This window comes from Camponotus vicinus, unplaced genomic scaffold, assembly GCF_025532165.1.
Source record: "Camponotus vicinus isolate PSW18456_S1 unplaced genomic scaffold, iyCamVici1.0 SCAF_4, whole genome shotgun sequence".
NCBI classification, from domain to species: Eukaryota; Metazoa; Arthropoda; class Insecta; order Hymenoptera; family Formicidae; genus Camponotus; species Camponotus vicinus.
This window is the reverse complement of record NW_028141976.1, coordinates 11,232,868-11,377,046: the sequence shown is the minus strand read 5'-3', so window position 1 is coordinate 11,377,046 and position 144,179 is coordinate 11,232,868. Positions and strand designations below refer to the sequence as shown.

Below are 144,179 nucleotides of genomic sequence, written 5' to 3'. Positions count from 1 at the left end.
GGCGATTATAAGAGAAAGAAATAATGTTCTCATTTTTAGCTTCCATTTTTTAATAAAAATGTTTAAGAAATATATAAAATCTGTTATTAGTATTATTATTTTTCGATAAGTAACAAGCGAAAATAATTATTTCTTATAATTTAATTTTATCAATTCGAGTGATGTAATTCTTGCTATAAACAATTTGTAAACATAGCTATGAAAATAACGACAACTTAGTTCTTTAAAATAAAAATCAACTCAAATCGAAATTTTGCTCTCATTTTTAGCTTCATTTTATCATGTTTATATATGACTTCTAAAAAATTTTAAAATAAGCTTATTATTAAGTTTGCATTTTATATCAAATAAGTAGTAAACAAATTGATTAATAAGTTTCCCATTTTCTATAAATTTAAAAGAGAGGCTTTCAGAAAAATTATAGATATATAAAAATTCAAGAGGAAGTAATCTGATTATGCTTGAAAAATAAGTAAGTAAAAGTTGGAATGAAAATCTGACCGAAAGTAATGACAACTCTTGCCACGTTTTTTATTTCTTATTAAATTGTGTACAGGGTGTCTGTTCAAATCTCATAAAAAAGTTCTCTGACCTTCCATATACTTTCATTCAGGTAAAGATTCAGGTAAAAAAAAATTTTAGACTTTTTATGTGCAACTTCCTAAAGTAAATTGTTTTATTATATGTGTTTTCTAACATTCTTCATTCATACGAAAAAAAAATAGAGTCTCTTAAGTTTCAAATGATAGATTTCTAGAATTAATAGATTTATAGGTGCACTAAAAAAATTGAGTAACTTTCATAAGACGAGCATTTTTTACTTGCATAAAATTATAATTTTTTATCACTGAAAATTATAATAAAGAACATGTATTTTATGTTTAATATTTTGTTAAGATATTGAATATAAAAAACATAAATTTTATATATATATTTAAAACCTTACAACTTTTATCTGAAACATTTTTTTCAAACATGCTTTGCTTTTTTAGATATTTGACCGATTCGGGACTTTTGAAGGACTCTGTATATTTCAAACATAATTCACTTGACTTGCCGACTATTTATACAAGAACAAAATGATCAAAGAGAGGATTTTTTAAAGAAATAAAATTCCCTCAATAAAATTTCATGAGAAGATTCTTTAATTTCTCTAGGTATAAAAGAAATCCTTGGAAATTTTAAATTTATTACGTTTTTTTTCCAGAAAGAGAGAAAATAGATACCCTGCATAATATATTTGTAGTGTCTTGTCAAAATCTCTATAAAAGAAATACACAAAAATACACCATTACAACAAATTTTTAAACGCCTCGAAAGCTCTCGATGCTCAGCTCCAAGTGAAACTGCAATTATCCTCAACAATACAGCAATAAAAGGCAAATTAAAGAAGATTTATATCAACCAGACGTATAGAAAGGTCCTGGAACAGAGAGAAACAATGACGAAATGCGTGTGGCGTAAATGCTACTCGTTTCGAAAAATACGCTTTCCTCGACTCGCGACCTTTCGGCATAATCGATTCAATTGTAACCAGAAGCGTACAGGATGCAGACAGGAAAGTTGAGTTACGGTTACACACTACGTCGCTCATATGTAAGACGCCGACACCGTTCGGCGTCGTTCACGGCGCACCCCGGCCACTTCGAAAATTGATTATCGCCCGACGTGTAATGATCCATTACGCGGACCCAGAGCGCGGTCGGGCGGCGAGGCGGACTGACAATCACTGTCCGGGTCGGTCGTGAATTATGAACCGATAATCCACGGTTGCCGCGGACGCGCGACGCGAATGGGATTTACGCCTTTTATCGTTTCTCACCGCCAACTTTTCCCAACTCGATCGAATCGTGCTTCGAGAGAGACGGATCTCCCCGCATCCGGATTCTACGAGGTAGAATATCATTCGATAGGAAGATACAAATTTCTATTCACACGTTCACAGATTCAGAAGAACTTTGTACATGACGTAAAATTGTTATTTTCCGTATTTTTCGTATTGTAATAATTTTATGATAGTGTTTATCTTTAATGTTTAATTGAGAGAAAATAAAATGGCGTGAGATCAATTCAAGTATTTTATCGCGAATGCAAAAGAATATTTTATATAAATTAAATCAAAGGATTTATTATTATGAAAGGAAGACATAGCTCGTAATAAATTTTTAAAAGAAAAGTTCATAAAATCTTTTGTTCATCTTTATGTTTGATCTATCGGAATGTAATTAAATGAAATAACGATAATGTTTTATATTTTTACAAGCAGAAATTACGTAAAAGACAAAGATTTGCAAATTGGATCCTCAAATTCTTGAAAGCGAAACGAAACTTTGATTCGTTCCAAATGGAAATATTTTATAGATATTTACATTCCGTATATATCTTCGATGGAATCGATATATTATCAGTGATAAGCAGGTTTCCGTTATAAGTATAATACTGCAAACAAGGAAATCTCACTGACGTGAGAAGAATCAGTGGCTGTTTCTATAAGTGTTGTACAAAAAAATGCGTTTTATATATTATAATATTATAATATTATATATGATAAATTTATAGTAATATTTACAAGAAATTCACAAGAAATAAAAGAAAATTTAAATTAATGATTAATTCACAAGAAAGAAAAATTTACAAGAAATAAACAAGACTCTTGATTAAACTCAAAAAATATATTGCTAATTTATTTAGAGTTTGATCAAGAGTCTTGTTCATTCCTTGTGAATTTATCACATCTTAAGAATAATAAAGGATGATATCTATATAATTTTAAATTTAAACACTAGTTATACGAAATCTTATTATCATAATTAATGAAACACAAAACGGAGGAGCAAAGCGTGAAATATCATTGTTTTTCTTGTCATTGCCTTAATCAATGGCATTTTCACTAATTCAGTTTAAGAGAATAATATTAAAAAAATTAACAAAATTATTTTATAAGTTTCAAATTGAAATTCTCTATATATTCATATACATCACATTTAATATTAAATGTTTCCTACAAAATAAGATCACGTATAATCTTCATATCTAAAATTAAAATAACAGGATATCAAGTAGATATAAAATATGAGTTTACAAATTTAAATTAAAAAATATAATTAATTTCCATAGAAAATTAATTCTACAGATAATTAATTATAATAAATAAATGCTCATTCGATCAAATCATTTTAATACGAAATTTTTATGCACGATTCTTCATCCTTATCATCTGCTATTGATTTTTTATTTAATTTTTAACATCTCGCGCAATTTTAATAAACATCTCCGAAACGCGAGCTCAACATTGTAAAGTTCCAAAGACAACCGGTCGTTACGTAGCTTCCCGTCAGAGGGTAGCAGCTGGTGGATGCGCTCGCCGGCGGCGGCGAATTACAAAGGGTCGAAGACGCACCAATCGGAAGGCAACGAGCGCTCCTCTCTTCCCCCCCGGAAAGTGGGGCGCTCGTTTGCATCCGCGCGCGGGTGACACAGGCGAGCGAAGTCGGGAAACCGAACGTGAGAGGCTGCGTCGGGTCGTCGCTGTCGATAACGGACCGTGCATCGGTACCAAACGACGGCAAGATTTCGCGGGGGACGAGGAATGATCAGAAAAAAGACCTAGATCAAAGGGAGAAAAAAAAAGAGGAAGATCGACGGGAACGGGCGGGAGGGAACGATTGTCGCTATTATCGCGAGGGGGGAAAAATTCCTGAACCCTTTATTTCGGATGGTACCGGGTAAGACCCGCGCTCCCGTCGTTCCCCGTCATTTTTTGCGCTGCTCCGAGAGGGGCGCGTCGCGAATTAGCGACGCTTGAAAAAGGGTGAAGAGCCCGGCGCCCGCTTCGACGTTTCGGCGACGCGCGTTCGGAGAGAGTTTATAAACTATACTACTAACTAATAGCATAGCCGCGCGTCTCGGACAATGTGGGCACACAACGCGCGCAGACAGTTTACCTAATCGTCGGGGGGCCCGAAAAAGGAGCGGCCCCGGCCGTGCCCGCCCTAACCACAGGCCCTGGACCCGCGGGCTCGGGCCGACTCGTCCGCGCCTTCCCGAATACGTCTGTCTGCGTACCGGTTTCGTCCGGTCGGCAGCGGGGTTCTTAATTTTCCGAAAATTTATCGTCCGGCTTTTAATTGCTCGCGCTCCCCCCCCTCCCCCCTTTCCCCTGCCAATCCTTTCGCGTGAGACGGAAAGTTGGAGGACTGCGAAATTACGCGGAAAGCGAAGAAGCCGAGTGATACTTCTCTCCAATTATTTCGTTCTTCTCAAACCCCAAAATCTCCTCCATTCTAAATTTCGGAGACAGATATAAGTCCATCGATAATATGAATATAATTAAGATACAGAAAAGAATTTAAATCGAGAAGAGTTACCGTAACAATTTGCGACTATAATCGCTTCCCCTCTCGTTGCTCCTTCCTCCTCCCGGTTTCTCTCGTATTCGGCATTCGCCCAACTTTCGATTAATCTGGCGAAACCAAATACGTACGTTCTCCCTTATCCCCTCTCCCCCTCCTTCTTCCTCTCTCGTCACAGTAATTACTTCACGGTTCATCCTCATCATCATTATCTAAAGGTGACCGAGATTAGTGTTCAGAAGCCTGAAGGAGGAACATTCACGAGCTCCTCGGCTCGTCTGCGCAGAGCGATCGCGGCAACTCCTGGAATTCTGGACGATCCTCGCGGTCCCTGTGGGACCCACGAGGTCGCCGGGGCCCTGTGACCCTTAGATAAGGCTCACGCCCTAATAAGAGGGTACACATACGCGGAGCACCGTGAGGGGACCGTGGCAGAGAGCTTCTCTTCCTTCTTCTGCCTGTCTTCTTTTTGCCCCGCAATCGTATAGCTCGAGGTCTCGCCCGGCTGAGCGATCTAATCCGCCGGGTAATCTGCGGTTAACGTTTTAGGGCTCCGAGGGTGGGATCCGCAGGGAGGCTCCACGACATTCCGCATGCGCCAACTCTCACAATTTCGCGAGATCGGTTGCGCGTCGTCTGTCTTCAAACTCGAGTGCATTATTTGGGGAAATTTTCCCCTCCTATCTTTCATATTCCAATGTTCGAAATATAATAAACTTCAATAAATCGTCTAATAGTTTTATCAACATTTCTCATATACGAACGCAATAAAATAAGAATAATAATCACATATTCATGAAAAATCATGCTAAAAATATATAATTTGCAATATCACGTTGATACATCTGTATCTAAGAAACAAGTCTAATATTAAAATCAAATTATCAAAATGTAATTGAATCATTACGATAATTGCTACCATAAACACTTTTCATGTAAGAGAAATGCGGGACAGGTAGAATCACACTATCCGATCGCGAGCGGACTCTCGCTAAGCGATACCTACTCTGTATTTTTACGGGGGAGCGAGGTGAAGAAAAAAGAAAGGAAAAGATCACCCACACACAATACGTCGTAAACGAAAAAAAAAAAAAAAAGTAGCACCGGGGCGCTATGCGAAACACTGTCCTCGATTTAGGGAAACGATTAGCCTCTCTTCCGTGGGACACAAGTCGCTGCGCGCCCCAGGCAGAATACCAGGAACCGTAACATTGTGATTATTGTAATTAAATCGTCCCTCCGGGGTGAGGGGGAGGGGAAGAGGAGGAAGGAACGGCAAAGGATACGCGCGCAGCCGGACGGGGTCCTTCTTCCATCCGTCTTCCTCCTTCGTCGAAATTCATTTCCACTCATCGTTCACGTCTAGCTTCTTTGGCTCACTCCCGGCTACCTGAAACGCTAATCCTCAAGACGCGACCATCGTCTCTTTGTATCTCCTCCAGGCCGTAACAATCTTATCGACCATTATAGACCCGGTACGATTATTTCTCGCACCTGACCGCGCGATTAATCCCTCCGATCTTTAAATCACGGACGGACACGGGGACAATTAACGTGATCGCTGAAATTTAGAACGGTTCCTTTGGTAATCTTGTGGAACTGGAACGACACGAGAAATGTGAAAAAGCTATCGATATCGTACGATAGGAGAGAGGAATTTGGTTTTAATTTTATTTAAAAAATAAATAAATATATATAATATATTCCCTTATCAAAAATATAAAAAACAATTATATTCATTGTAGATTTAAAATAAAAATACCCAAAAGAGAGCTACGTATATGATGAATTCGCATAATTAATATAATCGTATATCTTCAACAATGACTGTCATTATCGTATTATATCCGTTGCTAGATTTAGCAATGTCCCCGATTTAATTCATTTACGTGCAAAAAGTGTACATCGCATCATGGTTAGTCAGGGCACGAATAAACAAAGTGACGACAGAGTCCGGAATTAACCCGGTGATGAAGGAGCGAAGGGAGAGAACTTGTTTGTTCGGCGTTTCATCACGCTTTATTGTCCTCCCTTCCCCTCCCTCGTGAAAGGTGCGGGAATTAATTAAAGTTAAACAGTACTAACTGACCGGCAAGCGCGTTAACTGCCGGCTATTGTCGGGAAAGCTGGTCCGGGAATAATGGTCAGCCTCGTTTCTCGTGGATGACTCGCGTCGAAGGGAGGATCGCCGAGATGAGGCGAACTACTTCTCGTTTACTCTCGCTAGATTAAGCTTTATCGAACGTCATACTCGCAAGATTAATTCACAGGATCGTATCTTTAATTGCGCAACAATATATGTGCAAGTATTCGAAAGACATCACTGAACGTAAAACTTCGCGGAAAGAGATAATTTTGGTCCCTTATTTTTCTTCCGTAAAGATCATGCCATTTCGATATCTCGAGGGCTGTGAAAAATTCGCCGGATGGATTAAATAAAAATGACGAGACTGACGAGAATACACAAAGGGAGCGTCAACGAGCATCGCTTCGTTTGGATTAATATTTATTTTCAATCGATAACAACAACATTTAAATATACAATTGCGACCGACTAGGGTGAGGTATCCGCTTGTTCCTCCGATTCTATTTGGTATGATCGTACAGTAACAGACAGCCGCATCGGGGTCCGACGTTTATCCCGAACCTCGAACGCTTTTACATATATAAACGCGCCTTTTATAACGCACCGATAAGAGCGCAAGCGATCGGGTCGGGTCGAAGAACGACGGCGACAATCTACACGACCGAAAAAGACAATTCACACCTACGAGAACGGGTACTATCTACACGCATATATATATTTACAACGATTTTAAATTAGCGGTAACGCAATCAACGATTCGAGACGCGCGCATTAAGTCGGGGAACAAATCGAGCGCGTATACAGGGTGTGTCAGAAGTCGAACGTCTTCTCAGCCATAGTTTTTTAACTCGGAATTCAGCTCTCTCTCTCTTTGAAAATTCAACTAGATCGATTTTCAATTGTCATTCACGTGATATTGAACGAGCAGAACAATATTGGATAAATCAGTTTCACGTGTCAGGACAATCTCTTCCCAAAAAAAAGCTCTTGTAGCTTACCTCGAGAGCTTTTCAAAACACTATAATAAAGTATTTTTTCATCGAGTACTTTTCGAGTTATGAGGCTTGAAATAATTTCTTAATTTTTATATAAACCATAAAATATTCATTTTTCGATTATCTCATCTTAATACTTTTATGTAATTGTCAATTGCAAATTACATATTTTTTCTTCGAAACAATTATGTGTTTTCTTTACACCAAATGATTCCTCTCACTATTTTATACATAAAAGTATTAAGGTAAGATAATCGAAACATGAATATTTTACTAGATATATTTTATATTGGTTTATGTAAAATTAAGAGATTATTTCAAGCCTCGTAACTCGAAAAGTACTCGATGAAAAAATACTTTATTATAGTGTTTTGAAAAGCTCTCGAGGTAAGCTACAAGAACTTTTTTGGGAAGAGATTGCCCTGACACCCTGTATACATTCATGAAAGAGCTTCACTTATGCAAGCTAAAAAAAATATTATCGAAAAGCAATTGTACTTCTTCAAGATTTTAATGAAGGAACATAATAAGGTCATCAAAAAGTGCTCATCGAAAAATCTGTACATGAGAAAAGAATGCGAGAATTCTGTACACACCCTATACGTGAGACGTGGGTGGCCTGCGCGGGTAGCAGTGTATCTTTTCCTAGATTAAAAGGGAAAAAAAATAATCTTTAGGCGACCATTCGCACAGGTCGCCGCGATGGCACCGAGGGAAAAGGTGGCCACGCGGCTGGAACCGTCAGGAAATGTCCACCGCGTCCCCGCGCTTATCTGATCTAAACTCCTAATTTTACGGGAAACGGAGAGATATCTAGCGGGTCCGGAGAGACTCGATTAACACGGTCGATACACACGACGTGGCAACGGTAACGTCGCACCTTCCCGACGTAGATCGTTGTCGTCATCGAGGAACGATCAATTATCTCGACGCCTTGTGAATCGTATAACCGTAGATACACTCTTCAGGAATTTACGTGCGCTTTTAAAATCTGAAAAACTAAGGAGACGAAACGAAAGGAGATATTCATCTCGCGTAGAGCGATTGTGATTTACGTAGAGTAAAAAAATCCATCTCTCTTCCTCTCTTTCTCTCTCTCTTTCTCTTAACTTCATTGTATTAGATTTTGGTGCATATAAAAAATGTCGAATTTTTTAAAAATTATTTTAAACGTCATATTCTATGAAAATAACGAATATTTATTACATATTATATAATTATTAAAATATAATTTAAATAATTAGAAATAAAGAAAACTATTAATATTGATAAAGTATTCCATATTCTAATAATTATATAAAATATAATTTTAATTTTATATAATTATTAAAATATGGAATACTTTATCAATATTAATAATTTTCTTTATTTCTTTTCTATAGTCAAAAAATGCCTTTTTGAAAAAAGTCTAGAATTATCAAATTGTTTTTTCAATTTCGTCATTAATATGATTGAGCAATATCTGTGAGAAATATAGGCTCATAAAATTAATTAATTAATATTTGATGCTGTATTTTTATTCCTTTCAACGTGAATAATTCTCTCTACTATTATAATATCTCTGACCGATAAAAATGAATATCTAATAACTCTTCTGTCATATTCCTACATTGTCAACAATATTTTCCGTGGTAGAAATGACAGTTTCGTCATAAATAATGATACAAACGAAAAATGAGTTTCATTTATATGTCTTTCATCAGTAAAAGTAAGAATCCTTACTTTATAAAGTACTACGTCTGTAAAGATAAATCTCAGAAACAAAATTATTGAAATCAATTGCACTTATTTGTTTGTTAACGATATACTCTCTTCCTCTCTGCTACTGATTTATTGAAATTGCAATATTAATTGGAATTCTCTCTTATAAGAAAATTGAATGAATTTTATGCTTACATCTTGAAACAGCTAAAATAAACTTTTGGAGAAAACTTTATAAAAACAAAGCGATCGAATTGCATGCAACTTTATGCGATGCAAAGTAATAAAAACAGTGATACCAATGTTTTCAATCTGCGAAAATTCGACATTTTACATGCACCAACTTAACATTATTTAAGTCTAAAACACGCGACGCAAATTACTCATGCGATACACAAATTTAAACCTCACATATGTGAGTTCCGCTATTAAATGTCTCGATTTATAAATACACCGTGTAAATTCGAATTTTCATTCGTGAAAGTCACAAATGAATTGATGGTAATAATTAGTTGAAATTTTGCGCAGCGCTCGAGTTGTTGCAAATATAAAGTGATATTCCTCATTTTTCCCGACAAAAATAAATTATATTAATAAATATTAAATCAAGTGTGTCGTTCTCGATTGATAGAAACGTCAGTAGTAGTAACGTCAAGTCTGTACAACGTTGATTTTTATGTACTTATGTATGTTACAATGTATTTAATCAGGAAAGCTGAAATGTACCAGCAGGAATTTTCGACAAGAAACTAGTTGGAATACGTGATAAGTTCGATTCGACGTGCGGGGAATACTGTTTTCGTGAATCGTAAATTATAGGATCTTTGAGAAAAGAATGTACATATACATACATCTAGGAACATATATACAAGCGCATGCGTTTCTCTCTTTTTCTTAGGAATCGGAATATATTCACAGTATATATAGTTTATACGAAACCATTCAAATAAATATCTCAAATAAACATATTTACACGAGGAGACGAGAGCGTATGTTACACGACAATCTGCACGCGATGAGAATTTGCATTTATGTCTCACTAAGAATTTTTCCGACGAAGCAGCGTCTCCTGTTCATTCTGTAATTTCTACTCTAAGAAATCACAAAACGGACATGACATACAGGGCGAACAAAGAGGATAATTTTCAAGAATCTTTAACTCTCTAGACATAACGCAGACTTGTAAGAACAGACAAATTATTCCAATTTAATAACTTTTAATCGTGACTTACGAGATGGCAAAGTCTTTATATTTATAAGTGTGCTTTAACGCACGAAAACTCGAGAACTCGCAATCTACCTCGCTAGCTTTTGCGTCATTAGTAGCGTCAATATAGTTAGCTATTTTCGTTGCAATTTGCATTCCGTGGAAGATCCAAAGCTGCAATTTCATTCTTCTATATCTTCTACCGTAATTACGTTTCGTCACATATCCAATCAATCCCGAGAGAATATAATTCCGAGAAATCCAACTCGTCAACGTACGCTCCATCTGTCCTAGTATGAGTGAACAATAACGTTTCCTCTGCTCTTGCGAGCAAGGAATGATTGACAAATAATAGTTAGCGAGAGAGAGCAGGAATCGAAAGTGACACCAACATCGATTCTTACTTTGAGATCAATTTCGCGTGCACCATAACATCGAAATTACACCGATTTTTCGATAAGTTTCGATTCCTGATTACGACCCTGTAAATTTCAGGTCAGCGATTAATTGATTGTTTGACTGATTCTTCTGATTTATATCTTCCTCTAGGGAATAATCCTTTGCACTCTGTACATCTTTGTATCGATTCATGCGCAAATATTCTTAATACGTGCATTAGATCAATTTTATACTCTCTCTTATTTATATTTATACACCGATTTTTCGATAAGTTTCGATTCCTGATTACGACCCTGTAAATTTCAGGTCAGCGATTAATTGATTGTTTGACTGATTCTTCTGATTTATATCTTCCTCTAGGGAATAATCCTTTGCACTCTGTACATCTTTGTATCGATTCATGCGCAAATATTCTTAATACGTGCATTAGATCAATTTTATACTCTCTCTTATTTATATTTATAATTAAAATTATATCTCTTATACTGATTTATTCAATATTGCATTTACTTTTTCTCGACTTAATATTATAATAAATAGAAATATTATCATAAACTGTTATATACATATATTATAATAAATCATAATTATAATAAATAAATTATCGTAGAATACTAAAATCCTTAAAGCAAATCTGATTGGCACTACGGGAACGCAAAGGATTAAGGTACAATGGATAAAGCTAATTTTAGCCTCAATTTGTAGAAATCATCTCGAACGAGAAACTCCATCGTGCGAAAAGGAAAGACCCTGCGTCGAGGGAGCATGTAAATCACAATTCGGGATAAAATTGATGCCTTAACGTCTCATGATGTCCTCTATACTGAAGCCGAGCTTTGGCGCGATTGTGCCGCTTCTTTGTATCGGCAGAAGGCTACTCATCCTTTCCGTCATCTGTCTGACCTCTGTGGAAATGATTCTCGAGTCCGAGGACACGGACGCCTCGACCCTAAGATCCTGCGGGACCTCCGAGTGCGTCAGAAGATGCGTCTTCAGATTACTCCTTTGATTGAAGCTGCGGCCGCAGATGGAACATTTGTGCGGCGATTCCTCCATGTGCAGTATCTTGTGCACCGCCAGAGTCCTGCTCTGGCAGAATCCTTTGCCGCATTCGTTGCACTTGAACGGCTTTTCCTTGCTGTGTATATATCTAAAATTAAAAACATTTCTGAGCCGTGGTTGCGTACGCTGGTCCGAGCTGAGGTATCCATATTTGTCGTTTTTTTTTCGATAGAGTTTGAAAATCAATTAATTATAATTTAACAATATATGTCTCTCAATTCTCGTTTAATAATAATTGCAAAAAAGTTATATTGATAAATATTAATTTCATAAATAATATTGCTTTTTTTATTTCATTTGAAATTGTTCTCTTTTGTGTTTGATTCCGACCATTATCTTCTTGATAATTGCGATTAGTATCACTTATTTCCAGATGGATTTCGAGTTGCGATGAGTTATTGGTGATAGAAGCAAATTGAAATTTCCTGTTTTCACGAATGCGAATAAGCAAACAAAGCATCGATATTGATATATATAATACATTCGTATCTGTATATTGATATCTTTGCGCAGTTCTTATAAGTGCAGACTAAAAGCTCCTAAAAATAACATTGTCGAACTAACTGCAGACGCACAAAATTTGGCTTCTATTTATATAATAATTACGATTAACAAAAGAAATTGCCGATTCTTTATTTCCAAAACTTTATTTTTTTATATCCAAAACTTTATTTCAAGCAGAATAAATTATTCAGTAAAAAGATTTTATCAAATTTTTATATTGAATTTTATTTATTAATATTATTAAGATAAATAAATTCATTTCGATTATGTGACTTATTTGACTTGTCTTTTGTTTGTTTTGCGTTTTAATCTATGTAAAGTAAAATAATCAAGATATCAGAAATATTAATCTCGAAAAAATGTAATATCATTGTGAAATATTACAGGATCCTGCTCCGATATCTCTTCATTTGTAAAATATATCTTGATACTAATATAGATCATTGATCATTACATTTGGTTTACAAATCATATTACAAATCATAATGAAAAAGAAATAAAGAATAATTTTAATAGTCAAATGTTAGTACTAATTGTGTGTATCTTTAATATAATATTCAAAACAATGATTATAAGAAAAGAGATTCCTGATAAACAAAATTAAATATATTTCCTCATTTCAGAATCATTTTCAGAAAACTTTTTTAAACTTGTAAGAATAAAGATACACGTGCTTCATTTCATAAAAATTTCGAAAATTTGTGTAGACTTCTATTACATCTCAATATATCTTTCACATAAAACGGTATAAATGCGTAAAAATTACTTGTGAAATTTCTCCAGCTAACGCGTTTAATCGCCAACGGGAGCTTTCCGTGTAACATCTACGTCATTCGACACACAATTTTTGGCTATAAGAAAGAGTCTAAAGACCCATTTAATGGAGGTCATGTAGAAAAAAAGAAACTTGTGAAAAGATCCTAACGGGATATAATTCGAAGATGTGTTCAACAGTAAATTCCCAATTTCCACGATAAATTTTAAGAGAAAACATTTTGGAAATTCTTTCAAACAATAATAAAATAAATGCTACCGTGTAGCATTTATTTTATTAGCTTGACACATTGATGACAAACAAAAATTTCATCGTTCCATACTTAACTTTAACTGTATCATTTAATTTAGTTTTACAACCTAAAATTTAATTTCGTTGATTTAATTCACCTTTAATCCTCTCCGATGAACAAAATAAACGAAATAATGCAAGTTATATGACGTTAGTCTCACGGCATTATCAAAGAATTCAAGTGTTGATAAGCCGATTATCGGAGCATTATAGAGATTGTCTACAATTTATATTTTCTCGTCTACTTAAACTAGCTCCAGTCTCGTAAACGTTTTTTTTTCTGCTACGTGACACCGTTACTAAATCGGAGACTGGAGACATAAATTTTGAAAAAATACTTGCCGGTGATCCCTCAGATGATCCTGCCTACGAAAGGCCTTCCCGCATATGTCGCACGAGTACGGTCGCTCGTCGGTGTGCGTCCTCTCGTGGATCAGCAGGTTATAGCTCTTGGTGAACTGTCGATTGCAAAACTTGCAGATGAACTGTTTCTTGGGTCTTTGACCCGGTGATCTTCGCGCGAGGAACGACGGCGGCGGTGGCGGCACCGGAATCAGATTCTGATGTGTCTGATGATAATAAAGGTGCGGACGTGTCTGAGGGCAGCAACCCCGAACGGCCAACAGAGCCGCACCCCTGAGCCAGTTGTCTAGGAAAGCGGCCTGGTAGCCGCCGACATTCTGATGCGTCGCCTGGACATGTTGCTGGTGCTGGAGATATCTACCGGTAGCGAAATGCTGAGACCTGGTCCACCTTGAAAAGGGTATATGCTGTTGTTGCTGTTGCTGCTGCTGCTGCTGCTGTTGTTGCTGTTGCTGTTGCTGTTGCTGATGATGCTGATGCTGCATCGGTCTGTCGACGATCGGAGGCGTTTGCGGTGGCGTCAGCGGTTCCGTCTTCGTCTCCATCTGTCACGAAGCAGATGGATTCCCTCCTACCTTCGAATGCCAAAACGGCCAAGAAGGCTATAATCGATCGGACAATCGGCACTGGAGAAAAATCGTCACTCGGGGAACGATCGATCGACGCCTCGCTCGCGTCGTGACACATAAGGTCGATGAACTCGATGAAGAACAAGCTCGAGAGAGAGCGGCCGGAGATTTGAAAGAAAAGAAAAAAGAAAAAGAGAGCAACGAGATATTGATACGAGAGTCGGTGCGATACTAAGCGCCAAAGAGACTCGATCGAGTTCCCCCGAGAGTTGCCGTTCACCTGGTCGACGACGACGACGCCGCCGCCAGCACGGTGGCTCCTCCTACCTCTCGCATACCCGTCGGTTGGCGGCTCGACTTCCACAGGGGCGGAGCTTCCGGGTCACGGTGACTCGGAGCGTCCCGACGCTATAACTCCCAGTGGACCAAAACTACAGTCTCCCGCTGCCGTCTCGTCGCCGTCGTCGCGCAAGATGGGGATACCGAGTGTAAACTCGGGGCAACCAGACCGAGAGACACGACGTACGCGTGGACGCGTACGTGTGTGTGCGTACATTCGTGCACGTTCGTCCATGTGTCGGTGTTCACGCGTGACTGAACGAGGCGTCGGGCGATTTCCACGAGCCGTAAATGGTCCTAAGCGCTTTCCCCCGAAAGGTCCATTGTATCCCGAATCTCATCCTTTAGGATAACGAAAGGTCATCTGTTCTGTCAAAGCGAATCGGTAAAACCATCACTAATCTTTAGTGAAAACACTCGCACTTTGCTTCTCCGTCTTTAAGTTTCATTGATTATGACAGCGTTTCGTTGAAAAATCAGTCATTGTTACTGAATAATTCTTCTTTCAGTGGCATTTCATTGTTGCAGTGTTATACTTTTAATCGAAACTACATTGTTGCAGTGTTATACTTTTAATTGAAACTACTACCGGTGATAATAGATCGATTCTATTTTAAGAAAATTCGCAAGAAAGATAGCAAAGTTAAATAAAATTCTGTACTAAATGGAAAGAAAGAAAGAAGAGAAGAAAATATTTTTTGAAAATACAAAAAAATAAAATCCCTTTCAAAAACAAGATTATAAATATTTTAACTATTCTACTTTAAAAAAACAACTCATAAGCACGTTTGAACTATAAATCATATTTTTTATCTTTATGCATATTAATCTTATACTGAATTATTTCTAAGTTATTAAAAAATATGCTAAAATTGCTCTCCTCGGACACGTAAAACTATACTACAATAGAAATGCACGTTAATGGACAGATGACAATTTTTATCGCGTCCAATTTTGCGCGTTGCCGTCAACATACACATGAAAATCGAGGCAATTCTGGCTATTACAAACTCCATTGCAGTGAACGAACGAACATGTTTCCAGGATGATGCATCGGATAATCGACTCACGCAAGTTTTCATGCGAGCCAACCACAGGGTCGACGGACGCAAAACCACCCCTACCGTAGGGAAGATAGAGAGATATTACCTATCATGTACTACATATCATCTATTATAAACAATATGGCGTCACTGGCATACTTTGTCATCATTCTCGATATTTCGAAATAATATATATTTTTGAAGGAGATTAAAATAATGCATCTTCTCCTTATTAAGTGAAAATTTATATTTTTATTATTCATTTCTATTATTCTCTTTCCCTCCAAAAAAATCCCATATTAATTTTATAGTTTCTAATATTTTAACATATTATTACTTAAAGGCTATAATGAATGATTTCACTGACAGTCTCATTTATAAATATATAGATTTCACTGCAATCAGTGAAGTCTCACTGAAAGAATTATAATAATAATAACCGTTTCAATTCGTAATATTAAAAAAAAATGTATTATAATATTGTACATATTATATTATAATATTGGACATATTCAATAAATTTATAGCAATACATTTTATTTCTGAAAGAAATGTTTGAATGGAATTAAGCATCTTAAGAATAAAAATGTAATATGATTTTAAATTTAATACTAATTATATGTGTTTCATTTCAAATATAAATATATAAAAGTTTCTCAAAAATAACAATAAATCTAAAATAAATAGAAAAAACTTTCAAAGCTAGTAAATATAAATCTTGCAAATAATGTACGATTATTATCGATTTTTCGGTGAAATTTGACTGTAATCAGTGAGACATGAAATGCAGGAATAAAATATAGATATTTTCATTTTAGAAAAATCAATGAAATATTGATTTTCGATGAATCTTTTTGTTGCTGTTTTAATCAATAACATTTGCGTACTGCTTCTAAGAAAATATATATTTTCAATAAAAAATATACCGCAAATTTTAAAAAATTCTTAAACCTTCCAGTTTTAACTGCTACATATGACAAATTAAGCATCTGACGCGTGCGACTACATTATTTCGTACAGCGCTAATTGGGACAAGCGTTCGTTTTGCTCTTAACGACGCACGATCCATCTTCTTCGTCCTCTCCCGATATTCTTTCCGACGAACGGTTCGGTAATCTCATTATACGTTAACGATGTAGCGCAGCATGATATTTAGGATATCGATGCTACCGATACATTCACCACGAATTTACATCAATGTCGAGGAAGATAAATCTTTATATTAAGCAGTATTAATGAGAACAAACCGATGGAACTCGTTTGGTGAACGGTTAATCTAGACGATATTTGCGATGTTGTTGTCATCGTCACCTTACGTCAAAAATCATCGCAGCGAGGTTGAAGTTGAAGGAATTCTTATTCTAAAAAATAACAATGTGTCGAGGGAGAGCGAGAGACAGCGTTTACTCCTAAATTCACCTTCATTTCTTTAAATCTATCTTTATATTTCCAACGTTTAGCATCAAATGTCTGATTCTCTCTATGCTAGATAACATTACATCATCGTACGAGATAAATAAAAATTTAAAATTAAGTGAGATGTGAAGAATACACATTTCACGAAATTTTAGAAATTTCGAAAAGAGGGTCGTCTCCAATAAAGACTCAATCGAGGTCGATTTGAAAAAAAAATACGATTCCGGCGGAAAATTGTAGAGAAAATCGAGGATTAGCGTGCGACAAGTTGATCGGTATTATATCGGTAACAATATGTGGTAATGATTATCTTATCCACTTATCGATTTATGACAGCGTAGACAGCGCGACACCGTCGGAGAAACGCGAATTGAGAAGGAAGATTTTGATCGATCGACGATTATTTATAGTACGTTTTATATCTACCGACACACTCCGTCCACTTGTGCATTCTTCGACCAATTTAATGTCGGATTTTTTTGACACGAATCGTCCGCGAGTTTATTAATCGTTAATAATCTTTGAGGGAAAATTTTTACATCAGCGGAAGGAAACTGCATATGACATCAGCTTTGTTTTTATGTGCATATTGAAAAATTAATTTTTGATTACGTGATCGAAACAAAAAATTAGAAGAAGTACAAGATATTTCTGAGATATGCGGACGTGAATTCAATTTGCTCTCGTTGTTCGTGAATTTTTTCTATGCTCATAAAAAAAAAGAACGATGATATTTTACTGATCGCTTTTCGCCTGTAACGTCATCTTGCACAAGAGAGTAATATCTCGTAATCGTTATCGTTTCTCGATCACGAGCTATAGAGATGGGATGAAGGGTGGATTGAGGATAAAAAGGAAGAGAGGAGGAGAGAAAGAGAGAGAGAGAACTAGAGGGAGAGACGACTCTTCGAAACCTGTCTCGTATAATTCCACAAAATGTTTAGCATACAAAGACAAATATAATGGTCGCCGAGATGAGGTTGCGACGAGATCACGGGCCCCGGGCGGGGATGGTTAATTCAGTTTCAAGCTCCATCAGGCAGGCAGATCCCCTCGCCACCCGTCCGCCCCCTTCGCACGCTCTCGTCACCCCCGAAGCGTCTTTGTACGTCGCCGTCATCCATCTATCTCACTCGTTTTTCGCTCCCTCCCTCCCTCCCTCTCTCTCTCTGCGTTCTGCCACCCTTTGCAAAACTATACAGGTACTGGAACTACCAAATGGAATATGTACTTGCTGGAATATACGCTAATATGTCGAATTAAAACCCCGTTAAAGCGGCAGTTTATGAGTTCTAAACTTTTCCTTTTCTTCTTTTTTTTAATAGAAAAACGTTAAGAAACTCAAAATTATTTCTTTCGGGAAATATCCTGTTTATAATGTTAACTAATATTGCGTAAGTGTTATAATAATATTTATATAATAATTATATATAATAATTATTATTTCATAAATATCGAAGTATCTAAGTTCGCATGTGCGCAAACATGTATCTATTACTTGCTTTTTTTCATTCAGTATTTTTCTTAATAAAAAAAATAAATGATTTACAATTAAAATAATTTTTCAAAAATTTCCCGCTAATTAATGTTGTGATGCAACTTGTTTTAAGAAAAATAACTGCAAATTATCGAAATATCGCAAAGCACAGCCATTTGACATTACAGAAAAATAGCTTTTCTCTTTTCTTTCACATTTTTCTTTCACATCTTGTGTCTCTTCATATCATTCACAGATTATTCTACAGGTCTTCTCGAAGCTAAAGAACACTCCAGACACTGTTATGTACGAGACCAGACGATGACAGTTTATTTACAAAGAGAACGACTTTCCAAACTAATTGCCTTAGTGGCAAACTGTGAAAATTTTCTCACAATATGATTTCAAATGCGACTTATTGTTAAAGATAAGTAGCGTTATAGTTTCTCAAATCTTCCATTATGGGAGCAAATTACTAAATAATAAATATCATTTAATGAATTATTATTTATAATATTATTTATATTATTTGTAATATTATTTATAATTTTATTTAATGAAAAATACTTTAATCATTCGTAAATAATTATTATCGAATTACGACAAAAATAGTTTATTAATTAATTTATTCAAAAATAATTTATTCGCTACTTGACAGCGGCTTAAAATTAATGAACTAGATGATAAACGCAAAAGTATTTATTAGAATACAGTAATAAAGAGAATTGATAAATAATTCATTGAAATAATTCATTTAATAAATATTTCAAGTATCTATGTTTATAACACTTTAAATTTTATTATTTATTTGCTATATAACAAGGAATTTTTTAATATAATATAATATAATAATAGTTTTTTTATTTTAAAAATATATCATCTTTGCTATAGAAAGAATCAGTCAAAACACCTAAGAATTATTAAAGCTCACTTTGTTGTGCGAATAATGTTATCATTTCACATTTTCTTAGAGGATGTGAAATAGTATTTAATCTGACACTATTCAAGTGGCATTCTGGAAGCCTATCGGGACCACCTCCACTTGAAAAACAGACACAACCGTTTTCTGATTTCTCGCTTTCGTGTTCACGATCACACATGTCAAAAGTTAAAGGATTCGGGTTACGTTCCGAAGCTGAGAAAAGAAAAGAGCTCTTCACATTCTTCTTCAATTCTATTCATACTCGGAACACTCACATTAATGTAGAAATTACAAACAAAAATGTTTAGATTACACATTTTTTTAAGCATTCGCTTTTGCCCTTCTTGCTTATAATGCGAGTCGAAAGTGTAACAAAACGCCAAAATTTAGAAATTATCTAAAGAATAGAAATAGAGAAAAAAAGATAGTTATTTTTGGGAAAACATATGTATGATATGTACGATATAAAATCACAAGCATAATTAATAAAATTCATCCATAATATTATAAATGGGATTAAAGATAATTCTTTTAAATTTGCAAATATATTTTAAATACAGTTATAAAACACTGTTCAGATGGAAGAATACTTTCAACATATGTTCTACAGAACAAATTATGTACTTTCTACGCGTGCCTTGATTCAATGATAATTGGAAATGTTTGCTCAAAGTGATTAATCTACTATTTAGAGCGTACAACCAACAACAAACGTTTCAAGAAAAGGTTGACACGAATAAGGAATACTTGTCCTGTAATAAGCATGGAGTACACCCACACAATGGTTAAAAAGTATCAATGATATAGCTGGTGCAGAAACATCAATCTTATTTTAGCGTGCAAAATCAGATTTGTTTAGAAATTCCAAACATCTCGAGTATTTATCCTGATTTCAAGTTAATATATTTTCATTTCACTTTTCCCTCTTGTTCTATATAGTCCTAATCTATTTTCTACAGCGTATAGTAATGTAACATAATGGGATTTAAATTGGAGAGAAATATATAATGTTTAACTGTATTGTTTAATTTTCCATACAAGAAATTGCATCAGTGCGTGAGCCATTATATGAGAGAAAAATCTATATCTTTCCCTATCTCTATCTTTCCCTCTTTCTCTCTCTCTTTAAAAAAGAAAAAGAATTTTGGAAGCAATTTTTTGTTAAAGAAATTATACGGGTTATTTAAAATGTAACAGATGTTAAATTATCATAAATAACAGATGTCAAATAATTGAAGAATTGACTTTTTCTATTATTGATGTATTGTTTCCGCAAATCAATATGCATAAAATGACAAAAAGTTATACCTAAATTATTCGATTGTTAAAAACAAATTTAAAAAATCAAACTGTTTTGAATACAAGAAACTTATTAACTTTATTAACATACAAAATTTATATTATATTAATATATATGTCATATCTTTAATTAATTGTATTAAATGTAAAGTTTTAATAATCGAATTTCATATTAAAAAAAAATATATGCAAACGGATGAACAAAATTTGATTTTTGCAAAATATCAAGGATGAGCGGGACTCGCCTATCATCCCCCTCGAATACAGCATATATTTTCTCTTTATTAACGTTTCAAATCGTGTACAGGCGATATCATCTGCTTAGTCTCAATGGTCGAGCAGACGCCCATCGCTTCTGCCAGCCACTCTCAACTCGGGGTGTCATATGCCTCGTTCAGAGATAATATCTACGCGGTTACGTCGTAAGATGTCACGTACTTAACTCCCACGTGTGGAACGATACGCGAGATTGGTGGAGGTGTACGAACTTAAATAGAGACCCTCCTTTTCCAAACTACCGAACAGTTTACATTATAAATGCCAATTGCTTTTTCATCTGATAATGATATAATTTGCCGCCTTTTAATTGTATGCGCATCTCTCGCTGATAGTTCAAGAGAAACTTTCAAGAGAAAGAGAAGTTGTCTCTCAATATTTTATAATTATTTCAAAATCTGTATCTCATTTTTATGAATGACATCTCAAGTTAATATTTTTCTTGTAAAGAAAACAAATGTTGCAATTTCTCTCCCTTCAGAAATATAAATATATAATTATAATAAATATAATAAATATAAATATAATAATTTTTTCTACAAATATGCATCGCTCCCTTCTCTTTCTTTCGTAAGATATTTTTTTTAAACATGAGAGAATCATAGAGCGAGAAAAATATCTTAATCGGTGCAACATTTTGTTTACACATTATCCTATGAAAAAAGGCATTAAAAATGCCTTCACTTTCAGTTCAAACATTTTCGAATCCGACGCATCGTATTTACATCTTCGTGCATCATAACTGTTGACTCTGAGATAAATCGACATTTTATAACAAATAATTTGACAGCTATGTCTGATTTATTAAGATAAAAAATATAAAGTTAAAGTAACATAACTTTTTTATTTTTCGTAAAGAAAAATAATTCCTTTTAAAATCAATCAGTCGTGATGCATAAATATCTAGACACGATGTATGCATTCGAATCGGAAATATTTAAACCGGAAGTGAAGGCTGAATTTCTGACAGGCTCTCTGTACGCGTTACATAAACGTCGACGTAATACGCAGACGCGAACAACCACTTGTCATATGTGCGCAGCAATCGGAAGACTATATACAACTTATCATTTCAATTTTTTCGCCAAGAGCACAGATGCATATATTGTTCTCGATCGGCGATAAAGTGTCTCCTCGGCAGCTTGTATTCCGCTCTCCATTCGGCCACACCCACTCCATTAAATCGAGTATCGATATCGTGTAGCTTTCTTATCGGCTGTTATCTCGCCTTTGCTGATTCACTCGTCCGACCGTGCTACCGTGCCGATAATAATTCTATTTTAATGTCAATGGATGCACACACAGATCTCTATCGTGCAATTCTTATGCAGCAAAATAAAACCGAATAAAAAGTCAGATATATACATATTTTTTTATTATGCATTTTATTATATTTTATTATACATATATAAATTTCTATTTATATTTATTATATTATTTTTATATTTTATATTATATTTATTTTTTAATATACATAGGTCTATGAAAAAATTTTTACATTATTCATAAATCTATAGTTTATAAATGACACTCTGCTTAGCGCGATCGAGGAAATTAGCAATCTCGTCGACGACGAGAGATTCGCTCGTCAAAGGCAGATCATCTCTCTCGCCGCGACGTAGCGTCAGCGCGTTTCAGAATTTTACGGCGGAGGAGGTAGTCGGGGGCGAGAGCACACATCAAAGGCGCCGCTATCGGCGCAAAGCTGTTTTATGCTCGCGTGGCGCGTTCGCACGTGTGTGTACCTACGCACACCGCAACGATGATATGCCTACGCGTTCGCCGCATGTACACACGCGCGACTTCCTCGGAGCAGGACCGTGATTATGGACAGGAAAGAGTGGTTCTTCGAGAATCGAATTATATCAACATTCGTGTGAGAAAAAAGTGCATATACATATCTAGAGAGATACCTCGATACTCCGATTTTTTTTCTGATAAAATAATTTCTTTGAAAATAAAAGTGTCAGCAAACGAATTTCCTCGAAATGTCAAAAGATGTTAATAATATTAAATATAATATTTCTTAAGAAAATAACATAATAAAAAGATAACATAAATTTATCTGACTGACATTATTTTTATGCTACTTGATTAATCTTGTCCGTTTATTATTCTATGATCTATGTATAATGTTAATTGTTAAAATTTTACTGGATAACGTCTCGAAAGAATGAATTCGATATTTTGCTCTAAGCTAAAAAATTTCTCAGCACAGCCCTGTTTGAACGTCCAAAGTGCCCGCGATACATCATGCCGCTAGATATAAATTCTTATGTTTCTTTTTCGAATGTACATAGAATAAGTTCGAACACGAACACTGTTGCTCTAAATTATATAAATGAAAATCGCACGATTGGCGAACGCATCGATGATACGGATTAAATTTACGAATTGAACATTTTATAATTTCTGACTATTGTTTTGCCATTTCCTTTATAATGGTTATAACACGATAAAAATTTCTATGATCGATGAATTATTTTTGTAATGAGATCAATTATCCTAAAATAACAAATTTATATTTATTTATTTTCCAACAAATTTAAATATATATTTAAATACGTACATCATATATTTTTTAGATGGACAGATTTTATATATATAACAAAAAAATGTATGTATGATAAAAAATCTGCAATTAAGGAGATTGATCTACGAAAAAAGAAGGAAAGAAAAAAATACACGCATTTTAATATTTTGACGTATCGTTTATCAAGAACATCCGACTTTTCGAACGACAAAGAATTTTTAGAGAGGCGAACGAAGGGAGGGGGAGGGCTTTCGCGTTTACGATCACAATTCTCGTTTGCGCTATCGAGGAAATCTTATCACTGTGCAAAGCCGACAATCGCGTGCTTCCACGGTGCTTTGATATTGGCGTGTTCGCACCGATATCGCGGGAAATCCGTTTCTAAGAAGCCCCCGCTTCTCGACAAACCTCCCGAAAAGACGAACGATCCTTTATTTCCCTAAGGCGTGTTAAAGCAATCGATGTCACGTATGCGTATGTATATACCAAGTTTGTCGCAAATCTCGCAATGACACGCTTGTGTGAAGCGACAGAGAAAGCGCTCTATTCTGGACATTTATTATACGACTCTTCGTCGCAGCTGTATTGAATTAAGAAGCGAGAAATCGCGAGTTTTGATTTTCTTGCGAAAAGAGTCTTAATTGTCATTTTGCAACGGTATCGTTAATTTTTTCTAGAAAAATAGTATTTTTTTATACAAAAATAATATTTAAAGGTACATAAATAAATGTGTTTTTATGCAAACAAAAATTATACAATATAATATTTTAATTAAACTGGCCAATTTTATCTCCTCGTTAATATTATCTTTCTCCCTGATTCAAGAAGCAAAAAGTGAAATTCAGAAGCGCGTTTAATGATACAAGCTGCCTTCAGCGCTTCATTATCTCCGCGAGATAATTATGCGACAATATGATGTATATGAATGCAATATCGCATAAAGAGTCATCGTCGTGCGATTAACAACCCATGCGTATAATCGTATTTCTATTATCGTTAAATTGCATCAAATTTCGATGGATATTGTATGTTTCGCGCAAACAGTCGAATCATGCATTTTGTGCGGCCGGGTATAAATAATGGATGTAAAAACAGCGAAATGGAGTAACAATGATTCTCATTAACCTTTAATCTTCTACGTAATCAATAATTACGTAAAATCAATAACTAAAAATTATAATACCTTGTAATTAAAAATTACGTACTCTCTCTCGTGTGAAGATAATGCGAAAAATATCTATTGATAACGAATCTCTCGTGATGTAAAAAGATATATAATATGTATTGATTACTCTTTGTGTATGAGAGAGAAAGACGCTAATATAAACATGATATAATATAATAAAAAAAATTGCTTTTTATTAAATCAAATCGTAATTCTTTCTTTGCGTCAAAGATTCCGTATCTGCAAGCTTAAAATACGTCGACATCTCGCTTTAATAAAAGCTGATGGGGAAAAAAAGACGTTAACGGTAGCTATAGATCGCGTAGCACTTGGAACTGGCAAAGTCAAAGATAAGGAGCACGGCTATTGCATGACAGTGTTAAAAGGTTTATACGGCAGTTGGCGGCTGCCATACGCGATGACACTCACTTCGCGGGGTGATCTGCTTCCCGTCATTCAACGATCGATAATAAGATCGCGCGCGGTAAGCGGACTTTAATAAACAATTACGTTACGCTTTACTTTCATCGGACGAGAGATTACGTTACAATGGCACCCTTGTTAAGCAAGGCAAAAATTTATGCTACGATATACACATACTAATACATGAACCTGGACGTAAGATCGTACTATTCGAAGAATGTAATCCATTTTAACGGCAAAGGGAGAAAAGATAAAGATGAGATTTGAATCTGATGCAACGAGGACAAATATTATACAATATATTATATACTTAATATTCAAAAAATGGTGATTAAAATAATAACGTAACATAATTAGCATTTTTTAATTATTATATTCGATTATAAAAAATTTCCCGTTATATTATTATTAAAGCAATCAGCTGATTTATCTTTTCATGCTTGTAAGAGGCTATTATGTTAAACCCGCCATTTTGAATTTTATGGGAAAATTCCTGTGAATATAAAAGTGCAGATTTAATCAATCACACAGTCAAGCATTCTCATCGCGTAATAAAAATGTTTGGTCGATTTTCTTACGGCTTTACGGATATAATTATGTGTCGTGGCCTTTTTTTACGATTCGCATTTAAAAGTTTATTAAAATTTGATGTGCTACATTTATCTTATAACTATATCCTGTATCTAATCGTCTTCTTGCAGAAATTTATAAAACTGCGATGTTACAGTTTTATAAATTTGTAAAATTAAAATAATTGCAATAATTGATAATAGGATCGCAGAGAAACAATTGTCGCAATAATTTAACATTTACATTTAATATTTTTAATATTCAATTTTCATAATCTATTATAGCCTATGATATCAAAGCTTTTCCTAATTATTACATATAAACGTGCAAAACGCGATATAATATTGATCGCGTATAAAACACGTGATATCGCATAATCGCTATAAATCTTTCACGCGTGCGATATTTCCGGAAGAATAAATCCGGATATATGCAAACGTGATACCTTATTTCCGGATATTTCGCGCGTCCGAAGTTTAAAGTTTCATCAGCTTGCCAATAAATCAATCTATCCACATGATTCACAGGAGAGGAACTGTCATTCCGCGTTACGTAAGAGAAGATGTAGACGTAAAACGCGTTTCACGCGTCTTTCCTTCTCTCGTTCGAGAATCGAGCCCACTCGAGCGTCACTTTACTCTTTAACGACTGACCGGCTCGGCTGACAAGTCGCTGTACCGTCTCGAAACGTTTCGGCGTGATAAATATTCCATGAAATATATGTTTCTCCCCGAGTCTGCATGGACCTCCCTGGCGGCTCGAATGTCGACGGTAACTCGCAATGGGAGGAGCAGCCCTCTCGAACGCATTAAAAGTTTTATGCGCGTGGGTGGTTGTGCGGTCACGGCTCTATACAGTGTCTGCGTAGTGTCACTTGGCGTTGCACGCACACGCGTGCGATCATTCGGGTTCGGTAAGTCGGGAGGACGAAGTTATTCACCGTGCTAGCCGCAACACCGTGACGGGAGAGACGCAAACTGCAGTTGAACTGCAATTTATGTTGGATTTATAGCACAATTTTCGACAAAATGTATCTGCGCGAACGTGCGAGAATTATTACTTCGACCCACTCGGTCGCTAGATAAATCTGACGAGTAATAAAGTTGAAAAGCTACCCAAGGTCAATAGTAGCGTTTCCGGGCATTCAATTTTTTGAGTTCTTTCAAAAAAATATACCGTAAACATTTTCAAGAACGTTTGTTATAATGTGTGATAATATTTGTAAAGAAGTAAAATATAATTTAAAGATTTTTATATATTTTATCTATATATATTTTATAAAAATTGTATGTATTAATATATGTTGCGTATACGTATAAATAATTTTATTTAAAGAATTTTACTTATTTTATGGGAAGTCATATATTTCTTCAAACTTTTATATGGCGTATAAAATTCCGTTTAGCAATTTTACCGAAATACATTTTCGACCTCCATTTTTTACGGTCATTGATATTTTCCTGCGGTCAGAGAATCAATGCAAGATCTCGGCACGAGGTAGAAACGATAGACCAATGGCGGAAGACGAGAATATTGTAATGGCACGCTTACGCGGAACCTTGGAAGCTTTTTTTGGGCAGAATATATTCGTTAGGCCAACGATCGTTTTAATAAAACAACTTAGCAATCTCGCAAACAAGGAAATTCTATCCTGTCGTAAATAAAGATGGACCGACCTCGAAATATACGAAAGTTTTCGAAAGTTTTACCCTTTTCTCCGTGTTTTTTTCTCGCTGCAATAAAATGCGGTAGGCGGAAGGGAAGAAAGGAAAATACCGAAAGATAACGCGTGCAAAAGCACGAGAAAAAAAGGGATTCGGGTATGGAGTCCATATTAGGAAAGTTCATAAAACATCTTTCAACATGCGTCCGAAGACGCGTGGCTGCAAGGTCGCACTGTCACTTTATTTTCTTCGTCCGTTTATTCTTGTTTGATGCCGTTGCCAAATCTATAGCGGAAGTCACTATAGGTTCCAATACGACGCGCTCAATCCGTTCGTTGTCATGAACCTTTGTTCCTATTTTGTAAGACCATCTTTGTAGGGTTTAACCTCATGGCAATGAAAACATTGTGTATTTGAAAAATCGAAAGACTTTGTGCGACGTTCTTTTGTTCAGGTTTAAAAAAAAATTTAAGATTATTTTATGAGTTTTTTAAATGAGTATTATATAAATTTTTAAAATAGTTTCATTCAAAGCATTTGAAAGTAAACAAATCGGCTTCCATTTTTAAAAAAATATATATTTTATTATTATGTAATTGTATATAATTTATTATTACATTACTATTATAGATTTCTCTCCGAAAATTCCTCTCTGAGTAATTCAACTCTGAGGTACAAGAAAACAAAAAATACAAAAGAAAGAAATAGCTTTTTTGATGAATGGCCGAATCCAACTTTCGAATTTTATAACTTCAAAGTTACGTAATAACTTTGAGAAATGTACAATTAAAGTAAAAAAAGAACTATTTTATATTATATAACTTGCATTAAAACATTGAAATTTCTCTCTAAAATTACTATAAAAATTAAAACAAGATTTTTATAATTACGAACTATCACAACAAATATTTTTAAAATATTTTTCAATTGTGTCGATTACATATATCTATAAGATTTTTTGAAATTCGATATCAAAACTAAGAAATTCAAATTGACGGATTTAATATAAGGAATATTTAAATCTTTTAATCTTAATATCCCATCATACATTAAGAATTCGACTTTTAAAAATTGTTAATTTTGAATTTGTAATCAAGAATTTAGACATCCAATGCAAATATAAATAACCGAAAAATATCAGTGGATTTTAATTACAATAATCTTGTTAATTTTCATCTTTTATCAATTAATTCCTTTGGAGATTGAAAAAATTCTATTAACATATAATAAAATTTCTAGAATTAATTAATTACTTCTAGATATATTAAACAATACATTTAGAATTTCTAGAATTAATTAATTTAGTTATATTAATTTTTATACATTCTTGATTATTGATTATTGACATTATATGTTATTGATACGCATACAGTCGTTTTATTGCAAATTAAATTTTAATATGACGCTTTTCATGTGGCAGATATTTCACAATTTTATACCGCGATTAAAACACAAACATTAAAGTATTATATCTTATTATAAGACATATAAAAAATAAATAAGTCTACTTATATTTTATCAATAAATTGTCGGTCATATAATCGTGCGACCATTTTATAGTACAGTAATAGCTTACTTCATGAGCGATATTTCGCTACAATTTATGACACTGACGAGTCATTCTCACCTCTTTCTAAAGCGAGTAAATCTCCTTACTTGGGCAGCAATCATGCAACTTATTTTTATAGGAAACGTGAAAAGTTTCAAACTTTTTTTTGCCACAAAGGCAAAAGAGCGATAATATAGTAAAATAATAATGGACATTTTTCAAACATAATATAGATATGTATACATATATTCTGTTTAATGTTGCAAAGAGAAAGAGAGGTACAAGAAACATAAGTGTCTTAAAATTGCGCGATGAAAATAATATTTTTTGTAATATAGTTATATATATATATTTTTTTTTTCTAAGTTACATATATGTAGAATTTTATATTTCATTATATTTCAATTTTATATTTTTTTCTGGGTCATTCTAACATGAAGTTATGCTTAGTAATTTCTCTTTCCGCATATTTAGGCTTATACAATCACTCTGTGAAAAGTTTCACGCGTAATCTGGATAAGCAGGAAGGTTAAGGAAAGTCCCAAATTACACGATTACTGCCATAAACAAATCTTAAGTTAAGGATAATCTTCGAAAAGAAAATAGCTCTTTCCTCTCGAGACCCAAGTAAAGTAATCGAAGGAAGGGAAAATACATTTTTTCGTTTTATTGTGTTATTTTGACGAAATACCTAAAAAATTACGGTAGTTCTCTCCTCATTTAGAAAACATCTATTCACGAAAAAAATCGAAGGACAGACGGGCATCCACTAAAGCGATATTTCAATGGCACGTGCCAGAGCGACCCCGAGCTAAGAATTTTTTTATTTCCGGAAGAAACGCATATAGATTACCGTCCTTGCGACATCTTGCATTAATGCCGCTTGTAAAAAAAGAACAAGAGAAACGGACAGCTTCCTGTTAGCAGCTTTATTCTAACATTCTACTAACTGACCGTTTTTCAGCGCATAAAGAAGCAGGTCATGTAACATGTCAGGGATGTAAACTGTCCTAAACTCAATAAGAATGAGTAATACAGGCTGCATTTGAATGGCAAAAAAAGGACATAAATATTATCCGGTACCGAGACAGGAATAAAGCGATGTAAAAAAAAATTTTTAATGTAACTTTTTTATGAAAACATTTTATATTTAATTGTCATTGTAATTAATAACTGTATGTAGTGCTATCGATTCAAATAATAAGAATAATAATATCAGCATCCATTATAAATGGAGTACAATCTAATATATGGTGACTTTCAAATTTTAATCTATAAGATAAACCTATTTATCTTACATAAGAGCTAACCAATCGAGACAAAGAAATCCTTGCTTCTTTCATCCCGACCGAATTGTCGAATTTCGAAAGCACCTCAAAGCGACATCAGTTTTGGAGCGCATTTTATGAGTTAAAATTTGAAAGTGTCGGAGAAGTGTAGAATTCACGAGGATTATCGCGCACGACGAAGAAGATTCGCTCCATTGAGGTTCAACGAGAGTAGTCTCTCTTTCTCTTTTTCTCACACAAAAGCGAGGAAAGAAGACACAAGAGGACACACGAAGGAAAGGTAGAGAGACAAGGATGCCGCCGGCGCCTCTGATCTCGGCGATTCCATCATCAGCGACTCCGGAATAGCAGATAAAAGGCAATTGGATTTAAATCATGAATACGAACGAAGCGGGCGTGGAAGAGGAAAACGCGCGCGCGCGCGCGAGAGAGAGAGAAAGAGAGAGAGAGAGAGAGAGGGAGAGGACGACAGACACGCGAAGAGAAGCAGCCCGAGCCCCGACGGCAATCTGGTGGTAGCTTTGTGACGGTAATGGCTTCAACCCCTGGCCTCCGACCCCCGGGGGTGCCCTGCACCCTTTCTCGTTTACCGGTGAACACAGACATCGACAAGGGCTCCACGTGTGTCGCTCGCGTCGAATCCGAAATGCGCGTAAATACGTACATATATATACGTACGTATATAGGATTGCGACGGCAAATTGGCACGCTCGAGCACGGTCGGCTGGAAAATATTCCATTAATTACAGGTACAAAAGTGCGTTACGAAAATGTCGTTTGCGGATTAAGCGACGCATTTTACGCCGATGACGCGCGCAAACTCCATCGGGAGCAAATCAATTCGTTCGTTTTCTATTTTCAATAACGAGTGTGTAAAAAAAGGAAGCCGTTCTATTAACCGTTAGAGTGACATGAGCCTCGAAGAAAGAGAGACTAGATAAATTAACACGTTTAATTCTTACGAATTATTATATCATAGTACGCTCTTGTCATTTCTTTTAATAAGCGAGATAATTAATAACCGACTTTTATAAGCTAAAATAAGATTAAATAAATCACTGGAATATTCGTGTGCATAATAAGCGATCGTTGGTCAAAAACTGTAATTAAACATAATCGGATACGCGTCGAATAAATAAAACATCAATCGAGTATCGGCTGTCGGATAAATATCGATATACGCGACGATTGAAATCGTTGTCCTGCCGACACACGTAGAGCGGGGGAGGGGGGGGAGGACGCGACGAGGCGCTTCCTGGAGAATCTCCTCTCCTAATCGATCCCTCCGACCCCGTTTGGAAACTCTGGCGGGAAGCCCGGACGTCGACATCGCGACGCCCGTTCACGAGCTCCACCCACCCACGCGTCATCGTCGTACATGCGCAACCCAGACGCGGTTCGCGACGATGACATGTTCGCCAAACATCGTAAAACGGCCCGCCGCACCGTAATCAATCCGGCTGCAATTAGCAGACGCACGCCCGCTGCGAGAGCTGAATTTACGCCCGCGCTCACCGATGAATTTCTCCAGGAGGCAGCTCCGTTTACCGCGCGTATTCAATCTCGCGAACGCAATTGATATATACGCGGCGACACCGTAAATGTAAAGTGCGTAAAAGCGATCTTAAATCATGTTACTTGTCGCATATATTATTTAGGGAGCAATAACTCCTCAAATCTCACAACAAAAATAATCATCCCCCCATAATTCTTTGAATTCTTTCGAATCTCCAATCTCTTTAAAATAATATTATAATTTTAACAAAATTTGGCGTTGAAGATATATTATGAAAAAAGAACACGTAATTTTTCACAAGTAAAGTTTAGTACGTATGTAAAGATTTATTCCTAAAATTGAATATTTTATTAAAACAATTTGGAATTCTTCAAAATTGAAATAATAAGTCTGATATGAAAATTTAGATAATTTTCGTGAATAAATAATAGCGGCGTGACAAAGCATTTTGAAAGGTCAAATTCACATTCAGCATAAAAAAATACTCGCATATAACTTTTCATTAAAATTTTACAATTTAAAATATAGAAAAATTAATAATATAATTTTTTCTATTATATCAATTTATATTTCAATTTATATTGCAATTTATATTTTCAGAAAATAAGCGATCGTGTAAAGTTTGCTTTTCGAATGAAATTAATAAATACAGTTCGAATTGCTCAAAAAGCAAAGATCTATTGCTGTTTTTTTTTATGGACGCGTAAAAACAAAAATTTATTTATCAAAAACTTTAGAATCTAATTTCGAAATCATTTTTAAGAATTTATTATTTTATTGATCGCTTTCCAAATATTCTTGTCGACATTTCTCTCATAAATTTTAAATTACTCAAAAATATAAACTCATAAATTACTCATAAATATAAATTTATTGCAAAGGTTTCTGAAAGGTTTCATTTGAAACATGACTACATAGTTGTAACAATAGCCAATGGCCAATTTTAGAAGCGACACGAAAATATCTTTTTTTTGTCATCTCTGATTAAATAGTGTTTTACTCCAATTTTAACATATTTATCGTCCGCTACAGACCGATACTTTAGTAAAGAAAGGAAACATTATAGGAAGGTTATTTGAAACATTCTGACTCATAACAACCTTTGTAAATACGCATTCATCTGGTCCTTCGCCAATGCAGCACGTAATAAAGGGACAGCAGGCCTACGTTTCCTGTCGTCACTAGTCAGTTCTAATTATTAAAGAACAATGCAAATATTTACTCTCACATGTTACGAGTTAGTCGAATTATCGAACGAATTATAAAAGTTTAATAAGTGTTTAATATATTCTTAAACAAATTTTTACTTAATTAAATAAAAATTAAATTTTAATTTAATATATTTAGACGTCTAATATGTGTAATATTTTATTTTAATATAACAATTTATGTATAGAAGCCTATATAAGAATATTTTATTTTTAAATGTTTATATCATAAGACGATGTATAATGATAGAAAATTGAATATATAATGAGTAAGATCCGAAAGAGATAAATTAATAAATTTAATATATAATAAATTTCTTGCATAATCACAAAAATTACTATTTAAATTATAAGTTTTTCATATCATATGTTTTTATATATCATATATGTTCACATCATATGTTCTTACATCATATATTTTTATGAAATTATATATCGATATTAATGTGTCTCATTTTTCTACACATATTCATTAAAAAATTCTTCCTCGTGAAATATCTCTACTGGATCTCACATCATTTTAATTGAGACAACGCTAAGTGATCAATCAACATAAATGGATGAGTTATAAACAAGTTAGGACGAAATTGATTATAATTAGTTATTATACAATATAATTTTTTATGAAATTATATATTGATATTAATGTGTCTCATTTTTCTACACGTTGTCATATCAATATTATTTTATGATATATAAGAATATATATTTCATATATTTCAAAACAAAGTATTTTAACATATAATTCGCGCAATAATGATAAATTCATAGATAAAGATGATTTACATTTATTAAAAAATTCTTCCTCGTGAAATATCTCTACTGGATCTCACATCATTTTAATACTTAATTGAGACAACGCTAAGTAATCAATCAACATAAATGGATGAGTTATAAACAAGTTAGGACGAAATTGGTTATAATTAGTTATTATACAATATAATATTATACATTATAATAAGTTATTATACAATCAGTTACACAATAATCATAAATACATAAAATTAATTATCCTTCTCAGCGCATTCCTCATAAAACAAATTAAATGAAATCTAATTCAATAAAAAAAAAATGTACTATAAAATGCTTCTCCTGCTTTTAGAATGAAATATTCAGCCTAATCTATTTTAACCCATCCATTTTGAGGCAACAGATTTATCTATAATCTACGATCTACATCTAATATCTACGAATCTCTGTCACCTCGATATAAAATAAAAGTTTCTCACTCACCGACCGATGCGCAAAAGCAGAGTTGATGGCAGTGATACTACTCTATCTGTACACAAATAGAAAATTAAAATTATAGTAGTCCAAAATAATAAATAATAAATATTTTAAAATATTATGTACGCGAAATAATAAGCAGATCTTTAACAAAATAATTTTATAAATTTTGAAAGATACGGCTAATAAAATATAACTTAACCTCCTTCATTTACATAAAATATTTATAATTACATAAAATATATTTTTCTCCGATTCTTTTAAATCACCTAAATAAACAAAACCAAATTACGCGATTAATACACACACAACTAAATATAATAAATATATATTAAATTACCTCAGGATTGCTTTGCCGACGCCCGATGCCTCTCCTCCTCCTCCTCTCTAGTTGTCAGGATCCTCAGAATTCGTTGATTCACACGCGCGATACTTTGAACGGCACTCCCGAATTTCGCGAACGCAAAATAATATGCCATTTCGCGCTATATGAGTCACTTGCGACTCGTGACAATTACCGTGTTTTGAGTACTTAACTTTCCCTCTTTAGGTTAAATCTCCTGGGTACTGAATCCTCCCGCCAACGGCGCCAACTTCAAGTACCCATGTACCCATTGGGAGAGGTTATGTTAGGTTATATTTCATAATTTTGAGGATAATAAAATATACAATTTGTAGTTTATTTTATAATTAAAAGATTATACCTATATCGCACTTTTTCCGAAAAGAACATACGATGTAGATATATATTTAATATTATAAAAGAAACCGAGCATTAAACAAACAAAAAATTCGCTTGTCAAATACTACAAGACACTTTTTTAACTATAAAAAATAAATTACGAAATATATCGCAGATTGTAAATAATGACATAACATAAATGTCTTGAAATGTTTAATGCATGAAAAATTAATTATCAATCGACCGATAATTACCTGTAATGCGATATTCAAAGTACAAGACAAGAAATGTATATAGGAATCGCTAAGTAAATAGTTATCACTTGCAAGTGTATCGGTAATTTACTTTGACTATTTATAATTCTTATTTTTTACCTCGATTTCTACTTCGAATGACTGAAATATTTGTTTCGATAAATAACTGCCACCTTGAGACAAATGCGAATTTTCAATCGTAGTTAATCGTACGGCTGATAATCGTTAATAGTTTGTGAAGAATGATGCCGTTTCAAGAAGCGACATACACGAAACTATTCGTGCTACTACTGCCAGCTCACTATCGCCGCGCGAATGATAAACACGGCAACCTTACATACGCAGCTGTGTATAAATAAACGGTAAGGTCACGGTATGCCAGCAGAGATTTGTTTTTGTCGCTTCAAAATATTATTTTATGCCAAATCCCTTTAACGCTTTATGAAGAATGTTTATAACTTTACGTCGAATATTTTGCTATTTATTCTGGCAACCTTGATTGATTAATAATAAACAAGCTAGAGCATATCGACTTTTCGTTAACTAAATCACTTATGTTTATAATATATATTAGAATAAAAAAAGATTATGCGCAATTAATAAAATATACAATCAATCCTACTTGAAACGTATGTATTCTGGAGTCACAATTATATGATTATAATATGGATTCACAAAAATTTTACCGGTAGTGTCGAAAATTGGTTTTCATCTACATAATTCTACGTAACCTCTAAAATGAGTGTAGATCACGGTCTTACATACAGGTCTGGAAACTCAGGCCTTTTTTAGTGGTGGGGGAGGTCTCACTTAGTGTGTCCGTTTTTCGACTAGAAGTCGCAATACGAGCGAGAGAGACAGAGATAGACGGCAGTAGTCGTTCTCTCTCTAACATACGTCTAATGCCTGTTTCTACCAACGTCGTTTAACTTTAATCTTAGCTTAACTCACTCTTTGTCTCCTTCTAACTGTTCTTTTAGAAAGAGACAAAGAATGAGTTAAGCTAAGATTAAGTTAAACGACGTTGGCAGAAACAGGCATAAATGCGACTTCTAGATCGCAGCGAACCTAGCAGGCAAACTGTGAACTCCCGAAAAACGGACACACTAAGTGAGACCTCCCCCACCACCGGAGTTTCCAGACCTATATGTAAGACCGTGGGACACACAGTGAGACCTCCCCCACCACCGGAGTTTCCAGACCTGTATGTAAGACCGTGGTGTAGATAGTGGTACTAAACAAGACTGAGGCCGGTATTCATAGTCCGTTCTTATATTTAAGATCGTCTTAAGTTCATCTTTAGATATTGTATGTATCATTTTATTGGCTATGGATTATCTGAAGATGAACTAAAGACGATCTTAAATATAAGACCGGACTATGAATACCGGCCTGAAACTCTTGAAGTATGTAACGAAAAAATCAATGTGTTTGAAGATAATTGTAGAATGACGATATTATCGACTGTTTCGGTTGCACCAAAGATAACTGAACGAATGTTGTAATTACCTTATCTAGTCACTGTTTTATCGTCAAAAATATTTTTTATATAAAATCTTGACATTCACAAATATTTAAAAATAAATATCTATCACATTTGAACACAAGCTATTCTAAATTAATCTACTCGTTATATACTTCTACAAAAGTGAAGTGTATAAATAAAAAATTTTTCATTAAAAACATTTATAAGGTTCTACAATAAACTGCAATATTATTTACATATACTTTATAAAAGAAATAATCCCTGTAAAAAAATTCTTATAAACCGAGAAATTAAAAAATTAATTAATCAATAAATTTATTAACTCTTTGTATAGGGTAATAATTATAATTGCGAATATACATTCAACTGCAATTTGCTCTTCAAGCCTCTTCTTTCTTGATGTTTCATTAAAATTAATTATAATTACTTATGCTTATAAAAATAATTTAAAATTAAAGTTATGAAAAATTGACAATCCGCATAGATTCCTTCGAAAATAATAATCGAATCTTACAAGATATTTCCATAAGGCATCAGGAAATGAAACGACAGTGTATATTGCGAGTTTATTAATTATTAATATTATTATACTTAATATTTATAACATATATATGTATGTGTGTGTACATATATGTATATATACACGCGTGTCCGACACGCACACCTTCACATGCACGCATAAAAAGACCACCAGACTCGCACCACGCATGCAATCGCAACGAAATTTGTCGGGACATGCGAGTATATACACAAGACACCCTGTACGTTACGATACAACCGCAATATGTTTAAATAAGATACATGCAAAGAATTGTATATTAGCTCAAACAAGATAAGCCGTACTATCGATAGAGGTTGATTCGTCATATATAGGCATCTTTATATCAGTTTCCTCTTTCTTTTTCTCATTCTTCTTACTAGATTCTCTTTCTTTGTACCGTTCCGGCACACCGCTCGGTTGTACCGTCTTTCACAGAATATCCTGCAGAACGAATATGCATATATGTATACGCGCGACTGTATGTATATATGTGTGTGTGTACGCAGCCGAATCGGCCCTCTTTCGAGAAGGCCGCTTCGACCCTTCATAATTTATATGAAAAGCGTGATAACACATGTATACTGCATTGTGTACGGAACATCTATTTTTGTCTGCAATACGAATTCTATGAGATGTCGATCAAACATTTCTTCGCGAGTAAAGTCGAGTTAAATTCGGCATAGAAGAAACGAACAACGAGGTGAGACACTTTGTCGATCGATTTCTTTCTTTCTCTCTCGCTGTATGGAATCTCATCCAATTCGCAGTATTGTTACATAAGACAACTCCGTCGCACGTTTCTCTTTCAGTGTGTGTATATGTGTGTACTTATGTTTCTGGTAGTGTACTGTTACACACCACCGTATTCTATGCGATTTATTTTTCTAAAGCTTACGATAACTCAGTTTCATTGAAACGTCTTCAACTAGCGCTGATATCGACGGGTTAATCGCAACGTCTAAAAGCAAGGGGTGAAGGGAGGTTGGCGTTGTGTGAATTTCTCATTCTTCGTAAAGAAGGCCAACCAGTCCCGCCAGTTATGCATATACCTGCGCAATAACATAGAGGCTTAGAACAATTTTCGAATTTTATAAAAATTGCAAATCCACGATATATTTTCACGATTTTTCTTACGTCTAGAAACTTTGCAGATTCCGTCATTTAGATCTCATTGAATTTTCAAAGATTCTGGATAAAGATAAAACGTTTAAAATAGAAAGTGATATTTTTCTTATACCACACACAGAAGGCGCAAACGGAAGGGAGAGTTTTCACATACGTATTACGAGTACTTTTTAAATTAAAAACAATTCACGAATTCGATATTCAACAGTCTGTAATCAATACAGAATGTTAGAATACAAATAAGCGCAAATGCTGTACGAACTACAATGCATAGCTTTAAAAAAAATCGAGAATTTGATAGAATTTACAATATATAAATAAAACATATATTGTTAAAATTTGTAAACATATTGAAAAGTGATAGAATTTATATTATATTTAAGAGAATCTCAAAACAATAAATATAAATTTCGTCACATAATATTAGCAAAAATTATTATAAATATTAGTTAAACTTTATATATATTTATATATATTATATATCGCAAAAGGAACTGACTCCTATACGTATTTGGCTTGTCAGCATCTGAAATATATAATACAAAACAGAATAAATTTTGATAGAGACATAACATGCGAATCTAGCAACAAAATTAAAATTTAAAAAGTTTATACATTTTTACACAAACTCACGATTCTTGCTTAATTAAAATAATATATCTAATATCGAGGAATTTTTTTTCTGACAAAGAAAATACCAATTATATATTATTTAAAAATAAAAGATAATGCTTTCACAATTTCTTTCTCTTCTGCTTAGTTTTACCGACATTTTAATAGAGAAGGACAGAAATAATCAGAAATAATATATATATAAATAGATTTTTTGAAAATTCTTTCTCTCTCTCTCTCTCTCTCTTTCTCTTTCTCTTCGGAATCAGCGATAAAAGTATATATTTTCTCGCCTATACTAAAAAATTTCACATTACTCTGATAAAATACGATATTAATGCAGTACAACCAGAACTATAGGTACCAACGATGCTTATTTTTTTTTTCAAACGATTTAAAATAGGCTGCCAATCTCCGTACGCTAAAAAAGATCGGCGAGCAGTGTAATGTCGCATTAAGCTCTGGAGAAAAAAAATGAATTATATATACAGTTTCTATACGGTTCCCCGGCGACTTGTTCATTAGACCAGCCGAGCTAATGTCAAAATCGATTATACCCTGCCTACTCGTTGCTATCATGGGGAACACAAGAGGCGTCAGCCAAGTCACCCTGTCGCGATTTGTGCGATACACGTAAAATATGCGTGAAAGGATAACCGCATCTTAACTTTGCTTCAGTTTTGCAAAATCGATCTCGGCATAGGTGAAGTTCTCTTGTGTGGACGCCGGCGATATAGGTGACGGATTACCAATCTCCGGTAGATCTAGATGAGCGTAATGCAGAATCGTCGCGCCTGGTTGAAGCTTCTCGTACCCCTCACTGTCTAATGGACTCGGCGTAGGCGTGGGCGTAGATGTGGGCGTAGGCGTAGGAGTCTCATCGATGAACTTGGGCGAAGATGGTTTCGGCTGTTGCACAGTCGACGGCTTGAAACCCGTCAGAGTGGGGCTGGTGTTTGGCGAGGCCGTGACGAGACGCGGTTTCGACACCGTCAGATCCGAAAGCTTTTTCGTTATGATGTTACCGAGCATACCATATTCCGACATAGGTTTTGCTGCAACCCGTACAGCATTTTTTCCTATAGAACTAGGCGGTTTCTCATTATTCGCACTTGACTTCAATGTCTCCGTCAATGAGGTAGAGTTCGACGCGGAAAGCGACATCGAAGAATTTATCATTTTTGCGGGTTCCAACACCGCGTAGTCATTGTTCTTATTTTGTTTAGAAACGTCCGCCGTGGAGAATTCGTCGCTTTTTTTTACAAAAGGCTTTACGGGTGATTGAGGACTGTTCAGAGAAAAGGGAAAAATCGTAGCCGATGAACCTGTCGGCGTTGCTCGCGGCGGTGAAGCTGGTGTGCTTGCCAGACTCTCGGACGTTGGGCTTCCATTCAAGGGTAAAAAGCTAGGGGTTTTTGATGGCTTACTACCCGCCTGAATTGCGATTGGTTGTGATCGCGATTTCTCTTTACGATTGCTCGTCCGTGATTTACGATTATTCCGATTGTTTGCACCCATGTTCATATTCATGTAGTCCTGGTCTAGAGTCGGTCGAGTTTTAAACGACATCTCAACGTATCCCTCCGAAGGACGCCTCGGTTGCGGAAGATCTACCGGTGCTGTTCTTGTGCTACCTAAACATTCATCGTAATTTTTACAATTATTTTCTTTTTTTATTCTGATACGATAAATAACAATTCTTTTGTAATGGAGAAATCTAATTTATAGCGCGAACTTACCCGGTGGTCCATTTGTATGATAAGTATCCTCTTGTATAGGCGATGACACTTGCTTCGGACTCGCGTTCGGATGCGTCCAATCTTCCGTCGTACCGTCCATTTTCATATAAGGTCCCTCCGCTTCCTCCACTGGCTTTAAAGTCGTAATTATAGGTTTATGAGCAAAAGCTAACGATGATATATGCATGTGGCTATGATTGTGGTTGGCAGTGATTGTATTATTATTGTTATTGCGATTGATCTGTAAGAAAAAGATATCTTTGTGTCATTTTAATACAGCTATATAATTTTATCGGCAAAACGAAAATATCGACTATATATCGACTGTACCTTATTGCCACTCATATCGACGTATGGGGCAGTGGTCGATACGGGAGCTTGTCCGGGCGACATGTCGACATAGGAACTAGTGTCAGTGGCAGTAGAGTACGATTGCGGCTGCGACTGAGGTTGAGAACAAGATGACGGCGGCGAGGAGACAGCGGTTAGAGCACTGGATTTCGTGAAATCCAATTCCATGAGATCCTCCATTCGATCGGACGCTCCGGAACAGCCTGAATTGTGTCCCCAAGAGCTTGATAACAATGGCGCGGAACTCGACTTTGAGTTTGAGCTATCCGAACCAGTTGGTAACGGCGCGTTCATTATATTGGCCAGTCTTCCAATCTCAGGCCTCTTGGAACGACTGCCTACAGAAAATGCTCGCACTCTATTGGCGTCTTGCGGAGTGATATCCAATCTGTATATAAAAAATAACATAACGCGTTATATTTCGCCTCGATACTTCCGGTAGACCTAGATAATATTTGAAGCTTGTTTTTTAAATTTGAGTTTGTTGAAAAGAAATTTGTCTATTTTTTAATAAATACTCTCGATATATTTTCTCAAACCATTATGTATTTCGATATATATAATAAAAATAAAAATGTATACTATATATTCTCAGAAATCATGTATGAATTTTCCAAAATTTTCTTGATATCTCATCCAGTGCGCCAATAATGTATATTATGCACAGATGAAATACCTTAAATCAATATACTTGGTTATATAAATCTTAAATGTGTGAAGCTCGTACGTATACCTATTTTTACGATGCCTATTCGCCTGTTCCGGTCTAGACCCGACAGAATAAGCTCTGGTCGGTCTGGCTTGCAGATCTTCCCCAGGTGGTAGAAAGCTGGTCACCTTATCCAAATGATATTCGGAAAATCGCAGATCTGTGCTAGGCGTACCAGATGTAATGGAACAGCTACTGCCATCGTTTTGCGACATATCATCCGGGAAGTGTCCGTTATGACTATTTACAGGATCCATGTCTACGTAACCATCGTCGCCGACTGGCGCCATCGGCACGTAACCTTCCACGTTGCTTTCTTCCACGAGAGATGATCCACGGGAATGCGAATGGATCGTCGTCGCTGGACTCATGGGCATGTACGCACCACTCGAACCACAAGGACTGTACATTTCACTCTGATAGGAACTCTATAAATAAGATGACAAGTTAGAATACAAAGATAAAAACTACACTCAGTTCCAAAAAAAGCGGTATACTTGAAATTTGGAAAAAAATCACCAAATCAAATGACGATAACTGTAAATCATGAAGATAGAAAGGTCTATAAAAAATGAAAATAAAGCTTGAAATCTTTACTTTAAAACTAGGTTCTCCGAAATGTTGCGAGATAACATTTTTAAAAATGACGGATGACGAAACGAGAACATGCAAAATTGAAAAATAATTGTTTAAGTTTGCCATGACACGTGGCGAGAATCAAATGTCGCAGGTCAATGGGGTCAAAAGCATATGATAGTACAGAGATTCCTCTTTAAAATGCTTTTTTATTCATCTCGATACGATGATTTTTCACCGAGTTATACGCATTTGAAGCTCTAATAATACAGCTAGCAAGATTTTTAAAAAAGCATTTTAAAGGTCCGGATGTCTACTTTTTGAAATTTTATATCGCAATTGTGTGCGACAATTTTTTAAAAACGACGGATGACAAAACGAGATCATGCAAAATTGAAAAATAATTGTTTGAGTTTGCCATGACACATGGCGAGAATCAAATGTCGCAGGTCAATGGGGTCAAAAGCATATGATAGTACAGAGATTCCTCTTTAAAATGCTTTTTTGTTTATCTCGATACGATGATTTTTCGCCGAGTTATACGCATTTGGAGTAAAAAGCCGCTTTTTTCATTGCCCATTGACCTGCGACATTTGATTCTCGCCACGTGTCATGACAAACTCAAACAATTATTTTTCAATTTTGCATGTTCTCGTTTCGTCATCCGTCATTTTTAAAAATGTTATCTCGCAACATTTCGGAGAACCTAGTTTTAAAGTAGAGATTTCAAGCTTTATTTTCATTTTTTATAGACCTTTCTATCTTTATTATTTACAAAGTTATAGTCATTTGAAATTTGGTGATTTTTTTCCAAATTTCAAGTGACTTTTTGGAACTGAGTGTATTTCAGTCAAATATCGCTCTTTTATTTGCAACTGATACGAGCCGAGCATAGATAAAAATAGTATTCGTGCATCGCTCATAATTATTTCATCATCATAAGAGAAAATTAAACTTTATTACATAGTAGCAATTGTGTAAAATAAAAAAATAGCTTACTTGATTGACAAGCGGCACAAATATGCTCTCACCTGAGAGGGCGAATGAGATTTAAAATTTGGCGAGTATTTCAAATGCGGGTGCGACGTCGACCAGTAGATGTAGTCGTCGCCCTTCTTGTCCAGGATCACGGGCTCGTCGGGTGTCAACGAGTGCTCGTATCGAGAGACAGTGCCTTCCTCCATAATATTCTCACCGCACTCATCCATCGAGGGCGACGATCCGGCTGAGTCCGACGAGCACATGTCGGAACCTGGGCTGATGGGCATCGAGGCGATCGGCGGGGAGTACGATGTACGTCCGCACATGGAATGCGGTCGTGGCACATGAGGAATGGCGTGAGTCCCTCGAAAATTCAATCCCGTAACCGTGGCAATTGGTTGTCCCTCGTTGTTGGTACAAGCTCTCGATGGCAAACTATCGCATCGATGGCGCTCAGTCGCACCTGTAAAAGTATCTGTCAATATCTCCCAGTGATAATTCGCTCACGCGCGCGTATAATAGAAAAAAAAAAGAAGAAGCCAAGTTCCATCATAGTCCCACAGCATAGCAATGGTGGTTAGTTTTTCACATGTTCGTATGTATAAATTATTACATATCGAAAGATTCTTTGCTGTTAAACATAATATGTATTCTCTCGAAAATGAAGCAATCGATCAATGTGGCGATCTTGTTAAATATCCTGCATTTGTAAAACTGTTATATGTGAAAATAAATAAGTGAAGCACACCAGAAGAAATTGTAGTAATCAGTTTCCATAGGGATTGTTATCCAAGTCCATCAACAATGTTGCGCATCCACACAAAATGTATCCATTCTTTTTAAAATTCCGATAAGGTGAACAAACAGAAAATACTAAAAATCAAAGCTTCGTAAATATATCGTGCATTTAATAGCATGCCAGTACAGCAAAACCGTCCAATGGTAAATACTGCGAGTTTATATTAAATAAATTTAACATCGATCGATCGGATTTTATATACCTTGAAAATATTGCGGGGAAAATATCGAAAAAAACGGAAAGAGCATAACAAGCATATTATAGAAACATCGAGGAATTCAAACAGATTCGGCTCGATTATAAACAAATATGACGGAACGAAATACATACACCGTAAAACGGATCTTTTAGATGGTTGCGTTTGATTGATAATAACAGCAGCTAAGGGCAGCGACAGGGTTCTCTGATGGGATATTGTCGCGGTTGTGGTCATCGCGGTGATGGTGGTGGTAGTGGTGATGGTAGTGGTGGTTGCGGTGATGGTGGTGGTAGTGACAGTGGTCGCGTTTGTTGTTGCTGCTGTTGTGACATGAGCGGATTGGGAATTATTGACGGAATGAGGATGACTCGCTACCGAATGACGACGTCTAGCGGTACCGCCACTGTTGGCATTAGTCGTCGCGTGCCCAGTAGTCCAAGCCCCGGTACCAGCAACGGCTGCAAACCACACACCTCTCACTATCGCAACTGTCTATTTTGTCTTATGCGCATCTCGTGCCACATCTTTCGACAGATATGGCACGGATATGTTAATCGTGCTGTTAAACGCATGAATCTTTTGTGTTTTACGCGATGACACATTCTACTTCGTCCTTTCAGATACGCAATACGCTTTAATACGTTGAATTGAAATAATAAAACATCGAAAAAATGATAATAAAGCGTATAAAGTTTTCTATCTTTTCTTTTCTTGTCATTATTTTGCAACAAGTTGTTATATAAATACATATATTATTTATATGATATCTGACACACTAAATAATTTACAAATTCAAATAAATTATTGACTGTATTAGTCATGCTATTTACACCATGAAGCTGACACTTAGAAAACGATGCATAATCACCATGTATATTGGCCCAGACTTATTCTTTTAATACAATTAATCATTGCATTCATAAAAAATTTATATAAAAATCTATTTACATGATAAACTCATGATAAAAATTTATTCTCTTTAAATATATTTAATATTAATTGCAGAAAAGACTTGTAAACGTTATTAAAAAAATAGCTTTCATTTGATATTAATTTTTTTTCATGAAATACAAGATAAAATAAAATAAAAATACACGCTATATAATGTCTTGCGTTTACTATTTTATCAACAACTGTATGCCACAATTGTGCTCTTACAACAATTTCAATTAATTATATGTATGTATATACATACAACTGTATATATAATATAGATGCAAAAGCTAATGTCTCATTATTAGAATTGTATGAAGTGAAAAATGCAATGACTAAGTCTTTCATTCTATACTCCATGAAATGAAATAAATAGTTGAAGAAAAATAAACGACATGTTCACACACACACTGCTCTTGTATATCCTCTTTGCCATTTAAAAATCCATAGAACGCGAAAGGAGGAAAGCGGATAGCTACTATGACAGAGAACAGACCCGTGACTGTATTGGTGGAGAAGGTATTCCGAGATTGATTACACTGTGTAGGAGCATAAGAAGTAGCGATCTGCTCTTGCAACGGTTCCACTTGCTCCTTGTGTGTCCTCTGTTCCTCTGTAAACCCCGTAAACCCATTTGTGTTACTCTAAAGCCGAACTCTTTGTGCACACACGACGAAATTCACCTGGTTCTTTATACAATTTAACATGTGCATGTACAATTATGGTAGTAACAATGTGTTAAAGAACAGTGTATCAAATCAACATTTCAAGTTGGATAAAAAGAGATTCGCATAAAAAGTGTTTATAAATACAAACTTGAATAACTTGTCCATTTAAACAAAAACCAGTATCTCTTTGATAAAGTCTGACTTATAGATGGACATATAATGATTGATGTGTTTCACATACGTAAAAGTCACATCACAATAAATAGAAATAAATAGTAATACGAGAAACATTTTGTAATGACCGATATCCCACATCTCAATGTAAATCACATTGGTAACGATATATACAAGAAAAATGGATACACAAAAATCACAGCTTACCCAGAGGCGAATAGCCATAACCGAGTTTCTGACCCGTCTGCCGTTGTTGGAGAACGGATATAGGTTTACTGGCTTCATTGGCGGAGCAACTTCTTTGACGAGGTTCCATCTCGTTATCTTTATCCTTATTATCCTTGTCTTTATTATCTTTATCCTTATTATTATCCTTGTCCTTGTTATCCTTATTCTTGTTGTTTTCTAATAATCTTAACTTCCAAGATCTTGTCTTGGAAGTCTTCATCGCAGTCGTTATTACACTGTTCATATTCAATGCGATATTGTTATCTTCGACTGCCATCCAGAATTCACCGTCCCCGGTAACAGCGGATCGACCAACTTCTATATAGAAGATATCATCCGCGAAACCACATCGTCTAATGTAATTTAGCTGCAAAAATAAAGAAATTTTTAATTTTTAATTCAGGAGTTTCGTTAGTTCCAACATCAAGTTTCAATTTACAAGAGCAAAAATATTAACAAACACTTTTGATAATAATACAGTTCATAATTAATAAGATTTCATCAAATTTTATGTACGATCTACTTGTTATAAATTCATATAAAAAGAAGTAAAAATATGAGATTATGATAGTCATACATACAAGCGTACTAGTTTATAATAATTGTAACATATTTTCCTGTAACCACTTTTTTATTAACTTACAGAAATCTCGACAGAGTCAGAGTCCTCTTGTGCCCCAATCTTCACTAAACTTAAAGTTTGATCGGTGAGACATAATCTGTAGGGTCCATGAATGTTCTTCCGTGCTCCTAGACCCTTCTTTTGCATTGTAACTTGCCATATATGTTCTGCAAATAATAAAGAAATGCAATTAATCTTGTTCTAGTCTCACATTATGGAAATAACATGTATAATATCTTATCAACTATTTTATTTTAATAAATAAATATGTATGTAATATGTATATAAAAATTTAAATTTATCTCTCTTCTTAATTTCACTTATTACAAATTATCATCATATAAGAGGCTTCAGGACAACCGAATCAAACTCATAGAAATAAATTACTAATATTTGTGAAAGAGATATTGTTTTTATTATTTTGTGCTATTGCAATTCGAGATTTTTTTTATTCTATTGTTAACGAGAATAACGATTTTGCCATGCAAAATTCGTCCTTATGAACTTTATAATATAATATTTTAATCTTACAATATCATAAATATCTGTTTGTGCAATGCAAGTCAACTTTCAATATTATGTATACAATATAAATTCATTATTGTTTTGATTATTAATGTAATTTTTTTGTCGTACAAATTGGAATTATTTTATATAGATATTTTATTTCTAAAATATTATTTATTAAATACATTTGAATTACATGTGTGTGTGTATGTTTAATAAATAATATTGCAAATATCTATAAAATAATTTCAGTTTATTATAATTTTAATTTATATTTGTAAACAAGAAAGTTATACTAATAATCAAAATAATAAATAATAGATCAAAATAATAAATTTCTAAAATTAAAGGCGCATAATAGTAATAGTGCAATATAAAACAAATGCATTTTGCGTTGTATTTTATCATTGTTGCCCTCCTCTTTGTTTTTGTTAAGAACGCAAGACACAAACAATTGCCAGTTTTATTTTGGTTCTAAGATTGGAAAAATTCGTTGAAAATGTGAAAGTCACAAACGGAGAAAGCAATGAAGCGTTTCTTTATCGTACTCCGTACGTGTTTTCATGCCAATTTACATTTCTCACGAAAGCTTACACAATATTGTCTACAGCGCCAACACGTGTATTCTAAACAAAACGTGCGAATTGTCCTCAAAGACGCTAATTGAAAGAGAAACTCGTATTCTCGGGCATGTCGATCGAAAAGATGGTAAAAGATAAAATTCAAAAAAAGGGAGAAAAGCAAATTCCAAAGTCGTCGATTCACTCTGTTGAACGTAAACAAACAAACGCGCACGTGTGCGACTTGACGTGTGCGATTCTGTCGCTACAGGTCTCTGCACCGGTCGATATAGGTAAGTGCGCAATATAATCTCTATCTCGTCATCGCTAAAAATTGATTACCGTCCTCGGAAAACACGACGGATTCGTATTCTTTCTTCCCCAGGCATACACGTACGACGCATTTACACGTAAGAAATCCGTATCATGTATATATATTAATGTCGTGCGCATATTTAAGCGATCCAACAAAGTATCCTCTAGATTCTAGATAGAGAGAATTCCCGGAAAAGGCGCGCGCGCATTATTGGGCCATCGATAAGCGTCGAGCGCACGGCGCGCGTGACGTTTCGTTGACAGCTAACGTGCACGCGGGTCCCGCGTGCGTTTTCCGTTCGGGCGGGAATTCGAGAAGGGACGATTCCGGGAAAAAGGCGCGAGACGCTCACCGAATGTAGGCCGCGGTTGTTCCCCGTCGGGCACGTCCCCGCTCTGCAGCCTCAGCATCGCCTCGAGCCACTCGTCCAGCTCCTTCTCGGTGTCGAGGATGAGGCAGAAGCACTCGTCCTTGGTGTACAGGGCGATCACGTGCTTGTGCTTGGTGTCGCCGCGCTTGTTGATGTTGAAGCAGCTGTGCAGGAGGATACTGCGCTTCGGCGGCTGCCTGTTGTCAAACTTCTTCTTGGTGTCGTAGTACTCGAGGCAGGCGAGGTAGCCGGGCGCCTCGCCGCGCAGGACAAAGTACTTCTTCTTCATCGTCTTGAGCTTCTTCAGATGGCCGCAGAGGATCACGGGCCCGCCCGAGAGCGACGCCGAGCCCTTGGCCGTGGACATGGTCGATCGTCGTCGGTTACGAAGGGAACTTTTACGAGTGCGACGCGGGGCCCCTCGTATCCGTATCATTCACATGGCATCGTTCGTTCTCGCGCGAGCTTCCCGCTGCCACGTCCTTTCTCCTCGTGCATGCGCTCAGGTAGAAATGGCGCGGAGATTCATGTCGACGAGGAGGAAAGTTCGCGCCAAACGTCTGTCTCTCTCTCTCTCTTTTTCTCTACCTCTCGAGCAACGTCACAACGCGATCACAACGCGATGCGCGCACTTTCGCGAGCATAACAATAACAACAAAAGCGGCTGTCAAAGTGTCAACGCGCCGAGCCACTGACGTTTCTCTCTTCTCTGTCGACAGGAGAGACGCTCTTGCTCTCGTCGGCCGACGACGGGAGCGGCCTTGGCGCCGTCGCGCTTATGTTAGCGCACGAGCACGTTTCGGGAGATAAATAAGCGACGATGCGCACAAGCAACAGCACCACCGTCGGTGCATGTGCACTCAACGACGCTCGCTCCCGAGGGCGTGCTTCGGCGTGCGTCGTTTCGCCGCCTCTCCTCTCTTCCTTCTTCTTCCCTGCGGCCGCGCGCGGACGTCCACCTCGCGTCCTGTAGGTAGGTTAGGAGGAACGATAACAATAATAACGGCGGCTGCCACGCGAGAGCGAACAGGGCGACGAGAACAACACGACACACGCTCGATCTTTCCCGCTTCTCTCTCTCTCTCTTTTCTCGTCGATGTCGGGAAACCAAGTAGGGGAGATCCCACGATCAGCGTCGAACGCGCCCGATGACTCCGAGATGTCGCGACGGCACTCTCTCACTCTCGCTTCGCACTCCCTCCTTCAGGCCGTGTTACTCTCTCTCTCTCTCTCTCTCTCTATCTCTTTCTATGTCTCGGCACGCCTCGGAATCCACCTGTCACGCGCGGTTTCGTCTAATTTCGCCTGCCGCGGCGCTCCGAGAGAGCCGTCCGCGCACCATCGTCCGAGGCTCCGCGACGGGACGTGTGGCCCCCGTTTAGCGAACGATTCGCGGGTTCTCCCGATTCACCCACCTCCCCCTCCGTCGCTCCCCTCGCGGGTCGGGTCGGGAACGACCGGAATCGTTGCCACGAGGCGCGGCCGCGAGCGAGCCGCCCTCTCTTCCCGCACCTGTTTATCACGCCGAATAACGCGATTTACTGCGTGGTCCACGACGATGACGTGTATACACAAGAGTATGCGCGCGCGCGCTTACACACACAGACACACGCGCGCCCGTGCGCGCGGACGGAGCGACGATGGATGGATGGATGGATGGTTAGGCGGATGGATGGATAGCTAGCTGGATGGATGGATGGTCAGCGAACTAGACAGACGGACGAAGAGCGATGCGCGATACGCGGGGCAGCGCGCGCGCGTGCACGGCTCACGACACAGGACGGGGCCGGAAGGGGTAAAAGAGGAACCGCGGGAAAGGGAAAGGAGACGAGGAGGGAGGGGAGGGGAGGGGATTCACGGCAAGGCGTGTTCTCTCTGGTCGCGAGCGCGCGCGCGTCCCGTCGCGACGTTTCGACGAGGACGCGTTGGACGACGCGGCGGGGAAAAATCCGCTCGACAGCCTGGCCGAAATTCGGTCCGCGCCTTCTCCTCTCGGTAAATAGGCTACTGCCAAGGACAGCGCGGCTTCTCTGTCTCTCTCTCTCTACTTCTCTCTATCTTCTTTGCGCTCGTGCGTCTCCTTTTTTTTCATGCGCAATAGCGGCGGGAGCCCGACGTCAAAACAACCGCGGCGGCGACATTCCAGGTCGATGCGGGGGAAACGCGGCGGCGACTCCCTTCCCTCTCCCACTCCCCGCTGCGTCGTTGCCGCGACTGGCTCTTCCCGCAGCTGCCGCTTCCGCTTCTGCCTTCCGTCGAGGAAGGAAAACACACTCGGACGCACCGCGATGCCCTCCTTATCGTCGAGCTGCTGGGCTCTCGGTCGTCGTCTGGCTACTGCCGGGGAAACGCGCGGGCCACATCCGGGCAGGCGTCGAGCGTGGAAACGCGGACCTTCTTCCTTCCTTCCTTCCTCCCTTCCTCGGTCCCGTGCTGTCCCGCGGGCGCGGACGATTTATCGTTGCCGTACTTACCAGGAATCTATCGCGTACCGCGCTACGTCGTCTCGTTCCTTCCAGCGCGAGCGTCGTCGACGTCAACGTCGTCGTCGTCGCTCCGTCGCGATCGCGACGCAATTCGACACTCGCGTGAATTTTACGTCCCCACGCGCCGAGAACGTGGCGGACGGTATTCCAGCAAAAAGGTGATGTCTCGCCACGATACAGGACACTCGCGCGACACTTCTCCCTATCTCTTTCTCTCTCTCTTACTATCTTTCTCACTCGCTCGTTTTTGCTAGCCGCGCGCGAGTTCACGCCTAGCCAGCCGAACGGACGATCGTGTCTATTTTGTAAAGGTCATGTGTACGGCGAGCTCCGCAGTTGTAAACAACATGTACGCAGGCGCGGAGCGTGCGCGCGCGCCCTCGAATGGCGGCGGCGGCGGCCGATATAATTCGCGATATACGCGCTCGATTGTAAATACGGTGCGCGCGTGTGTGTTTACGTGCGCGACGCAGGAGAGCGGCGGCGCTTGCAACGGCGTAACCATCGTGTCAACGGACGCCGCAATGCGGAAGGATCTCCGGACGCGAATACGTAAACCTTCCCTCCCTTCCCCTCCCCTCCTCCCGTCGCACGCGCTATTCGGTATTTATCGTCGTCTTTACGTAATTTTAAGCGCGGGGAGGTTATGACACGCTCGTAAGCGCGTCTCGAATAAGGCTCGAGCTCGAGGCAGAGGGGGAGAGAGAGAGAGAGAGAGAACGCGATCCACGCGACGAAATCTGAATTCTGAATCCGAACGTCCTCGTGTGACAAATGACTCTCATTTGTCCATGGACGGCGCGGACTGAAATAAGAGGTCCGACTCGAGAATGCGCGATGTTTACCAACGCTATTCCAGTCTGTGTATTAGTCCCCGCGGGGGAAAGGGGGAGGGGTGATGTGTGCCGACGAGTCGGGTGCTCGGTTCTTTTAGGGTTAGGGTGGACGCCGCGAAGGACGCGGTCAAAGTACGCTCGAGATGCTACAAATAAGCGCGATCCGATCTTTCGCGGAGTCGACTTGTTTTATAATGGCACTCGGTGTCTTTCGAATTGTCGATTGAATTAGATGGACTATTGGGATATTTACAAGAAAAGTATATTTTTACAGCTTGTCGAATTTTATCTTAACATGTATATATGAGACGTACATATATGTGTATATGTATATAAAATATAATTTCCTTAGTACTTATCGATACGTGAAAATGCTTTCCATGGAAATTTTATGTAACTATGATAAACTAAAACACTTGTCATTAACATTGTTTGCGGAGATTCTTCGTTTCTATCTCTCTAAAAAAAAAAATTGTATCAAATTCTGATAGACTTTTGGCTAATACATAATAAATAAATGTATAAAATAATTTTGCAATATTCGTTGTTATAAATTTCAACCAACAAAATATATAGAAAGTTTCACAATTTAAGACACTTGAAATTCTTAAAGCATATAGAAAAAAAATTCTTTCTCCAATGAAATAAAATATATATTTGATACATTTTCTTTGTGTAATATTTTTATGTTAAAACGTACCAGAGTTATAAAAACTTTGTTATAATATATATAATCATATGATTTTATATATTATAAATATAATATACGTGTAAAAAAATGAGAATATTGAAATATATGGAAAATTACAATGTGAATTTTGTATATATGAATGTCTTTTTTTTCTTAAGTCTTAGATAAACCTCGTTATATGTTAATAAAATTAACTCTATTTTTTCCACATTGTAACAATCGCACATCAAAAAATTCTATTTCACACACTTTCCATTCAGTTTTTAAAATTTTTTTCAACAGAATAATTTAATCCACATGCCATAAATATTCTTGTTGCGCTTGAAAATAATTTTTCTCATATTGTGCGTTTAAGACTAAAGAAATTTGTTTACATAATTAAAAGTAATAAAAACTTAAAAATGATGGTTAAAGAATTAATGCTAAAAATGCTATTTAAATGTATCATTTTGAAGAATAGCTTAGTAAATAATGCTAGTGAGGAATAGCAAAAGAATTACATAGAAAATATGAAGATAAAGCAAGATTCCCTTTTTTTAAATGTATAAAATTGTCATGTTAATATTACACAGTTTTCTATAAATATATCACTAGAAAATGTGTGTTATGTATTGTTCTCTCCTTTAAAAAATGCATATATAAAATACACATTCAAAATATCAATAAAAATTTAATACCTCACACGAGAATATAAAAAAAATATTATAGCATTGAAGAGAAACTTTTCTTTCAATCTCACAGAGAGATTATTTTGGCGCCTATTAAAAATAAATATGCATAAACTTGCATAAAAAATAGATTCTCAAGCGTTACATACTGAAAAATTGTGTATTTAGTTTTAAAAGTAAACTATGGAAATTACATTAAATATACATTTACTTAAGTTACAAACAATAGTAGAGAAATAGTAACAATCATATTATTAATTTACGAGATCATATATTACCCTTTCGAATGCTTTCTAAGAATTAAAAAAGAAAAAATTTAAGTTAATTAAATTCTCTCACACAGAGGTAGGCTATTGATTATTACAGCCTTTATTTTAATACTGATTATTATTTAATGATAATTGTGCAAGGTTCTAACAAGACTATAAAATAAGTAGAAACTAAAAAAATCAGATTCTTGTATTAGACGTTTCACTTGATTGCAATGTGTGCGAACTCGTCTAATTTTCGGTTGAACAAGGATAATTTCACAAGTGTTGCAATTCTTAAATGAAACGTGCTTTATACAAGTACAAAGCAACAAAAAACAAATATAAATATCTTTTATTCTATAAAATATTTTAGTATTATAGTCTCTTTGTATGTAAAAAAAAAAAATAAAGAACAAAAGTGAGAAATTTAGAATGTACACTATCTATGTATGTAATAAACTATACATTGTTTGAGAGCAGCAAAATTTGCATTGGTATTCACCCGAGTGCCAAATGCAAAAGTTACTTTCCAGGTTAATACAAATGCAAATGTTACTTTGTTATCATTAATTGTACTCTATAGTTGACTATGTATAAAAAAAAATCTACGTATAGAGACAATTTCATTCCAAGTTCATTATTTGTAATATATTTGGTAATAGTCTTATTATTGTCTCTCATAACTTTGGTTATTCTTTTGTTGTATTCAATGGTTTGGTCACGATTGATGATTGACATAAACTTTGGTGTAGAGAAACATAATCAAATAATTCATATAACATTCTATCATCCTTCTAAATGTTTTCCTACTTTTGTACTCGATTTAAGGGGAAATAAAGAGGAAAAAAAATCTAGTGCGAATGAAAAAAATAATCAAATGGAATATAGGCGAGGAAGAGTTACAGATAAAACAAGATATCTGAAAGGGAACGATGCGGTTCGGCTTGAATATTTTGGCCCACTAGGTATACGAGCTTATGCGCGTATTGACAAGGAGCGGGCACGCGAATCGTACCAGGCCAATTATAATACAAGTGACAGAGTTTATACGTGAGTCGTTGCATGTGGTCAGTCTCCATATTGGACGAATCATGAATAACAACGTAATGAGTGGGTGTTACCGTACCCTGTCGTACACTTTGCGGTACGAGATAAAAATCGTAATAATTTCGTCTCGTTATGTAAGAATCAACAATGGTACCCGCCGCGGGATTGTCTAAACCCCGCGAATTGCCTCTCTAAAAATGAAGAATGTCAACTTGTATATCAATTATCAAAATATTAATTGTTAAACTTATCACTAATACGGAATGCATATGTTTCGTCATCCTATAAAGTGAATTATTACGTAATACTCACGTCTCTGATAAACAATCGTGTATTGATACGTTTTTGAACTATTATTACACTAAGTTGCGGTTTATAATTCGGTTCAATGCGATTAAACGTCATCATTAGTTGCTTCACTTCATATTTTTCGACATAATCTAGATCACCGTCGCCAACTCCATCGCGATATATAATTATACGCTCCGGACTACACCCGTTATGCTGAACAACATTGTACAGTACATTCATCATTTTAACAAATCATCAATAGAAAGATTTTAGTACATTTGAAAGATACAGAAAAATTAACATTAATTACCTTTTGATATGCATTGATAGCTGAAGTAAGGCACACCTGTAGCATATCCACCAACTCTTGCTTAGAAGCCTGCATACAGATTCTACTGTGCCATTTGCTTAATTGAGTATCTAAACTTGCAACAAATCCTGCAACACTTTTCTTTGCACCCCCTCCTACACCAGCATGATAGACATCTATACCACATACCATGCAATTTTTCTGTTTCACAGTAACATCAAGAATCAAAAATGTAAAAATAATGTATAATGTATAAATGTGATAAAGTACAAGGTTTTTCTACGTACCAGTGGCATATTTACAGTCCAAAGTGCACCTCCTAATTTACAATTGATTTGAAGTGCAATTTTTTCTGTGACACTTTTCAATTTTGGAGGCTTGGCAATTGTTTTTGAAATAATAACTTGCGATGATACAGCTCTTTGCACGCAACATAATCTGAAAATAAATATACCAGACTAGAAAAACATACTTTTCCACTTTAAACTTTACTGTCATTTCAGTTATTACACAAGCAAATGAAAATTACAATATGCAGTGTTTTCTACATGCTACATCTCTCTCTCTCCCTCAATTCTTGTTCAATAATAGAAAATTTTTATATTATATATTTGCATATAAAATGATAAATACAATAAAATCATTAAATAAATAAAAAAGAAAAAGAGAAATCAACTTACTTTTTAATAGCAGAATATCGATCAGTGCGATTAGTCGGAAATACAATGACTATTAATTCGACATTATTATTGATGCTCTTTTGAATGTCTTGTAGATAAGTCTCTGTTCTATCATCTCTTATACAAATCTTTCGTGCATTGTTCATTCGCATTCCAATCGTTTTTACAACTTTGTTCAGCATCTCTAAGAAATCTGCTACACATTTCTCATCTCTCTTACAATATATAATATCCCAATTGGTCAAATTGGGCTAAAACACCAAATGGTTTGTGTTCTTACTTAAAATCATTTGCTATATAATTTAACTTTTGAATTCTTGATTTTTTCTCTAATATACTTACAGCACGTAATACAGTACTTTTTACTGCAGTGGCACTCCAATCTCCGGGTTTTTCTATCGTCAGTTGACATGTTTTGTTATTCCCAAAACGTATCACTTCAGGATCGAGACGTCTCGCGGTAAATTGAACTATGTCGTTGTTTAAATGTAAACCCCATTCTGATAATAATTCTTGGGTAACCTTATTTTTTTCTACCTCCTCTATAAATCGTCTAATGACATTCCTACGGTGATCGGGCAACGATTTCGTAATTGCGCTCAAATCTTTCATTATATAGTGATTGGAGCGAATACTATCTGTGAGACCCACAGCATAGCTCAATTCCGGTACCAGAAGAATTACTCTTTCCTCCTTCTATTGTATTCAAACGATTTTTGGCAATGGCAAATTTCAAGTAACACGATATTATATCAACAATAGAGCATGCAGTGAAAATGCATAAAATGACGAACCTCGCCAGTCGATGTTCTAATCGTAGCACGATGCACTAAAAGCGGTTGCTCTTTGTCTTCGATTTCTATGTTCCAATGTACCTTATAATAATCGATTAGGGATATTTCCTCGCCATTTTTGGAGAACACATATTCTGGTGATTTATCCCATGCAATATCATCTATACGATATGTCTTATTATTATATCGTGTTAATACACTTGTACCAACTATCTCATTCACTACAGCATCTCTATAATCGGACTGTCCTTTACGAATAATCTCAGTTCTGCAAAGTGATCACACAGAATAAAATTATTCACACAATTACGATATAATGTTATATATATATAAAATAATGCTGAAAAGAATTACATATGAGACTCACATTAAATCTCGTATAGTTTCTGTTCGCATTACTCGATGCTTAGAATCTAAACATAATTTTAAACCACCCTCGTATTCGTTAATGGCAGTCACGTAACCAGGCCACACTTCTAATCGATGTTGATTTAATTTTTGCGCACCATTTGGATTAAAATTTTGTCGACCAATACGAACTAAACTAAGGGCACGCATAACACGATTAATCAAAATATTGAAGAATTGTACATTTTCACTCATGGATTGTTTCTTTTTATAAATGATACTAAGAGTTATTCGGGATCCATCCATTGGATGTTCCGAATAATAGTTTGTGACCTGAAATTTTTGACAATATTACGCATTATATAATATAAAGCATACATGTATATTAAATAATGTATGTATACACGTATATTAAACATGTATATTAAATAAAGCATACATGTAAATTAAACAATTTTAATTATAGAGTTTAAACTTACATCTTGTGGCAGTTTTTGTGGTAAATAAAGAATCATCCCATCAAATGTTTTTGTTCGCCCTAAAGTATTGGAATGTTGATTGAGTAATTTACGGCGTAATCCTATTGAATCTATATCTGGAAAATATTTAACTTCATACTGGAACAGACCTTTCCCAGGTTCTAATTTCAGGTCTATATAATTGGCGAATATTTCTATTCTAAAAAAGATAATTCTTATGTAAAAAATGTTGCTATTATTAAATTATAATAACATATCTCCATTGATATATATAATAGCTTTTCAATGTGATTTTATTTTTATGATTAAAAATTAAATAAATATTCTAAACAAGTGTCATATTGTCCATTTTTGAAATTTAACTATCTAGTGTAACTCGTACAACTAAAATTTGTTTCAAAAGTTTTCTATGTAAATCAAAGATGGTTACGAGTATGTATATATACGAGTATGTATATATATGATAAGGTATACGAGTATGTATATATATGATGTAGATGCGTGTTCTTAACATATAATTTAAACATATAAAATTAAAAATCACAAATTACTTTGTTCCACTTTTGCCTTGTCGACATACTGGCGCGGTATCTTCGGAAGGATATACATCGGATGTAGATGGATTGTCATACACCGAAATATTAGATAATTTTCCTAAAACTCCTGTGGAATCTTCCCTTTCAGTAGACATACTTGTTCGTGCAGAGGCAATTGATTCATCAGGGCTAAAAAGAGCATAATTATCATAGTTATAAATTTGTGTATTCATAAATATAATTCACATATTACGTAATTTATCACACACTCACTTGAATCTTTTTGACAAGCCTAAGAGAGAGGCTCGTCCCATTGCTTGTGTAGGGATGGATTCTGATCCATTACCCATTTGCATTGATTTTAACAAACTACTTAATTGACCTCGTCCACGACCTGCACTAGTACTTGAGGCAAATGAACTTTGAGATGCCTCGAATGATCTAGTTGGTTCACTAGATGAACAACTAGGTGTTTCTACAGAATGGGACAATGCTTCAGATCGGGCACGTTCCGCTTTTGTTGTTTCTTTCATCATTTGCAATAATAAAGAACCACGTCCCTTCCCGGGAATGGATTTTTTATCATCCATTTTTGCTTGAAATGTATGTATATCTTGCGCAATCTGTAGAATGAATAACATTTTTTAAATGTCTATCAAAGCTATCACTACTATCACAAAATAGTATTCGATTATTTTATTTACTATTCAAATATACTATTTTACTATTTATTTCTAAATAACTAGGAAAACTTTGAGATATAAATAACTTTTACAAAAGAAAATAATATACATATAATAATATGTGAAAAATTTCAAATTGTGTATGACTAACAATATCTCAATCTTTGAGTACTAGAATGGAATATGCAATTTTCTTAAATAACTAATGTGGATTTACAAATTAATTAACTTTAAAATATTGATCACAAAGAATTGCACTGAAATTTTGAACCAATACTCAAAATAATAAAATAATCCAAGAAAATTTTGCCAAGAGAATGAAATGATTTACCTTGATTATCATAAAAATATTCCCTTGTAATATTACCTTGATTATATCGTTAAAATATAATGACTGATTGATTATATCGTTAAAATATAATGGCTGATTGACTAATCATATAGTACAAAAGAAACAAAGATTTTTTTTCTGATCAATCAAACTACCATATTCAAATATATTTTCACATACATACAATAATCTTAGTATATAATCTCTTATAATCTTAAATAAATTGTTGCTTATGGATTTTAGTTAAGAGTTTTCGCACTACTCTGATTTTCTATTTTTAATTAAAATAGTTAAAAATACATTTTATATATACATGGCATTTACATGGCAGATTATCGATACAATACAATGGAATCTTTTTAAATTTTTTAATTTAAAATATTTTTTTTCTTATAAATTTTAATATCATCCATTCATATTTTGATTAACTCGTATTCCCTCTATACATAATTATAATGGATAAATCATGTAACGACAAAAAATTGTTAAATGGCGTAATTTATTTTTGAGTATTCTTCTCTCTTTTTCTCTAGCAATTTAAGTCAATTTAAGAGTAATCAACAGTAATTGATTAAATCATTAAAAATAATTAATTTTAATCGAACCATTATTTATTAAACTCTCAAGCGTAAACACTAATGCGATTTTAGCCAAAAATGACGGCCAAATAACCAGAAATGCATTTTATATGACTCGTGTGTGTGTGTGTGTATGTGTGTGTGTGTGTATTTTGTTTTTATATTAAAAATCTAAAGTAATCTTAAAATGATGTGTAACCACTTCATTGATTGAACAAAATTTTAACATCTCACCTAAGGTAATCTTAAAAAATGTAAAAACGGATATAAATGCAAGCTTATATATAGATTGATTAAGATGCAAAAATTTTCGATATTTCCAATTGATTTTGTCACTTTTGAGCAAAAGGAATCTTATCCTATCAATAAGAAGTCTAATCGTATAATATTCAAATTCTTTCATTTAGAAGTTCTTTAAAGTAAACATTCCCACAACTTCAAGAGATGTAATCTGATACTTGTATATGATACATATGTATCTTCTGTGCCTTTAAAATTCTTAGAAAGAACGTGTGTAAAATGTATTTTCTTTTTTACGTAACCGGATCGCTAAAGCCATATGACTCGATTACAACTAAAAGAAAAAAAAATCGGTATCAAATTTTCCTCACTGTATCAGCAAAAAGCATTCTGTGATTTCTTCATTGCACTTTGGCTAAATCAGGATCATAATATCATGATTGTGATAAATAAATGTGCATTTGTTACATTATACGTCGGAAAAAATTAGTTTTTCGCATATTATTCATGTTTAATAATATACATAATTATTAATAATATATATTTAACTTTTTTCGATTTCTGATTTAATATAATAAATAATTGTAAATCTTCATCAATTGTAACAAATGATAAATTCTCGCTGGAAATTTAAAGCACGTGTAGGTTGAATTATATATTTAATTATTGACGCCTGAGAAAAATTATTTTATTATTAGCGCAAATAAAACTATGTAAATTCTCGCTCCTAATATCGCAATTTATATGTATATCGTGATCAATAAAATAAGAACCTTAAAGTTATAAACTTCTAATTAATCGCGAATTTTCTATTGTCAATAACTAAAACAATTTCGACAGTTTAAATTTGATCATCGCGACCATGATAACTTTTATAAAGTTTTTATAGAGAAACAGATATGGAATATGGAAAATCAAAGTTAAAAAAAGAGAATGTGTATAAAAGAGAATGCGCGTTGCTCGTAAAAAACGATAGATATCCTTTAAAAAAAAACAAGAAAAACAAAAGGAGAAATATTTGTGAAACATCAAAACTATGCAGGAACCGATATAGCTCTAACAAGCTGCGCGCAAATATTTATCAATGTTTTCGTTAATCGTAATGATAATATCGTGTGTGTATATATATAGAGGTCCACAAAAGCATTCTTTCCAAGTTATAAATCATCAAAAGTTGTACGTTAACGAAAAAAATTTCAATTATTATTTTGCTCAAAGATCATTCTTTTATAAAATCGGATATATGTATTATTGAAGTACGTAAGGAAATATATAATTTTCTATATAAAACTAACTACATAAAACTTTCACGGTAACATATGATATAAAAAAAGCAATTTTCTCTTAATATGCACACGAAACATTTCCATGCATATAAAAACACAATTTTTTACTTTATATATGCAATGAAGGGAAGGCTATAATTATACTCTTTGCATGGTTTTATAATTGCAACAGAGAGAAGACTGTCAAAATGTTCGATGTGGACGTAAAAATTTACGAAAACGTACATATATCTTCGCTACAACATTCTTGGAAACAAGTTAGATTAATAACCCGCAGAGATCTTGTTTCTACCAAAAAATAACACGATCGGAGATTGAAATCTCAAACATGGTGGATCGTTCGTTAACCTCTCGCAAAAATACTGACGCAAGCGAATACATAGCGTGCGAATTAGACAAAAGATTGCTCACTTGAAGATTTCCGGTAACGAGGTTCCAGGATCCAACGTTCCCTTCCGAGGATACTGCACTCTTCCTTGTCAAATTCCGTCCACTATGGGATCGCGACCCGCACTCCTTTAAGTCTTTTGATCCAGTGTTGTCTCAGTGGTTCTCAGAGACGCTCTTCCTCGCGCATGCGCGTTGAACGTAGCCTTATCGAAGTAGCAAATTTGTGGGAAAAAGGGCTCTCTATTCTAAGAACAAAATGAAATTTGAAGATAAAAGGAAATATCCATCGAGATAATTGCAAAATTTTTCATAGATCTGCAATATGTGTCGTTTCCCTTAATTAAATAATTATAGTATTGAAAATGGAATAAATATTAAGATTTTTTCATGCTTAAAAGGACCAAAGTTCAAACAAAGGATAAACGCGTCCGATCCCGTCCACAGTTGGCAGCGAACTCTCGCGAGGGTTTATCAAAAGAAGCGGAGGATCAAAGTGGTATTGTTCTCACGATTAGGCTGTATTCCGAAATTCACTGCTATTATTGGAAATCTATAATTCACGTACGTATATTGTAAAATTTTCAATACTGTCAAATTTCGAAACGCAACCTTGAAAACGCTCTTACTCGCGTGTGCGTAGTGACAATAAAATTCAGGAATGCATGCATACGACAAATATTGTCTTTGTTGATCTTTTCTCTTACCTTTCGAAGATCGTAAAGACAAATTATTTTCTTTTACTCATTTTTTTCTGTATTCATTTTCAGTGTATCAGTTGTTGGTTGGATTGATTTAATCTTTATTCTTAACACTGGTTGGCATCACATAAGTTCGAAGAAGAAGAAGAAAATAACCTCTCAAACAGAGAGATAATACTGTGTTTTTTTTTTTAATTTTCGTAAAAGAAAAGGCTTTGGCAGCGTCATCCAACATCGTAACTCTTACAATGTCGCCATCTTATGGAACACATAATAGGCTATTTGTAGTATATTAGTTCTGTCGATTACAGATAAAAATTTAAGTTTTTTTTTAAATTCCGTAAAGATATATATATATATATATATATATATATATATAATAATTATTATTATTGTTATTATTATTATTATTATTATTATTGTCACCGACAAGATACTATTACAGATGGCTAGAATAAGTTTTTATGGGTCCGGAGATAATTACTTCCGGAGAAGATTAATAACATTACCGGCTGTTTTGATTGCATTGAAAATAATTAATCATGCGATTTTTTTAGCTCATCCAAATATTGTTTTATTATCGAAAATATATAAATCATACGTAGCTGTCTCAAAAATAACAATTTCTGTAAGATCATCGGTCTTTAATAATATCTCGTCGGCATTATTATACAAATAATCTTTTATGCAATCATCCATAGAAGTCAAATGGATCTGACCGGAGATAATTATGGAATGTTGACACAAAACAAAAATAAGTCATTTGTCGCTATTCTATTACAGATCTTGATGCAATGTCATTACATCGTACTTGTAATTCTAAATAATAATTATATGTATTATTGCGACAACATTATCGATGCTCCACAAACAAACCGATATCTTTCATGATATCTTATCTGTTATTAACATATGAGAAAAAAAGAAGATTGTATTTTTTTAGTTGCACAAGACATCGTCGTATCTTCCATCATCTCAGTCAAGTGTTGATGATGTAATGCTTTACTAAAGCGCGCAATCGACCAGTTTTAGCGGACGCCTGGCGCTCCAGTTTGAAACGGCCGTTTTAACGAAACAGTTATCTCGCAGTTGTTCAGATACAGTTTGAAAGGCAATCAAGCCGGTAAGATTTATTCATCATGGTTCTGATGCCGAAAGAGTCCGCCAAGTTAGTCGCCGGCTTGGCGAAGGACGTGTTCATCGAGAAGAAAGGCGTGAAGAGATTGGCGTTGGCGGTCCTCGACGGTATCAAGACACATAAAATTCGCACGGGTAATTTCTCGCAAATCAAATTTCACCCCAAGCCTGACGATCCCAGGGCGGCGGATTGGATATTCGTCCTGGATACGTTGAACTTTTCATTCTGGACCGAGACCGGCGCCAAGAAGTGGAAGGTCGACGGGGAAACCGGATACTTTGCGTTTTGCGCCGCCGTCAAAAGAGCCATCGACGAAGGGAAGCCGATGTGGGATCCCAAGTATTACTCGCGAATAACGCAGCAGGACGCCGAGGTCATTTTCCGAGGCGACGACGGTGAGACTGACATTCCGCTCGTGCAAAACAGAGTCAAGAATCTGCACGAGGCTGGCAAGGTTTTGCTGGATAAATATCGGGGTACATTCGCGGAATGTATCAGGTCGTGCGGCGGTTCAGCGGAGAAGCTACTCAAGCTGATCGTCGACGAATTCGAGTCGTACCGGGACGAGGCCGATTACGAGGGTCACAGGATTAGCATCTACAAGAGGGCTCAGATACTGATAGGCGATATATGGGCCTGCTTCGAGGGACGCGGGCTCGGTGAATTCCACGATATAGATAGTATTGCGATGTTCGCCGATTACCGTATCCCCCAGGTTCTTGTACACTTTGGTGCTATGCGCTACAGCGATTCCCTCGCAAGCAAACTTGAATCCGACGTACCGTTGAAGCAGGGTGACAGGGAGGAGGTTGAGATTCGTGCCTGCTCGATCGAGGCGGTCGAGCAAGTTTGCGACGAGGTACGGAGATTGATCGTGGCCGATCCGAAATTGGATTTAAACCCGACGACGGCTGTCAACGCGATCGTCACCGATCATTTCTTATGGGATTACCGACGAGAGCACGCTCAAGAATTGGAGTGTATTCCATTTCATAAAACTAGAACTGTGTACTATTAGAAACCACATAATATTGGATATCAGAACCATTAAACTCTATACTCTGGAACAAGCTATTGTTAAATTATATGGCCTATTTCTCGAGAAATTATAGAAAACAATTTATGTCTTTCCAATACACAGTATATTTTCATTTGATAGGAAGATAGTGGAATATTAACAAGCTTACGCAAAAGGTTTATGTGAAAAACGAATTACATTTCCTGTTTTGTATGACTTATTAGCAGATTAGCTAATCAGATGCTTGTTTTAATTAAAATATAATTCCATCATTAGGGCACAAAAATATTAACTGATTGAAAAAATATAATAAATTTGAATTCCTATATATACACATAATATTACAATTTAATTATATTTTTTTTAGATTTTGTACATTTGTAAACAAAAAGAAAAAATAAGACTAAAATCTAATAAAAGTCATTGTATGTCTAATCTAAAATAATCTCCTTAAAATATTATATGACAAAAAATGTAATAGATATTAACAAAGAATGATTATCGATTAAACAAATTTAATTTTTGATAAAATATAAAAGATATAAAAAATGTATATATCACAATAAAATGTTATAGAAAACAAAAAAATATACAATTAAAAGAATAGACTTATCTCAGCGAGATTTTTAATTTTGACAAAATGCGCATGTATGCACACACATGTTACTTAATATAAGATACATTACATTTTTTTAATATAAATAAAATATATTTGTATATTAAAGGCGAAAAATGTAATATTAATTTTGTTATCTCTTGAAAGTATATTTTTAATATACAAAAAACAATAAAGTTTATAAACCATTGTAATAAAAAATAAATAATTTTATACATATATGTAAAACCTTTCTTTGTGATTTTATAAATAAATATAATTAAACAATATTTTATATATTTTTTTAAATATAAAAATAAAAACTAAAATATGGAAAGTGTGTTGCTATTTTTTGTCTCAATTTTTTTTAACCTATGTGTCTGAGAATTGAAATATAATTAAATTTTATTCAAAGCAATATCAATGATATTTAAAATTATCTTATATTAAATATTATCTTTAATGAAGCCATTCAATTATCAAAAAAATGAGACTGATTTATTAAAAGGTATGTTTTTTATCACAATAGAAATAAAATTCATTAATACTATATAACATAATTTTGGGAAATATTAGCAGAACTTATTTTTAGAAAATATATATTGCTTGGCTTGTAATGTCTTATAATATAATAGTGTTACTAGAGTTTTATAAACCATCATAAGAATTTTAGATAAATTATTCTACAATTGTTACATATTTTGATAAGTTATATAATCACATATTTAGAAATAAATTTAATATTTCAAAATTGAGAAAATTGTATGTGTCAGACTATATATCATCATATCTATCATGACATTCTATCATATACCTCTCATTGTATTATTTTAAAAAGATTAAAAAAAAATACATTTAAATATAAAGGTTGATAAAATGGTATTATATATATAGATGGGTTACATAAATACTACTTAAAACATAGTTTCATTCTCGCAATGCAATGCGTATATTGTACATACATAAGTCAAGTAACACATCCATCATCTCATACATACATACATTTATCAAATTTGTAGTAGATTTTGTTAAATTAAACAAAATATTTCAAATTGGTTTTTCTCTAATTCTAACTTTACATATAGATGAAATTAAATCTGAAACATAAATAAAAACCATTTTACAAAATTATGTTTTTACATTCTTGTACAATATAAAGCAGATTATTTAAATTTACCTGCACAGTGATTGTGGCAAAGATGAAATTATGGGACCGTAACCTTGTGAGTTGTCATACAATTCAAATAATGGTGCAGCAACTAATTTGTAATTCTTTGGTACAGCAAACAAAGCTAAACATATGAAGAAAATTTAATTAAATGCACTCACGAAATCAAAATCAATTTCAATCAATAAATTTTCCCGAATTATTGTTATACCTTTTTCTTGCAGCTGTACCAGGAATAATCTCTTGTGTTCTTTTGGTTTTGTGATATGTGGCGGTACATATGGATACTGAGGTGGCTCAAAGTTTGGACGCCACCAGTTTCCAATTGTATCTTCTATGACCCATTCCTGCTTTACTCCATCCTGCCGTCCAAAAGTCTAGAAATCAATCCCGTTTGTCGTTTGATACTATACTTTACTGAATTTTAAATAAACTATAAAATAAAATACATTCTTCTTCGGTCAGTCCACTAAGAACATGGTTGCATATATTACATTTCGAGACATTACTCGATTTACGACGAGTACACTTAATAGTATCGATTCTAACAATGCTCAAATTTACCGGCGATTAATATATATTAAGTTTTTTTTTGTTTTAAATCCAAAATTGATATCTTGGTATTTCTCAAAAACATGTACGTTTCTTTTCTCCTATGATATTTATATATGAACACCTACTTAAATGAAACAATTGCTATTTATATACTAGTAGTTTTGATCAAGATTATGGCAGAGATTACAATCTCAAGTTTGTCTTACAATTTAACAATTGCGAATGAATTTGTAATGAATCTCCTTTTAGATATTGATTTTTTTCGCAATGAGATTCTAAGCCCTTTGATATATGGTCAATTTTCTTATAGCTTACAAATTTCAAGAAAAATTTGCTACATTTGCTACATTTGTATACAGTCTTCTTGTGATTATTTTACATTCTTCTATTTTTTTGTCTCTTCTCTGTTTCTCTGTGCTAACACATACACAATGAAAATAAGAACAATGTTCTTAGCCAACCAGATACATTAAATAACGAGCGGTTTTTTCATGAATTATCAACATTAGTGTCCGGGCATGCAGCACACTAAAAGTACAAAATATTATAAGAATAAAAGAATAAGCCCACATATGGAGCTACAGGCCCGGTTACATAAGTTCTACAAACGATTGCAGGATTTATACAATAATGATGCTATTTATAAAGACAATGTTACAATCTAACGATATGAAAGTGCCACTCCTAGCCAGCCTGTAAGGCAGCGTAAGACGTCGTGCTAACTGTTACCTCTGTAAGGAGCCGTTTTAGGCCCTCTACCTCATCTTCTCCTGTATTGAGTTCTCCGCCAGGCCTGAAACAATAAGAAAAGATATTTTAAATTTAACATTATTATTATTATCCCGTCAATGTTTATGTAATGTACATATATATATTGTAAGAAAAATGAAATAAAAAAATAGAAAAATTAAACAAATACAAAACTATATACATTTTCTTTTTAGGCATGTTAAAACATATTTTAGTTTTATTTTATTTGTTTCAAAATGTCTGCTTCTACATTTGTGCAATTTATTTGCCACACATTGTTATAATTTTATGTAGTATTCTCGGAACTTACAATTTGAAGAATGTTGTGCCGAGTTGCAGAAGGAGAACGTGTGGCAATCCGTGCTCATGTACCAGTAGGACGCCTTCTACGCTTCTCCGCATGCCAATTTTGTCGAATTCATCTCTCATACGCTGAAATCTCGCTGGTACTGATGGATCTTTCTCGAAGAGTGGCTCTTTTGTTCCAAATGTATAGTTTGTCAAAGGATATCTATGATAAATGAGTTGTATTCTTTTGTTAGGCTCTTATATGTTTAACTTAATCCATAAAAATCCAGTTTCTTCAAATACAACTTGATGCAGTATTACAATATTCAATTATCAAAATTATATAAGTACAAAAAATGTAACAATTTAAATAAGTTGTCTTTCTACTTTAATAAGTAGTAATACAATAATAATTTTCACATTTAAATGTAAATAATTTTTACTCTACTGATTTAAGCAACAGATGGAATATATATAGATATTTAAGATGATAAAATAAAATCAGTTAAATTATCAAAAAGAGCCTTTATTATTATCAAATAGAATTTTTCATTGATTTAATTAATGCTCGTTTTTTCTGATTATAATTTCAAATATATTTTTGTTAATAAATGTACATTGCATTAAATGTGCAAAATTTTGTAATGAAATATTATCATTCTTTACTCAAAATTTTAATACAATAAAATTTTTAATCTACTCTTTTTCTTTCTTTACATATTTAATAGTAATTTCTGATTCTCTGACTTATGCTACAATTTAAACGTAATTATAAAACATAAAGCGAAATATGCTGTGTGCAATGTATAATATACATGTATAACATTTATATGCTTCATATGAATATAAGCTTAATGAATATAGGCTTAATGAATATAGCTTATTTGAATAACCTTTCATAACATTTTCGCTTTATGTTAAATCTTTACACACGCATATATAAAAAATTTTTACAGTGATATATTTAAAGTTTTGGATTTACTTTTACATGTGGTACAATCAAATTAATTATACAGCAAATATAATTTCTTGTATCATTACAATCACACTTTTATAGTAGTTTTAAAAAATAACAATTAGATAAATATCGATTGATACTCTGCTAAAGATTCTTACATTTTAACATAATTTTTTTCATGTTTATTTTTCTTGTAACTATTTTGTAAAATTATATAATTTGGTTCTATGTAATTAATAATTTCTTCAAATTTTTTCAATATAATTTATAATATATTTGTAATATGATGATTGTAATGATATATATTGCATGTGAGGTTTAAAAAAGATAATAAAATGAAAATTTTTATGATGAAAGAGAATAAATAAAAAATAGCTATTAATATTTGATAAAAATGTAAATGCAAAAATCCCTCTGCATGTTACTGAAATACATTGATATACATATATATATTTGTAAATATATATTTCACACAATATAGTTATGACTTAAACCATTGCAATTGCAACATTATAGATAGACATATAATCATTTAACAAAAATGACCACTTATATGGCATTTCATTTATAATGTTACATAAATTTCATACACAACTGTGTTTAAGGAGCTTTTTCATTGCCTTTCATTGCCTTCTTATAATAAATTAGCCAGAATAACCACAATATACATATTACTCGCTATCTTAAAATATAAAATAAACCTAAATATATATATATAGATATAAACTACCTGACACAAGGTAGTACATATACACATATACATATAATACATATATATATATATTATATTTTACATGAAGTATAGAATGCAAGAGTGAAATAATGGGAAAAATATATATGGGATTTTCTTAGCATCAAATATCGCTAATTGTACAAACTTAGAAAACAGCTTTGTCATTCAATTTATCATAGTTTCATTATTCAATTTAGAGTGCACAAGATCTTAAAATATTCTGCATTTTAATCGAAATCAAAAGCAAGACACAATAGAAATTTCTTTTATCATCGCACGCATATTAAGAATCGGTAATCAATTTATATTATGGTTGCAAAAGATAACCAAGGACAATAGTACAAACATTGTGTGAAAAGAAATAAAACTTGACATGTACGAATCAAAATATTGATACAGTAGGAACAGTAGCTCTTGCGAATAAGATACATGTACTATGAATCTTAAAAATTGACAATTTTAGACAAATAATACTGTGTCTAACACAAATTGTGCGCATAATACAATTATGCGTAAACTTCACAAGTCAATTTTCAATTCTCTTACTAATTCGTGGGAAAAGAACACTCATCAATTCTCTTTATTAATTCATAATACATTTATACAATAATAAATAAAATGCGTAGAATCGCATATAAAAATATTAGACACGAATTGTCGGGAATCTTGGGATCTCGGCAAAAAAAAATAAAAAAAGGTAAACAGCCGCTTGACGATTATTCATCGCGCAAAATACAACAGAACGTTTTTAAAAAGAGCGTAATTTTAATTATTATAAATGGGCTTATAATCGCGCTCTATCGACCGGTCCTATAGAGGAAAGAGGCAGTTTAGACATATCAATTCTGGAAATATAGCGTAAAGTATGTCGCATATTATACGGTCACTTACAAATTTACAGTCCTGTTAATGGTGACCGACGGATTCTGCACCACCTTTCCCTCGAACGAGCTGTTGCTCGCTCGTCGTGGCCATCCGCTGCCCTTGACTTGATTCGTCGCCATCGCCATTTTCGTTCCCTACGCGAACCGCTCGCCGAATAACCAAACCAGCAGCAATGGACGCGAGTTCGCGAGTGTCGTCGCCGATGCAATTCGTATTAAGTTAGCCGGAAATTTTTCAGCCAACCAAAAATCTCCTTATGGAATCGTTTGTATCTCGTATGAAGATGTTTGAAGTGTGATTAAAAACGTTTGTGAGTAATTAGAATAATTATAAAAAATTAATCATTTTTACAGTATGTAGTTAGCCAACATAACTAAATATTAAAAATTCTCCTTATGAATCGTTTGTATTTCGTATGAAGAGTTTTGAAGTATAATTAAAAAGGTTTGTGAGTCATTCGTTTAATTTTAATTAAATTTTTTTATATTGTGAAGTTAGCCGGAAGCTATATAAAATGGACGCCGTCCTGTGATTGGTCGATTTGCTTATGGTAAATACTAAAATTTTCCCATGTGTACTGACTTTAAGTGTAAGCAAAACGAGCAAATTTATCTCTTTTGTAACTTTTAATCCATGACTAATTTATTATTAATTCCGCATAATCGCATAATATATCATGGATCGTGGATAAGCGTAGATAATTGAAATATGTTTGAAAGACGAAATGTCTTTACGTTACGATTTCTTCTGTGCGTTGACTGAAGTTTAATTTTACGTACGGAGTTAAATTTACGATCTATACTTAAAGTAACGTAATGCGATACGGAACACCTTGTGCGGAGGTCCTAAGTCTCCTTAAAATCTCATTGTAGACGACGCATAAGGCCGGGTTTACAGTAGATAATTTAAGCTTAAGCCTTAAGAGGTTGACCAACCACAGTCAAGTATGAAGAGAATACTCGGCTGTGATTGGTCAGTTTCTTAAAGCTTAAATTATCTATTGTAGATCGGGATTAATTCTCAGCACCATCATCTTTGATAAAATAATTCTTTTTTACTTTCATATATTATTATACAGGGCGATCCTGAAAAACGTTATGTCTTTAAAATGACGTATTCCTGACACCATTCTAAGACAATTTTTCCTTTACCAAAATTTGATTTGAAGCGTAGTTTTTGAATTATGAGCAAAAATAGTTAGTAAATCACGCATCGGGTACAGAAGGCAGGCAGGAGCGGCGCGGCGTGCCGCGAGCGCGGGCGCAGCTGACCGCCCGACGGGTGATTATCACCGCATGAGTCGCTAACTATTTTATCTTATAACATAAAATTATGCTTTAAATAAAATTTTGGTAAAGAAGAAAATGTCTTAGAATTACGTCAGAAATACGTGTTCCTTAAAAAAACGTTATTTTAATAATGAAAAGTTGTTCCGGATCGCCGGCCGTCCGACGTTGCAATCAGCTGATTGCTACACGCGATGTGTGTATGGCGGAGTGTGTGCGTAAGAGAGAGAGAGAAAGAGAGAGAGAGAGGGAGGGTAGGAGGGACAGACATTCATACACACGCACGCACTTTTTTCTCGCTCTCTTTCTCTCTTTTACGCAACACTCATACACTCTCTCATTCAGTCTCTCACTCACACTCTCTCGGTCGCTCACTCACTCACTCACCTGCTTACTCACTTGCTCACTCACCTTGTAGCAGCGTAGCGAATCTTCATGCTATGTATTGTTGTTATCTGCTGCACGGTTATGATTGCTAGAGATGCGCGACACATCGAAATTTTTTCGATTATTAATCTCACACTCGATTGACACAATACAGATTACACGATAACGAGTTTACTGTTTATTCACTCACTATTGATTTATCGATACCAAAAATTACTTTCAAAGAAACGCGAATGCAAACAACACATGACTCGACGCGAAGCGACGGACCGCGGAGACTGCGCGACCACAAGAGTTATGTTGCCAGAAACGCGACACGCGACATCTAACAAACGACTTGCGCGTGGCGCGTGATTGACGCGAGATAAGACGAACGATCGGCTAAAACCTTCGCATTGCGAATGCGGTAGAAAACATGAAACGTATAATGACATACTTAAAAAATTAATTATTTATTATAAATAATAACTATTTCTAATTATAATAAATAATTATTATTTACTCAATCACGCGCCACGCGCAAGTCGTTTGTTAGATGTCGCGTGTCGCGTTTCTGGCAACATAACTCTTGTGGTCGCGCAGTCTCCGCGGTCCGTCGCTTCGCGTCGAGTCATGTGTTGTTTGCATTCGCGTTTCTTTGAAAGTAATTTTTGGTATCGATAAATCAATAGTGAGTGAATAAACAGTAAACTCGTTATCGTGTAATCTGTATTGTGTCAATCGAGTGTGAGATTAATAATCGAAAAAATTTCGATGTGTCGCGCATCTCTAGCAATCATAACCGTGCAGCAGATAACAACAATACATAGCATGAAGATTCGCTACGCTGCTACAAGGTGAGTGAGCAAGTGAGTAAGCAGGTGAGTGAGTGAGTGAGCGACCGAGAGAGTGTGAGTGAGAGACTGAATGAGAGAGTGTATGAGTGTTGCGTAAAAGAGAGAAAGAGAGCGAGAAAAAAGTGCGTGCGTGTGTATGAATGTCTGTCCCTCCTACCCTCCCTCTCTCTCTCTCTTTCTCTCTCTCTCTTACGCACACACTCCGCCATACACACATCGCGTGTAGCAATCAGCTGATTGCAACGTCGGACGGCCGGCGATCCGGAACAACTTTTCATTATTAAAATAACGTTTTTTTAAGGAACACGTATTTCTGACGTAATTCTAAGACATTTTCTTCTTTACCAAAATTTTATTTAAAGCATAATTTTATGTTATAAGATAAAATAGTTAGCGACTCATGCGGTGATAATCACCCGTCGGGCGGTCAGCTGCGCCCGCGCTCGCGGCACGCCGCGCCGCTCCTGCCTGCCTTCTGTACCCGACGCGTGATTTACTAACTATTTTTGCTCATAATTCAAAAACTACGCTTCAAATCAAATTTTGGTAAAGGAAAAATTGTCTTAGAATGGTGTCAGGAATACGTCATTTTAAAGACATAACGTTTTTCAGGATCGCCCTGTATAACTAAAAAATTTATTTGAAAGCTAGGCAACTCAATGAAAAGCTGTAAACTGCAGCCTGCAGCCTCATTTGACCTCATCAGTACAGCACATTTCATTGGTTGTCTAACATTTATATTTACGATTTATTTTGTTTTAATGCTGCAGTAATTACTTCTTATGAGATCTTATTTTTAATTTTTTAGCAAAATATTTTATTATTAATAAAAATATACAAAGACCTTTATTTTATCAACTAACTGTAATGAAATATAAGAGATTACAAAAAAAATAAAAACATTTGTTTACATGTGACTCTCAGATAGAATGCGATAATACCTATTTGTTACTTATTAAACATGAACAAAGCCAATGCACGATATCACTTGACAACAGTAGCGGTATCAGCTTTAATAGCTTCTGTAGAAGTACTTTCGAGAAATTTTGCTTTATTTACATCAGTAGTGTTCACTAAGTATCGCATAGTCACATTTGACTTTATTTTAAAACACAAACCAACATAAATTTTTGTTTTAACATGTTTATACTCCTCCTTGTCAAAAACTTTGAAATACTGTTTATCAATAATTTGTTTAAGAGCATCTTGTGATCTTTCTGTTTCATTTTCTTTGCAATATTTCCATTCAAATATGGCTCCAACTGTTCTAAGAATTACAAGCATGTCAAATTCATGTTTTTTTCCTCGCTTTTCCTTGGAGATCTTTTGACAGACCGCTCCGTTAGCTTGTGCACTGAAAATTGTACTATTATATGCCAAATAAAAAAGAATGTGATGTAACTCTGACTCATTATATGGAATTGTCGCACCTTCTGAAAAGAGGCCTGAAACTGCATTAACGAGTTCACGAAATGGTTTTTCTTTACTTTTTTCAGTTTCCTCTTCATCATTTGCCATTAATAGCAAATTCCTCAGTGCTTGTATATATTTTTCTATATTTTCAGGCTCTAGTTTATACTTTGTACTAAACATCGATTCACTGTAACATTTACTTTCGATTACGCTCTTTATCTCCCAATTTGGTATCTTCAGACTTACAATGTTTGCATTCTTTTCAACTGCATTCAACAAACCATCATCCCACAGAAGCTGTAAGAAGAAATTCACTTGCGAGATTTCTAATTTATTCTGTGAATCACAGATTGTCTTTTTCAGTTTCAAAATATTATCAATTGTTGGCTCAGCTAGTGCTATTTCAATGTTTTCATCTTCAAGAAGTTTCTCGATTGGCTTTTGTATCTCAGATTTCACAAACAAGTTTCCTAAAATATCCACAAAGCCTGACCTGGCCCAATAGCTATCGAACATTTTTCTCTTCTTTTTAACACTATTTTGCAAATAATTTATGACAGACCAGCTACTGTAAATTCTTGTTTCTTCACCATTTAATATTTGGTATCCATCATACCACTCTTTGACACCATCAGAATCTTTCACTGCTTGAAATTCACTTTTCTCAAATAGACTATCTACTTCCTGTGCTGTAAATCCATATACTCCAGAAAAATTATCTTCTTGCAAGAATAAAACATTACAATGATTGCGTAATTCCCAGGAAAATACTCCAGATAAACGAACACAGGAATTAAGTAATGCACGCGCCACAATTATTTGATCCTTTAAGCTTGTTGACATCAGATGGCTAATAGAATTTATCAGGTATCGCAGGAGTTTATCATCCATGTTCTCCATAATAGCTTTCATAATGGGCGCGTCGGTCTCGTCTATGAGAATAACAACTTTTTTGTTGAAGTGAGAATACAAGATTTCAGACAAGAATCGCAATCCGTATTGTACATTAGTTTGGGACAGTTCTTTCAGTCTATTATGGTTATAATAGTTCAAAAATACTTCGATATCTTGTATTTTCTTATCTTTAAAACTGCAAGAACCATCAGCAGCTATATCAAGAAGGTAAGAATGCTGCCGGAATGCCCGACAAAGAGCTTCCTTCAGCGATTCTAAAATGTCTCCCTTTGTTTCTCCTCCTACATCTTTAAGACTCATAAATATCACGGGGTACTGACCACAATGTTCCTTAACGAACTCTGGATGCTCAAAACCTAGCTGCAAATTCATAAACAGCTTGTAATTATCACCATCTTCTGGATTTGAAATTGGCTTTGCATCTTCATTTACTGTTATCTTCAAAAAGTTCTCGAGCATATTCATAAATGTGGATTTTCCGAAACGGCTCGGGGCTGTTATACGAATCACAGATGCTCCACATTTAAAGAAACTTTTTATATACTTGCTCTTATCCACAAATGTAAGTTTTGATTTGACGATCTTAAAATCCATTGTAGAGAGATCAGCTATATCTGATTCCTTCGGTAACTGTAAACAAAATCAGATAGGCCCCATTAATTTTGCTAATCACACTCAAGATATGCATGAAATATATACCGGCAGTCAAGAGAAGAAGGTCGCAATACCAACAGAACGTGCGAAAGCGCAAGCGAGTACAGATGCAGCCATAGCAGAAAACATGCAAAAAAGGCGAAAAAAAAATTACTTCAGCATATGCCGGTTAATAAATTTAACTAATTCTTACCTCGTCGAAGTTCCCTGGCTTATTCTTTGTTCCGTATTTTGTATGATCGACACCACAATTGATAGAGAATTCAGGTACAGTAACACTTCCAATTTTGGCATCGTTACTTTCAGGTTTGTCATCATTCCTGTTGACAGATCCATCCTCCGTATTCATTCTTCGTCTTTTTTTGTCTGGTTCATCCATAAATTGTCTATAATAGAGATATTACCAATGAATAAATAAATTAATAAACATTAATGGCACTATAGTGAATTTTATTGGATTAAGACATATAATAAGCATATTGTAAGGGGATGAAAGATGGCTGCGGCTTCCGAGATAGAAACCACGCCGTCAGGTAATGGGCGAGTCGGGAGGGGAATGCGTGATGATAGAGATTTCGGGTTAAATAAATACAATAAATGACCCGGAGAGTACCGAGATAAAGATTGTGTATTTGCCAGTTCCACGATAGCACCGCGGAATAAAGGCTAGGAACGCTCGGCCAGTTTACCGATGGCTACAGGACAAACTCGCGACGAGTACATAGACCGGGAAAAATGTGCAATAGCCACCACGTGCAAAGTAACGACCTCGCGCTCACTGTACGACGGCCGGAAAAAGACTCTCGCCGGTAATCGTGGTCGCTCACTTCGGGTCGCGCCAAAAACTCTCACAGCCAATCGTTTTGCGCCACGTCACTCACCGTTAAAGTCACTAGGGCTGCGGTCCGAAATGTGCTCGGTAGCAGCAGAGAGAAGGTAGCAGAGAGAAGAATGAGAGCAGAGATGAGAGGTGTCATGGCCCGTTTTTACGTGATCCCTGAAAGCGATACGCCCTCTGTGGACCTTAAAAACGTGCACCTAAACTACGAAGCCAAGGTGCACGAATGTTCTCAGAGGGTAACATCAGAGAGAAGAATGAGAGGTGTCATGGCCCGCTTTTAGGTGATCCCTGAAAGCGATACGCCCTCTGTGGACCTTAAAAACGTGCACCTAAACTACGAAGCCAAGGTGCACGAATGTTCTCAGAGGGTAACATATAAGGTGCACAATTTTTGGTTCTATTCCGTGCTATGTGCACAAAATGTCGGTAGCACCAGTGCTGTATAGCAAGGTGCTTACAATATCAAATAAATTTTAATATAAATGAGAAATGACGAATTTGCGATCCTCTCACACTCTCTCTCTCTCTCTCTCTATATATATATATATATTTATATATATATATATATAATTTTTTTTTTGATATATGAATTTGCAATGAGCAGCGACATATTTTTTCTTAAGAACAATTATATGTTTTTTTTACATTAACTGATTCCTCTTACTATTCTATGCATAAAATTATTAAAGTAAAATAATCGAAAAATGAACATTTTATCAGATATTTTATAATTTATATAAAATTATGTCAACTTAAAGAATCAAATATCTCGTTAACTGTTCAATTTTTGACTATACTATCTTTATAACTTTTTACACGGAATATTGCGAAGAATCGATTTATATAAAAAAATTAGGATGGTTCCATTAAAAAATATGAAGAAAATCTTGAAATTTCTAAAACGCTTCCACTTACGAAAACAATATTACTAGCATATCATGGTCCTTTTAATCGTACAATTTTCGTAATTACAATTTTTTCATATCTGTAAAAATAGCGTAGATATTTCAAGTGAGCAAAGTTTTATATACATATATGTGTGTGTGTGTGTGTGTGTGTGTGTGTGTGTGTGTGTGTGCGTGTATAGCGTATACGAGTTATGTGAGCAAGCGAGAAGGTAATAAGAGAGAGCGAAATGGCAATAAGAGCGAACGAGATAGCAATAGCACGAGCAACGAAGACTTGGAAATAGAGTCTTTCTTGCAGCCTGGCATACTATTTCTCTCTCGCTCGCTCCTATTACTATCTCGCTCGCTTCTGTTATTGTTTCACTCGCTCTTACGTACTCATATACTGTCATGCTCATCTCGTTATCAAATCTGCCGCTGGCAAGCGGCCGATGACAAATTATGACAAATAAATAAGTTAATTATTTTAAGATATATTTATAAGGGTATAGAAGTAATTTTAATGGAATAATGAAAATTTTGCGATTAAAATAACAAACACGGTATCAATCGGATAAACGTAGTTAAATATATAATCAAAATTTTTATTATCAGACCAATTAAAAATTATCCGATTTACGTCGTGTTTGATATCATTTTAATCGCAAAAATCTCAATAATTCATTAAAATTACTTTCATATCGATAAAATAAAAAATAAAAGTTTCAGTTTTTACTTTATAATCTCGTAAATTGCGAATGGATAGAGGAAGTGAAGAAGCCGATTGTAAGAGACTTCGGAATTCTTTGATGATAGGTCATCTCGCTCGCTCACGACTCGCGGTTTCGCTGTCGCTCTCGCACTTGACAGGTCGTAAAGATAAGCGGACTCGGCTTCCTCGCGAATGTAAACATCTTATAAAATAAAAATCGGATAATTTTTAATTAGTCTGATAATAAACATTTTGATTATATATATTTAAATACATTTATCCGATTGATACCGTGTTTGATGTTATTTTAATCGCAAAATTTTCATTATTCCATTAAAATTACTCGCATACCCTTATAAATATATCTTAAAATGATTAACTTATTTATTTGTCACAATTTGCCATCGGCCGCTTGCCAGCGGCAGGTTTGATAACGAGATGAACATGACAGTATATGAGTACGTAAGAGCGAGTGAAACAATAACAGAAGCGAGCGAGATAGTAATAGGAGCGAGCGAGATAGTAATAGGAGCGAGCAAGATAGAAATAGTACGAGCAACGAGGACTCGAGCTCGAGAATCGGATTTTTCTTGCGCGCTATTATTTTCCTCTCGCTCGCTCCTATTACTGTCTCGCTCGCTCCTATTATTGTCTCGCTCGTTCTTGTTGCTGTTTCACTCGCTCTCGATTCTTGGGTCCGCTTATCATTCCGGGCTATCTATCACGACTGCCAAGTGTGACAGAGAAAGCAAGACCATGAGTAGAGAGCGAGCGAGATGACCTATCATCAAAGAGTTCCGAAGTCTCTTACAATCGGTTTCTTCGCTTCCTCTATCCATTCGCAATTCACGAAAATGTAAACATCTTATAAAATAAAAATTGAAACTTTTATTTTTAATTTCATCGGTTTGAAAGTAATTTTAATGAATTAAAGAGATTTTTGCGATTAAAATGATATCAAACACGACGTAAATCGGGTAATTTTTAATTAGTCTGATAATAAAAATTTTATAATTATATTTAACTAAATTTATGCGATTTATATCGTGTTTGATATTATTTTAATCTCAAAATTCTCATTATTCCATTAAAATTACTTTCAAATGAATAAAAAATGCATTTAATTTTTTGACATATATTCGTGAATATTATAAATGAAGTCTCGTGTAAAAAACTTCGGAATCTGCGACATCGGGAATTTTTTCATTATTTATAATAATATACGACTTTAAATTGCCATAAAATAAAAACTAAAGCTTTGATATTTTATTTGATCTTTTTGATTAAAAGGGATTAATGAAATTTTTGAAATTGAAAATTATTCTAATAAAATATTGAGTTTAATGTGATTTCAATCGTAAAAATCAAATTAATTCTAAAGTTATGTTCAGTAAGATAAATTAAGTAAAGTACAATGCAACATTTTATACAATGTAGTCTTATTTTCAAAATTATAGTTTAAATTAGACACTATTAATTTATTAAAATAAAACTATAATTATGAGAAATTAAAAGTTTTATTATATACATGTACACATTGATTTTTACGATTGAAATCACATTAAACCCAATATTTTATTAGAATAATTTTCAATTTTAAAAATTTCATTAATCCCTTTTAATCAAAAAGATCAAATAAAATATCAAAGCTTTAGTTTTTATTTTATGGCAATTTAAAGTCGTGTATTATTATAAATAATGAAAAAATTCCCGATGTCGCAGATTCCGAAGTTTCTTACATGAGACTTCATTTATAATATTCACGAATATATGTCAAAAAATTAAATGCATTTTTTATTCATTTGAAAGTAATTTTAATTGAATAATGAGAATTTTAATATTAAAATAATATCAAACACGATATAAATCGCATAAATTTAATTAAATATAATTATAAAATATAATTATAAAATTTTTATTATCAGACTAATTAAAAATTACCCGATTTACGTCGTGTTTGATATCATTTTAATCGCAAAAATCTCTTTAATTCATTAAAATTACTTTCAAACCGATGAAATTAAAAATAAAAGTTTCAATTTTTATTTTATAAGATGTTTACATTTTCGTGAATTGCGAATGGAGAGGAAGCGAAGAAACCGATTGTAAGAGACTTCGGAACTCTTTGATGATAGGTCATCTCGCTCGCTCTCTACTCATGGTCTTACTTTCTCTGTCACACTTGACAATCGTGATAGACAGCTCGGAAAGATAAGCGGACCCAAGAATCGAGAGCGAGCGAAACAGTAACAAGAACGAGCGAGACAATAATAGGAGTGAGCGAGACAGTAATAGGAGTGAGCGAGACAGTAATAGGAGCGAACGAGACAGTAATAGATGCGAGCGAGAGGAAAATAATAGCGCGCAAGAAAAATCTGATTCTCGAGCTCGAGTCCTCGTTGCTCGTGCTATTTCTATCTCGTTCGCTCTTATTTCACTCGTCCTTCTCGCTTCCTCACGTAACTCTCGCATCGCTTTTATGCATATATACGTACATACATACGTACATACCACACATACCCCCACCCACACATATATATATATATATATATATATATATATATATATACACACATACATCTTTATTATTTAGAACTTTTATTCTTAAGAAATGTGTACGCGTTTTACATTAAAAATAATATCAAACTTTCTCTCTGTAAATATATAAATTATTTATTAATAGCCTAATAAAATATCTTATTTTCAAGTGTTGTAATCATATAATGAATAAATTTCTATATATATATATATATATATATATGAGAGAGAGAGAGAGAGAGAGAGAGTCATACAAAATTCATTAAAAATTTATTTAATATACGTAAGCGTCTTGCTATACAGCACTGGTGCTACCGTCATTTTGTGCACATAGCACGGAACAGAACCAGAAATTGTGCACCTTGTATGTTACCCTCTGAGAACATTCGTGCACCTTGGCTTCGTAGTTTAGGTGCACGTTTTTAAGATCCACAGAGGGCGTATCGCTTTCAGGGATCACCTAAAAGCGGGCCATGACACCTCTCATTCTTCTCTCTGGTAACATATAAGGTGCACAATTTCTGGTTCTGTTCCGTGCTATGTGCACAAAATGACGGTAGCACCAGTGCTGTATAGCAAGTCGCTTACGTATATTATTATTTTATTATTTATTGTTCTTAATCCATGCCTTACGGCTTTGGATGGACTTCCAGTCTTACAGAGCTTTACAAGTTTTGTATTCATTAACGTATAGAATATAAAATATAAAATGTGATATAATATATAAAATTAAAATAGAATAGAAATAGAAATAGAATAAAGTATAATATATAAAGTGTATAGAGTGTAAGGTGTAAGTTACAGTACTTGAATGGAATAAAATAAAATAAAATCTAAATCTAAAATCTAAAATCTAAAATCTAAAATCTAAAATCTAAAATCTAAAATCTAAAATCTAAAATCTAAACTTTAGCGTAACAGGCGGGGAAAGTAATATGAGATATTATAAAATAAAATAAAATAAGATAAGATAAAATTAAATTAAATTAAATTGTAACTGCTGATAAGAGTAAAATAAAAGTTAAATCAGAATAAAATCAAAATCAAAATCAAAAATGAAATAAAAATATAATGAAAATAACGTTGCGAATAAGAAAACATTATCTGTCTTAGCTCCTATCTAATCTAATCTAGTCTAAATGAGTAAAATGTTAAATGTTATGTATCCCAGTCAGCAAAGTCTGTTCAAACAGATTTTGTCAATTTCTGCTACAAATTTTTGTCGACAGTAAGATTGCAGATTGTATAAAAAATTTGTTATATCAAATAATGATAACAGAATGTCAGCAGAAATGTTACAAAACCTGCTGACATAATTTGATAGCAGAAACTGAACAGGATTTGTTTAAAATTATCATAGCAGATTGGTGGCAGAAATCGAGCAAGATCTGCGCAACACAATTCGATAACAGATTGGTTGCAGAAACCGAGCAGGATCTGCGCAATGAAATTTGATATCAAATTCTCGGCAGATATCCAGTAGAGCCTGCTGATATAACTGACGGCAGATTGATGGCAGAAATTGAACAGGATCTGTGCGACGCAATTTGACAACAGATTGTCGGCAGAAACCGAGCAGGATCTGCGCAATGAAATTTTATGTCAAATTATCGACAGAAATCGAGTAAAGCCTGCAGATATAACTGACGGCAAATTGATAGCAGAAATTTAACAAGATCTGTGAGGCGCAATTTGATTGCAAATTGATAACAAAAATCGAGCAGGATCTGCGCACACAATCTCTGATAGCAGATTGACGACAGAAACGGAACAGAGTTTGCATGATTCGATAGTTCCTTCACTTACCGCTACGTAAGCTGTACTTTCTCGTAATTTAATTTCTGTCAGAAATATATATAAAGTCGCGAATATGAATAAAAGACTAAGAATATAGTAATTATCATTTTAATTTCTATCACTTTAATTTCTGATATCTGATACAAGCAGATGAGATTCAGAATATTAAACTGATTGGAATAATTATTCATGTACTGCCTATTTGAGGCATAAAGCAAGAATTTAATTTTAAATAAATTACATCTCCAGTTTTATAAGTTACATTTACTTTTATCATTTACTTTATTATTAATTTAATTAAATTAAATTAGTCCTTTGCTATATGAGATTTAACTACGATATAACATATATTACATTAACATATATTACGATATAACATATGACATATATGTCATTTTAGAAGAAAATTGTAATTAATTTGCCGATAATATTCTTATTTAGCACTTGTAATAATCAATTTTGTTGCATTTATATAATATTAATAAAAGTAAGCGCAAATCTTGTGCAGTTTCTGCTGTCAATTTGCCATCAGGTTGCATGCGCAGATTCTGCTCGGTTTCTGCTGGCAATCTAACATCAAATTGCATCGCACAGATCCTGCTCGGTTTCTGCCGACAGTTTGTTGACAGGTTATGTTTTACAGACTCTGTCGCCAAAACAAAAGCTTAATGCGGACACAGATGGCTACGGTTCTGGTGTGGGATTCTGATCGAATTTGCTGCCAATCTGCTGCCAACCTGCTAACATTTTGCTTACTGGGTATTATATGTTATATGGAGTGTGTAAAAACTCTTAGATCTCCCTTTGTAGTTTAGTAATTCTTTGTGTTCTATCTTTATTATCTTTGGTATCTTTGGTATCTTTGGTTTCTTTGGCTTCTTTGGCTTCCTATTTTGTTGTTGTTCTTAGTCATTATTACTTCTTGTCTCTATCTTTCGTTGCACCTCGGGTTTCCTTGACTTGCGATGGTTTTATCCGCCTTCTCCGTCCTCTTCTCTTCTCGTATCTTGTCTATTTTTCTCATTATATTCAATCCGTTTCCCTCTTCGCTCAAGAATTCTTCCATTGATATTTCGTCTTTTGTTGCTTCGCATTCCTTTAGTACATGCTTTAGGCTTTCTTCTCCTTTTCCACATATCCTGCATTCTCTTTCTGTCTCCTCCTTCCAGTAGTATCCTCCTCTCACTTCGCTACCACATCTATATCTTGCAATTCTGCTCCTATCTTTCTTACTCTTTTTTCCTTTCAGATAATTCGGTACTCCTTCTGTCTTTATCTTTTTATATATATCGTTATATCTTGAATCCTCTGTTTTCCTCTTCCTCTCTTCTTTTTGTCGTTCTTCAATTCTTTCCATTATCTTTTCGGATATCTCTGTCTCCTCTTCTTCTCTCTTCTTTTTCAGTTCTTCTTTACCCATGTCTGCCTCCTCTAGTATCCTTCTCCTTTTCTTTTCCCATTTACTTTCTTCTCCACTTTCTCTCCTTTTCTCTATTTCTTTCATACATTCTATTATTATCTTCTTCTCCGATTGCCTTGCCTTTTCTTCATATTTTATTGCTCTTTTTATGGCCTCCGTTCTCAGTTCCTTCATTTTTGTTTCTTCTTCCAGTATGTAGTTTGGTGTCCTCCTGTCTAGTTTCAGTATCCATTTTATATATTTCCTCTTTATTTTCTCCATCCTTTCTTCGTTTCCCCATCCCCATATCTCTGCCCCGTATAGAGCCACGCTTCCTACTAACGCATTAAACATCTTTATTCTTCTTTCGTAGTCGTCCGCGAATATCCTTTCTCCTATGCTCCAGGTCTGCTTCATCGCCACCATCGCTCTTCTCATTCTTTCTACTATATGTTTCTCCGCTCCGCCGTTCTTTTGCATAATGTAACCTAGGTAGTTCATTTCTTTTACCTCTTCTATTTCTTCTTCTCCCCATTTCCATTCTCTTCTCTTTGTGCGTCCTCTTCCTTTCTCGAATACCATTACCTTTGATTTCCCTGCGCTTAAGGTTAATCCTTTCTTGTCAATGTATCTTTTAAATCTTTTCATCATCCCTTTAAGTTCTACTTCGCTTCTCGCCATCAACACAATATCGTCTGCATATGTTATCGACCATAGTTTCTCTTTTCCTATCACTACGCCTCCCGTTTGCTCCTTTTTCATTTCTCTTTCCAGATCCATTATGTATATATTGAATAATGTTGGACTCATGGGGCATCCTTGTCTGACTCCGCATTTCGTCCAGAATTCTTTGGACTTTCTATTTCCAACCTTTACTATATTCTTTGTCTCTTTGTATGTTTCCATAATTCTCCTTCTCAGTCTCTCTCCGATCCTTGCCTCCCTCAGCATCTCTCCTAGTTTTGCTCTGTCCACTCTGTCGAATGCCGCTTTGAGGTCTGCAAAGAAGGCAAAGATCTTACCTTTACTCTTTGATAATTCTCTGTTGACTATGTAGTTCAGTGTGAAGATTGCATCTGTTGTCCCTCTTCCTGTCCTGAAACCGAATTGTCCCTCCTCCATCCTTTCCTCCGCCACCTTCTTCATCTTTCCGTTCAGTATGCTAGCATATATTTTATATGCCGTATCCATTAGTGTTATTCCCCTATAGTTCTTCGCCTCCTTCCTGTCTCCTTTCTTGTATATTGGGCTTATTATCCCTTTGGTCCACTCCTCCGGTATTCCTCCTTCCTTCCAGATTTTGTTCAACAATTTAAACAATACTTCCCCTACTTCTTTCGGCATTAACCTCCATGCTTCGTTCTCTATTCCATTTTCTCCCGGTGCTTTCCCTTTTTTCAGCTTCTTTAATTGTTCTATCATCTCTTCTCTAGTTATTTCTTCTTCTTCTTCTTCCTTGTAACATTCCTCCCTTTCTTCTTGTACTTTTTCTTCTTCCTTCTCTTCTATTGTCCACCTCTCCTCCGTTCCTCCTAGTAATTCCATGAAATGTAGTCTCCAATCCTCCGTACTTATTTCTTCATCTACTCCTTCTCTCTTCTTTCTGTATCTGTTTATATATCTCCATGCTTCTGCCTCTGTTTTGATTAATCTTATTCTTTTTTCTTCCTCTTTCTCATGTTTCTCCTTTTCTTCCTTACACCATATTTTATATTCCTTTCTTCTTTTAATATACTCTTCTCTGTCTATCTTGTCTCTTTTCACTTTCCTAAGTGTCTTTCTTAGCTCCCTTTTCTTCATCTTCCATTCCTTGCTGTGCCATTCTCTTTTTCCGAACTTCCATGGTATTATCTTCTTCTTGATTTTCGTAATCGAGTTATTTACTTTCCCTTCTAATTCTTTCCATATCCGCCCATTCTCTTCTTGTGTGCATTGCCATCCTTCGCATTTTTCGTGATATTGCATCACTCCTTCTTCCGTCCAAACGCTTTTCTCTTTTATTATCATGTCACTTTTCTTTCCTCTTTTCCTTTCCATCCCCGTCAATTCCACCTCTATTGGCATGTGGTCCGATTCAGTCCTGTTTCCTTCTCCTACCATTTTAACCTCTTCTATAGCTTTGTCATTTGTTATTACGTAGTCTATGATTGACGCTCCTTGTTCCCCGATATACGTCCATTCTCCCTCTTTTCCATAACTGCCATTAAGAATCATCCAGCCTCTTTTCCTGCATTTGTTTATCAATATTCTTCCTTCTTTATTTATCTCCTTGTCCTTTGATCTTCTTCTCTCTTCTTCTTCCTCCTCTCCTGATCCTACCGGTCCTCCTTCTTCTCCCGTTCTCGCGTTGAAATCTCCTCCCAGCATGAGATGGCTCTCCTCTTCCTCCTGTATTTCCTCCATTATTGCTTCTAGAATTTCTTCGATATTTCTGCTATAAAGTGTTACAATTCTTCATTTGTTTCTATTATGCGTTAGACTTATCTCCATTGCCTCCTTATTAATTTCTTTAACCTTTACTCCTTTCAGTTCCTTGCATATTGCCGTCATTATCCCTCCTTTTGGCTCTGCCTCTCTTATTTTCTTTGGTTGCTGGAATACAGAACCATTCGAATTTGTTTGGCAATCTGTTCCTGATTTTGTTCCATGTGTATTCTTCCAGCCATGTTTCAGTTAAGCCTATTATATCAAATTCTTCTAAGTATTTCCATGTCTCTTCGCATTTGTTTATTACTCCAGCTGTGTTCCAGAAGCAGATTTTTAGGCCTCTTTCCTCTTCTTCTCCTCTCTCTTTTCCTTATCCATCGCGCCTTCACTCTTTGCCTCCTCCTCTTTCTTCCAATTGTTCTTTTTTTTCATTCCAGCTGTACCATTTTCCTCTCATATATATTTTCTTGTATCCTACTTTTACTCTTCCGTCGCCTTTTTCTCTTTCTTCTCTTGCTAATTCTCTCAGTCTTCGCTGTATCTCTCTTTCTTTCCTAGTTAGGTCGTTATCTATTATTATTCCTTTTTTCAATTTATTCTTTTTCTTCATCACGTTGTTCTTTTGTTCCCATTTGTTTATTTCAGCAATTATTATCTCCTTGCTCCCTCTCACTTCAATTTTGTTCGCTCTTTTTATCTCTACGTTTACTTCTATGTTTTCTTTGATGTATTCCGTTATCTCTTGTTCCAGATTTTCTGTCTTCCAACTTACTCCTCTGATCACTATATTATTTTTCCTCTCGTTCCTTTCCTTTCTCTCATTAATCCATTCTAGTTCTGCTATTCTTCTCTCCAGCATTCCTTTTTCTTTCGACCATTCTTCTCTCTCTCTTTTTCTTTCTTCTGCTCTCTCTTTCCTTTCTTCCGTCATTTGTTTTTTTATCTCTTCCATCATTTCTTTCCTTATCTCCTCCATCACCATCGTTAAATGTTCTTTCATTTCTGTTACCGTTTCGTCTTTGCAAGCTCTCATTATTCCTTCTATCTTCCTTTCTGTATCCGCCTCTGAGTCCCTGCTCATCCCGAAATTTTCCAACGTTTTTTCTTTCGGTTTGTTTTTGCTCCCCGTCGGTCTGCCCACCTTCGCCATCTGTTGCATTCCTTTCGAACTTTCTGACCTTTCTTCCTGATCTCTTTTGTTACCTACCGACTATCCTCGCCGGCTTCTCTTCCCTACTTTCTCTGCTTTTCCTTTGAGGTTATTTCTAACCTCTACAGCCGCCTTCTGACTTTTTCCTTGATTTTTCTGTTTTCCCGTCACCTCCTCTTTCTTCTTCACTTCCTCGTTTTCCTTTTATCTTCTGCTCACTCACTTCACTCTCCTTTCGGCTCAGCTCCTCTTTTTACACAATTTTCACTCTCTTTTACTTTCCTTCTAAACTACTAGTACTTTCCTCTATCGCCTGTCAACCAAAAGTCCGATATAATAATATATATATGATAACAAATTTATATTGTAAGACCGTCGCCATGTCATGGCGCGTCCGTCGCCAAGTCTTGGCGCTAGTGCATGTCCGTCGCCATGTTTTGGCGCTAGCGTTTGGCGCTAGTGCGCTATGTTCGCGCATTGTGATTGGCTGCGGCGCTGCGCGCGTTTCAAGGTTGACGATCACGACCGGCGAGAGTAAAGGTGAAAGCACATAAAATTGCATAGGCGCATAACCATAAGCATAAAGAAATTGATTGGTCCACAAATATATGCATAAGAAAATGAACCAATCAATTTTCTTATGCTTATGGTTATGTGCTCCTGCAATTTTATGTGCTTCCACCGTAACAGTTGCAAACCGGCGTCGAACAGAGTAACAGCTTTTGTGCGGTGAGACCGTTTTCAGTATCGGCGCGTTTCGTTAACGCCTTTTCGTCGTGATCGTTTCCCTCGGGCAGTGATTAATCCGCTGCGCGTTTCAACGTTATCTTCGGGCGTTCGTGCTTAATATTAACGGCCTCGGTTCCGCGGCATTTGTGTTCGCTCTCTGTATATTTGTTACAAGAATATATTTCTTTTGCCCTTGCAACTCCTAGTCTTTTCTCATTCCGCTTCCGCGAGTCAAACCAAAAACCCTCTCTCCGGCTCGTTCAGCTCCTGATCACGTGATCGTGCCGATAACCGCGATCTAAATCTAACACCCTTACAATATAAAATTAAAAGTATAATAATAGTAATATTAATAAATTTATATGACGTTATAAAAAATTAAGTAAAGGTTATAAAGTGAGCTTATAAACCAAGTTGGATTTTAATGCTTAAACTTGTAAAAGAATGTAAACAATAATATAAACATTTTAATAATTAATAATTCTTACATATGAAACGAAATCTTCTGATGCATTTTCTCGTACTTTATTTGCTCTGCTTTTTTTGCAGTTCTTCTATTTTTGCAATATTGTAAGCAACAATTTGGCATTTTTACTTTATTATTTTTTTGTTAAACTACACAATTTTAATCTTGACATCGATACCTTTCCACATCATGTGTCTCGCACCGCCATGTTAAATTGCCAACCAAGATGGCTGCTGACTGATTTTCCCCTCACCTCTCAAGCTTCGCCCCCCTCGACAATAAAAGTACCTTATGCTCCATCCAGTTATTCCTACATCCATGATTCGGCCTTAATGTAAAAGTTTATTTTTCGTTTTTTAAGCAAATAATGAACCAACAAACGTTATAATTAGGCCAACAATCATCTCCAAACGATTCCGCATCGATTGAACCGCTTTTTAAACGAAAATGAGATTTCGCCGGGTAACTTCATGTCGATTTTTATTTTTTTGTTTAAAAAAAAATATAAACCAACAAACGTTGAAATTAGGCCAACAATCACCGACAAACGACCAACAAACGATAAAAAAAAAAAAAATTAAAAAAGTCGAAGTTGCCCGGCTAAGTTCCCAGAGGTGGTCTATGCGTATATTATATATTTTCAGTGCTGGCAGTAAACTGGCAGCAATTTCGGAACACTACCGAGCACATTTCGGACCGCAGCCCTAGTGACTTTAACGGTGAGTGACGTGGCGCAAAACGATTGGCTGTGAGAGTTTTTGGCGCGACCCGAGGTGAGCGACCACGATTACCGGCGAGAGTTTTTTTCCGGCCGTCGTACAGTGAGCGCGAGGTCGTTACTTTGCACGTGGTGGCTATTGCACATTTTTCCCGGTCTATGTTCTCGTCGCGAGTTTGTCCTGTAGCCATCGGTAAACTGGCCGAGCGTTCCTAGCCTTTATTCCGCGGTGCTATCGTGGAACTGGCAAATACACAATCTTTATCTCGGTACTCTCCGGGTCATTTATTGTATTTATTTAACCCGAAATCTCTATCATCAGGCATTCCCCTCCCGACTCGCCCATTACCTGATGGCGTGGTTTCTATCTCGGAAACTGCAGCCATCTTTCAACCCCTTACAATATGCTTATTATATGTCTTAATCCAATAAAATTCACTATAGTGCCATTAATGTTTATTAATTTATTTATTCATTGGTAATATCTCTATTATAGACAATTTATGGATGAACCAGACAAAAAAGGACGAAGAATGAATACGGAGGATGGATCTGTCAACAGGAATGATGACAAACCTGAAACTAACGATGCCAAAATTGAAAGTGTTACTGTACCTGAATTCTCTATCAATTGTGGTGTCGATCATACAAAATACGGAACAAAGAATAAGCCAGGGAACTTCCACAAGGTAAGAATTAGTTAAATTTATTGACCGACATATGCTAAAGTAATTTTTTTTTCGCCTTTTTTGCATGTTTTCTGCTATGGCTGCATCTGTACTCGCTTGCGCTTTCGCACGTTCTGTTGGTATTGCGACCTTCTTCTCTTGACTGCCGGTATATATTTCATGCATATCTTGATTGTAATTAGCAAAACTAATGGGGCCTATCTGATTTTGTTTACAGATACCGAAGGGATCAGATATAGTAGATCTCTCTACAATGGATTTTAAGATCGTCAAAACAAAACTTACATTTGTGGATAAGAGCAAGTATATAAAAAGTTTCTTTGAATGTGAAGCATCTGTGATTCGGATAACAGCCCCGAGCCGTTTCGGAAAATCTACATTTATGAATATGCTCGAGAACTTTTTGAAGATAACAGTAAATGAAGACGCAAAGCCAATTTCAAATCCAGAAGATGGTGATAATTACAAGCTGTTTATGAATTTGCAGCTAGGTTTTGAGCATCCAGAGTTCGTTAAGGAACATTGTGGTCAGTACCCCGTGATATTTATGAGTCTTAAAGATGTAGGAGGAGAAACAAAGGGAGACATTTTAGAATCGCTGAAGGAAGCTCTTTGTCGGGCATTCCGGCGGCATTCTTACCTTCTTGAAAAAGCTGCTGATGGTTCTTGCAGTTTTAAAGATAAGAAAATAGAAGATATCGAAGTATTTTTGAACTATTATAACCATAATAGACTGAAAGAACTGTCCCAAACTAATGTACAATATGGATTGCGATTCTTGTCTGAAATCTTGTATTCTCACTTCAACAAAAAAGTTGTTATTCTCATAGACGAGACCGACGCGCCTATTATGAAAGCTATTATGGAGAACATGGATGATAAACTCCTGCGATACCTGATAAATTCTATTAGCCATCTGATGTCAACAAGCTTAAAGGATCAAGAAATTGTGGCACGTGCATTACTTAATTCCTGTGTTCGTTTATCTGGAGTATTTTCCTGGGAATTACGCAATCATTGTAATGTTTTATTCTTGCAAGAAGATAATTTTTCTGGAGTATATGGATTTACAGTACAGGAAGTAGATAGTCTATTTGAGAAAAGTGAATTTCAAGCAGTGAAAGATTCTGATGGTGTCAAAGAGTGGTATGATGGATACCAAATATTAAATAGTGAAGAAACAAGAATTTACAGTAGCTGGTCTGTCATAAATTATTTGCAAAATAGTGTTAAAAAGAAGAGAAAAATGTTCGATAGCTATTGGGCCAGGTCAGGCTTTGTGGATATTTTAGGAAACTTGTTTGTGAAATCTGAGATACAAAAGCCAATCGAGAAACTTCTTGAAGATGAGAACATTGAAATAGCACTAGCTGAGCCAACAATTGATAATATTTTGAAACTGAAAAAGACAATCTCTGATTCACAGAATAAATTAGATACCTCGCAAGTGAATTTCTTCTTACAGCTTCTGTGGGATGATGGTTTGTTGAATGCAGTTGAAAAGAATGCAAACATTGTAAGTCTGAAGATACCAAATTGGGAGATAAAGAGCGTAATCGAAAGTAAATGTTACAGTGAATCGATGTTTAGTACAAAGTATAAACTCGAGCCTGAAAATATAGAAAAATACATACAATCACTGAGGAATTTGCTATTAATGGCAAATGATGAAGAGGAAACTGAAAAAAGTAAAGAAAAACCATTTCGTGAACTCGTTAATGCAGTTTCAGGCCTCTTTTCAGAAGGTGCGACAATTCCATATAATGAGTCAGAGTTACATCACATTCTTTTTTATTTGGCATATAATAGTACAATTTTCAGTGCACAAGCTAACAGAGCGGTCTGTCAAAAGATCTCCAAGGAAAAGCGAGGAAGAAAACACGAATTTGACATGCTTGTAATTCTTAGAACAGTTGGAGCCATATTTGAATGGAAATATTGCAAGGCAAATGAAACAGAAAGATCACAAGATGCTCTTAAACAAATTATTGATAAACAGTATTTCAAAGTTTTTGACAAGGAGGAATATAAACATGTTAAAACAAAAATTTATGTTGGTTTGTGTTTTAAAATAAAGTCAAATGTGACTATGCGATACTTAGTGAACACTACTGATGTAGATAAAGCAAAATTTCTCGAAAGTACTTCTACAGAGGCTACTAAAGCTGATACCGCTACTGTTGTCAAATGATATCGTGCATTGGCTTTGTTTGTGTTTAATAAGTAACAATTAAGTATTGTCGCATTCTTCTCTGACAGAGTCACGTGTAAACAAATAAGTTTTTATTTTTTTCTTGTAATTTCTTAGTTATATTTCATTACAGTTAGTTGATAAAATAAAGAGGTCTTTGTATATTTTTATTAATAATAAAATATTTTGCTAAAAAATTGAAAATAAGGTCTCATAAGAAGTAATTGCTGCGGCATTAAAACAAAATAAATCGTAAATAATATATATGTATAATCGTTGTAATAATATATATTAGACAACCAATGAAATGTGCTGTACTGATGAGGTCAAATGAGGGTGCAGTTTACAGCTTTTCATTGAGTTGCCTAGCTTTCAAATAAATTTTTTTAAAGTTATATAATATATAAAAGTAAAAAAAATAATGTTATCAAAGATGATGGTGCAGAGAATTATGAATTTAATATACATTTAATACACATTAAATTTAATATACATTAAAAGCCTTTCCTGTTAAATGCTACGTCCCGATCTACAACAGGTAATTTAAGCCCTAAGCCTTAAGAAATTGACCAATCACAGTCGAGTATTCTCTTCATACTTGACTGTGATTGGTCAATTTCTTAGTCTTACGCCTTAAAATCTCAAGCATCGTCTACAATGAGATTTTAAGGAGACTTAAGGCGTAAGACTTAAGAAATTGACCAATCACAGTCAAGTATTAAGAGAATACTCGACTGTGATTGGTCAATTTCTTAAATCTTACGCCTTAAGTCTCTTTAAAATCTCATTGTAGACGACGCATCATTGTAGACGCCGCTTAAGGGCCGCTTCGACCAAACTCCGATTAAGGGCCTGAGGGCTCGTTCCCACTGAGCGCGTCACGCGTCGCGTCAACCAGCGTGAGCCAATCAAAACATCCCATTGTAATAACACGGAAAACATGTTATTACAATGGGATGTTTTGATTGGCTCACGCTGGTGACGCGACGCGTGACGCGCTCAGTGGGAACGAGCCCTGAGCACAAAGATGTTGTAACTGTTTCCGACAAAGTCATATGCGTAAGTCGGAGACGTTAGTCAACGCACAAGGATTTTACGTAAACGTAGGCCGTATCTTGTATTGCATGTTATGCGATACCTATGTTTACGTAAAATCCTTGTGCGTTGACTAAAGCGTCGTCTACAATGGCCGTAGCGTAAGGTTGTAAGACCGTAGTCGTAAGAAATTGACCAATCCCAGTTGAAGTTCAGGAGAATAATCAACTGTGATTGGTCAATTTCTTACGACTACGGCCTTACAACCTTATGCTACGGTCATTGTAGACGACGCTTAACGTCTCCGACTTACGCATACGGCTTTGTCGGAAACAGTTACGACATCTTTGTGCTCAGGCCCTTAATCGATTCGTATTAAGTAAGCCGGAAATTTTTCAGCCAACCAAAAATCTCCTTATAGAATCTTTTGTATTTCGTATGAAGATGTTTGAAGTGTGATTAAAAACGTTTGTGAGTAATTAGAATAATTATAAAAAATTAATCATTTTTACAGTATGTAGTTAGCCAACATAACTAAATATTAAAAATTCTCCTTATGAATCGTTTGTATTTCGTATGAAGAGTTTTGAAGTATAATTAAAAAGGTTTGTGAGTCATTCGTTTAATTTTAATTAAATTTTTTTATATTGTGAAGTTAGCCGGAAGCTATATAAAATGGACGCCGTCCTGTGATTGGTCGATTTGCTTATGGTAAATACTAAAATTTTTTTTCATGTGTACTGACTTTAAGTGTAAGCAAAACGAGCAAATTTATCTCTTTGTAACTTTTAATCCATGACTAATTTATTATTAATTCCGCATAATCGCATAATATATCATGGATCGTGGATAAGCGTAGATAATTGAAATATGTTTGAAAGACGAAATGTCTTTACGTTACGATTTCTTCTGTGCGTTGACTGAAGTTTAATTTTACGTACGGAGTTAAATTTACGATCTATACTTAACGTAACGTAATGCGATACGGAACACCTTGTGCGGAGATCCTAAGTCTCCTTAAAATCTCATTGTAGACGACGCATAAGGCCGGGTTTACAGTAGGTAATTTAAGCTTAAGCCTTAAGAGGTTGATCAACCACAGTCAAGTATGAAGAGAATACTCGGCTGTGATTGGTCAGTTTCTTAAGGCTTAAATTATCTATTGTAGATCGGGATTAATTCTCAGCACCATCATCTTTGATAAAATAATTCTTTTTTACTTTTATATATTATTATATAACTGAAAAAATTTATTTGAAAGCTAGGCAACTCAATGAAAAGCTGTAAACTGCAGCCTGCAGCCTCATTTGACCTCATCAGTACAGCACATTTCATTGGTTGTCTAATGCTGCAGTAATTACTTCTTATGAGATCTTATTTTTAATTTCTTAGCAAAATATTTTATTATTAATAAAAATATACAAAGACCTCTTTATTTTATCAACTAACTGTAATGAAATATAACTAAGAAATTACAAGAAAAAAATAAAAACTTATTTGTTTACACGTGACTCTGTCAGAGAAGAATGCGACAATACTTATTTGTTACTTATTAAACACAAACAAAGCCAATGCACGATATCATTTGACAACAGTAGCGGTATCAGCTTTAGTAGCCTCTGTAGAAGTACTTTCCAGAAATTTTGCTTTATCTACATCAGTAGTGTTCACTAAGTATCGCATAGTCACATTTGACTTTATCTTAAAACACAAACCAACATAAATTTTTGTTTTAACATGTTTATACTCCTCCTTGTCAAAAACCTTGAAATACTGTTTATCAATAATTTGTTTAAGAGCATCTTGTGATCTTTCTGTTTCATTTGCCTTGCAATATTTCCATTCAAATATGGCTCCAACTGTTCTAAGAATTACAAGCATGTCAAATTCGTGTTTTCTTCCTCGCTTTTCCTTGGAGATCTTTTGACAGACCGCTCTGTTAGCTTGTGCACTGAAAATTGTACTATTATATGCCAAATAAAAAAGAATGTGATATAACTCTGACTCATTATATGGAATTGTCGCACCTTCTGAAAAGAGGCCTGAAACTGCATTAACGAGTTCACGAAATGGTTTTTCTTTACTTTTTTCAGTTTCCTCTTCATCATTTGCCATTAATAGCAAATTCCTCAGTGCTTGTATATACTTTTCTATATTTTCAGGCTCGAGTTTATACTTTGTACTAAACATCGATTCACTGTAACATTTACGTTCGATTACGCTCTTTATCTCCCAATTTGGTATCTTCAGACTTACAATGTGCGCATTCTTTTCAACTGCATTCAACAAACCATTATCCCACAGAAGCTGTAAGAAGTAATTCACTTGCGAGGTTTCTAATTTATTCTGTGAATCACAGATTGTCTTTTTCAGTTCCAAAATATTATCAACTGTTGGCTCAGCTAGTTCTATTTGAATGTTCTCATCTTCAAGAAGTTTCTCGATTGGCTTTTGTATCTGAGATTTCACAAACAAGTTTCCTAAAATATCCACAAAGCCTGACCTGGCCCAATAGCTATCAAACATTTTTCTCTTTTCTGTAACACTATTTTGCAAATAATTTATGACAGACCAGCTATTGTAAATTCTTGTTTCTTCACTATTTAATATTTGGTATCCATTGTACCACTCTTTGACACCATCAGAATCTTTCACTGCTTGAAATTCACTTTTCTCAAATAGACTATCTACTTCCTGTGCTGTAAATCCATATACTCCAGAAAAATTATCTTCTTGCAAGAATAAAACATTACAATGATTGCGTAATTCCCAGGAAAATACTCCAGATAAACGAACACAGGAATTAAGTAATGCACGCGCCACAATTATTTGATCCTTTAAGCTTGTTGACATCAGATGGCTAATAGAATTTATCAGGTATCGCAGGAGTTTATCATCCATGTTCTCCATAATAGCTTTCATAATGGGCGCGTCGGTCTCGTCTATGAGAATAACAACTTTTTTGTTGAAGTGAGAATACAAGATTTCAGACAAGAATCGCAATCCGTATTGTACATTAGTTTGGGACAGTTCTTTCAGCCTATTACGGTTATAATAGTTCAGAAATATTTCGATATCATCTATTTTCTTATCTTTAAAACTGCAAGAACCATCAGCAGCTTTTTCAAGAAGGTAAGAATGCTGCCGGAATGCCCGACAAAGAGCTTCCTTCAGCGATTCTAAAATGTCTCCCTTTGTTTCTCCTCCTACCTCTTTAAGACTTATAAATATCACGGGGTACTGACCACAATGTTCCTTAACGAACTCTGGATGCTCGAAACCTAGCTGCAAATTCATAAACAGCTTGTAATTATCACCATCTTCTGGATTTGAAATTGGCTTTGCATCTTCATTTACTGTTATCTTCAAAAAGTTCTCGAGCATATCCATAAATGTGGATTTTCCGAAACGGCTCGGGGCTGTTATCCGAATCACAGATGCTTCACATTCAAAGAAACTTTTTATATACTTGCTCTTATCCACAAATGTAAGTTTTGTTTTGACGATCTTAAAATCCATTGTAGAGAGATCAGCTATATCTGATCCCTTCGGTATCTGTAAACAAAATCAGATAGGCCCCATTAATTTTGCTAATCACACTCAAGATATGCATGAAATATATACCAGCAGTAAAGAGAAGAAGGTCGCAATACCAACAGAACGTGCGAAAGCGCAAGCGAGTACAGATGCAGCCATAGCAGAAAACATGCAAAGAAGGCGAAAAAGAAATTACTTTAGCATATGTCGATCAATAAATTTAACTAATTCTTACCTTGTGGAAGTTGCCTGGCTTATTCTTTGTTCCGTATTTTGTATGATCGACATCACAATTGATAGAGAATTCAGGTACAGTAACACTTCCAATTTTAGCATCGTTAGTTTTAGGTTTGTCATCATCCCTGTTGACAGATCCATCCTCCGTATTCATTCTTCGTCTTTGTCTTTTTTTGTCTGGTTCATCCATAAATTGTCTATAACAGAGATATTACCAATGAATAAATAAATTAATAAACATTAATGGCATTATAGCGAATTTTATTGAATTAATACATATAATAAGTATATTGTAAGGGGATGAAAGATAGCTGCGGTTTCCGAGATAGAAACCACGCCGTCAGGTAATGGGCGAGTCGGGAGGGGAATGCCTGATGATAGAGATTTCGGGATAAATAAATACAATAAATGACCCGGAGAATACCGAGATAGAGAACGCTCGGCCAGTTTACCGATGGCTACAGGCCAAACTCGCGACGAGAACAACAATACTGTCCGAGGAACGACCACAATCATAAGGCTTAGACCGGGAAAAATGCGCAATAGCCACCACGTGCAAAGTAACGGCCTCGTGCTCACTGTACGACGACCGGAAAAAAGACTCTCGCCGGTAGTCGTGGTCGCTCATCTCGGGTCGCGCCAAAAACTCTCACAGCCAATCGTCTTGCGCCACGTCACTCACCGTGGCGCACTAGCGCCATCGCAACCGCACGTCAGGACCGCACGCATCGATCATGTAATTTTGAGCGGAATTTTTCACTTTTCACTTTTTACTCAATGATTTCACGTGAATTTTTCATTCGTATTAAGTTAGCCGGAAATTTTTCTGCCAACCAAAAATCTCCTTATGGAATCGTTTGTATTTCGTATGAAGATGTTTGAAGTGTGATTAAAAACGTTTGTGAGTAATTAGAATAATTATAAAAAATTAATCATTTTTACAGTATGTAGTTAGCCAACCCAGACAACACACATGTCCAAAAGACATCTAAAAGACAACTTAAAGATGTCTTAAAGTCCTCTAGACGTCTTTAAGACATCTTTGGCCTTTTTGTGCTGTCTGGGAACATAACTAAATATTAAAAATTCTCCTTATGAATCGTTTGTATTTCGTATGATGAGTTTTGAAGTATAATTAAAAAGGTTTGTGAGTCATTCGTTTAATTTTAATTAAATTTTTTTATATTGTGAAGTTAGCCGGAAGCTATATAAAATGGACGCCGTCCTGTGATTGGTTGATTTGCTTATGGTAAATACTAAAATTTTTTCATGTGTAAGAGTGTTAGATTTAGATCGCGGTTATCGGCGCGATCACGTGATCAGGAGCTGAACGAGCCGGAGAGGGTTTTTGGTTTGACTCGCGGAAGCGGAATGAGAAAAGACTAGGAGTTGCAAGGGCAAAAGAAATATATTCTTGTAACGAATATACAGAGAGCGAACACAAATGCCGCGGAACCGAGGCCGTTAATATTAAGCACGAACGCCCGAAGATAACGTTGAAACGCGCAGCGGATTAATCACTGCCCGAGGGAAACGATCACGACGAAAAGGCGTTAACGAAACGCGCCGATACTGAAAACGGTCTCACCGCACAAAAGCTGTTACTCTGTTCGGCGCCGGTTTGCAACTGTTAAGGTGAAAGCACATAAAATTGCAGGAGCACATAACCATAAGCATAAGAAAATTGATTGGTTCATTTTCTTATGCATATATTTGTGGACCAATCAATTTCTTTATGCTTATGGTTATGCGCCTATGCAATTTTATGTGCTTTCACCTTTACTCTCGCCGGTCGTGATCGTCAACCTTGAAACGCGCGCAGCGCCGCAGCCAATCACAATGCGCGAACATAGCGCACTAGCGCCAAACGCTAGCGCCAAAACATGGCGACGGACATGCACTAGCGCCAAGACTTGGCGACGGACGCGCCATGACATGGCGACGGTCTTACAGTTCGACCATCCTGACGTTTCATTCGTCTCGAATGATTACGCATGAGAAAAATAATCTCTGAAAAATGAACTATAAATGACGTTGAAAAATAATCTTTAAACCAACAAATTTAAATAAATTAAAGGACGAAAAGAGCTTTTTAAAGAATATGATATACACCGAAGAACAAAATATAATCGAACGACAAGGGCTTATATAAAAATAAGAAATACACCAAGAACGAAATAAGAACATTATCGCTCGCAACTTAAAGCTCAGTCTTAAAAGCACAATATACAATTATTATCGCTCGAAATTAAATACTAGGACCTTAAAACTATAATTATTAACAAAATTTACATGAGAGACTCTTCATGAGAGTTTTTAGTTATCGGCTTGATCCATAATTTTATTCTGTCGGGAGATAAAATGGAGTTATAAGGTCTGGACGATAAATTAAAACCACCCAATAAGCACAAGTACGTCCTATGTACGTACGACGAACGTACATGCTGGACATAGTGTACATCCATTGGATGTCCATATCAAATACAGTAGATGTCTATAGGACGTCCATTGTATGTCCGTTTGCAACTCCAATGGACATCCATAAGACGTCTTTACTGGACAAACTATGGACCTGAAATGGACGAACTATGGATCTAATGAACAAATTTTGGATCTTAAATGAACGAATTATGGACCAAATGGATGAATTTTGGATCTTTTATGGACGAAATTCGAATCTTAATTGGACATACTTCGGACAATTATTACGCATGTATAATTCATAAATAATTAAATAATTGGTAATAATTAATAATAATTGTATAGAAAACTGGAAGAATATTTATTTTTGATTTATATTGTTATTCTGTATGTACACTGGCAAACACTGATCTCTGTTTCCTGAGATAAAAAGGTGAAAATTATTATTACATTTTATTATATGCAATAATTTATTCTCCCCTTTTACCTCAAAAAACGAATCAATATCAGCCAATAAACATTATTATACTTTATATGTTTTACACTATCACATGTATTAATTCATATATATTTTGCATATCAACATTTTATCACAATGGTACTTATATATACTTTCAACTTTACAAGTATCATATATCACATTGTTTTACATATTGCATATCACAATATTTTATTATCAAAATATCTATAAACTAAAACTGATAAACTAAACAAATTTATAAACTAAATGCATAAACTAATATATATACGTGTATGTGTGTGTGTGTGTGTAAACTATAAAGTATATAAACTAAAAGAAAAAAATATTAAATTGGAAAGAACAGCAATATATAAAAATTGAAAAGAATAATAATATTACAATAATAATTAAATTAAAAAATTAATTGTTGTTATTTTCTCCTTGGTTTTTATTCTTATTATTGCTGCGTTCCTTTGCTCTTCTTAACCATTTTTGAATCGCTTCTTCGCAATCTTTATTGGTGGAGTTTGGAATACTCTTTTTAGTAGAACCTGTAATATGTTAAAAACAAATTAACAATTAGAAAATTGTACATAGATAATATATTTATCTAAATTATTTGTTTTATTTGTTATATATTTTTATTTATATTTATTTATTATATATTTTTTAATATTTATTTTTTTATTTTATTTGATAATTATCTTGACGTTTTGATCAGTCTAGTCTCTCATAGTATGATTTTTATTCCTTGATATTATTATAATTAATGCAAATTTAATTTTTAAATAAGTTATTAGTAAGAAACGTGATATTTCTAACAGTGTTTAAAGATTAAACAAAATCTTTTTCTTTTAATGATACATAGAAACTCTTTAATTTCTTACCAACTGATGAAATTTCGTTTTGGTTATTTGACATTGATGAGCAGCAAGTCAAAAAAAGGAAGTCGATGAAATTGTTCAGTAATGAATCATCGAAATCACGCGGTTCACTACGGACTTATATAATAATTTAAATTAAAAATATTTAATAATTATAAAAGCGCAGAAAATTCTGCACTAAGTTCAAAATATATCTAAATATACAAAGTATAATTTGATATGCAAGATGTTCCATTTTAACTTACACAGCAAATATCTCTTGAACAATGTATAAAAATATTTCAGACAAAAGTTGTAAAATTTCGAAGAAGAAAGTTAGTGCTATTAATTTTTTCCTAAAGGGTGAGTTTCTAAGTTATTTGAAAGTCTTTTTTTTAATAAAATTATCTTGTTTTTTTATGTGAATAGATTATTAACGCCTTCTTAACAACTTCTTTCTCCTTCGAAATCCTACAACTTTTGTCTGAAATATTTTTCTCTAAAATATATTGTTTAAGAGATATTTTGCTGTGTATATTAAAAAAATGATATACTCTGTATATATTATTAACTCTTTAATGGAATTTAATAGTGTTATAACTACATATATAATTATAAATATTATAACTAAATATAATTAAATATACAAAGTATAATTTGATATATATATATATATATATATATATTATAGTACAGCGGTTCTTAACCTTTTTTACGATGCGGACCCCTTCTTATCACATTATTTTCAAGCAGCCTCCCAAGTATTAAGTAATGTAAAATTAAGTTTCTTGAAAATAAATTTTCAGAAATTTTCATTTTAGAAAAAAAAATCTGGAAGAATCCGCATTTACCTTAATTTAAAGTTGAAAAACAGCATAAACCAATTATTTGTCTAAACGCAATAATTAAAATTATTAGGACATTTAAAAATGTTATCTATTTTCTATTTTGTAATTGTCCGAATTAAAATATTTTTATTACATGTATTTCTTTTAGTCTTTACTGCTAAAATTTACTCATATACAGAAAGAGTAATGCAAGAAAAAAATGACACGCGACTCACAGACTCACACAATCAAGGACGGCTTATGTCATGCGTCCGTGTACGCGCAACCAAGTGCCGCTCGACCAAATGCACATATACGCCTGAGATAAACGGTTCATATACTTCATGTAATTGTTTTTGCATTACTTTTCCAACGAGGATTACACATAAGTTCGTAAACTTTGTGTTTTTTCCGCTATTTCTTCGAGCTTTTGCGGATCCCCTGTGAGGACATCGCGGACCGCCAGAGGTTCACGAACCCCAGGTTAAGAACCGCTGCTATAGTGTATATATCAAATAATACACAATATATTTAGTTATAATACCAACAATGAAAATAACTAACATAAAAGTCAGTTACAATTGATTCAACAATAATCTTCAATCTAAAACAGTGATTTTAAATAAGTTAAGTTAAAGATAATCTAATAAACTATTTACCAATTATTAAATCGGCTATTTTTAGTTTATTAAATATTTTCTTTGCCCGCCTTCCTAACCAGCTGTAAGTAGCTGCAAGATCATTTGTTATTACCAACTGTAAAGCTCTTTGTATAAAATTATATATGGAATATCCACCAATCTTTGAAAGTTCATTCATCTGCAAAATTCAAAATAAGAATAATATATTAATTAAAACTTTTAACTAATAATATTGTAATATAATGTAAAAAAATATAGCATGTATTTGAAAATAATAGATATTATAAAAAATTACCGCAACGTTAAAATTTTTTTCTAAATTTAGATATTCCTCAACACGAGCTAAATCTTCTTCAGTTCGTGCAGGAAAATCAAACATTTGCAAAAAGGAGATTTCTTCTTGTACTTGATTCACATTATTATTTGCAGCGAGATTATTAATAGATGTAGTTAATTCCTAGAGTGCATCTATGTATTGCCACATATTTGCTTTTAGTATATTTTGTTGACGAATAATCTCTTTGAAATATTTCTCTAGAAAAATGGAATTTATTAATAAATTATTGAACATATGCGCGCGCGTAGTACGTAAATTCGATAATAAGTTTAACAAAAAATATATATAAACTGTAGATTAAATATACAGGCGGGTGTCACTTAATTCGCGCCCACTATTTACATAGTAATATTCCTCATGGAAAACCTTGTCAAAAAGTTCTGAACCTTTTTTTCTATAAAACAATAAAGAAATAATTATTGAGTAAAGTATAGTTAAATAGCGCCGAGCTTTAGCCTGGCGTGTGTTAGTGAGCCGCACACTATTAGACCCGCGGTTCATTGACGCGCATTAAACTAAACCTCAGCGCTGTTTGGTTATATTTTACTCAATAATTATTCCTTTATTATGTTATAGAAAAAAATGGTTCAGAACTTTTTGACAAGATTTTCCATGAGGAATATCACTGTGTAAATAGTGGGTACAAATTAAGTGATATCCTCTATACATACCGCAATTGTATTGTAAATGTAATGGACAACATTTGCATTCATTCATAAATGGCCGGTCATTGCTATTCAAATCTTCGTTATTATCAAAATCTACACATTATAATTTTATATTTTAGACACAGTTAATTATTATGAAAATATATTATAAAAATAATTTGAAAACCATTTGATTTTGAAGTGCCCTTTCGAAATTTCTCAGTATTTGACAATGTGCTAATATTAGTAGCTTCATCATTGCTCTTTTTTTTCGGCTTGGTTTTTATAAAAGTATTGTCTTCTGAAGAAAAAAACAATTGAGGATCAAACTTTAAATGTAAATTTTTGAATTCATAAATTGATTGCTACTGTTTTATTTTATTTATAAAATTTTTATAAAATTTCTTTAATATATCAGATAGATAAATGTATACAAACCGTTTGTTGGTTTCATACGTGGAGGAGTCGGTAATTTAGTGGCGAATTGGTTGTCATTGTTATTATCGTCTGACGACGATAAATTACTCTCTTCAAATGAGGAGCCATACGTTTTTATTGTGATTTTCCTTTTAGACACGGCTAATCTACCGCTGACATCAGAATTTATATCAGAAGAATATTCTGCTTTACGACATTTCTCTTTTGCTATTGAATAATTGTCTGAAACAAAATAACAAGTGACATATAACGTAACAAGATACAATAAATAATTTTTTTATTAAAATATAATAAGTAGTATATATTTACCGAAAGTTCCATGTCTTAGAATCCGAACAGGATATGAGGGCCAACAAGTTTTTGGTTCTTCGTGATTTCTAATTGCTGCAGTTATTTTATCAAATGGAAGCGATGGCCAATAACACTTATTGTTAATTAACCAACTAGATGGAACCGCTTCTACGGTATCTTCGTCCGTGAAAATGACGATTGTCCACGTTTTTGCCATATTTTTCTACACATTCTCAACAATTTGTACATAACTGGATGCATCCAGAAGTACGACCTTGAAGTGAGCGGTCGTACTTCTGGATGGACCCAATAATTCCAGATCACAATAATTCCGAATATTATAAATGTAGAATCATACCATCAATAAAATTTATTTCACAAAAGAATAATTAATATATTTTTATTATTTTATATTCATAATTTAATATTAATATTTTTATTAATAATTTGTCAATTTTAATTACAAAATATTATAAATAGAATTAACATTACTTAAATATAAAATATAAAATTCAATCGACATTACTTAAATAATATTAAATTAAAATTTTTTAATATGTAAAAATAAAATCATAATCCGATCATAAAGAGTGAAGTAAAGGAAAAACAACAAATTTATCTTTAAATTGTAATCTGACACATTTATGCAATATTTCATTAATATTCCACCTTTGGAGATTCTTACTAATATTTTCCACTAAATGTATACCTAAATCAGAAGATTTACATAGTTCATTATAAAAATCTGTTATTGATTCATATTTATTTCCTATTATTACTGCATTTTAACTGTCTATACTAGCAATATTTTTAATTAAAATGATGTCACCATTGCTTAATCTACAACAATTATCTGGTTCTTTTATTTTCAAAGTAAAATTAGGAAACACTATTTTTTCCCACTGACTTCTATATAAATTTCGATCTAAAGGGCCATTATTATGTTTATTTAATAATTCGGGTTCGATATTCAATTTATTTTCTTTGTTTAATTCCACGAAGTTTTCTTCATGTATACGATTTATTATTTGTTGTAACGGTTTATCTTTTTTACGAATATATCCTTTTATTTTTTGCATATGATTTTCGAAGGGGTAGGCACTGTAATTTTGTAAAACACCAAATTTTTTTACATCCTCATATACATGTAACAAATTATGTATATTAATTGTACAATTGTCTTTACCATACAAAATGATAAAAGATTTTACAAAATAATTAAAAAGAGAATTAGCATAATCTAAATATTTAATATGAGGAGATGATAAAATAGTTACAGCAACATTCAAACACATGAAATTGAGATAAATGTCATGACTGAGAACAGATTTTAAAACTACAGGCCCTGTGTATAGTAAAAATTGCCTGAATTCTGTTGCCTTCCACCTTCTACTTTCTTGTAACGATCTCGGTTTACGATTGAATTCCAATGGAATATTTTTAACTTGATTTATTAATAAATCAGAAATTTGTGAAATTTGTGTATGAGAAAATTTTGTTAGTGGTTTACCAAAACACCACAAATGTACTAAAGTTCTTGTAACGCCCAGATCAATTAAATGCATTGGCTCTACAGGAAAATCATTAATCATATTTAAATCTTTAATTAATTCAAGATCTGAAATTTTTAAATTTACATGATGTTCTTCTTGAGTTTTTGATCTAAATTCAAAATCGGTTCTATCACGAAATTTTCTTAAACTCGAAAAACAAACTCTACCATTAATATAATCCCCCTCAATATGACATTTTGTACACGAATAATAACCAGTATGACCTTTAGTAAATTTAATAAACGCCTTAGCAGGCGTATCACATATGAAACCTTTAATTTTAAAAGGATAGTTAGATTCATTTATTGTTATACCATGCGTTGATAAATCGATAGCTTCATTGATAAAATCTTTTAGAAATACATTTGCATCATTTGGTTTTGTTTCTCCGTGATATATGCCTACAATACCTACTTTACAACGATTTTCAACTAAACTGCATAATATTGGCCACAACTGTTGATTTGAACTTTTAAAAAGAGGTAAGCCATCAATATTTATATAAACTTCTACTTGTTGTAAATTTTTTAAAGTTATAAATGAAAAAAGTTTCTGAACGCAATTATTTAAACCGAAATGAAAATAATGTCCTGGTTCAACAATTTTTAAAGCTATTTTTCTAGGAGTTTTCATTAATACGCGAGCATCCGAAGGCAAATCATTATGTTTTGACTTTAAAATACCTAATAATTCATTCAGAGCAATATGAGTAATTTTATTTTTCAGAGCCCAAGTAGCTAATTGAGATGCTAACGAAGATTCATTAGCTGTATTATTGAAATTTTTATTACTAATTAATTCATCGTTATTCAAAGTATTTTCATTATTCGAATCATTGTTGTTATCAGATTCATCATTATCTGAGTCAAAATTTTCTATATCATCTATATTGTTATCTATATTGTTATCTATATTATCTGCTATATTGTTATCTATATTACCTATATTGTTATCTATATTATTATCTATGTTATCAATCTCAATAGTGAAATCATTATCCAATTCAATGTGACCATCAATGCATGGTGTTGTAATAAATTCTTTATTAATATCATTATTTTTATTTAAAAATTGAGCAAAATCATCAGATTTAATTAAATTTATTGAAATATCTGTACAGGCTTTTGCGCGCCTGTAATATTTAGTAGAAATTTTAGGCATACTTACTTTTTATTTTCTGTATAACAGTCTCTAGTGCAATCTCCCAAAACCTGGTGGTCTTGCGCTCCAGAATTAAAACTCTATAAAATAAAAAATGTCTTAATTTATATTTAAAAGTACTTATTCTAAAGAATATAGAAAATAAGAATGTGTTCATGATGCATTTGTATTTTAAACTTTCATATTTTAAGTCTATGTGCTAACAATAAATTAAATTAATATTTTATTTATATGACAATACATATTTTTTATCAAGCAAGAATAGAGTTTAAGGAGCCTATTCTGTAACTTTTAACAATGTTGTTATGCATTACTGCACAGATTTTGTGTATCATATAATAGCTGCGCAATGATACACAACAACATATCATTAAAATATAGAATAGATTCCTAAGTGTACAGTATTTATTTATTTGCTTATCGTAATTATAATCTCTTTTAAAAATATAAATATATTATGAAATAGTTCTGCTTTGATATTGAATCTATTCAAAAATCATCGTTGGCTGAGATGTATTCACATAAGCTAAACACTGCCACATTTTTGAAATTAATTTATATTTTTAAACATTTTTATTGACATTTTTGTTAATAGTAATAATTATAAGCTAACAAAATCAATAATATACTAGATATATATCAAGCATTTTTCAGATTTTTACATATATTGTATCAAAATTACATATTCTCAATAAAAATACAATATAACAGTAACATATAACATTATAATGTTATAATTTCGTATTCAATAATATGTAACTGCAATGTAATGTGTCTTGTTTATAACAGTTACATTTGTTGAGTAGGAAATTATAACATTAATATATTATATATGTTGTTAGAGTATGATATTTTACTGATGAGAATATGTATATGATTTTGATTCAGCACAGAAATCTAAAATATGCATACATATATAAGATATATAATTCATTTTGTTAGCTTGTCATAATTACTATAACAAAAAATGTCAATAAAATTATCTATCCTAACAGCACATTGTGAATATTTCTCCATCAATGATGACTTATTTCAAACAGAATCAATATTATCGAAGCAGAATTACATCTTTGTTTTAAAATAAATTATAATCACGATAAGCAAATGAATAAATAGTACTGTACACTTAATTGTATTCTATTCTTGTTTGATAACAAGAAATACATGTATCAATAAAATACCAAATTTTTAGGTTATAAAATTGCCCAAATAATTTTTACAAATACGTGTAAAACACATGTACTACACAATTATACATATACTTACAGTTTTAATTCTTGTATCCGTACAGTCGTATCCTCTCTATTTTGTAGCCGTTAAAACGGCTGATTGATTATAATACTTCACTGAATCTCACGATTGGAATCCAAACGTTCACTTTCAGGAAATAGCGGTAATCGAGCATCGATCAACGTGTCGCGCGTGTCGCGCGCTGTGACGACGATCGATATTATTGGCTCTGCCATTTGTAATATTATTTTCTTTTTTACCATTGGCTATGCAACTCGTGAACTAAATATGAATCGTGCATTACACACAATAATTGTTAGTGTTAATTTTTTGATCACAAATGCAAACAATGAATTTTATGTAATACTTATTATCATGTAATACTTATTATTTATTATAATATTACAGATGAATTACGATAAAGAATTTGTAAATTTTCATCCTTTTTGGAACAAAAATGAATAATCCAAAACAAGTCCATGTACGAACATCCATTGGACGTATAGTATATATCCATAAATTAATTATATAAAGTGGATTTCAAATGGATGTCCACTGGATGTACATTTATTATTAGACAATGTACGTACTTATATGGACGTACAATGGACAACTGTTTTATGTCCATGGATATATGATCGTAAAATGGACGTAAAATGAATGTCCATAAGATGTACTGTGCTATTTGGGCAGGTATGTCTTTAACGACATATCTGTTTTTGTTTAATACTTTAGCGATCATGTAAGGACCTTTATAACTGGGTTTAAGTTTTTTGTTTTCATCCGGTTTGACAGTCGTATCTTTAATTAAAACATAATCGCCGGCATTATAAAGGGAAGGCTTTTTATGCCTTTCATCGTAATATTCTTTGTTATAATGCTTAACTTTATTAGTAGCTTCTAACGCTAACTGACGACAAGATTCCCTTTCTGCGATATGGTCGAGATCGGTTTTCGCAATGTTATTTAAAAACCTAGATAGAATAATATCCGAATGATCTCTCTGATCATATCCAAGAAGTAATTTGGAAGGGGAAGTCTTCAGAGAAGAGTGGTACGTGTTATTAATAACGTATTGTATAGAATTTAAATGATCATTCCAATTTAATTGATCATCCAATACCTTTTTTAAAGAGGATTTAAGAAATCTGTTAATTCTTTCAGCCAAACCATTGGCCCAAGCAGCAGCGACTGCAATAAGTTTATGTTGAATGTTTCTACCTTTTAAAAATTCGGAAAATTCTAGGGAAGTGAAAGCGGTCCCTCTGTCCGAAATTAAGGATATGGGATTACCAAAAATATTAAATAAATTAGTTAAATATTTAATGACTTCTTTTGAACTTGTTGACCTTGTTGCGAAAAGCCAAGTGAATCGAGTAAAAGCGTCTACAACTAATAAAATATGTTTGAATCCGTCTGAAGAACAAGAAATGGGACCGAAATGATCAATATGTAAAGAAACAAAAGGAGAAGTTGGAGAATCAGTTATTTGCATCTCACCCTCGCGAGAATTAACAGCAGAATTTGCCATTAGACAAGTTAAACAATTGTCAATGTAATCACGCACTCTTTTCTGAAGAGAAGGAAACCAATAATTGGAAGAGATACCTTGAATAGTTTTTTCAAGCCCACAATGAGCTAATTCATCGTGATAAACGCGAATAACGTTGTTGACTAATGCGTCGGGCACGACGAAACGATGTTTGTTGTGATGTTTTCTGTAAACAAGACCATCGAGTAAAATAAATTTATCGTCGTCCTTAAATTCAAGGTTTTCAGCAATTTCTTTCAATCTATTGTCAAGTAACTGCCTATATTGCAGTTCGTTTTCAAGAGGCATTGCCTGAACAAAATTCACGGCTCTACTAAGAGCATCAACGTGAGACATTCGACGACCCTCACGATGAACGATATTAAATTTGTAATTCTGAATTTTCAAGGTCCAACGAGCAATTCTGGGATTTAAATTGGCCTTGTTAATAGCATGAACAAGAGCGTTACAGTCGGTAACAATAGTGAATTCTAAACCGTATAAATAAATGTGGAACCTTTCAATAGACCTAACAATCGCGAGCATTTCTAACTCGAAGCTATGATACCTTGATTCAGCATCATTAGTAGCTTCCCACACAACATGCATGTCTTGAAGACGTCTTAAACATGTCTTTCTTATGACGCCTTTAAGACTTGTCCAATTGACGTCTTTCTGATGTTTTTAAGACATTCAATTTAAGACGTATTTTTTTAAACGTCTTAAAGATGCCTTTCTTATGACGCCTTTAAGACTTGACCAATTGACGTCTTTCTGATGTTTTTAAGACATTCAATTTAAGACGTATTTTTTTAAACGTCTTAAACATGCCTTTCTTATGACGCCTTTAAGACCTGACCAATAGACGTCTTTCTAACGTCTGTAAGACATTCAATTTAAGACGTATTTTTTTAAACGTCTTAAACATGCCTTTCTTATGACGTCTTTAAGACCTGACCAATAGACGTCTTTCTGATGTTTTTAAGAACATTTACTTTAAGACGCCATTTTTAAGATGGCCGCGGTGCCAGGCCAGCCAGGCATTAGACGGGATCGAGTTGGAAAATAAATTATTCCATTTACCAAAGTTGAGCAGTGCTTTGCACAGGTAAGAATTAATGATATTTAAAGCCGGGTCTGCAATGGCCATAGCATAAGGTTGTAAGATGTAAGCGAAATAACCAAATCCATTTCCTATGGATTTCGTGCGTTCTACGGTGGTCTCGCATACGCAGTCACGGAAGAATTCTGCGTTCTTAATTCTTATTGCGCGTCCGCCGTAGAACATACATAGAGCCCATTCTACAATGGCAGTAACAAGACTGTAGGAGTAGAGATTAAATCGTTTTTAGTGAAGTAAAGAAGAAGAAGTAATGAAATAGACAATTCTCATTTTGTACTACTATTACCTTAGAGTACTAATGAGAATTTCTATTTCGTTACTTCTTGTCTTTACTTCATTAGAAACAGTTTATTCTTTACTCCTACAGCCTTGTTATTGCCATTGTAGAATGGGCTTAGGGCGTGTTCCAAAATTCACTATCAGCGCTGAAAATCTTTAGTTCACGTTACGTATATTATATATTTTCATCGCTGGCAGTGAATTTTGGAACATGGCCATAGTAGGAAATGGATTTGGTTCATTTCGCTTACAACTTTATGCTACGTTATATATATATATATGTATATGTATGTATGTGTAAAAAAATTAAACTCTATATTGTAAAAAAATATATTAATTATCTTTTGTATATTTTTTTTGCAGCATTATGACAACATATGAAGATTTTATTCAACAAAATTTTATTCAACAAGATTGTGACGGTGTGCGTTCCATAAATGGAATGCTTGGCCATCATCGCGTATTGATACTACTAGACTAGTTGTACTATTGAAAACTTTGTCTCAACCAATTAAGGAACAAGTAGATCTTCCGCCAATTCAATATGATCCAGTTTTATGTACAAGATCTACATGCAGAGCTATTTTAAATCCATTATATCAAGTAGACTATCGTGGTAAGTAATAAGATATTATAAATGAATAGAACAAAAATCATTTTTTATTTATCACAAGAAACATTTTGAAAAATATTAAAGTAGTTTATTTCTATTAGAAATTAAAGTATATTTTAATGTGTTTCTTTATTACGATGTATTTACATTCATATTCTTTATTATTCTTTATACTTCATTTAAATTCGTATTTTATTTAATGCATAATTCTCTTGTAATTTTCTGTCTATATCATATAAGATAATTTAAAAAATCAAATTATTTATTAGGAGCATATAGTATTCATAAAAATATTGTAAAGGTATTTTTATATTTCAATAAATTCTAAATTTGTGTTATCATTATATATTATTTTTTTTAAGTTACATTATAATACACATATTGTGAGTTATATTAATAATTATGAGAAAAAAACTTTGCAAAAAGAATTTATGAGGAAATTCTTCGAAATAAGAAACAAAAGGGAAATATATTTAAATGATCAAAATGTATGCATTTATTTGAATAATAGTGTTATATATGTGTTATATATGTTGAATAGTTATATTATGAAACAAATATTTTTGATTTTACTTTTTTTAAGATTTGATTCTTTTCGAACATTTTTTTTATTATCATTTATTGACATTACATAATTTATTATAGTTTTTATTATATATAAATTTATGATATATATATATATATATATATATATATATATATATATATATATATATATATATGTTACTTATATATTACTTTAAATATTATTCTATCTCAGTCCAATTGTATGTATTTATATGTATTATTTAGCGTGCCCAATGTTTGCCATTAATATTTTTACTTTTTGCGGATACATATGTCTGGATGATGAAGAATTAGAGGCACTTAAAGATTCATTACAAATGTCATTGTCTCTGCTTTCACTCAATGCTCTTATTGGTCTTATCACATTTGGCAAAATGATTCAAGTTCATGAATTAGAAGCACAAAGGATCTTCAACCAAAAGTTCAAGATATGTTAGGTACGAATAGAATAAGTCCCAAGTTATATTTACTATATTAGTCATTGTTCTTCATGATTACTTTATTGCATTTTATTCACATTACATTTTGATAGGTATAGGTAGACTAATTCCTGGACAAAATCCAAATCAAGAGGACCTGGTGCGTATCTATTGCCAGCTGCTAATCGCTTTTTGTAACCAGTACATAAGTGTGATATGAGACAGTTCGACAGATCTTTTAGGAGAACTGTAACGTGATCCATGGTCTGTTGGGCCAGAGAAACGTTCATTGCGATCTACAAGTGTGGCATTAGCAGTCGCCACGGGTCTCTTAGAAGCTAGTTATGCAAATACTGATGCTAGGTATTTATATGTTGTAATATGATGTATATATGTTATGTTTTTCATTGTAATCCTACATATAATGCTATCAATGTATTTAAGGATTATGCTATTTGTTGGCGGACCATGTTCTCAAGGACCTGGCCAAGTTGTAACTGATGATTTATGACAACCAATCAGATCACATCATGATATTCAAAAAGATAATGCTAAGCATAAAAAGGCAATTAAGCATTATGATACACTTGCATCACGTGCTGCAACTAATGGCCATAATAGATATTTATAATAGATATTTATTTTTGTGCTCTTGACACCAAACTGGTTTATTAGAAAGGCGACAATATTGCAACTCTACTGGTGGTCATATGATGATGGGGGATTCATTTAATTCTTCATTATTCAAACAAACTTTTCAACGAATATTTGCTACAGATGCCAAGGGTGATTTGAAAATAGCATTCAATGCAATCTTAGAAGTAAAAACATCTCAGAAAATTAAAGTTCCTGGAGCAATTGGATCTTTTGTATGTCAGTGGGAGAAAGGATCAAGTGTTGGAGTACTACAAGAAGTAGGCTTACTTGTCAGTGGAAATTTTGTTCATTGACACCATCTACAACAACAGCATTATTCTTTGAAGTTGCAAATTAACATACAGCCCCAATTCCGCAAAGTGGAAGAGGCTGTATTCAATTCATTATCCAATATTAACATAGTAATGGACAAAGGCGAATTAGAGTTACTACTATTGCAAGAAAGTAAATATATTTTTTATTATACATTATATGTATATCATAAATATTTATAATATCATAAATAATAATATAATATCATAAATATTTATGATGTTATAGGAATATCTTTAATAATCAGTTGGGCAGATGAATCATCATCTTTGCATCATGTAAGCATAGAATTTGAGGAAGCAACAGCTGTTTTTATATCACGTTTAACTGTATTTCGAGCAGAAAGTGATGATGGTCCAAATGTTTGAAGATGGGTTGATCATATTCTGATTAGACTTGTTAGTAGTTTCTATCATTAAAATTGTGCCCAATTACACTTAATATAAAGCTTAAACTTTATATATTTATACATATAGATTTACACATAAATATATATTGTATCTATTTTGAGGTGTAAAATCTTATTATTGCAGTATCAAAAATTCGGAGAATATGCAAAAGATGATCCAACTAGCTTTAGATTGGCAGAAAATTTTTCCTTGTATCCACAATTTATGTATCATTTACGCAGATCACGTATTCAAGTATTCAATAATTCCCCAAATAAAACTAGTTTTTATAGGTAAGTTGTTATTTGTATAAAACACATGATATATTTAAAACTTATTGATTCTTTTAGGTCTCATATTTCATATATCAATATATATTTTTTGACATTCTTTTTAACTGAAAGAAGAAAGGAGCATCTCAGATAAAGTTTTCATTTATCTTATGATAGCAGCATTTGTCATAAGTTGCTAGTGCATGTATTGCAAATATGCAATAATGCAGTTATTTGAAATTAAATTGAATGTTGCACACAAAATGGACACAGTATATATTGCGAATACACTAGCAACTTATGACAAATGACTGCTATCATAAGATAAATGAAAACTTTATCTGAGATGCTCCTTTGTTCCCATCTTTCATCGAGTGCGATTGTGATTGTGGTTGTGCAAGCTGAAGAAAATCTTTCGATTCGAAGAAATAAAGGTAACGTAAACTACGAATAGATAGATTTTAGTATTGATAAAGTTTCGAAACAATCGGTGTATGAAAATTGAAAATGGTGGTCGTTCTATATACAAGGTGTCCCATTTTAAATAACCTCAAATATTTCTCAAATAATACCCCACACAGCAATCTATATCTCAGACGTAAATCAGATATCATTTCGTCAATAAATTTTTGTTGTATTTGAGATATCTTGATATCTGATATATCTTGAATATCTTCAGAATATCTGATATCTTAATTATCAAAATATCTATAATTTCATAAGTTAAAAATCCAGAAAAAAAGCAAGGAAATAAACCTAACGGTATAATAATCATTATGCCTGTAAATATTATTATATAAGAAATGATCATGATTGATGTTTCTTGAGAAATCATTGTTTATTTCCTAATAATATATAGATATGACGCTCCGATTACAACTGCATTCAATTATTGTTATGTTTACTTTTTTAAGTGATTAGGGATTTATAATAAAAGGATTTATATATCAGAATAACGTAATATTCCAATAGCGAGGATTGATTGATGGCAAATAATCAAATAATTCTTGATTTGCAATTAGAAGGGCATACGAAGCTTTATGTCTGATATATGCATTCGTATTTCAAATACAGGTTATGCTAATTAAAAATAAACATCAACAATTAAATTGGACTAAAAATCACGGTTTATTATTATTTAAGATGTATGGTGTTATGTAAAAAAAACTAAATTAAATACCGGTTAAAGTTGGTCCTATTATTTCATAATCGGTATTTTTTTTTAAAATATTTAGAGAACGTGAAATTTCAAAATTATGTCGAAAAACAGTTAAAATGCTATTAATGAATAAAAAAATTAAACATTATCAACGACGTTAATTTTTAAAATATTTATATTTAAAAATTTTACTAAAAATATAATACCCCCTAATTGTTTCCAACAACGAGCAGTAATAATTTTTTTGCAAAATTACACAAAGTATGCTAACGCTCGATTTGATAAAATTCAGATAAAATACTAGTGTTAATAGATAAATATAACTTAAGAGATAAATTATAATTTCTTTTTCTTTCCAAAAACATTTAGATTTTCCAGATGTTTTGACTAATTTATTAATAAAAGGAAAATCATGTTTTACGTTATACTAATTTAATAAAAAATTTAGGATTACGTCATTAAGATGAATTTGTAATTACTGCTTCTTTATGCCCAGAAATAACTACATGCAATCCAGTAATTAGTACAGGACTTAAATTAGCTCGTGCCGCATTTAATATTTTATTATTTAAAATATTAACTTTTTTATAAAAAAATTTTTTTACCAATACCGCAATCAAAAATTCCAGAAATATTATTACTCCAAGCCCAAAGATTTATATCAACAATATCTTCAACATGTTGAGTAGAGTTTAAATGTAAGGCCTCATCACGGGCTATAAATCGTATGATTTTTGCATTACCTTCCATGAGTTTTCGTTCAGCAAATGCAAAAGAGCAAGCGAAACTTACATAAAAACGAATATATTTTTATTTTAAAAAATTAAGTTGTGATAGCACTCATTTTTTATAAAAAAATGAGTGCTATCACAACTTAATTTTTTAGTGTTGGGCAATTATAGATAAACGAAGATCTCGTGCTAATATTTCTCAAATTATGCATATTTTTTGTTTTCTCAGGATAGTTATTGATGCTGGCAACATCAATAACATAAGCAATTTTAATTGACGTAATACTAACTTTGGTTTATGCTCAATGTGTACATATCTAAGATGATGAATTTATTTTAAATAAAGATTCAAGGAACGATGATTGTAATATTTGGTTAATTAATTCATTGTATTATTTTTTTGCCCATACGTGTAGTACATTGTGCCCAAGATAAGAATATAATTTCTTCTGGGCGCCAAAAAAAAGAAAGTTGTTTTTCGATTAGTTTTTCAAAAATGGAATGTTTTTGTTGGTCAAATCGAGCAATATTTAAATTTTAAAGCTGATAATTTTTATTTTGTAGGAATATAAAAATATTAAGAACCTCTTATGTATAAAAAAATTCGCAATCATCCAACTTTACTTAATATTTATTCCAATATCAAAATTTTGATGGATTAATTGTAACTGGAGCTCCTCTAGGATTAATATCTTATTTTAATTGGAGGAGTTATTTTCTAGTTATATTCGTAGCGGTATTTGTATTATTTAAAAATTATTATTAATATCAAACATACTATTCGTGATGTAATTTTGTTTCCTACACTTCGTCCAAAATAAAATTTGTCTTTAGATTATCAAATATTGTATATAATAATAATTATTAATATAAATAAAATAAAGATTATTATTAATTTATACAGTAAATATCTTTCCTAAATATTTTATTTAAAACTAGAAGGATTTTCTGATTTCCTAGAAATTTTATCTATTTCGTCTACTAAGGTAGAAAATCATCATTTACTAAATTCCCGGTAAAAAAATTTAGGATTACGTCATTAAGATGAATTTGTAATTAAATTAAAATCATGATCATAATAAATTAAATTTAAAATTTAAATAATAATAACAATTGATAGTTAATAGCCTAATTCTTATTGCCGTTTCTTTGCTAATAAAATAATGCAAAATTTTTGTATTATATTAATGGAGTAAATTAGAAATAATAATTCATGAATCATTTGTTTCATTAATATTAGTGTTTGTGGGTCTTCTGCTATTACTACAGGAATACTGGTTTCTTTTATTAATAGATAAAAAGGGATGTTGGCATCTAAAAAATAGAAATTTTGATTAACAATACTTATTTAATCAATTATTTCAGTTTATGCCTCCTAAATTATTGTAATTCCACTAAATTAATATCTCATGTCATAGCGTTATCACGAGGCGCTTATTATGAATTGATACGAATTAGCTAATTTCATTATTTTACGCATTGCGTAATTAAATTCTCTTTTTTGAAATAATTCTCCTTGTAACTAAATATTTACATATGTAATCATATACTGGTTACAACACATTAATTTTTTAAGAGTTTTCATGTTATTAATTGGATAAACTACGACTGTTTACGGATGACTTAAACAAAATTGGTCCAGAGTGAAAATTCATTGTTATCTTTAATGCAGTTGATTAGTTCTAATTTTCCTTTGGGAGGATTTGCATATTCACGAGTTGTTTACAGCTAAGAAGCGAAAAATGAAGCTGAAAAACATATTAAAAACTTACGTTATAATGATGACACCTTATTTTTATTAAAACCTATAAATCTTATTCTCAGTATTAAATCACATATGAGACGCGGTAAAACAACTACTAATGTGATGTTTGGAAATGCTGCTAGTGTGTTAGTAGGTGATTTTATATTTAAACGTAATACTTTGTTAGACGAATATTGGTGTGATATTTTAGATGAACAAGGAAGTTAATGCAATACGATAATCATTTGTTAGTGATTTTTTTATTTGGATTATTCAAAAAAATTACTTAATATTTTTGCTTTATTAGGATATTCAGGATACATACGATTAATCACACAAGACGAATACCCTGTTTTGCATGTTAACTGAGTGGTTTAGATCCGAGTACTAATTGTTTTTATTTAGAATATAACTACTCTGGGGTCTACCGGAGTAGTAGCAGCATAATCAAAATATATTGGTAACTTCATCTAACTAGTATTCCAATTTTTATCGCTGTAATTACATAAAATTTTTTGATTCATATAGTCGTTATTAGAATTTTAAAAGAACTAAGTTTTTAGTTGTTTATCATAATTTATTAATCACAATTAATTTTGAGTAATTCCATTAATTACAATATGAGACTTTAGTATATTGTACGTTCCATTATTTTATCTAAATTGATATGCAGTATCGTTCCATACTCGTATTAATTGTGATTAATAAATTATGATAAACAACTAAAAACTTAGTTCTTTTAAAATTCTAATAACGACTATATGAATCAAAAAATTTTATGTAATTACAGCGATAAAAATTGGAATACTAGTTAGATGAAGTTACCAATATATTTTGATTATGCTGCTACTACTCCGGTAGACCCCAGAGTAGTTATATTCTAAATAAAAACAATTAGTACTCGGATCTAAACCACTCAGTTAACATGCAAAACAGGGTATTCGTCTTGTGTGATTAATCGTATGTATCCTGAATATCCTAATAAAGCAAAAATATTAAGTAATTTTTTTGAATAATCCAAATAAAAAAATCACTAACAAATGATTATCGTATTGCATTAACTTCCTTGTTCATCTAAAATATCACACCAATATTCGTCTAACAAAGTATTACGTTTAAATATAAAATCACCTACTAACACACTAGCAGCATTTCCAAACATCACATTAGTAGTTGTTTTACCGCGTCTCATATGTGATTTAATACTGAGAATAAGATTTATAGGTTTTAATAAAAATAAGGTATTCGAACTAATTAGAATATTTTGATAATTAAGATATCAGAATATCTGATATCTTAATTATCAAAATATTCTAATAATATTTTTACGAAAATATAATCTTTTCTATCTGATTTGTTGCAAGATCAGATATCATATCTCAGTTGAAAAAATCATACATTTTTGCAATCTGGAAGATATCTTATAGATATCCCAGTCATATCTGAGTAGCATTATTTAAATCAGATATTCTGATATTTAGATATCTCTTAGATCTCTCTATGATATATTTTGCTGTGTGGGACGTTTTACAGAAAAATTCGTTTCAGACAAAAATTCGTTTCAGACAAAAGTTATATAGTTTCGAGGGGGCCATAAGATGTTACCATTGGTTTGACCTTGGACAGTCATTTGAAGGTCACGTGAAGGTCACTTCAATTTTTTTAAATTGCACCCCCTTTTTGGTTCCATTTAAGAAATTGAAGGTAATGCCGAAGTATAAGAAATTCAGAGATTTATCTCGAAGACAACAAAACAGACGATTGTTATCACAAGAACGAAAGAGAAATGTTACTGCCATTTCGATAACGAAAAATTGGCAAGACAATGTTATTGCTAAACACAATTCTGTTCATATAGAATGCTTCGAAAATGAGAATTTTGATACAAATAAATCTCCTTTGCAATCAGTAGATGTAGTACACGAGCAATTACATGATTCCGAGAACATTGAAAATATGCATGATTTTTTTTCAACATGTATTGCAACAGACAAAGAAAAAAACACTTTACAACAACGCTTACGTACTTGGGCTATAGAATATAATGTTCCACACACATCTGTAACAAGTTTATTGCGGATTCTTCGAGAAGAAGGTCTCCAAAATTTGCCTAGCGATGCGAGAACCTTTTTACACACACCCACAGAAACGATTATTCGTGAATGCGCGAGTGGTCATTATTTCCACTATGGTCTGGAAAGAGCATTACGGGAGCGCTTAGAACATTATGAAAGTACCAATGATTTGATAAAAATTAACGTTAACATTGATGGCTTACCTCTTGCTAAAAGCTCAGCAAGTCAATTATGGCCCATACTTGGGCAAATATATAATAACAATCAATCTACAGAACCCTTTTTAATTGGAGCATATCACGGTTATAAGAAGCCTACGAATGCGCACGAGTTGTTAGAAGAATTTTGTGAAGAATATCTACATCTGCACAATGAAGGATTTTCATTCAAAGAAAAAAAGTATCAAGTAATAATCAGAGCTATTATTTGCGATGCTCCTGCCAAATCCTTTGTAACGGGTGTTAAAGGACATAATGGTTATTTTGGTTGCACTAAATGTTTTTGTGAAGGAGAATATTATAACCATAAGATGGTTTTTCTGCAAGAAAATGCACGATTACGTACAAACAATAATTTCCGCAATAGAGAAAATGAAGAACATCACGTTACAGTATCACCATTCGAATACTTGCCTATAGACATAATTAACAGTTTCCCCTTGGATTATATGCATGTAATTTGCTTAGGAGTAATGAAGAAGATGCTGCTTCTATTGATGAAGGGGCCCCATAAATCGCGATTACGTGCGGCACAGATAGAAGCATTATCCAAAGACATTTTAAATTTGCGTAAATTCATACCAATTGAATTTGCTCGTCGCCCACGAGGACTTAACGAATTAGATAGGTGGAAGGCAACAGAATTTCGATTATTCCTTCTTTATTTGGGACCTATTGTTTTACAGAAATATTTGGACGCTGATTATTACAAACATTTCTGTGCTCTACATATTGCTATACGTATATTATGCCATCCTGAAGATTGTTTACGTAACAATGAATATGCTACTGATTTGTTGAAATATTTTGTCAGAACATTTAAAGTATTATACGGAAAAGACACTATTGTTTATAATATACATAATTTAATACATTTGTGTGAAGATGTAAAGAGATATGGATCTTTAAATACATTCTGCGCTTTTCCTTTCGAGAATTTTATGAAAGAACTCAAGAAAATGTTACGCAAATCAGAAAAACCATTGTCACAATTGAACAACAGAATTAATGAACGCGCAATAACTAAATGTGAAAGTAATTTTAATAATAGCAACGTAATAAATATACCGCTACTTCTACATCCAGATGGAAGAAATATGCCCTTAGGATGTGTAAATTCACACAAAAGTATGAAATTTGCAAAATATTTGCTGACGACGAATTCTGCAGATAATTGCTGTTATTTAAAGGATGGATCAGTGTTTTGCATCGAATATATCGGCTACAAAGATAACATACCTATTGTTGTTGGAAAAAAATTTTGTGATCTTCAGTCCATTGCAATGTATTCTTGTAATTCCCAAGACATGAATATTCATACAGCAACGCGGCAAACAAGTGTGGAAGTAGTATCAGCAACGCAAATTGATGCTAAAGCTGTAAAAATATTTTTCAATCACATGTATTATATAATGCCTCTTTTACATTTGTAAAAACAGTGAGTAGTGTTACCTTTATTTATATGCATATAGTACTACATTTATTTTTATGCAGATAAATGTTAAAAGTTATCAAAAATCTTCGATTTTAATCTTCCTTTTTCTAACGACTGTAACGTGAAAAATATTTTTTTTGGATATTTTCTCTTATATGCCAAAAATAACGCCAATTTTATTGCCATCACTTTTTGATACACTTAGAGTTTCTGCCCACAGGACGCGGAAACGCTTGCCACGCGGCAAAAAGTGACGCAGTAATCAATCAACGTATTGTTGTCCTAGCGTTTATTAGCTACCGTGTAACTTTTTCCCGCGCGGCAGGCGCTTCCGCGTTCTGTGGGCAGGAGCTCTTATTTGTATATGTGTAATATATTTTTTAGCATTACTGAGGAAAATGATATTCAACATTTAATCAGTACTAAAATTTAACAATTTCAGATGTATTATGTAATATTTTTTGACGATTGGTGCTCCATAGTACCTGACGTTTGGGTAAATGTTAAGGCAAGAACCTTCAAATGGCCACCAAAAGAAATAAACGTCAGAAGAGCTGTTCAGAAAAATATTTTTCCCTGTGACGACTGGGATGTTCAACAGTATAGACGCATTGTAGGGCCATATGGTAATGAAACTGAAACTATGTAATTTTATTTTGGAAGAATTTTGTAATTACATCAAAATTATTTTGCATAGATTCTTATGAAACAGCCATACAAGCCGAGAAACGAGCAGAAACTGTATCCACATCCGATGAAGGACCAATGCAAGCACTAAGTCAAGGATATTCAATTATACAGGAACCACAAAAAAGAACAATTAAAAGACCACCGTTTCATGATGAACTTGAAAATTACAGCAAAACCGGTAATTAATTCTATTCATTTAATCGTTACCCAAGAAAAAAATGCGTATAATATGGTCAGATGTAAATATACATAATTAGATATGAAAAGATTTGACATATATATAATTTTATATAATCATACATAATAATATTCGAAAAATGATGTGATATGATCATATCTTTATTATCATATTCGACTAGATCTATTTATATATGAAAATAGATGATCAAATATTATTATATAAAGATGTGATCATGTCACGCCATTCTTCGGATATGATTATATAAAATTATATATGTTATCAAATCTTCATATCTAATAATTATGTATATTTACATCTGACTATATTATACCCATTTTTTTCTTGGATAGTGATAATAATTCTAATAATAATTCTACTTATTTAATTGTAATTATTTTATCGTTAATAAGAACAGTAAATTAAGTAATAGTATTTAACTTTGATAGAATATCTAAGCAAGAAAAAGAAGAATGCGTTAACGCCTCCTTGTAATTACGTACCATCTAATAATGTCAGCAATCTTCGAAACAAAGGATTTAATGGTATTTATGGTTTCAGTTTTTCTTCACGGGAAAAAAATTGGTCCTAAATGGATTTTGTCAATATCTGATCATGTCTTGCTAAATAGAGTCATATATGATATATGGTTATCATATATGACTGTATTTGATAATATATATCATATATACGACTATATTTGGCAAGACATGATCAGATATTGACAAAATCCATATATGACGAATTTTTTTTTCCCGAAAGTAGTAAAGTTAAGTTAACTGTATTCTATGGCTATGGTCAGGAAGATGTTATGAATGCTTCGAAAAATCATTCATATATCTTTATTTTCGTGGAATGTAGAACAAAAATAGAATAATGTTCCGAAGCATATCTAACGTTTCCCCGACCGCAGTCAAAGTTTAATAACATTAATAATATTTTGTAGGATCTACAGAAGAAACGAACCTCGTGCAAACGCCTTCTTGCAGTGGCGCACAAGTATCCGGAAATGTTACCAGTCTTAGTAACTTGAATGGTACGCATAATTATAGGATATACAGGGTGAGCCATTTTAATTAACGCACGCAATTATTTCGGAAACAAAGCATTTTAGAGAAAAATGTTTCAGACAAAAGTTTTATGGTTTCGAGGGGGCCATAAGATGGTATCATTGGTTTGACCCTGAAGAGTTATTTGAAGGTCACATGAAGGTCACCTTCAATTTCTTAAATGGAACCTACTATTTGTCATTGCATATTCTTGTAGCTTATCTCGAGAGCTTTCCAAAACACTATAATTATGTACTTTTTTGTTAAGTACTTTTTGAGTTATGAGGCTTGAAATAATTTCTTAATTTTACATAAACCGTAAAATATCTTGTAAAATATTCATTTTTCGATTATCTTACCTTAATACTTTTATGTACAAAATAATGAGAGGAATCAATTGGTGTAAAGAAAACACATAGTTGTTTTTAAGAAAAAATATGGAATTGTTAATTGCAAATTACATATTTTTTCTTCAAAACAACTATGTGTCTTTTTTTACACCAGTTGATTCCTCTCATTATTTTGTACGTAAAAGTATTAAGGTAAGATAATCGAAAAATGAATATTTTACAAGATATTTTACGGTTTATGTAAAATTAAGAAATTATTTCAAGCCTCATAACTCAAAAAGTACTTAACGAAAAGGTACTTAATTATAGTGTTTTGGAAAGCTATCGAGATAAGCTACGAGAATATGCAATGACAAATAGTAGGTTCCATTTAAGAAATTGAAGGTGACCTTCATGTGACCTTCAAATAACTCTTCAAGGTCAAACCGATGATACCATCTTATGGCCCCCTCGAAACCAAACAACTTTTGTCTGAAACATTTTTCTCTAAAATGCTTTGTTTCCGAAATAATTGCGTGCGTTAATTAAAATGGCTCACCCTGTATATGGATTATCTATGTGTGTGTGTGTGTGTGTGTGTGTGTGTGTGTGTGTGTGTGTGTATAAGTTGGGAAATGTGTGTGTATATATATATATATATATATATATATATATATATATATCACACACACACACACACACACATTTCCAAACTTACTGCAACGATAACAATGAACTTTATGTGATGACACTTGCTGCGAAGTATTACTTAAAGCTAAAATGAAATCCTATATAAATTATATTTTATATTTTGCAGAATATATGAGGAAGAAAAGTGTGCGTCTTACTTCTTGTGTGCAAGTACTCAGAAATAGCAGCCAATTTAATAAAGGTAAGCAAAATAATGGTATGTTTTTTTACTTTTCAGGAAAAAAAGAAGCTTATATAAAGAAGTGATTAAATACTTTGTGAAGTTCAATTAATGATTTGTTGTTAATAAATTGTATTTATTTATTTCTTATCTAATTAAACTATTCATGAAGTATATAGCCACTTGTTTATAAGCAAACTCTTATAGCAATATTTAAATTAGATTATGTTTATTAAAAAATTATCTTTTTAAAAAAGGGTGCTAAGTCCACATCAAAAACTGTTACATATACTTAAAAAATTTTCAAATTATTTTAATTTTGTGTAAAATATATTCTAGAAAAAATAATATAAAAAATTGCGTTAAATGAAAATTATATAAAATAGTTTACAATGAATGAAATTTAATAACACTGTGATGAACAGTATAACTAACAAAATGAACTCACAGACTTTATATTTACAGATGTTGACATTACTGATGAGGAATGGTTGAACGAAAGTTTAGTAGGTGATTACGTGTCTTGCGATAATGCTAATGTGCGTGATGATGGTAATGGGCTTAATAATGACAATGTGCCTGATGATAATAATGATGATGATGATGATATTGGTGACAATATGATTAGCCCTGATAATGTGCTTGACGGTGATGACATGACAACTTTCAATGCCAACGGCAATCATTTGGAAAAATGCTGTGGTATGTATTAAACTTTATTCTTTATTCTTCCTTCTTAATTATATCGTTATATTGTACTTATAATAGCAATATGTTATATGTACTTAATTTCGTATGTATGTACTTGTGTAAAATAACTAAACAGATAATTTTAATGATACTTATAAAGAGAAATAAATATTTTTCTTTTTTATCTTATACAGATGCGTGTCGTACCGAACAAAAAATTATTAAAAATCTCATACAAAAGAATACGAGACAGTTGGAGATAATAATAAATTTAATAAATAACGCAGGACCAGCTAATACAATATATAATAATGACGAAGTCCAATTATTGCCGGAATTTCCGCTATCAACAGTTGACGAATTTTTCAAATTTGACACGGATCTCCAAAAGGACAGAGAGATTCGGAAACAATTAGTGAGTACTTTTCTGTTTTTGCGTCCATTTCTTTTTTCTTCTTCTCTCCATTTTTAAATGTGAAATAAATGTATATTTCCATAATTCAATCAACAACAAAAATTCTTTTGTAGAGATAAAAGTAGAAGACAAAATCTAGATATTGAATATACTGGGTGTCACACTAATTAATTCCTCTCATTATTTTGTACATAAAAGTATTAAGATAAGATAATTGGTGTAAAAAAAACACATAGTTGTTTCGAAAAAAAAAATGTAATTTGCAATTAACAATTACAATTTTTTCTTAAAAATAACTATGTTTTCTTTACACCAATTGATTCCTCTCATTATTTTGTACATAAAAGTATTAAGGTGAAGTAATCGAAAAATGAATATTTTACAATTACCTCACCTTAATACTTTTATGTACAAAATAAGATATTTTACGGTTTATATAAAATTAAGAAACAATTTCAAGCCTCATAACTCTGCAAGTACTTAATGAAAACTAACTTAATTATAGTGTTTTGGAAAGCTCTCGAGATAAGCTACAAGAATAATAACGCAATGAAAAATAAATGGTTCCATTTAAGAAATTGAAGGTGACCTTCACATGATTTTGACAACGCTATTCAAGGTCGTGCTAATATTACTGTGCATTATTTGAAACCCTATAACTTTTATAGGAAACATTTTTGTCTGCCGTTCTCGGTTTTCGAGATATTCGGCTGATACGGGTGGTCTGACACACCCCGTATATATATATATATATATATATATATATATATATATGTATATATATATATATATATATTTATTTATTTATTTATTTATTTATTTATTTATTTATTTATTTATTTATTTATATAATAAAAACAATTGTGAAAAATAAAATAATGAAAATAATAGGCTCAACATAATAATAAATTACTAAGGGGTAAAAAGGCAAATAAAAATCAAAAGACACGCGGTTATTAGTGCGCAAATTTAGATATATAGTATAAAATATTTACTTAAATTTACTTAAAGCGTAATATATAACATTCTTTTAAATTTTATTACAATTTTTGCTGCCTTTTGTCGCTTAGTAATTTTGAAAGAAGCTCTTAAAATATATTAAATTCATGTTTCCTTTTTCTTCAAGCGGCTTAAATTGAAAATATTATTAAACATTTTTGTAACATTCTGTTATAGAAAAGGAAAATTGCAAAAATTGGAGGAAACACTTTCGTTCACAAGACAAGGAATATTATAAAATACACATTATCGGATGAATTGTGCCGCAAATTATCATGGACAGGCCAAAAAGGATCAACGGCAATTAAGGACACAAGTTTTGTCACAGTTATTATGGGTAATTATTATTTCTTTAAGATATATTTTTATTTCTCCTTTTTATGTAATATTGTTTAAAAATAGTTGCACCTTTAATGTATTCGAACATCAGTATTCGAGATAGTATCTAACATATGCTTAGATGTAACGTGCACTTTTAACTTTAAATTTTTCTTCAGAATTATTAATAAGATCTTACTTCAAATTTCGTTCAAATATTCTTCTACACTTTATACTCTTTCCAATTTTTTACGGATCAAAATTTTTATATTCTTTCCAAAAGTTGCAAACGTTTATAGCTATACTTTACTTCATGACTACCCTATTCTAACTATTGGAATTAAAGCACAAAATATTTTAATAATTATGTAACAAATCGTTTTTCAGCATACGTTTCGGACGACGAAAAAAGTAATATGCACGATATTAAAAAGACCATCCAAGAATGGTTACGACATGCGGGAGATCGCCTCAACTATTTAAGGAACAACGAGAAAAAGGTTGGTAAATTATTGAAAATTCCATACGATATTATTTAAAAAACAATAGGGCTGTATAATGTTGCTGCATAACATTTTTAGTGTTGAAAATGAGAAAACATTGAAATTAATATATGTTTTTTAATATATGTAAATGTATATCTTAAATCATATTTCACTTATCTATTTCAATTATCTTTTGTATATTTTTTTACAGCACTATGACATATGAAGATTTTATTCAACAAAATGAAGATTGTGACGATGTGCGCAATGGAATGCTTGGTCATCATCGCGTATTGATGCTACTAGACTAGTTGTACCATTGAAAACTTTGTATCAACCAATTAAGGAACGAGTAGATCTTCCGCCAATTCAATATGATCCAGTTTTATGTACAAGATTTAAGCCTACGGCACACGGTACAATTTTTCGTACTGGATTTGATAAGATTTAGTAAAATATTAGAAATGCTGCATTCTGATTGGTGCATTTTTAGTATTTTACTAAATCTTATCAAATCCAGTACGAAAAATCGTACCGTGTGCCGTCGGCTTAACATGCAGAGCTATTTTAAATCCATTATATCAAGTAGACTATCGTGCAAAATTATGGATCTGCAATTTTTGCTCTCAGAGAAATCCTGTAAGAAAAAATTCTATCCATTTTCTTTTAAGCTAAATCATTTTAGCTAGACTAGAGTTTAACTTAATTAGATTTAAGCTAGCAATTATTCAATTTTGGAAGTAAATTCAGCAGAATAGTAAGCTATAGGTCCTTGATAAAAATGACTAAAATAATATGATTTAGATTGTACAGATCATAAGATTTCAATCTTGTATTATAGTATGTATGTATATACACAGCATATATATGCTATACACATAAATGAATAGAGTAAAAATCATTTTTTATTTATCACAAACATTTTGAAAAATATTAAAGTAGTTTATTTCTATTAGAAATTAAAGTATATTTTTATGTATTTCTTTATTATGATATATTTACATTCATATTCTATTCTTTATTACTTCATTTAAATTCGTATTTTATTTAATACATAATTCTCTTGTAATATTCTCCTCTCTATATCATATAAGATATAATTTAAAAAGTAATCGTAAATTATTTATTAGGAGCATATAGTGTTCATAAAAATATGTATAAATATTCAAAATATAATAAAGAAATGAACTTAAGATGAGTTTTATTATTTATTATAGAATAAATCAATAAATCAATGCAGCTATTTTACCGACCGAATTACGCACGTCTAAAAGTCGTCTTAATTGAAATGTCTGAGACGTCTTTATAACATCCTGAGTGAGACATTTAATTATATCTTGATTGGGACGTCTTGAGTGAGACGTCTTAAAACAATGCCCGATAGATATCTTAAATCGGGACATAAGACGTCTTAAAGACGTCATAAAGATGTAATTCTGATAACTTCTTAAGACGTCTTTAGAAATTTCATGACGTCTTTAAGACTTCTTTAAGACGACATAATGTTGTGTGGGTTGGCTATAGTAGGCTACAGGAGACCAAGTTTTATCGTCTTATTTCTGAAGCAATATACCGGCAACGGCAACATTGCAAGCATCAGTATGTAATTCAGTAGGGAGCAGAGGATTGTATAATCTTAAAACCGGATAGGCTATTAAGTCATGTTTCAATTGATTAAAGGCCTTCAGACAATCTTCATTAAAGCAAAAAGTTACTGATTTCCGTAATAAATTATTTAAAGGTTTAGCTTTAATCGCATAATCTTTAATAAACTTCCTAAAATAATTAGTGAGGCCTAAAAACCTTTGAACTTCAATAATTTTACGGGGTTGGGGAAAATTTTGAATAGCATTAACGTGCCTTGAACTCAAAGTAATTCCTGAAATGGAAAGAATATAACCAAGGTACTCGATTGTCGTTTTCAGAAAACAACACTTCTTATAATTAAGCTGTAACTCGTAACGCTTAAGCAGCATAAGCACATTTTCAAGAGTATCTAAATGTTCTTCAATAGATGAAGACGGAATAAGGATGTCATCTATGTAGACTAAAACTTTATCCTCCCTAATAAGAGGTTGAAGGATTTGAACAATGCGTCTCTGAAACTCAGCAGGGGCTTCGCAAAAACCAAAGGGTAAACGGAGATATTCAAACTGCCCGTCAGGTGTTGCAAAAGCAAAATACTTAGTGAAATCCGGGTGAATCTTAATATGGTGAAAGCCATCTTTTAAGTCAAGAAGAGTGAAAACAGCTTTACTGCTTAAACGTGCCAAGCAATCTTCAATAAGGGGGAAGGAATATTTTTGCTTGATAACACGACTATTTAACGGACGCAAATCGATACAAAGTCTGAGAGAACCGTTCTTTTTCCTGACTGGAACTACTCTTGAACAGTACGGCGAAGTACTATACTTAATAATATTTCTATTTAATAAATCATCTGTAATTTCTCTGATTTGAATCCGCTCGGACCAAGCGAATTTACGGGGAGCGTAAGCAAACGTTGAATTGTCTTTTAAATTAATTTTAACTAAATAGTCATCTTCGATAATAGGGACTGGAGTGTCCTCTACTTTTTGCAAAAGAGATAAAAGTTTTGCTTTGACCTGTGAATCAAAATCAATACTAATTTCAGAGGAGGAATCCGATACTTCGGTTTTAAAATCAATAATGTCAGCAGAAGCGACGTGAGATAAGAGATCCAACGTATCCTTACAATTCCCCTCTTCAGTAAAATCCATACCGTAAAAAAGTTTATTGACCCTCATACAATCACGACCTAATAAAATATGTGTTGGGGAAGAATTATGATTCAAAACATGAAAATCACAAGAAAGTAATGAATTAGGCAACACATCTAATCTTAAAAAGGATGAAACAAAACCGGGTGATTTGATAACACACTCATCAATGGTTTTATAGAGGTTAGAAGAAACTTTTAAAGGAGTGACTGAAGGGTCAAAAAACTTTTCGAAAACCGATCTACGAATAAAAGAAATAGGACTACCTGAGTCAACCGACGCAAATATTTTACAAGGAATTCCATTAAGTTCATTCACATTAAGAACTTGTTTGTCGCGAACAATAATCCGACGGTCTTGCGACACCGAAGCTACCGTTGAAGAGAGATTTTCCTCGGCCTCCTCAGCAGCTTCCTCCACAGCAGCAACCGTTGGGAAAGAGGGTTGAACCTTAGAAGACGCTTCTTTTTTCTTCAATTTGAAGCAGTCGGACTTGATATGCCCCTTATTATGGCAATAAGCGCAAAAGACTTCTTTCTTCTGAGAACTGGGGCTTCCTGAAGGCTCCTTGTTGTCGTTGGATTTGTCGTACTTGGATGAAGCAGCATCCTTAGATTTGATAATCTTCGTAGAGGTAGAGAATTTTTTGAGATGCGAAGCACACGTAGAGGTCATACGTTGCATTCTCTCCAAGAAGACATCCAGCGATTCAGTATCGATAGAGAAAGCGGCGGCTTGAATGGAAATATGAGTGATTCCATCAATAAGAGTGTGGATAGTGTCGAAATCCGAGTAATTCAGCTTCTGAGTTAAAGCCATTTTGTCCGTGGCATAATCCTGGAAGGACTCGGATAAATAATTCCATTTTCGAGCTTCTAATTTTTTGACAAGAACACTATGAGGGATTCTTGTTCTAAAACGGCTAGTAATTGATTCTTTGAAAGTTGACCAAGATCTAGTGGACTCACCAGAGCCCAAGTCGAACCAACGACGAGCATTACCCGATAATCTGCTCGTAGCCGCTGTAAGCCTCACAGACGTAGCCAGGTTATGAAGGTCTGCTACGTTTTCGATTTTCTTCAGCCAAATATTTACATCATCCTCTTCAGATCCGGAGAATTGAGGAATTTGAGTAGAAAGAAATTTGACAGCATGTCCTGGAGGCAAAGAAGAAAATTCACTGGAGGGATGTATTCTTGAATCTGGAAGTACATCACCCTGAGAGGACCGTCTTGGGAGAGGATCAGTATGAGAGAGCCGTCCTGGATCCAAGTTAATGCTCATAAATGAAGAAAACATTTGCTGCAACATGCTCATCTGCTCATTCTGCTTAGAAATTTGTTGGACAAGGAGAGAGCAGAGTTGCGGTAAACAATCTGGAGAAGTTTCCTTACTAGAGCAGTCAGAAAGAGGAATTTTGTCTGAGGTTTTAGGTATCGTACCTGAAGCAGATTTGGGAAAATCAGGCTCTCCATGAGCGTCCAAAAAGGTAGCTTGCGCTTCTTCAAGAGGACCGTGAATTTCAAGGTGCGAGAGCAGAGCATCGATGCAGCCTTCACGGCTTTTAGGAATATTCGAAATTCCATATCTGGATACTTCTTTTCTTAAATCCTGGTAAGACATTCCTTCGAGGTGGTTACGGAACATCTTGAAGAACTAAAAGAACTGGAAAAAAAAAAAAAAAATCTTGAACGGGGAACAAAGTACGTGCACTACAAATTCACCGAAACGAGTAAAGTCAAACTGTCTTTACGACGGCACTGATGAGAGCACACACTAGAAAAAGTTTAAACCGGGAAGAGACCAAAAAAAAAAGTCGACCGGACGAACCCGAAGAACTTTCTTGACTCGACGAACCCGAAGAACTTTCTCGACTGATCGCGAACGATGCACCCGAACAAAAACACACCGAAAACAAAAGTGCACCAAAAAGTCAGCGTTCAATTAATAAATTCAATGTACTTTTGTTCACTACAAGCGGGACCAATATGGCGGAAAAACCACCCGAAATGGCCCGACATAGAACCAATATGGCGGCCTGGTCCTTTGTTCTCCACGCGAGGGACCAATATGGCGGGAAAGCCGCTTTTTATTTACAGCTTGTAAAGCGCAATAAAGCGCGGAGATCACCACACTTAGATGATCGGAAAAAGAAAAAACCGCACAAAACCACGAAAAACCAGTCACTATCCCACTTCTGAGGCTGTAAGAGTGTTAGATTTAGATCGCGGTTATCGGCGCGATCACGTGATCAGGAGCTGAACGAGCCGGAGAGGGTTTTTGGTTTGACTCGCGGAAGCGGAATGAGAAAAGACTAGGAGTTGCAAGGGCAAAAGAAATATATTCTTGTAACGAATATACAGAGAGCGAACACAAATGCCGCGGAACCGAGGCCGTTAATATTAAGCACGAACGCCCGAAGATAACGTTGAAACGCGCAGCGGATTAATCACTGCCCGAGGGAAACGATCACGACGAAAAGGCGTTAACGAAACGCGCCGATACTGAAAACGGTCTCACCGCACAAAAGCTGTTACTCTGTTCGGCGCCGGTTTGCAACTGTTACTCTCGCCGGTCGTGATCGTCAACCTTGAAACGCGCGCAGCGCCGCAGCCAATCACAATGCGCGAACATAGCGCACTAGCGCCAAACGCTAGCGCCAAAACATGGCGACGGACATGCACTAGCGCCAAGACTTGGCGACGGACGCGCCATGACATGGCGACGGTCTTACACATGTGTACTGACTTTAAGTGTAAGCAAAACGAGCAAATTTATCTCTTTTGTAACTTTTAATCCATGACTAATTTATTATTAATTCCGCATAATCGCATAATATATCATGGATCGTGGATAAGCGTAGATAATTGAAATATGTTTTTCTACCAATAAATAAGTAAATCTTTTATAATTGTTTTATAATGTAGTCATCATTCAGAAAATGATCACAATTTGTGATTATGTATTTAATTGTTATTTTATATTCGCTTTCAAATAATAAACTATATAATAATAAAATTTATATAAAAAGATGGTAATATATGTAATCCAATTAATCATAATTGACAAAATAACTTCTTGTGAAAAAATAAAAGTAAAAAATATAGAAGAATTTTTTTTATAACTTGTATAAAAAATCAGTTTTATGCTGAGTATATTATAATTTTCTGGACTGTAGTAATATTTAATATATAATTTTTGCTATATAAATATATATTTCTTCTTAATTGACAATAATTAACAAAGTAATCAATAATAATCAATAATAATTAACAAAAAAAATGATAACATAAAAGAATATGCTAAAAATGTGCGCTTATATATATTTGAAAATACAAAAGAAGATTTACTTCCGATAAGGCATGGGCAATTTTCAAGTTTTCAGATGCAAAAATAATAAAATCTACAGAGATATCTATTTTTGCTCTTACAACATCAGCAATGGATTCATATTGCTATATGCCATTTCCTCTCTCTCGCATTTTGATGTAAGCCTTCCGATATTCTGTGACATAACTCAGCCGATCTTACTATCTGTAGAAATAGATTTTATATCAGAAATATATATTTATATAGCAAAAATTATATATTAAATATTACTACAGTCCAGAAAATTATAATATACTCAGCATAAAACCCACACAGCACATGATATCATTCGAATATTCTATACTCATACTGTAAATATACGTTACAGATGTAATATACTGAGAATAATCCCATAACATCTCTTGTTGTATATTATTTTTCATATATTCTCAGAATATACTTTGAATATCTCGTATTAGTATATTCTTTTTCGTATATTTTCAGGATACTCTATAATATTGCATGTGTTTCTTCATTTTGTCGCTACGCGCGCCACCAAACTCGTACTTAATTTTTGGTGAAATGGACAAAGGACTGGTACTAACATGAATTCCAAAGTTTCTTCTTTTTTCTTTTTAGTTAGTTTAATTTATAATAAACTGACTTCCCAGTCAGCACAGTAACGTTTTAAAAACGTATTAAAAACATATATACTGGACGTTTCGGACGTATTTAAAACATCCAGATTAGATCGTTGAACGTTTTTAAGACATTTTAAAAATATCCAATGTTACTTTCTTGGACATTCAAAAAATGTCCATTTTAAGTACAAAATAGACCAAAATTGGACCTGTTTCGAACATTAAAAAAACTTTTAAAAATAGGTAGATATGTAGATAAAATATTATTCAATTTTAATGCAAATTAGAGTTAACTTGTTAGTAAAACTTGGACAGTACCCAGATAGCACAGAACATTCTATGGACGTTCATTTTATGTCCATTTTACATCTGCACGTCCATGGACATGAAATGAACGTTTATCGTACATCCGATTCCAGACATCCGTTAATGGCCAATATTTGGACGTCCACAAGATGTCCAATCTTGGATGTCAAAGTTTCGCACGACCACACAAGGATGTATTAGTTCGTTCGTTTACCGCTACGCGACGTGCGATGCGCAATCTTTCTCGTATTTAAGTTTTAGTTATGAGAATTATATAAAGTTTGCAAAGGGTAATAAATAAAATTTGAGATATATTGTTCAATTTAATTTCTGATCTCATTGCAAGAGCTTCAGATATTAAATTGATTTTATAAATCGGACAAGTAAATGTCCGGCGAATAAACGAAAATAATCCGGTACCTATTTAAACTTGGTTGTTGCACTTTACATATTTAAATTATCTAATTAAAATGTAGAGTGCAATAAGCAAGTATAAATATAAATAAAATTTTTACATGAATTTTATGTAAAGTTTTATATGAAATAGATAAATTATATTATTTTATTATATTATTTAATTTTGTTGGGCCAAAAAGTTTATGTTTTATATGTTATGAAGGATGCATAATGCGATTTATTTATGTATAATAAAGAATAATTTTTTATATATGATTAAATTAGGTCAAAATCCATACATAATTATATCTACACAATTATACATAATTAAATATAAACTTTTTTCTGAGTTTATGAATTTTTGATGTTTATTTCAACAATAATCTGGAAGAGTAGGGCACTGAAAATGACGTCCATTTTAGGTCATTTTTTGAGTATTATTTTGAACGTCCGAAGTTGTGACAAACCGACGCCTTATGGGCGTTCAATAGATGTCCGTCAAACTTAATTCACACGTCTTTTGGATGTCCCAATGTCCGAACTCGGACATCCACTGGACGTCAATGGAACGTCCATGTGCTATCTGGGTATTCATATTTCAATCTTATATTGAAGAGTGTCTTAAAATCCCATTCAACCAATGAAATGGCCGCAGCATTATTTCATTAGTTGAATGAGATTTTATAAGACAATCTTAGAAATAAGATTGAACTATGAATACCGTCCAATGAGTTTTGTTAACAAGTTAATTCTAATTTGCATTAAAATTGAATAATATTTTATCTATATACCTACCTATTTAAAAAAATTCTTTTAATGTTTGAAAGTATTGACTATACCGTCCATATTAATGTGTAAAATATTTTAATATCCTACTAAAAAATTAAGTTCCTAATATAGCTTTAACATCAAATTTTAACAAACAAAAAATTCAATATAGTAATTTTTATTATAACATATTACATATTTATTGTGATTATATATTCTTGTAATATTTTTTTTATTATATTGTTACGCCCGGGGCGGGGACTTCGATAGATATCGAAGTCGCGCGGTAAAGAGATCGGCCGCTCGCGGGACGCGCTAAATAAACAAGCACTTAAGGAAACTAAAGAACTTTAATGCACTGCACAATTACAACACAAACGGTAACTCAGAACGTAAATACACAATAATAATAACACGGATCGACTCGTAAGAGAAACGCGTCCACACAGCCTGACAGCTGACTCCAGACTCAAATGACAGCCGCCGCTGTCAACAACCTCTTGACAACGGACTTCTTCTCTTTCCACGACGGACTCGACCGCGACCCGAACCAGGGACGTAACACTTGCTCCCCTCTCGAAAGATTGTCGTCCCGACAATCACGCTGTGGTAAGTCTTCAAAGGAATCTCGTCGTATTTCAGCTCCCGACGTGCCTCCATGTTCTCCCTGAACTGCTGTTGCAGGTTACCGAACCACACGTCTTCTTGGGATCAAACGACTTCACAGATTCCAACGACTTCACTGATTCTCTCCTTAGAGAAAAATCTTCAGGCAAGAGGGGGGTATCTTCCCGTGGACCCTCTGTTCTCCCAAGAGAACTCCTCAGGCCCCTGCCTCGGCATTTGCCCGAAGACCCACGGGAAAACCACGGGTCAAAAACCGTGGGTGAGGCAGCTTAGATCCCTTTCGGTTCCGCTCAAACTTCAGTTTCTTCAACTTTCACTTTTATTTCACCTTCTTTGTCGAGCTTCTGAAAGAATTTAAAAAAAAAGAGCAGAAACCTTAGCTTTTCTAAAATTAATTCTTATTAAATAGCGGGCTCCCGAAAACTCCTCTCAAAACTTCGTTCGTGAAAAGGGGCCAACCTATCGGAATGAATCACCTTACATCTGTGTCTATTCGACTTCCTTATTCCGAAGACAACATCACTAAGCTTTCTAACTATTTCATAAGGTCCCTCCCAATTACTTTGCAATTTAGGAGATTTTCCCTTTACCCTACGAGGATTATAGAACCAAACCTTTTGACCAATATTAAAATTAACTTTCCTAGCCCTTTGATCATAACGAATTTTGGAACGAAGAGATTGAAGATTCAGATGCCGCCTAGCTTCACTATGTACGTCATTTAATCTCTTCTTCAGTCTTTGAACGTAGCCTTCAGAAGGAACGTAGCCTTCAGAAGAATCGTAGCCTTCAGAAGAACCCTCCTCCCCCCTCTCTGGAGGGCTTCCCCGTAATAAATCCAAAGGCAACCGTAAATCGCGTGCGAAACAAAGTTCCGCAGGAGAGGCTCCCGTCGCCTCATGTTTGGAAGAACGATAAGCTAACAAATACATGGGAACCCAATTATCCCAGTCCTTCTGATCCTCCGCAACAAATTTAGCCAAATAATTCAAAATTGTTTGATGATGACGCTCGATCTGTCCATCTGATTGTGGATGCAAAGCAGTCGTCCTAGTTTTCTTAATTCCCAAAAGGTGCATTATTCCCTGAAAAATATTCGATTCGAAATTTTTCCCTTGATCTGTGTGGACTTCTAAGGGGACTCCGTGGCGGGAAATAAACTGCTTCACAAAAACATCCGCTATTGTAGAAGCTCTAATATTCTTCAAAGGGAAGGCTTCAACCCATTTAGTGAAACAATCGATGACCAGTAGTAAATAGCGATTTCCTGCTGCAGTCATCGGAAGAGGGCCCAGTATATCCATCTGAACTCTCTCGAAAGGAGAACCCGAATCGTAAACTTGCAAAGGAGATCTCCCCTTACCCGATGGGCCTTTCTTCGCCACGCAGACTTCGCAGGAACGACACCAATCTTCCACATCATTCTTACAAGTAGCCCAATAAAACCGTCTACGGATTTTCCCCAATGTTTTGTTCACTCCAAAATGGCCTCCAGAAACGGAATCATGAGCCTCCTCCATAATCTGTTTGATGAAATTCCTGGGAACGACTATCTGAAAAATCTCAGATTTGAAATTCGGAGACTCCCATTTCTTGAATAAGACTCCCTCCCTTAAAATTAACGCATCCCAATAAGTCCAATAAATTTTCGCAGAAACGTCATGTTTTACCTCCTGCCAACTGGGGCGTACTCTAAGTTCTTTTCCTCGCAAAAACAAAACAATGGTAGGATCCCCTTCTTGCCTTCTCCGCCACTCCTCAAGATCCTCGCCTCCCAAAATTATTCGAGCAAAAGAACTTTCCTTCAATTCCACCTTCGCGCAATACGAACAACCGAATATAGAACAAGGGCGCCTTGACAATCCATCAGCATTCTGGTGAAGATGACCCTTACGATGGACTATCTCAAACTCGTATTGCTGTAATCTTTCCAACCACCGAGCTAGTTGCCCTTCCAAATCTCTGAAAGACATCAACCATTTAAGGGAAATATGATCCGTCCGAATCTTGAACTTTCTCCCATACAAATAATGGTGGAAAGATTTTAAAGAGGCCACAATAGCCAACAATTCTCGTCGTGTAATACAATAATTCCTTTCAGCTTTATTTAACACTCGACTATAGTAAGCAATAACCTTTTCTGCGCCGTCTTGGACTTGTGACAGGACCGCCCCTACACCGTGATTGGAAGCATCCGTATCTAAGATAAATTGTCCTTGCTCCTTGGGAAAGGATAAGATCGGTGAAGAAATCAACTTCTGCTTCAATTCTTGAAATGCTTTTTGGCAAGACGAAGACCATTCGAATTTTACCTGATGCTCCGTAAGGGAAAACAAAGGTTTAGCCATTAACGAGAAACCTTTAATAAACTTCCTGTAATAGGAACAAAACCCAAGAAAACTACGAAGCTGCTTCCTATTCTGAGGAATCGGCCAATCCTTTACAGCGGAGATTTTCTCAGGATCCGTGGAAATTCCTTGCTCAGAGACGATATGTCCCAAATATTTCACTTCCCTTCCAAACAGAGAACATTTTTGGGGATTAATTTTCAAATTTGCCGAACGCAAGCGAAGAAAAACCTTTCTAAGATTAGACATCTCCTCTTCAAATGTCCTGCCAAAAACAATAACATCATCTAGATAAACTAAACAAACTTTCGATAGGAGATCTCGTAAAACTTTCTCCATCAGCCGCTCAAAAGTTGCTGGAGCATTGCAAAGGCCGAAAGGCATGACCTTAAACTGCCACAACCCATTACCTATAGAAAAAGCCGTCTTTTCCTTGTCCTCCGGGCTTACCTTCGTTTGCCAATACCCATTCTTTAAATCAAGAGTGGAGAACCAAGAATTCCCTGATAATTGATCTAGAATATCTTCAATACGAGGCAAAGGATATGAGTCTTTTACCGTAACCGCATTCAACTTCCTGTAATCTACGCAGAATCTAAGCGAACCATCCTTCTTACTCACCAAGACTACAGGGGACACCCATGGGCTCCGAGATTCTTCAATGACTCCCCGTTGCAAAGCTGCCAGATCTCCGCCGCAAGCAACATGCAACACGGCGTGGAGGGGGTAATGAGGATGTGAGCGTAAGCGTACGTGTGAGCTCGGCGCTTCGGCTAGCTTCGGATAGTAGAAGAGGACAGAATACAGTCTTCTGTCTTCTTCCTACCAACGAAAGCGACGGCCGACGCGCGACGCTACACGCTGCTCGCTCCTCGATATCTCGATATGCGCTCAATGTTTCTCTTACAGCTTTTTTATCGTATAATATGTTTATAATATGTATGTGTCTATTATATATATATTATAAATATATTATACAAATATATATACAAATATAAATATATACTAATTATATGACAAAAATATATTATAAAACTATTTAATATAATAATTGAACTTGTTTTCTCCATACATATACATTTAAAATAATAAAATAAAAAAATTTAATGAGTGTGGCGATTTTCCACACCACCCACGGGGTATCACCAATGGCGCGTTAGGTTTTTTTATATGGACCTTCGCCTAGAGCCCTATTATACCACATTGCATTATTTTGTCATTTACAAGTATGATGTCTGTTATACAGACAAGATAATTTTTATACTCTTGCTTTCCACAAATATGATGTCTGTTACACAGACAAGATGTTTTTAATACTTTTGCTTTCCACAAATATGATGTCTGTTACACAGACAAGATGTTTTTAATACTTATGCTTTCCACAAATATGATGTCTGTTACACAGACAAGATGTTTTTAATACTTATGCTTTCCACAAATATGATGTCTGTTACACAGACAAGATGTTTTTAATACTTATGCTTTCCACAAATATGATGTCTGTTACACAGACAAGATGTTTTTAATACTTATGCTTTCCACAAATATGATGTCTGTTACACAGACAAGATGTTTTTAATACTTATGCTTTCCACAAATATGATGTCTGTTACACAGACAAGATGTTTTTAATACTTTTGCTTTCTACAAATATGATGTCTGTTACACAGACAAGATGTTTTTCACGTACTTACTTTTACAAGCGTAATGTTTTTAATAAATTTATTATTTATGAGATGAGGGGCCAGCTATGTCAATAGTATCTGCAGCATGTAACCTTAAAATACTTTTATTTTTTTTAGCAACGGTAACATATAATTTATCCGCTGACATAAGAGACAAATGCTTTTCATCAATTTTCATTTTGATAGCTGTCTCGCCTCTTGTTTTTAATGCAGATTTAAATACACAAATAGCATTAACAGTAGCTGACGAAAAACTGTTACGTTTTTTTGTTTTTAATTATTTAAAAGAGAAAACATTCTTTCCGGATCGGCATTTGAATTTGGAAGAGATCTAATAGTACTTATAACATTTGTTAAATTGGGATATTTAGCAAGATTATTGTGTCGATTTTGTAAAATTTTTTTCCACATGCTGTCGAAATTTAATTTAGAAAAGTTTTGTTTTTCTTCCATTGTAAAATCTGATGGTAAGGCCATCCATTCCTTCTTTAAATCATCTTCATCAAAACCGCCGATAGTTTTAGCTATAAAAGAAACATCATTGAATGATGTTTCTCTATTGTTATCAAATAAACTTATATATGGTCTAAAAACTTGTAACTTTGATAAAAATATATTATTTAGAGGTAATCTTTTACGAATTTCTTCTGCAGCAGTCACATAAAATATTAAACAATTCTCTCGAACAATTGTAACTATGTTTATGTGACCTTTCAGAGTTAATTCGTTCAGATATTCCTCACATTCTGATCCCAAAATAATTTCATTAGTAGGTTTTTGATTTTCTTTTAAGGAGAATATAATATTTGGAGAAAGTGGTTTTAAATATTCTTCTTTTATAAAATTTCGACAGATTTGGAAAAGAAAGTTTAAAGATTTTGGATGCAATAAATGAATCCTTGTTTCTAATGCTTGAAAAAATGCATTAAATGCATTAAAGAAATTCAAAACGTATTTTAAAAATAGAAAATAAGCTTTTATCTCTACGTTGTTCATCATAGACAATAGATATTCTCCAGAATTTGTTTTTTCGCTCACAATCATTTCAGTAAGAAAGTATTTAATTGTATCCCAAGATTCAAGAAGTCTTTCGATACATAAATAATGCGAAAGCCAGCGCGTATCACATAATTTCAATATTTTGCGATTTGTTTCTTGGAAACACTCACAAAATTCACGAAAAATAGCCGTACGTTTTGGACTGCTATTGAGATAAGTAGCAATTTTTTTTAGAAATTCCTCGCAATATGCAGGCATTTTAGAACATGCAGCATGCGCTGCTAATGCGGAGGAATGACATGGGCATGAAAATGTTAATAAATGTGGACATATTTCTTCTAATTTTTTTTTAAACGATAAATGTTTTCCTGTCATAACAGATGCATTGTCACATGATAAAGCTACGATATTTAAAAATGGTATCTGTAATTTCCACATTTCACATTTAAATGCCTGAAACAACTTTTCTGCGCTTGAATCTTTGGCATCAATATCAATTAATTTAACTAATTGTGAGCGAATATCTAATGTCTCTGGATCAACGTATCGAACAAGAAAAGTCATCCATTTATCATTAGTTATATCAGATGTTTCGTCAATAAAAATTGAAAATTTTGTATTCTGAATTTTATTGACGACACGATCTGTTTCAACTGGGCACAAAACATTTGTAATAATGTTTTTACATTTTGTTCGGCCCATGCTCATGCTTTTTAATACATTAGGATCTTTTCCAATATGTTGAAAAAAGTTGAGGATTTCTTTTGCAGTTTGATGCGAAATATTTTTATCAGCAATTAATGCAGCATATCGAATTTCTGCTATTTTTTTTCGCTCTTCAAACGACAAAAGTGAATCATCTGTTATGTTTATATTTTCGTTTGTATTCTTTGTTTCTGTTTTAATTTTACATATTTCTATATGTGCTTTGGATTCTGCGTGACGATAAATTTTCGATAAATCACCTCTCATGGATTTATCGCAAAATGAACAAAAAAATGAATTTATATCATGTGATACTTTGCGTAACCATGGCTTAAATAATTCAATCTCTAGCCATTGGTCTTGAAATTTATATTTTTCGGATATTTTTTTATCTGAATTTTTATTATTATTTTTATTATTAGTACTTAAAGATGAATTATTTTCTTTAATATTATTTTTATGACACGCAGAATCCGCATGTCTTAAAACATGTGTGTTGCACGAAATATTTTTATTGCATATAATACAATGATACAAGCTCTCATCAAAAGCTACTTTGCGTATCCAACATTTAATTCGATCATCATTGAGCCAAGCATCTGAAAAGCTTCGCTTAGATTTTTTTCTCAATTCATCACACATTTTTGTGAAAAAGAAAATAGGCAGAAACAAAGAATTAAAGAAGAGTGAATAAAATAAGCTAAAGATGAAAAATGATAGATATTTAGAATATCTAGAATAGATAGAAATATAGAAATTTGAAATAATCAGAACTCACACACAAATCGGGATTGTGATAGTTTTTTGAACACCAAGATTTCAGAGCACGTATAAAAAAATACGTTTACTTGACAGTACAAGGCGACAAGATTATCTGATGAAAAAAAATGCCGCGAAACAAATGAACGGTATAAAACAAATGAAACGGCATGAAACAAATGCCGAGTGTGCCTCAGTGTCTGTTCACCACGGCTCAGCACGGCGACAGATTGAACATAATGTCTCGTAAGTAAATCATTATTTATACAAAATTATTAAGAAATTTTAATGTTTCTGTTCTAATTTTCTTTCTTAATTTTATAGAAGAAATTAATGAAGAGATGAATGCGCTGGTGCTGCAGGATGCACCTAATATGCAGCAGCTGCTGCAACAATTGTTGCAGCAGCTGCAAATATTTATGCAGCATCAGCAGCATCAGCAACATCAGCCGCAGCAGCCGCAGCAGCCGCAGCCGCAGCCGCAGCCGCAGCCGCCGCCGCCGTCGCCGCCGCAGGAACAGCAGGAAGAGCAACAGCAGGAGCAAAATGGTACATTATTTTTTATATTAAATTATATTTTATAAAATTATATATACATATATATATATATATATATATATATAATAATTTATTTGTTTTATTTTTCAGAAAATAAGCAAAAAAAAAGAGGAGGCGGGTGGGCCCGTGCCCGCTGGTACGCGCAGCGCAGCAGGGGCAGCAGGGGCGGCTGGGGCGTCGCGGGCGGTCGAGGAGGCGACCGAGGCCGAGGAGGCGGCCGGGGCCGAAGAGGCGGCCGGGCCCGAGGAGGCGACCGAGGCCGAAGAGGTAGCTGGGGCCGAGGAAATATAATAAAAAATTATTATTATTATTATTAATATTATATATATATACAGATAATAAAAAAATAATAAATAATTCATAGAATATATTTATTTATCCAATATTTTCTTCCTTTTATCCTTTATTCCTAGATATTTTTTCCTCTTATACATATCAATACAATGTGGTATAATAGGGCTCTAGGCGAAGGTCCACATAAAAAAACCTAACGCGCCATTGGTGATACCCCGTGGGTGGTGTGGAAAATCGCCACACTCATTAAATTTTTTTATTTTATTATTTTAAATGTATATGTATGGAGAAAACAAGTTCAATTATTATATTAAATAGTTTTATAATATATTTTTGTCATATAATTAGTATATATTTATATTTGTATATATATTTGTATAATATATTTATAATATATATATAATAGACACATACATATT

General features: G+C 33.9%; 11 protein-coding genes, 1 long non-coding RNA gene and 1 pseudogene across 34 annotated transcripts; 5 read left to right on the top strand and 8 right to left on the bottom strand.

The window, feature by feature from the left end:
• Positions 1–9,271: 9,271 nt before the first annotated feature.
• On the bottom strand, positions 9,272–14,607 carry Odd (odd skipped). The gene is made up of 2 exons (XM_083095931.1): positions 13,715–14,607; positions 9,272–11,890 (listed from the first exon to the last, which is right to left on the bottom strand). Exons 1-2 carry the CDS (start codon positions 14,278–14,280, stop codon positions 11,539–11,541), a joined length of 918 nt encoding a protein of 305 aa, XP_082952057.1. The 5' UTR covers positions 14,281–14,607; the 3' UTR covers positions 9,272–11,538.
• An 18,060-nt stretch (positions 14,608–32,667) lies between these two features.
• On the bottom strand, positions 32,668–35,582 carry LOC145969727 (uncharacterized). The gene is made up of 4 exons (XR_014438231.1): positions 35,277–35,582; positions 34,561–34,813; positions 34,227–34,272; positions 32,668–32,976 (listed from the first exon to the last, which is right to left on the bottom strand). It is a non-coding gene; the product is annotated as an uncharacterized LOC145969727 (long non-coding RNA).
• Positions 35,583–36,932: 1,350 nt separating this feature from the next.
• On the bottom strand, positions 36,933–51,492 carry Chico (insulin receptor substrate 1 chico). 5 transcript variants are annotated; one of them, XM_083098194.1, is made up of 10 exons: positions 48,635–51,492; positions 46,921–47,066; positions 46,257–46,644; positions 45,704–45,820; positions 44,406–44,732; positions 43,327–43,739; positions 41,744–42,147; positions 40,990–41,398; positions 40,660–40,900; positions 36,933–40,554 (listed from the first exon to the last, which is right to left on the bottom strand). In XM_083098194.1, the coding sequence occupies exons 1-10, from the start codon at positions 49,086–49,088 to the stop codon at positions 39,584–39,586; spliced, it is 3,870 nt and encodes a 1,289-aa protein (XP_082954320.1). In that variant the 5' UTR covers positions 49,089–51,492; the 3' UTR covers positions 36,933–39,583. The 5 variants fall into 5 exon arrangements, with proteins under 5 accessions (XP_082954320.1, XP_082954324.1, XP_082954321.1 ...); XM_083098198.1 differs by having other exon boundaries at positions 51,127–51,489; XM_083098195.1 differs by lacking the exon at positions 45,704–45,820.
• Positions 51,493–52,214: 722 nt separating this feature from the next.
• Positions 52,215–62,438, bottom strand: Ago3 (Argonaute 3). 2 transcript variants are annotated; one of them, XM_083098200.1, is made up of 13 exons: positions 62,282–62,438; positions 61,599–61,822; positions 58,343–58,692; positions 58,085–58,258; positions 57,534–57,732; positions 57,074–57,387; positions 56,707–56,974; positions 56,255–56,608; positions 55,913–56,163; positions 55,520–55,670; positions 55,233–55,433; positions 54,944–55,135; positions 52,215–54,822 (listed from the first exon to the last, which is right to left on the bottom strand). In XM_083098200.1, exons 3-13 carry the CDS (start codon positions 58,657–58,659, stop codon positions 54,484–54,486), a joined length of 2,760 nt encoding a protein of 919 aa, XP_082954326.1. In that variant the 5' UTR covers positions 58,660–58,692; positions 61,599–61,822; positions 62,282–62,438; the 3' UTR covers positions 52,215–54,483. The 2 variants fall into 2 exon arrangements, with proteins under 2 accessions (XP_082954326.1, XP_082954327.1); XM_083098201.1 differs by lacking the exon at positions 62,282–62,438 and having other exon boundaries at positions 61,599–61,831.
• Positions 61,511–65,316, top strand: LOC145971009 (queuosine 5'-phosphate N-glycosylase/hydrolase-like). Its single transcript, XM_083098202.1, has 2 exons — positions 61,511–62,138; positions 62,345–65,316. The coding sequence occupies exon 2, from the start codon at positions 63,415–63,417 to the stop codon at positions 64,429–64,431; it is 1,017 nt and encodes a 338-aa protein (XP_082954328.1). The 5' UTR covers positions 61,511–62,138; positions 62,345–63,414; the 3' UTR covers positions 64,432–65,316.
• A 635-nt stretch (positions 65,317–65,951) lies between these two features.
• Positions 65,952–70,651, bottom strand: Cpsf5 (cleavage and polyadenylation specificity factor subunit 5). Its single transcript, XM_083098203.1, has 6 exons — positions 70,370–70,651; positions 67,810–68,010; positions 67,479–67,542; positions 66,406–66,571; positions 66,204–66,318; positions 65,952–66,123 (listed from the first exon to the last, which is right to left on the bottom strand). Exons 1-6 carry the CDS (start codon positions 70,486–70,488, stop codon positions 66,102–66,104), a joined length of 687 nt encoding a protein of 228 aa, XP_082954329.1. The 5' UTR covers positions 70,489–70,651; the 3' UTR covers positions 65,952–66,101.
• A 2,180-nt stretch (positions 70,652–72,831) lies between these two features.
• Positions 72,832–92,560, top strand: LOC145971233 (uncharacterized). Of its 4 annotated transcripts, none has more exons than XM_083098683.1 (3): positions 72,832–72,872; positions 90,015–90,207; positions 90,434–92,560. In XM_083098683.1, exons 1-3 carry the CDS (start codon positions 72,847–72,849, stop codon positions 92,396–92,398), a joined length of 2,184 nt encoding a protein of 727 aa, XP_082954809.1. In that variant the 5' UTR covers positions 72,832–72,846; the 3' UTR covers positions 92,399–92,560. The 4 variants fall into 4 exon arrangements, with proteins under 4 accessions (XP_082954809.1, XP_082954808.1, XP_082954812.1 ...); XM_083098682.1 differs by having other exon boundaries at positions 90,425–92,560; XM_083098686.1 differs by lacking the exon at positions 72,832–72,872 and adding an exon at positions 89,502–89,519 and having other exon boundaries at positions 90,425–92,560.
• Positions 73,659–89,045, bottom strand: LOC145971231 (uncharacterized). Of its 5 annotated transcripts, none has more exons than XM_083098675.1 (3): positions 88,823–89,045; positions 76,048–76,240; positions 73,659–75,821 (listed from the first exon to the last, which is right to left on the bottom strand). In XM_083098675.1, exons 1-3 carry the CDS (start codon positions 88,921–88,923, stop codon positions 73,857–73,859), a joined length of 2,259 nt encoding a protein of 752 aa, XP_082954801.1. In that variant the 5' UTR covers positions 88,924–89,045; the 3' UTR covers positions 73,659–73,856. The 5 variants fall into 5 exon arrangements, with proteins under 5 accessions (XP_082954801.1, XP_082954800.1, XP_082954804.1 ...); XM_083098674.1 differs by having other exon boundaries at positions 73,660–75,830; XM_083098678.1 differs by lacking the exon at positions 88,823–89,045 and adding an exon at positions 76,736–76,887 and having other exon boundaries at positions 73,660–75,830.
• A 2,290-nt stretch (positions 92,561–94,850) lies between the features above and the next one.
• LOC145971232 (uncharacterized) lies at positions 94,851–97,950 on the bottom strand. 3 transcript variants are annotated; one of them, XM_083098680.1, is made up of 3 exons: positions 97,660–97,950; positions 97,206–97,404; positions 94,851–96,979 (listed from the first exon to the last, which is right to left on the bottom strand). In XM_083098680.1, exons 1-3 carry the CDS (start codon positions 97,833–97,835, stop codon positions 95,015–95,017), a joined length of 2,340 nt encoding a protein of 779 aa, XP_082954806.1. In that variant the 5' UTR covers positions 97,836–97,950; the 3' UTR covers positions 94,851–95,014. The 3 variants fall into 3 exon arrangements, with proteins under 3 accessions (XP_082954806.1, XP_082954805.1, XP_082954807.1); XM_083098679.1 differs by having other exon boundaries at positions 94,851–96,988; positions 97,660–97,949; XM_083098681.1 differs by having other exon boundaries at positions 94,851–96,988; positions 97,632–97,839.
• Positions 97,951–100,180: 2,230 nt separating this feature from the next.
• On the bottom strand, positions 100,181–104,802 carry LOC145971235 (uncharacterized; annotated as a pseudogene).
• A 5,646-nt stretch (positions 104,803–110,448) lies between these two features.
• On the top strand, positions 110,449–113,975 carry LOC145971236 (protein transport protein Sec23B-like). Its single transcript, XM_083098696.1, has 6 exons — positions 110,449–110,715; positions 111,373–111,625; positions 112,415–112,626; positions 112,722–112,971; positions 113,053–113,709; positions 113,806–113,975. Exons 5-6 carry the CDS (start codon positions 113,670–113,672, stop codon positions 113,943–113,945), a joined length of 180 nt encoding a protein of 59 aa, XP_082954822.1. The 5' UTR covers positions 110,449–110,715; positions 111,373–111,625; positions 112,415–112,626; positions 112,722–112,971; positions 113,053–113,669; the 3' UTR covers positions 113,946–113,975.
• A 137-nt stretch (positions 113,976–114,112) lies between these two features.
• LOC145971234 (uncharacterized) lies at positions 114,113–128,817 on the top strand. 9 transcript variants are annotated; one of them, XM_083098690.1, is made up of 12 exons: positions 114,113–114,259; positions 114,317–114,672; positions 122,043–122,226; positions 122,298–122,468; positions 122,918–123,013; positions 123,415–123,504; positions 124,664–124,753; positions 125,183–125,419; positions 125,602–125,822; positions 126,999–127,158; positions 127,527–127,639; positions 127,836–128,817. In XM_083098690.1, the coding sequence occupies exons 3-12, from the start codon at positions 122,043–122,045 to the stop codon at positions 127,848–127,850; spliced, it is 1,377 nt and encodes a 458-aa protein (XP_082954816.1). In that variant the 5' UTR covers positions 114,113–114,259; positions 114,317–114,672; the 3' UTR covers positions 127,851–128,817. The 9 variants fall into 9 exon arrangements, 8 of the variants coding, with proteins under 8 accessions (XP_082954816.1, XP_082954817.1, XP_082954814.1 ...); XM_083098691.1 differs by lacking the exon at positions 114,317–114,672; XM_083098692.1 differs by lacking the exons at positions 114,113–114,259; positions 114,317–114,672 and adding an exon at positions 121,464–121,603 and having other exon boundaries at positions 124,664–124,738.
• A 14,454-nt stretch (positions 128,818–143,271) lies between these two features.
• Positions 143,272–143,965, top strand: LOC145970615 (uncharacterized). Its single transcript, XM_083097494.1, has 2 exons — positions 143,272–143,457; positions 143,557–143,965. Exons 1-2 carry the CDS (start codon positions 143,272–143,274, stop codon positions 143,755–143,757), a joined length of 387 nt encoding a protein of 128 aa, XP_082953620.1. The 3' UTR covers positions 143,758–143,965.
• Positions 143,966–144,179: the final 214 nt, after the last annotated feature.

What these genes read in the sequence shown, in the direction of transcription:
- Odd (XM_083095931.1), bottom strand. Translation starts at nt 14,280, where the DNA reads ATGGAGACGAAGACGGAACCGCTGACGCCACCGCAAACGCCTCCGATC. An exon ending in GATCATCTGAGGGATCACCG is followed by an intron (nt 11,891 to 13,714) that starts GCAAGTATTTTT and finishes TTTTAATTTTAG; the next exon opens with ATATATACACAGCAAGGAAA.
- Chico (XM_083098194.1), bottom strand. Translation starts at nt 49,088, where the DNA reads ATGATACGGATACGAGGGGCCCCGCGTCGCACTCGTAAAAGTTCCCTT. An exon ending in CTCCACCAATACAGTCACGG is followed by an intron (nt 44,733 to 45,703) that starts GTCTGTTCTCTG and finishes TGTGGTTTGCAG; the next exon opens with CCGTTGCTGGTACCGGGGCT. An exon ending in TCATACAAATGGACCACCGG is followed by an intron (nt 40,555 to 40,659) that starts GTAAGTTCGCGC and finishes ATGAATGTTTAG; the next exon opens with GTAGCACAAGAACAGCACCG.
- Ago3 (XM_083098200.1), bottom strand. Translation starts at nt 58,659, where the DNA reads ATGGATGATAAAAAATCCATTCCCGGGAAGGGACGTGGTTCTTTATTA. An exon ending in CAAGGCAAAAGTGGAACAAA is followed by an intron (nt 57,733 to 58,084) that starts GTAATTTGTGAT and finishes TATCTTTTTTAG; the next exon opens with AATAGAAATATTCGCCAATT. An exon ending in TTAGAACATCGACTGGCGAG is followed by an intron (nt 56,609 to 56,706) that starts GTTCGTCATTTT and finishes TGAATACAATAG; the next exon opens with AAGGAGGAAAGAGTAATTCT.
- LOC145971009 (XM_083098202.1), top strand. Translation starts at nt 63,415, where the DNA reads ATGGTTCTGATGCCGAAAGAGTCCGCCAAGTTAGTCGCCGGCTTGGCG.
- Cpsf5 (XM_083098203.1), bottom strand. Translation starts at nt 70,488, where the DNA reads ATGGCGATGGCGACGAATCAAGTCAAGGGCAGCGGATGGCCACGACGA. An exon ending in ATTAACAGGACTGTAAATTT is followed by an intron (nt 68,011 to 70,369) that starts GTAAGTGACCGT and finishes CATTTATCATAG; the next exon opens with ATATCCTTTGACAAACTATA. An exon ending in TAAAACGGCTCCTTACAGAG is followed by an intron (nt 66,572 to 67,478) that starts GTAACAGTTAGC and finishes ATTGATTTCTAG; the next exon opens with ACTTTTGGACGGCAGGATGG.
- LOC145971233 (XM_083098682.1), top strand. Translation starts at nt 72,847, where the DNA reads ATGAAGATTCGCTACGCTGCTACAAG. An exon ending in ATTCGCTACGCTGCTACAAG is followed by an intron (nt 72,873 to 90,014) that starts GTGAGTGAGCAA and finishes TCTCTATTATAG; the next exon opens with ACAATTTATGGATGAACCAG. An exon ending in AGCCAGGGAACTTCCACAAG is followed by an intron (nt 90,208 to 90,424) that starts GTAAGAATTAGT and finishes TTTTGTTTACAG; the next exon opens with ATACCGAAGGGATCAGATAT.
- LOC145971231 (XM_083098673.1), bottom strand. Translation starts at nt 86,431, where the DNA reads ATGGAGGAAATACAGGAGGAAGAGGAGAGCCATCTCATGCTGGGAGGA.
- LOC145971232 (XM_083098679.1), bottom strand. Translation starts at nt 97,835, where the DNA reads ATGAGCGACCACGACTACCGGCGAGAGTCTTTTTTCCGGTCGTCGTAC. An exon ending in AGTTTGGCCTGTAGCCATCG is followed by an intron (nt 97,405 to 97,659) that starts GTAAACTGGCCG and finishes TCTCTGTTATAG; the next exon opens with ACAATTTATGGATGAACCAG. An exon ending in AGCCAGGCAACTTCCACAAG is followed by an intron (nt 96,989 to 97,205) that starts GTAAGAATTAGT and finishes TTTTGTTTACAG; the next exon opens with ATACCGAAGGGATCAGATAT.
- LOC145971236 (XM_083098696.1), top strand. Translation starts at nt 113,670, where the DNA reads ATGGACAAAGGCGAATTAGAGTTACTACTATTGCAAGAAA. An exon ending in GTTACTACTATTGCAAGAAA is followed by an intron (nt 113,710 to 113,805) that starts GTAAATATATTT and finishes ATGATGTTATAG; the next exon opens with GAATATCTTTAATAATCAGT.
- LOC145971234 (XM_083098687.1), top strand. Translation starts at nt 119,373, where the DNA reads ATGATATATTTTGCTGTGTGGGACGTTTTACAGAAAAATTCGTTTCAG.
- LOC145970615 (XM_083097494.1), top strand. Translation starts at nt 143,272, where the DNA reads ATGCACCTAATATGCAGCAGCTGCTGCAACAATTGTTGCAGCAGCTGC. An exon ending in GCAACAGCAGGAGCAAAATG is followed by an intron (nt 143,458 to 143,556) that starts GTACATTATTTT and finishes TTTATTTTTCAG; the next exon opens with AAAATAAGCAAAAAAAAAGA.